The sequence below is a fragment of the Vulpes lagopus genome, chromosome X, assembly GCF_018345385.1.
Source record: "Vulpes lagopus strain Blue_001 chromosome X, ASM1834538v1, whole genome shotgun sequence".
Taxonomy (NCBI): Eukaryota; Metazoa; Chordata; class Mammalia; order Carnivora; family Canidae; genus Vulpes; species Vulpes lagopus.
In genome coordinates this window covers 49895650-50010664 of record NC_054848.1, presented here as the reverse complement: position 1 = coordinate 50010664, position 115015 = coordinate 49895650, and the positions used below count along the sequence as shown (strand labels likewise).

General features: G+C 38.1%; 1 protein-coding gene and 1 pseudogene across 1 annotated transcript; one reads left to right on the top strand and one right to left on the bottom strand.

Moving 5' to 3' along the window:
- Positions 1–3421: 3421 nt before the first annotated feature.
- Positions 3422–80760, bottom strand: ZC3H12B (zinc finger CCCH-type containing 12B). Its single transcript, XM_041741578.1, has 5 exons — positions 80153–80760; positions 23511–23650; positions 6810–7044; positions 6056–6162; positions 3422–4864 (listed from the first exon to the last, which is right to left on the bottom strand). The coding sequence occupies exons 1-5, from the start codon at positions 80758–80760 to the stop codon at positions 3444–3446; spliced, it is 2511 nt and encodes an 836-aa protein (XP_041597512.1). The 3' UTR covers positions 3422–3443.
- LOC121483026 lies at positions 66157–69820 on the top strand (annotated as a pseudogene).
- Positions 80761–115015: the final 34255 nt, after the last annotated feature.

The following is a 115015-nucleotide window of genomic DNA, read 5'->3' as shown; positions in this document are numbered from 1 at the left end:
GTATAAAGAGAATTTATTCTCAAATAGAAAAAAATGGGTTTTCAAAGTGTTCTGTAAACTAGGAAAGAAAGAGAGAATACTTATATTATTACTTAGAAAAAGAAAAGTTTTACAGACCCTTTCCATAAGGCATCTGTCATTCTCCTTTCTATACTTTACACTTTAAAAGATAGTGCAATGGCTATATGCGTCCTTTGAAAAGGCTCTAGTAATTGAATTGACCTTGCCACTCCAGAATCACACTTCTTCAGGTTGAAATAAAAGTAACCACAACAAAATCACAAAAAGAAACAAAAATCACAAAATGTATAAAATCTAAGGTCTGAATAGGCACAGACTTTCTATGAGTTCAGAAATTCAGTGAAAAAATTAAAAGTACAAAGCACCTCTTCCAAAATATACTGGTCCTTGAAAACCACACTAAACACTGCAGTAACCCCTGCTGAGTGCTTGGAGGTAAGTATTCTCAGGAACACAAGCTTAACCCTAAGAAAGAGGCCTGATTTTATTATCAGGAGAACTGAGAAGGTCCCAGTGCTTCTTTCTATTTGTTGTTTTATAATTACAGACAATATGGAAAAGTCAAGAAGTGTACAGATATCAGTATAAAGAAAATGTTTCTCTAATAACCTCACTAAAAAGCATGCTAGATTCATGCATTCATAATTTTAGCTTCTTGCAGATGATTCACTACCACAATTTTGACACAAAATTCCTTTTTGGGGGACATATTAAATGTAATAGGCTAAAGAGAACTTATGCAATATAATCCTTGAAACTGTACACATAATAGCTGTGTGCATAGTAATAAAGAAGCCTTGAAAAAATTGTCTTTGTCTATAAACCACTACTGCCCTTTGTAAATAGCTCCCTCATGACTCCCAGGCTGCTTTTCTGTGACACACAGTGCCACAAACATCATGGTGAAAAGTCAGTACCTAACTTAGTTTATTATGAGTTTTGTACATTTGTTCTTATGCAATCAGGAAAAAAAGATATAATTTGTATCAACAAAAGGTCATTTCTGGTTATTTGAAGCATTGCTTTTAGCCACTTTGGCTTGTACACATTTAATGAGAAGAATGACAATTGGTTTTGGAAAATAAAAAATACATATGCTGCCTTAAAAATATGTCCTGTGTTGGGAGGAGCTTACAGTTTTCCCAAGTATTAAATATGAACATATTTGAGATAAATTGCAGCTTACAAGACAAATCTTGTGCTTCCCTGAAAATTGTGCAGCTAGTAGATACTGTGGTGCCATCGATGATTTTGGTAGGAAGATGAACTAACAAGTACAAAGGCAGTAGAGTCATCTAAGATTGTCAAATACCCTTGATTCAGACATGGGACAGATTCAGAAGGTCCAAGAGGTTGAAAATAAAATTTTTGTATAAGTTGAAAATAAAGTGTATAAAATTTGGGTGAAACTGAATTGCAAGCACTTCAGTGGCAACTGTCACTCTCTATTCTATATGGGACAGAAAGTACTTTTTACATATCAGCATGCTGGGGAATGGAAAGATCAGAAAGTAGATGAATACAAAGCTGTGGTTAACTGAAAATAAATGCTGATTGAGATGCAGTTTTGATCAACTAGGACAGAGATAGAAAGCCAGAAAGCAGCATGCAAGCCACTATGAAACCACCAGAAACAATCCTGACTACAGACTCACATGTGGAGTGTTTCACCATAAGAAACATTTATAGAGAGTGTCACACCTTTTCATGAAGCAACAAAAGACCTAGACCAGGCCTTCTTAACTTTCATGATAAAAAAAATCATAGAAATTAGCAAGTTCCAGCTCAAGAAATAGTGAGCAGGTCATGGTTCAAAATGTTTAATATACAATGGATTAAAAAAGGGGTTTAAAGCTTTAAAAAAAAAAACAACCCAATAATGCCTCTAGAGGAGGCATTTAGCTACAAAGGTTTCCACCCTGAGCAAGATACTAGTTGCACAAATGGTGCCACCCAACCCAAAGTCCTGCTGTCTTTAGTAATGCATTTAAGAATTATCTAAGGGTAAGTGAATCCTGTTTGCTATATTTGAAGTGCATAACTGAGCCAGTTATTAGCAAAGATGTACCATCTCCTTTTGTAAGCTGCCTTTTTCCACTTAGAAAATCCCCTCGTTTTGTTTCCTAAAGAAATTCTGTTCCACCAGTGATCAACCTTATTTCCCAAAGGGTGGACAACAAGAGAAAGTGGATTACATGACTGTGCACTGTCCTCCATTACATTTTATCCTGTGATGTCGAATACTGCATAGGTCAGAAGTCTAAAAAGTATCCATTAGACCCTCCTTGAATGCAGCTTTTGTGTTCATCATTTAATGCTGCACGTTTGGCCATCTCTCCTGGTAAAAAGGAAGTGAAGTCTGGTAGTAACTCCCTTGGTCCTGGTCAAACTTCTGTGCTTTTTTAGCACAAACCTGATATGCTTGGATCTTGAGCTTTTCCATCAGCTCCTCTGAAATAGAAAGCTGAAATCTGATCTTTAATTTGCTAAGGTGAAGAGATATAAAAGCTAAGAACTATCAGTAAATGTTGACCAGTAAAAACTGCAAAGGAAGTAGAGCTAGCTTCTAGCTCTACTAGTAGTCTGCTCTGGTGTCTAAGAAAACAATATTCAAATATTGGCATGTAATTTCACTTTCAAAACTGGTCGTAACTATGAAATGTGACATAAAATCAAATTAGATTCATGATCTATACAACTATAGACTAAGGACTGTGCAGAGATTTTCTTCTCATCATCACTATATAAAAGGTTATATGGAAATACAGAAACATCTTAAACTAAATGCATACAGTTATACATGCAATATAATTTTAACAATAAGTTTGAAATATACCTCTAGAAGCTTTGATGTGACCCTATAGCTTGGTTAGTAAAGATATTGAATGGTCAGATATTCATGCAATAATTTATGCATTTGCTTTTAAATAGCTTTAAATATCCTATTAAAAATCCCCAAAGGTTAATTCAACATATAATTTGCTCCTGATGCTCTTCCTTTTAAAATTAGATATATTATCAATACTTTGTAATATAGAATATGTGATTAAGAAAATGTTGGTAATGGAATCCCTTGGGAGATTCTTGCAGTTAGACCTTCTCCCCCTGAGTTTTGTCCTCCATTGCCTGCATGATGCTGTGCAAAAAAGCATGGGACTTGGAGTCAGAGGACTTGAGTATGAGTCATGATTTGGTCACTTGCTAGCAGTGTGACCTTGGCAAGTAACTTAATCTCAATGAGATTTAGTTTCTTTTTCTAGAAAATAAGACATCAGTAAGATTTATCTTACAAGGTTGTTTTGAGCTTCAAATAACAAACACTGTAACTTGTAAAGCGCAACACAAAATTATTAGTTACTCATCATGGTATTAATGCATTATTAGTATTTATATTTGTATAAAGGATTAACTTCTATGTCATGTCAACGAGCAGACCTAAGCTTAGAAACAATCAAAGCTGCCAGTTGTTGGGCATCTGCTGTGTGGGGATTCTTCTCCATCACTGCAAGAACAATGTTTGAAGGGAAAATATTGCAGAGGTTCTTGTAAGTCTGATACTGGTGCTCTGGGATCATATGCTCCCTGTTATCATTGCACATTCCAACCCAAGGATTTCTCCAAAGCTGTTCCATCTTTTCAGGCACGCTCCGTACCATGACTGGCTCATAGCATGGTTGCATGAGGCTGTTACTCAAGGGATAAGAGTGGTAGCCATAGGAATCGGTTGCACAGGGCAATGGGTCCCAGCTGGCATGTTGCTCCCGGCACAGAGGAGGTCTCCTTTGCCTCATGGGGTTGCTCTCATAGAGGCGGGAGTCAGAAATGCTGTCCATCCGAGTCATTACCAGGGCACGTCCTGGCTGGGGGGTTGCCCCAGGATGGATATTGGGAGGCATAGAGTAGTCTCCAGGACCACTGGAGCATACGCCAGTTGCTGGGTGCTGGGCTTGCAGAACTAAGTGGGGAACTGACTGTTTGTGGGGGACTTGCTTAGAATCCTCTGGGCCATAGTTCTGCACTCGCGTTAAGGCGTCATGGTAACCATGAGGAAAAGGCTGAAGACGGTTCTGAGATGCCGAACGATGCAGCTTCAAACTGCCCTCAGGATGGCTATCACCTACAGCCAAGTACAGGTTGTTGTAAGAGGAATAGTTGTCGTTCCTGGTATGGCTCATACGGTTGTCAGGACAGAGGTTGGGATTCCGGGCATATACTCCTCGGTCTGCTTCAGCCATGTAGTACTCTCGATTATGCATGCTGTTGACGTTCAGTTTGGAGAAGTCACTTAACATTGAATAGTAGCCATGGTCCCCCAAGGACTCAAACTTTGGATATTGGTCAGCATAGCTAATAGAAGTCCCATGGCTATTGGTTACCAGGATTGGGGGATACTGCATGCTAGCCATGTGCTCCAGTGAGGCCTTCTGGTGGGGGAAATGAGAGGATCCTGGCACTGGGCTGCTGGCTGAACGGGTGTTGAGTGCACTCACTGCATGGCTTTTGGGGGGTGGGATTGTGGGGACACTTAGGGCGGTCACAAGTGAGGGGACAGAGCTGGCCTCAGGCTTACGGGCAATCGACAGCCATTCCTCAGGCTCTACAGCCATGGACCGGATGCTGGGATCCGACTGGCGCTTGGGGGTCACACGTTTGACTTCTGAGGTTGTCTCACCTTTGGCACTAGACAGCCCTGTGCCACACTTGGCCGGGGTGCCTTCACTCACGGTTTTCACTGTGGACAGTTTGGCACTGATGCGGAGCTCATCAGCCACGGAACGCTGTGGTTGATTGGCCCGCTCCGGATGGTAGTATTTGCACTTGTGGCCATAGGTGCATTTTTTGCCTGAAAAATAATGCCTTGGGGTAAGACTCTCTCTCATACCAGTGCAAATATGTCAGAAACTGTTGTAACAATCTGGTTACTCAGGTTAGAGTTTTACTGTTTGGGATTAAGGAAGAAAATTAACTGTCCATGAAGATGAGAGGCAGGACAACATCAACGAGGCATCATATGCTGGAAGGGAGAGGGGAGAAGTGGAAAGCTGGAGAGGAAACTTCAGTGTAAAAGCTAAGAACTGAGAGTTGAACAGCCTTCATTTTCCTATAACTCACAATTTTGTCTAGGCATAACCTGCATGCTGAGGTGGTATAGGGTAGCAACAGGCAGCATAGTGCTATGCCAAAAACACATGCTTGGTAGCCAGTCAGACTTGAATTTCAATTCCAGCTATGTTACTTACTAGCCATGTAACTTTGGTAAGTGACTTTACTTTCTGAGCCTCAATTTCTTCTTCCATATAAAAGTCCATAATTATGCCTATATTATACAGACACTGTGTAGATTAAATGAAGATAATGTAGATTAAATGAAAGTACTCTATAATTAAAATAAAAGTTAATTGAGAAAAAGAAAAAAAATCCAAGATGTCCCATAAATATGTGATTATCCAAAAAGAGTGATCATCCAAAGTAGCCTCAGACCAGGCAGCCCATGTTGCACTGTTAGGCTCACAAACTTTGTATCAGAGGGACTTAAGATCATAAAAGCACTCTAGAAAACTATATTTTAAAAAAGCAAATGAAAAATAAGTTTGGAAGCAAACTGGAACATACAGAACTGAAGAAAAGAGTATTATTAGTTGACAGAGAGTGCAATCACCTGCTTAAGAGACATGTCCTTCTTAGGGCCAAATCCAATTTGGCATTACCCTTTCTGCTTCCATAGGCCATGTGGGTTTCTGTACTTCCCTGCCTCCAGTAACACCACTTAAGATGGAGGCAGCTAAAACACATGCATTATTTAAACAAGTAACAACTTATCTTCCCTTCAATTCTAGTTACCTTTTCCTCGTGCAGTTTCTAGGATGATTCTTTAAATGCCTAACCGAAAATACATAAAGACAGAGACATTAAGTCACAGGAAGGGGACAAGTTAGGATTTTCCATTTGAAAAGGAAATCTTTGAGAGGTAAGTATCTATATAGTCCTTATGTTTCCCATAGTATAGAACTCAGTTCCGCACATAGGTACTCACCATAAGGGCACGGTTGCTTCTTGTGCTCCGGAACAACAGGTCTCTTTCTCAAGAAATTTTCAAGATTTGGGCCATGACGTCCTAAAGGATCATCTGGAGGCATAAATCTGAAAGCAAATAGTAAGAGGTAAATGTCTTCCTTTCAACCCCCTTTATGAGTTCAGACTTTCATTGTCACAGCCTTCTAATTGCCCTTTTTGCCTCAAGCTAAGCCAGCAGTTCCTCCCTCCATTCTCATTTGATCACACACACACACACACACACACACACACACACACACAGAGAGATTATTTTTCCAGTGTATGATTCTTCTGTAGACTATATGTTTCAACCATAATGGCATACCTGCTGGTTCCCCAACATGAAACCCACTTTCACATCTTTATACCTTTATTCATGATAGCCCCTTTACCTGTAATGCCCAGTAGTCCCCTTTTTGCTGTCTGTAAACTTCACCTCAAATGTCATCTCCTGTTTGAGGCTTTTTTCCTATCATTTCATGTAGACAAAGAAATTTTAAAAATTCTAACCATACTGCTTATCACAACACATTTTGGTTCTCTTTCTCTCTCTTCACTACCCTTTGAGACTCTTAAGGGTGAGTCCTGTTTCTTATTCAGCATCTTATCCCCATGCCAATCAGCATAATGCACGGTACACAGTAAATGTTTAGTAAATGTTTATTGAAATGAAATAATCTATTCCTAGTTAAACTTGGATTTAGGTTATTCAGAGCCTACTGAAAGCAACGTACTTGTCATTCACAAAGGAATACATCAGCAACCGCTCCTCTATAAACTTCTTCCATTCTGGCTTTTCAACTTGAAGGTCTCGATAGTTATCATTAGATACAATGATGCCATCAGAATCGAAAGCCAATTTGACTATGAACCGGTCATCATAACAGACAACTCTTCTGCCCTGGACCCTTCGGGATGGTGTGAAGACAAGAATCTTTTCTTTCTCCAGTTTACGTAGAATATCTTGATCTGTCAAAATATAGATTATATGCCACAGAGTAGAAACCATCTTTGGAAATTACCAGCATTATCCTCATATTACAAGTACAGATGTTTGTACTAGATGAATATGTTATTTGCCCTTAGAGAGGAAGTGGCCTCTATTCCTGGCTATGGTACCAATTTGGATTGTGACCTTAGACTAGTCACCTTCTCCTTGGGACTTCAGTTTTCCATAAAGTGAAGGAACTGGATTCAATGACATCTAAGTTTCAAAAACTACCATGAAGAGTGAAAAATAACACTGATATCCTAGCATTCTTGATGATTGTTTTGCCCTTTGGAGGAAGGACCATCTTTTGGCTGCTGAAGAAAACAGAGCAGTATGCTGAGGATGTGCCTGCCAGGAGAAAGGTAAGGCATCATTCCGTACATTACATTTTTGCCTTCTGCCTGAAGGAAAGCCACAATTAAGGAGAAATAAAGCTGTAGCATGTTGAGTACTGAACCCCTTTACTTTTGGCCTCTTAACTGCTGAGGAAAGAAAGCATACAGGCTGGACTTGAGCAGGGTCAGAATCTACTCTCAGATGAAGTTGGGACCCTGTTCAGAAGCTGGCAGACAACTCCACAACACAGCTCTGACCACCACTCTGACTTACTTATTTGGCACATCATGCAAACAGCTGATACTCAGAGGACTGGGGTCTATATGTTCTCAAGTGCTATAAAGAGCTAGCTTCATATAGTGTTGTAAGTGAATGTAGTAATCCTACTGACATTAGGGTTGCATCATTGGCCTTAAGCATGTTTGCCTTTGCGGGCCCCCTCTTTAATAAAGAAATATTATTCACAAATACTCATCAAGAAAAGTGCACTCCTTATTCCTCATCACCTATTCACCTATCCACACCACCCAACTTCTCTCTGGTAACCAAGAGTGTGTTCTCTATAGATAAGAGTGTTTTTTGGTTGGTCTATCTCTCAATTTTTTTCATTTGCTGATTTGTTTTGTTTCTTAAATTCCACATAACAGTGAAACCATATGATATTTTTCTTTCTCTGAATGACTTTTATCATTTAGCATTATACTGTCTAGCTCTATTCATGTCATTGCAAATGGCAGATTTCATTTTTTGGTATAAATATATTTTTTAAGTTTTTGTTTTAATTCCAAATCACATACAGTGCCATATTACTTTCAGTTGTACTAGGTTTCACTCTTTCTTATGGCTGAAGAATATTCCATTGTATGTATATACACTACATTTTATTTATCCATTCATCAATCTATGGACACTAGGGCTGCTTCCATATTCTGGAAATGATGCTGCTATAAACACACAGGTGCATGTAACTTTTTGAATTAGTGTTTGCATTTTTTTTTTTGTATTTTGGGGGGATATACCACTGGGGATAGTAGTTCTATTTTTAACTATTTTGAGGAACTTCCATACTGTTTTCCACAGTGGCTACAAAATTTTGCATTCCCACCAACAGTGCAAGGAGTTCTTTTTTCTCTACATCCTTGCCAATACTTGTTTCTTGTGTTTTTTATTTTAGCCATTATGACAGGGGTGAGGTGATATCTCATTGTATTTTTGATTTCTGGTTCCCTGAGGATGAGTGATGTTGAGCATCTTTCATGTGTCTGTTGGCCATCCATATGTCTTCATTGGAGAAATGTCTGTTCATGACTACTGCCCATTTTTTAATGGGATTATTTGTTTTTTGGTATTAATTTGTATAAATCCTTTACATATTTTGGATAATTCCCCTTTACCAGATATATCATCTGCAAATATCTTTACCCATTCCTTAGGGTGCCTTTTAATTTTGTTGATTGTTCCTTCACTGTGCAGAAGTTTTGTATTTTGATGGAGTATCAATAGTTTATTTTTGCTTTTATTTCCCTTGCTTCAGGAAATATATCTAGAAAAATATTTGCTGTGGATGTCAGAGACATTACTGTTTTGTGTCCTCTTCTAGAATTTTTACGATGTCAGGTCTCTCATTTAGGTCTTTAATCCATTTTGAGTTTATTTTGTGTATGGGGTAGGAAAGTGGTCCAGTTTCATTCTTTTGCTTGTTGTTGTCCAGTATGCCCAATACCATTTGTTGAAGAAACTTTTTCCCATTGGATATTCTTTCCAGATTTATTGAAGAGTAACTGACCATATATAATTGTGGGTTTATTTCTGGTTTTCTATTCTGTTCCATTGATCTATGTTTCTATTTTTGTGCCAGTACCATATTGTTTTGTTTACTACAGCTTTCTAACAGAACTTGAAGCTCAGAATTGTGATGCCTTCAGCTTTGCTTTCATTTTTCAAGATTGCTTTGATTTTCAGGGTATTTTGTGTTTCCATACTAATTTTAGGATTGTTTGGTCTGGCTCTGTAAAAAATACTGTTTATATTCTGATAAGGATTGCAATAAATGGTAGATTGCTTTGAGTAGCACAGACTTCTTAAAAATGTTTGTTGTTCCAATCCATGAGCATAGAATATTTTTCCACTTCTTTGTGTCTTCCTCAATTTCTTTCATAAGTGTTTTATAGTTTTCAAAGTATAGCTCTTTTGTCTCTTCAGTTAGGTTTATTTAGGAATAATATATTGGTTATTGTTGGTTTTGGTGCAAGTGTAAATGGGGTTCATTTCTTAATTTCTTTTTCTGCTGCTTCATTATTGGTGTATAAGAATGGTTTTGGTGCAAGTGTAAATGGGGTTCATTTCTTAATTTCTTTTTCTGCTGCTTCATTATTGGTGTATAGGAATGCAACAGATTTCTGTATGCTGATTTTGTATCTTACAACATTACTGAATTCATTTATCAGTTTAGCAGTTTTTTTGGAGGTTTTCAGAATTTCTATATAGAATATCATGTCATATGTAAATAGTGAAAGTTTACTTCTTCCTTACTGATTTGGGTGCCTTCTATTTCTTTTTATTGTCTGATTGTTGTGGCTATGACTTCTGGTTCTATGTTGAATAATAGTGGTGAGAGTGGACATACATGTCTTGTTCCTGACCTTAGGGGGAAAGCTCTCAATTTTTCCCTATTGAGGATCATGTTAGCTGTGGGTTTTTCATATATTGCCTTTATTAATTTGAGATATATTCCCTCTAAACCTATGTTTTTTAGGGTTTTTATAATGAATGGATGTTGTACTTTGTAAAATACTATTTATGCACCTATTTAAATGATCATATGGCTATTTTCCCCCTATTTAAAGTTTTTATTTAAATTCCAATTATGTACAGTGTAATATTATTTTCTAGGGTATGATATATAGTGATTCAATACTTACATACAACATGTGGTGAAGTCACAACAACTGTACTCCTTAATCCCTATCACCTATTTAATCCATTCCCCCCCCCAACTTCCCCTCTGGTAACCATCAGTTTATTCTTTATAGTTAAGAATATATTTCTCGGTTTGCCTCTCCCTCTCTTCTTTTCCCTATGCTCCTTTGTTTTGTTTCTTAAATTCCACATATGAGTGAAATCATATGGTATTTGACTTTCTCTGACTGCTTTATTTTGCTAGCATAATACTCTCCAGCGCCACTCATCATTGGAGGTATATATATATATATATATATATATATATATATATATAATACACTCTAATATATAAATATATATAATATATATTATATATAATATACTTTTATATTATATATATATACCTCCAATGATGAGTTATATATATTTATATATATATATATATTTATATATATATTTATATATATATATATATTTATATATATATTTAAAGATTTTATTTATTCTTGAGAGATAGAGAGAGAGAGAGGCAGAGGGAGGAGCATGCTGAGAGCCTGACATGGGACTCAATCCTGGGACTCCAGGATCAGGCCCTGGGCTGAAGGCAGGTATATATATATCTCACATCTTCTTTATCCATTCATTAGTTGATGGACATTTGGGTTTTTTATAATATGACTATTCTAGGTAATGCAACTATAAACATCAGGCTGCATGTCTCCCCTCAAATTAGTATTTTTGTATTGTTTTGGTAAATACCTAGTAGTACAATTATAGTACAATTGCTGGATCTTAGGTAGTTCAATTTTTATCTTTTATCTTTTTTTCATTTTTTAAAAAGATTTTCTTTGTTTATTTGACAGAAAGAGAGAGAGAACAAGCAGGGGGAGCAGCAGGCAGACAGAAAGAGAAGCAGACTCCCTGACAAGCAGGGCACCCAATGCAGGGCTTGATGCAGAGCTCTATTGTAGGACCCTAGGATCATGACTGAGTGGAAAGCAGATGTCCAACTGAGCCATCAAAGTGTCACAATGTTTCATTCTTAAAAAGGTCACAGAAACTGTAATAAGGTGCAGAAAATAGTTAAATGTTATACAACATATTTGCTATTTCTTTATTATAGTATTAGTATACCTTGGGAAAATATTAAATAAATGAAAAATATGGATCATAAATTGATTGTATTTAATATATGTATATATAAATGTGTATTTACATATATATATATATATATATATATATATATATATACACTTACAAATGAGGAATATCTTGTTAAAATTCACAGTAATGTTATGTAGGGCTAAATAGGATCTGAATAGGTTCTGATCTTGGTATACTAAAAAAGTATGTAAAAGAAGGAATCTTCAAATGAATTTACATTTTTATTTGAGATTAAGCAAGTATATAACTGTGGTATATTTGGCCAATAATCTAAAACTATTTTTCCATTATTGAAACATAGGTAAGATTGGTATCTTCAAATTCTCATTATTTCTCAGAGTAATAGCCATTCATTGTATAAACATAGATCAGTAAAAGAATATTGAAAACTGCCTATTCCAACAAGCATATTTACTTCCACTGTTAATGACTCTTTGGAAGAGTCTTGACTCTACAATGTATGGGATTACATTTCCAGTTACAATTGTGTATAGACATGGTGCATTCCCTTATAAAATGGCTCTCTGATTCAATTGAAGTTCAGGTGCAAAACTGATACTGCAATTGATACTGCAAACTGTCTCTAATAATGCTTATTATTTGATATCCACAGTTTATAGAGTGTGACCAACCTCATGACAAAATGTTCATGTGCTTTATAAATTGGAATAGAAAGTGAGTCCTTACTTAAATAATACCTTGAAATTAAGTAACATCTTCACATTTGTAGAAGTGCTTTCCCATGAGATATTTATATTTTTTACCACCATGAACCCTGAGGTGGATTTTCTTGCATTGTAAGGCACTATTATTGTTGTCCTTATTTTGCATAACAAATGGAGACACAGAAGGATTATAGCTAGATCTGAATCTGAGTCTTCAGTCCATGCTCAATGTGCATTCAACATACTGCAAGATATTTCTCACCACCATACTATGAGACATTATTCAGCATCCTATCACTTTTTGGAATATAAGTACTGGAATAGTAATTCTTTAGAAGCAATTCCACAGTATAATGGGTGGTGACAAAATTACCTCTGCCACTCATCACAAGACCTAATTAGACTCTTATTTTGATGCCATACTTTTTAGTATGCTGCCTTTAGCTGGGCTTCCCCACTCAGCAGTATTGGAAAGCAAATGAAGCACTTTATTTCTTTTCCACACTCTCAGCTAGCGTCCTGAGCTTATAGGACAGTGAAATCCCCAAACCTAGATAAACTGCCAACCAACTATTCATCTGTGACACAGTTTCACTATCTGCCAAATACTATCTGTAATAATACGTCCTTGTTTTGGTATTGTTAAAATAGATGGCATGAGAGATTTATCATAATATAAAGCACGTAGCTAGCTCTCAATCTGTGTCATGATATTATATCATGGTTAAAGTTGGTCCGAGGAGTGGCAACACAATGGAGTGGGAACACTGGGATGAGTACTGCCTTGGTCCCATTAGATACTAACTCTGACTTTCAGTCAGAACCTTTACATACCAGGGACTCAGTTTTCTCATCTGTAAACTGACCAGATTAATTGTTATGGTTTAACACATCCCTTTCAATACTAATATCCTGGATTTATACATAATGAATAACACCATCGGTTTGCCTGAGATAATAGTTCTCAATTTTGTACATTTGAAGAGAAACTTAAGTGGTTTCACTGAAGCCCATGATGGAGCCAAGAACCGGCTTACTTACCCAAGAGAAATGTAGCCTCCTACCTCCTTCCTTATAGTTGTGTCTATCTTTGTTTAAATCTTTCAGTGGTATGGTTCTAGGATTCTTTTATCTTTTTTGAGATAACTTTACACTGTTTGCTGTTTTCTAGTGTGGCTGCACCAGTTTGCATTTCCACTAACGTTGCAGCAGGGCTCCTCTTTCTAAACATCCTTGACAACACGTGTTACTTCTTGTGTTGTTGATTTTAGCCATCTGACAGGTGTGAGGTGGTGTCTCGTAGTTTTGATTTGTATTTCCCTGATGTTGAGTGATCTTGTGCATCTTTTCTTTTTTTAGTTTTTTTATTGGAGTTCAATTTGCCAACATATAGCATAACACCCAGTGCTCATCCTGCCAAGTGCCCCCTCAGTGCCCATCACCCAGTCACCCCAAACCCCGCCCACCTCCCCTTCCACTACCCCTGTTCATTTCCCAGAGGTAGGTGTCTCTCATGTTTTGTCACCCTCACTGATATTTTCACTCATTTTCTCTCCTTTCCTTTTATTCCCTTTCACTAATTTTTATATTCTCCAATTGAATGAGACCATATAATGTTTGTCCTTTTTTGGGCATCTTGTCATGTGTCTGTTGGCCATATGCATGTATTCTTTGGAAAGATGTCTATTCGTGTCTTCTGTCCATTTTTTAATTGTATTGTTTTTTTGTAGTGTTGAGTTTTATAAGTTCTTTACAGATTTTGGATACTAACCCATTATCAAATATGCCATTTGCAAATAACTTCTCCCATTCCTTAGGTTGACATTTAGTTTTGTTGATTGTTCTCTTTGCTGTATAGATGCTTTATATTTTGATGAAGTACCAATAGTTTATTTTTGCTTTTGTTTCCCTTGCCTCATGGGACATATTAAGTAAGAAATTGTTATGGCCAGGATGCCTGGGTGGCCCAGTGGTTGAGCATCTGCCTTTTTGGTTCAGGATCCCGGGAGTCCCGGGATCAAGTCCCACATTGGGCTCCCTGCATGGAGCCTGCTTCTCCCTCTGCCTGTGTGAAGAGAAACTTAAGTGGTTTACTTAGTTGCCTCTCTCTGTGTGTGTCTCTCATGAATAAATAAATAAAATATTTTTAAAAGGAAATTGTTATGGCCAATAGCAAAGAGATTACTGCTTGTGTTCTCCTCTAGGATTTTAATAATTTCCTGCCTCACATTTAGGTCTTTTATCCATTTTGAATTTATTTTTGTGTACAGTGTATAAAAAGTGGTCCAGTTTCATTCGTTTACATGTTAGTATCCAATTTTCTCAACATGATTTGTTGAAGAGACTGCCTTTTTTTCCATTGGATATTCTTCCCTGCTTTGTCAAAGGTTAATTGACCATATGTTTGAGAGTTCCTTTCTGAGTTTTCTATTCTGTTCCATTGATCTATGTGTCTATTTTTGTGCCACCCCATATTGTTTTGATTAGTACTGTTTTGTGATATAACTTGAAGTCTGGAATTGTAATACCTCTAGCTTTGCTTTTCTTTTTCAAGCTTGCTTTGTCTATTTAGGGTCTTTTGTTTTTCCACAAAAATTTTAGAATTGTTTTTCTAGCTCTGTGAAAGATGCTGGTGGTATTTTGATAGGAATTGCATTAAATGTGCTTTGAGTAGTATAAACATTTAAACATCATCTCTTCTTCCAATCCATGAGCATGGAATGTTTTTGCTATTTCTTTTTGTCATGTTTAATTTCTTTCATCAGTGTTTTATAAGTCTCAGAGTATAGATCATTTACCTAGGTATCTTATAGTTTTTGGTGCAATTATAAATGAGATTGGTTCTTTAATTTCTCTTTCCGCTGCTTTATTATTGGTGTATAGAAATTCAACAGATTTCTGAACATTGATTTTGTATCCTGTGACTTTACTATATTTGTTCATCAGTGTTATCAGTCTTTAGGTGGAGTCTTTTGGATTTTCTTTTTATATTTTATTATTATGCTCTAAAATAAATCCTTATGTTTTTTTTAATAATAAATTTATTTTTTTATTGGTGTTCAATTTGCCAACATACAGAATAACACCCAGTGCTCATCCCGTCAAGTGCCCCCCTCAGTACCCGTCACACATTCATCCCCAACCCCCACCCTCCTCCCCTTCCACCACCCCTAGTTCGTTTCCCAGAGTTAGGAGTCTTTATGTTCTGTCTCCCTTTCTGATATTTCCTACCCATTTCTTCTCCCTTCCCTTATATTCCCTTTCACTATTATTTATATTCCCCAAATGAATGAGAACATATAATGTTTGTCCTTCTCCGATTGACTTATTTCACTCAGCATAATACCCTACAGTTCCATCCATGTTGAAGCAAATGGTGGGTATTTGTCATTTCTAATGGCTGAGTAATATTCCATTGTATACATAAACCATATCTTCTTTAGGGTATCATGTCATCTGCAAATAGTGAAAGTTGTACTTCTTCCTTGCCTACTTGGATGCCTTTTATTTCTTGTTGTCTGATAGCTGAAACTAGGACTTCTAGTCCTACGTTAAATAACTGTGGTGAGAGTGGACATCCATTTGTTGTTCCTGACCATCCATCCCAATGAAAGATGTTACTAGCTTTTGGTTTTTCGTAGATGGCCTTTATTATATTGAGGCATGTTCCCTCTAAATTTGATTTGTTGAGGATTGTTATCAAGAATGGATGTTGTACTTTTCAAATGCTTTTTCCACATCTATTGAAATGATCTTATGGTCCTTAACCTTTCTTTTCTTAGTGTGGTATATCATATTGATTTATTTGCAAATATTGAACCACTCTTGCAACCAGGAATAAATCCCACTTGATATTGGTGAATTATTCTTTTAATTTATTGTTGCACTTGGTTTGCTAATATTTTACTGAGAATTTTTCCATCCATGTTCATCAGAAATATTGACTTGTTCTCTTTTTTAGGGGAGTCATTATCTAGTTTTGATATCAGGGTAATGTTGGACTCATAGAATGAGTTTGGAAATTTTCCTTTCACTTCCATTTTTTAGAATAGTTTGAGAAGTATAGGTATTAAATCTTTTTTAAATGTTTGTTAGAATTCACCTGTGAAACCACTTGGCCCTGGACTTTTGTTTATTGGGAGTTTTCTGATTACTGATTCAATTTCTTTGTTGTTTACTGGTCTGTTCAAGTTTTTCATTTCTTCCTGTTTCAGTTTGGGTAGTTCATACATTTGTAGTAATTTGTCCATTTCTTCCAGGTTGTCCAATTTGTTGGCATATATTTTATATATCTCTTATAATTGTTTGCATTTCTGTGGTTTTGGAGGTAATTTCTCTTCTCTTATTTGTGATTTTATTTGTGTCTTTTCTCTTTCCTTTTTGATAATTCAATCTATAAGTTTATCAATTTTATTATTTTTTTCAGTGAATCAGTTCCTGGTTCCATTGATCTAGTCTATTGTTATTTTAAAATGTTTTCTATATAATTTATTTCTGCTCTTTATTATTTTCTACCTTCTGCTGGTTTTAGGTTTCCTTTTTGTTCTTTTTCTAGCTTCTTTTGGTGTAAGTTTAGGTTGTTTATTTGAAAATTTTCTTGCTTCTTGAGGGAGGCCTATTTTGCTATATACTCCACTCTTAGGACAATTTTTGCTGCATCCCAGAGGTTTTGAAATATTGTATTTTAGTTTTCATTTGTTTCCATACATTTTTAATTGCTTGTTTGATTTCCTGGTTGCCTCTTTCATTTTTTAGTTGTTGTTTAACCTCCGTGTATTATGGTCTTTCCAGATTTTCCCTTGTGGTTGATTTCTAGTTTCATAGAACTGTAGTGAGAAAGCGTGCATGGTATGAGTCCAATCTTTTTTAATTTGTTGAGGCCTGTTTTTGACCTAATGTGATCTATTCTATAGAATGTTCCATTAGCACTTGAAAAAAAATGTATAGTGTGCTGTTGTAGGATGGAATGTTCTGAATATATCTGTTAAGGCCATCTGGTCCAGTGTGTCATTCAAAGCCATTGTTTCCTTATTGGTTTTCTGTTTAGCTTATCTGTCCATTGATATAAGTGGAGTATTAAAGTTCCCTACTATTATTGTGCTATTATCAATTAGCTCCTTTTTGTCTGTTATTAATTGACTTATATATTTGTGTACTCCCATGTTGGTGGCATAAATATTTATATTAGTTAGATCTTGTTGGATTGTTCCCTTTATAATTATATTTTGCCCTCTTTATCTCCTTTTATGGTCTTTGTTTTGAATTCTAATGTTTCTGATGTAAATTTTGCTACTCAGGCTTTCTTTGACATCTATTTGGATGGTAAATATTTCTCTACCCCCTTGCTCTTGATATACAGATGTCTTTAGGTCTAAAATGAATCTCATGCAGGCAGCATATATACAAGTCTTTTTTTAATCCATTCTGATATTCTATGCCTTTGGAATGTTTAGTTCATTTACATTCAAAGTAGTTATTAATAGATATGTATTTATTGCCATTTTATTACTTGTCTTGTCATGGTTTTTGGAGATTTTCTCTGATCCTTTCTTGTCTTTGGTCTCTCCTTTGCACTCAAAGACTCTTTTTTAAATATTTCTTGCAGAGCTACTTTAGTGGTTACAAAATCCTTTAGTTTTTGTTTGTCTGGGAAACTCTATCTCTCCTTCTATTCTAAATTATAGCTTTGCTGGATAGAGTCTTCTTGGCTACAGATTTTTCCCATTCAGCATTTTGAATATATCATGCTACTCCCTTCTGGCTTGCCAAGTTTTCTGTTGAGAAATGTGCAACTAGACTTATGAGTCTTACCTTGTAAGTTAAGGAATACTTTTTTCTTACGGTTTTTAATTTTTTTCTTTATCATTATATTTTTCAAATTTAATTACAATATGTCTTCTTGTTGGCCTGCTTTCATTGATTTTGATGGGAGATCATTGTGTCTCCTGGCTCTGGATATCTGTTTCTCTTAACAAATTAAGGAAGTTTCTAGCTATTATTATCTGAAATAAATTTTCTGCCCCCTTTTCTTTCTCCTCTCCTGGAACTCCTATAATATGAATATTACTACATTTGTGGAGCCAGTGAGTTCCCTAAGTAGTAAGTAGTAGTAGACACACTTGTGTTACATAATTCTCTCTCTTTTGTTCAGCTTCATTGTTTTCCATTATTTTGTCTTCTAGGTCACTAATTTGTTCCTCTGCTTATTTCAGCTTGCTGTTCATTGCATCAAGTCTGCTTCCAATCTTATTTATTGCATCTTTCATCTCTGATTAATTCTATTTAACTCTTTTATCTCTATTGTAAGGGTGTCACTAATGTCTTCTATTCTTTTCTCAAACCCAGTAAGAATCCTTATGATTGTTACTTTAAATTCTCCAACAGGCATGTTACTTATATCTCTTTTGCTTAGAATTTTGTCTGTGGCCTTGTCTTGTTCTTTTATTTGGGATAAAGTCCTCCCTCTTGGCTTATTTCTAAGTTTCTACCCTTTTGCTGTTTTTGTAAAGCAAGTTATGTTTCCTGCTTCTGAAAGTAATGGTCTTGTGAAAAAGAGGTCATGTAGTGCCCAAGGCTTGTCACTTCAGGGATTGTCTCTGGTGTGTGCTGCATATGTTCTTCTACTGTGATTTGGCTGCTGTGTCCTTCAGATCAGTCATCTGCAGAGGCTCTTCTTACCACCTCTTGGCAGTGTTTGGTCCATGGACTGAATGTTGTCAGTTTTAGCTTGGTGTGCTCTGGTGTGATTCTGAGGTAAGACCTGACACAAACTCCACTAGAACTGAGGCCCTACAGAACTCTGTGGTTGGGAGACGTGGCATGGGTACAAGTTTGTCCTGGTCTTCTGGGGGCAGGGTCTGCTGTGCTGGGACTGAACTTTGCTTGACTGAAAAGGGAAGTCCCACCAGAGTTCAGGGGATTATATGCAAGTTAGCTATCCAGTGTATATACAAGTTAGCTATCCAGTGTCCATGCTGAGCTGCTTCCTCCAAGTGGTTTGCCTGCTACAGGGCAGGGGAAAGAAATGGTGCCAGCCACTTCCTTTTTTCCTGGAGAGGCATCTATGTAAATGCTGCCTCTCAAGGAAGTGCTCCTAGCATAGCAAATAATCTTCACTCTATGTGCCTCAGGTGTTATTCAGATGGTTGTTTCCATTCTGTCTATCCCCAGGTTATTTGCCTACTTTCTCTCCAGAAGCAGCACTACCTTCCTGGCTCTATCCAAGGTGAGTCTGCTGACCTTTAAATCTCCAGGCTTTAGAGACATGATGTGGGCAGGGGCTTGTACTGGATGTCTGGGGAGGTGCCTGTTGCTCCATTTTTTCTAGGTTGCCCAATTTATTGTCATATATTTTTTCATAATATTCTCTTACATTTGTTTGTATTTCTGTTGGTTGATATTTCTGCTTTTACATTTTTAAATTTTATTTGAGTCATTGCTCTTTGCTTTTTGATCAGTCTGGCTAGAGGTTTATGGATTTTTTAAAAATATTTTATCTATTTATTCATGAGAGACACACACAGAGAGAAGCAGAGACACAGGCAGAGAGAGAAGCAGGCTCCATGCAGGGAGCCCAATGTGGGACTCGATCCCAGGACTCCAGTATCACACCCTGGGTCTGAAGGCAGATGCTCAAATGCTGAGCCACCCAGGCATCCCAAGCCACCCAGGCATCCCTGGATTTTTTTAATCTTTTCAAAAAACCAGCCCCTGGTTTCATTGGTCTCTTCTGTTATTTTTTATTTTTATTTTTATTTTTATTTTTTTAAAGAATAAATTTATTTTTTATCGGTGTTCAATTTGCCAACATACAGAAAAACACCCAGTGCTCATCCCATCAAGTGCCCCCCTCAGTGCCCATCATCCATTCTCCCCCACCCACCGCCCTCCTCCCCTTCCACCACCCCTAGTTCGTTTTCCAGAGTTAGGAGTCTTTATGTTCTGTCTACTGTTATTTTTAGATTCTGTATCATTTATTCGTGCTCTAACCTTTATTATTTTCTTCCTTCTGCTGATTTGAGGTTTTATTTATTGTTCTTTTTTTCTAGCTCCTTTAGGTATTAGGTTAGGTTTTTTTATTTGAGATTTCTCTTGCTTCTTAAGGTAGCCTTGTATTGCTATAAACTTCCCTTTAGAATTGCTTTTGCTTCATCCCACAGGATTTGGACCATTGTATTTTCATTTGCTTCCATGTACTTGCGGACTTTATTTTTTATTTCTTGTTTAACCCATTCATTGTTTAGTAACATGTTATTTAACCTCCTTGTATTTGTGCTCTTTTCAGATTTTATTTTTTTATTTTGGTTGATTTCTGGTTTTGTAGTTTGTGGTGAGAAAAGATGCATGGTATGATTTTGATCTTTTTGAATTGTTGAGACTTGTTATGTGGCCTGATATGTGATTTATTCTAGAAAATGTTCCATGTGCACCTGAAAAGAATGTGTGTTCTGCTGTTTTAGGATGGAATGTTCTAAATATATATGTTAAATCCACCTGGCCCAATGTGTTATCAAATCCATTGCTTCCTAGTTGATTTTCTTATCTGTCCATCTTCCTATTTACATAAGTGGGGTGTTAAAGTCCCCTACTCTTATTGTATTACTGTTGATTAGTTCATGTTTATTATTAATTGCTTTATGTATTTAGTTTCTCCCATGTTGAGTATTTAAATGTTTGCAATTTTTATATCTTCTTGTTTGATTGTCCCCTTTATTATTATATCTTGCTACTTTTGGTCTCATTACTGTCTTTGTTTTAAAATCTATTTTGTCTGATATAAGTATTGCTACTCCAGCTTTTTTTGACATCCATTTACATGATAAACTTTTTTCCATCCCCTTACATTCAATCTTCAGGTGACTTTGGGTCTAAAATGAGTCTCAAGCAGGAAGGATATAGATGGGTCTTTATATATATATATATATATATATATATATATATATATATATATATATATATATACACATTCTGGCATCCTATGTCTTTTAATTGGAATGGTTATTCCATTTACATTCAAAGTAATTATTGATAAATATGTATTTATTGCTGTTTCATTACATGTTTTGTGATTGTTTCTAATGTTTTTCTGTGTTTCTTTCTTCGCTTGTTCTCTTTCCTTGTGTGTTTTATTTAATGATACATTTGGATTTCTTTCTCTTTTTTATTTGCATATCTATTAGGGGTTTTTGACTTGCGGTTACCATTACAATTGTATATAATATCTTCTTTTTTTAAAAAAGATTTAATTTATTTATTCATGAGAGACACAGAGAGAGAGTCAGAGACACAGGCAGAGGGAGAAGCAGGCTCCAAGCAGGGAGCCCGACATGGGACTCTATCCCAATTCTCCAAGATCACGCCCTGTGCTGAAGGCGGTGCTAAACCGCTGAGCCACCCGGGCTGCCCACAATTGTATCTTCTGTATATAGCAGAATTCCTTTTTTTTAATAGCATAATTCCATATTAAGTTGATGGTCATTTAATTTTGAAGCCATTCTTTATTCCTCTCTTCCCAACATGTTAGGTATATGTTGTCATAATTTATTTTGTGAGTTCCTTGACTGATTTTTTTACAGAAATATGTTTTTTTTTACTACTTTTGTGCTTCCTACATTCATATTGTTACTTTTGGTATTTTCTTTGCACTCAGTGTCATTTTCAATATTTCTTGCAAGGCTAGTTTAATGGCCATGAACTCCTTTAGTTTTTATTTGTCTGGGAAGCTATTTCTTCTTCTATTCTGAATGATAGTTTCACAGAATGGACTATTCTTGGCTTAAGATGTTTCCCATTCAGAACTTTGAATATATCATGCCACTTTCTTCTGGCTTGAAAAGTTTCTGTTGAAAAATATACTAATAGCTTTATGAGGTTTCTCTTATATATAACTGTCTCTTTTGTCTTGCTGCTTTAAATTATTTTTTCTTTATCACTGCATTTTTAAATTTAAATTCAATTAACCAACATATAGTATATCATTAGTTTCATATGTACTTTTCAATAATTCATCAGTTGCATATGACACCCAGGGCTCATCACATCAAGTGCCCTCCTTAATGCTCCTCACCAGGTACTTCATTTCTCCATATACCTCCCCTTCAACAACTCTTTGTTTCTCAGGTTAAGTGTCTCTCATGGTTTGTCCTCCTCTCTGATTTTTACCCATTCAGTTTCCCCTCATTCCCTTATGGCCCCTTGTACTATTTCTTATATTCCACATATGAGTGAAACCATATGATAACTGTCTTTCTCTGATTAACTTATTTCACTCAGCATAAAACACTTCAGTTCCATCCACATCGATGTAAATGGTAGGTATTCATCCTTTCTGATGGCTGAGTAATATTCCATTGAATATATATATGAATATATGAATATATATGAATATATATGAAAAGTATATAAAATGAATATATATGAAAGTTAGAAAAGTCAGCTATTATCTCTGCTCCTGAGAGTAGTGGCTTTATATATTTTTTAAAAGATTTTATTTATTTATTTGTGAGAGACACACAGAGAGAGGCAGAGACATAGGTAGAGGTAGAAGCAGGTTCCCTATGGGGACCCCAATGTGGGACTCGATCCCAGGACCCTGTGATGTGAATGATATCTAGTTGCAATCATGGGATAAGGTGAGTTTAGGACCCTCCTACTCTGCCATCTTGCTTGTGCTTCAAATCAAAATATCTTTGTAGGACCTTAAGAGTATCATGGCCCTGAGCCTTGGGCCTGCTATGCCTCATTGATAAGTTGGCTCTGACTGCCATGGAACTTTTCTCTCTATATATTTTGCTCTATAATTTTCAAATCTCATAATCTCTACCAATTCTCTTACAGAATGTAATCAATTTTCTATGATAGTTTCTAAGTCTTTTGGAAAACTCAGCCACACTCATAAACAGATTCATTCCATTTTAGTCCAAAGTCTGTGGTCAAATAGAAAAGCATTCCTTTTTTTTCAACTATATGCTTTATTCCTTGATGAATTAAAGTCTCAATTTATGTGCCATATGCCACAACACAATAATGGTTTTATTTGGATCAGAAAAAATACATTTAAAAATATACTTAATGGGAGCACCTTAGTGCCTAAGTCTGTTAAGTGTCTGCCTTTGGCTCAGGTCATGATCCCAGGGTCCTGATATTGAGCCCTACCTTGGGCTCCTTGCTCAGCAAAGAGCCTGCTTCTCTCTTTCCTTCCCACTTGTGCTATGTCTCTCTCTCAAATAAATAAGTAAATAAATAAATCTTTAAAAATATATTTAATACAAGACATTTTAAGTACACTTAATAAACTTAGAAAATAATTATCTAAGTTGGGACCAATCTCTCCCAGCTCTGCCTCTGGATGAGAAGCAATGTCTTATTTGAAATAGTACCTGTAATTGGTGCATCAGGGCGAGATTGCTCCTTTCTCCAGGCAGGCACAAATACAGTAATATTTTTATGACCTTTGTCTAGGAACCAATCCACAGCAAGTTGTATTCCTCTGCAGGAGAACTCTTCTTTATTCCCATGGCTTTAGGAAGATAGACAATGAAAGGATAAAGTATCAACAATAGGTAGCAGAGAAATACTCCAAACAAGCTTTTTCTTAGAACCAAGACACTAACAATAGACATTTTATTTCTTGATATTGCCAAAAATATGCAATAACAGCAAATCAAGTTATTTTCTATTTAATTGCTATAAATATTGCTATTATTATTACATTTTTCTTCAAGTTCCCAGATAACTCCCAACTTGAGATAACTCTGAGATAACTTCCTACGACTACTTCAATTTTCACTCCTCTCTCTACATTTACTACCGTTTTATTTTAGAATACTCAGATGTACACAACAGATGAGAAAAGAAGAGGTATCTTCAGAGGTTTAGATAGAGTTTATATGGAGGACTAGTTGGAGCTATGTCTTAAGCACATATTTTAAGCTTAAAAAAATGACACTGACAACAAAAAAGAAACACATATAAATGCTGACTAAAAATAGTTATCACATTTAATTACATATAATTTACCAATAAAAATCGCATTCTTGAAAGTTTTAAGATGTGGAAGACGCTCACAATGTAATGTTAAGGAAAAAAAGGATACAGACTATATATAATATAATCCCAATTTTGTAGAAGAAAGTCTATATATTATTTAGAGAAAATACTAGAGAATAGACACATCAAAATATTGATTAAAATGATTATCCCGTGTGAGAGAATTATAAGTAATTTATTTTCCTATTCCAAAATTTCTTCAAACAAGTATTCCTTTTATAATTATAACATGATGTAAAAAGAGAAGACATTTTATCATAATTATGTGTAGACATAAATATTGTAAAAACTTAAAAAGCCAAACAGAAATTTGATTCTAAATTTGAAGAGGGAAAATTAGATGAATTGGGAAAAGATATATTTATTGACATAATCTTAAAAACTCACAGTGTACTAAATTTGTGCCTAGTTTGCCTGTGAAAATCCTGATCTTTGAGCAAGGAGTTGGGTGTTCTAACATAAACATAAACCACATTAAATTATAGTTTTTAAACAGCATACATTAAATGTACCAATTCTAGTACAATAAAGTGGATATTGCCTGTTAAAACTGATCAGAAAAGAAGAAACATTTTGATAGAAAGTTAATTAAGACAATATAATAGGGTCTCTCTCTTTAGATTTCCCACTGGTACTCAACTATAAGAGAAATTAGCTCCAATTATATTGTTCTTTTTGGGTGAATTTATACATAATCTCAAAAGTCCCATTAACACACATACTGCAAGAATTCCCAGTGCCTTAATCACTCTTGAAACACAGTATTAAATGCTTCTTCAACATTTCTAAACACATGATAATCATGTTTAAGTCTCCAGTAAGTGCCAGAAGGCAATTATACTACATTACTAAAAGTCAAAACACGTAAGAAAAAAGAAAAGAAAGATATTTAAATGCCAATACATTCCAAGGTAGCCTTAGAAACAGTTACCACACTGATTGCTTCTAAAAAGATGAATGGGTAAATTAGGCTAGCTTATGGATCTTAAAGGGTTAATATTGGATGAACCTAGCATGAAATATGGGAAAGGAATATGCTCAGATGCTATTTTTCCCACTGCTACAGTGCTGGTAAGTAAGAGAATAACATGAACTCAGGAAAATCATTAGAATTGCCAATAGAGGGGGAATTTGGAGGAAAGGGATGGAATTTCATTTCACATAGCTTGGCAGTGCTATAAAGTGTGTCCTCCCAAACACAGTCTAAAACCATAAATAAATATAGGAGTAATATTTGCTGTTGGATATGCCAACTATATATTTTATGTTGCCAAATTCTTTTTAAAAATATTTTTACTAAATAAGTCAGATAGAGAAAGACAAGTACTACATAATTTTATTTATATGTGGAATCTAAAAAGCAAAACAAATAAATACACAAAGCAAAATAGATCCATAAATACCTTGAACAAACTGGTGGTTGCCAGAGGGTAGAGTGGGCAAAATGAGTGAAGGGAGGTGGGAAGTAAAGTTGGCAGTTATGAAATAAATAAGTCGTGGGGATGAAAGGCATAGCATAGGAAATATAGTCAATGGTATTGTGACAACATTGTACGGGGTCTGATGGTAGCTACATTTGTAATGAGAATAGAGTTGTCCAGTCACTATGCTGTACACCTGAGACTACTCTAACATTGTGTGTCAACAATAACTTAATAAAAATAAAATATTTTTCACTATGAAAAATTATATGGCAACATATTAAACAACCTAGAGGAAATGAGTAAATTCCTAGAAACTGTGTCTGGTCCAAGAAGACAACATAGGAAGACCATGAACTCATCCCCTCCATGGAACATCCAAATCACACCGATTTATAAACAATTCCTCTTGAAGAAGGAGTGAGGGCTGGCTGAACAGCCTCTGCACAACAAAAGATAGAATGGACAAAGAGAAGAAAAAGAGAGATGAAGACATGGTAACAAAGGGAACTCCCACCCTTGACATTGCAAACAGCAGTGAGAAGGGATAGTATTGAGGTAGCAGGAACAGATTCCTCTGTCCTTCGGCACATAAAAAAATCCCTGTGGTTTAAAAAGACAACTATCATATGAAAGATACAGCACTAGAGCTCTGCTAAATGGCAGAGGAACTGTGAGTTCCAGGTCAGAAGAACTAAAGAACAACACCGTTTAGTTCCTTCTCCACCTTAAAAGTGCAAACTGGGGTAGCATCCAGATGCATAGCCTTGGTCTGCAGGACTATACCAGGCCTAGTAGCTGTGGGGCATAGAAAAAAAGATGTAGTTTAAAAGGTCAAAGGAGCTGAGAGAATATTCTCTGAGTCAGAAGGACTGAAGAATGACAGGGTTTTTACCCACCCACCCCCATCTTAAAGAGCAGAAAAGATCAAGGTCTGATTTCTAAGGCTGGATTGCTGCCTCAAGAAAATCTAGTAAGGAACCCTGGGCCCGGACAGGGCAAGATGGTGGAAGAGTAGGAGTCCTCAACACACCTGATCTCACCAACTTACCTAGATAACTTTCAAAACATCCTTAACACATATGAATTCAACCTGAAATTTAAAGAGATAATAGCCAAAATGCTACAGAGAGAAAAGTTTTCACTTCTAGCAAGAATTATTTAGGGTGAAATTTATGTAGACTGTGGTTGATATTTTTGACTCAGTCCACTCATACAGCCACTCTGAACTGAACAAATGACTAGAAGTAAGAATTCACCACACACACACACACACACACACACACACACACACACACACAAGAATCAGAAACAGTACTCTGGAGGCGGGGCAAGATGGTGGAAGATCAGGGTCCCCAAGTCACCTGTCCCCACCAACTTACCTAGTTAACTTTCAAATCACCCTGAAAACCTATGAATTAGGCCTGATATTTAAAGAGAGAACAGCTGGAATGCTACAGTGAGATGACTTTGCGCTTCTATCAAGGTAGGAAGACAGAAAAAAATAAATAAAAAAGCATCCAAGGGGGAGGGGCACCCATGAGGAGCTGTGCTAAGGCCCGGCAGCCAGTGACCCCAGGACACGAAAGCCCAGTCCCAGGGAAGCAGAAATTCTACCAATCATCCCAGTGGGAAAGGTGCTCACAGGGAACACAGGCAGGATCCCAGGAGGGGCAGGGATGCCTTCAGGCTCCCAGGGACACTAACAGAGGAGGTGCGCCCTGGGGGAGAGTGCGCCACACACCGTGGGCCGAGCTCCCTAAAGGGCTGGAGCACCCGCCCAGCATGGCACCGGGAGGAGTTCCAGCAGCGGTTCAGGTGGTGGCTCCACGTGGAGGGGGCTGTGCAGCCCCGGGAGCACGATTCCAGCGGTGCAGGCCCGGGAGCCAAGGGTGCTGGGGGACACAGCCCAAGATCCGGCACTCTCCCCGGGACAGGTGGAGGCTGGGATGACACAGGACAGCAAGGACGCTCCTGCTGCCGGAAGGCCTGGAGCTGTGCAGATTAGCGCCCCCTGCCCCTGGAGCATCCAGGCCCCTGCAGACTGAGAGATGCAGTGGTTACTGCTGGAGCTGATTCCAGAATCGGAGAGCTGGCCTCGACCACTGTTGTTCCTCCTGGTGGCACCTTGTACCTGGGACTGAGCAGGGGCCTCACAGGATAAACAGTTCGCACTGAGCCATGCACCTGGCAAGGGGCTGGGCAGTTCCCCCGAGGTACACACACCTGAAAATCAGCACAGCAGGCCCCTCCCCCAAAAAAACCAGCTGGAAGGACAGGGGAAAAGCAAGTTATTAACCAAACAGCCCTGGAAAGTTCCAGGGGAAGTCGAGAGATTTACAGTATATAGAATCAGAGGACACTCCCCCTTGTTTTTGTTTTCTGTTTGTTCCCCCGCCCCCTTATTTCTCTCTTTTTCTCCTTTTTCCAGTACAACTTGTTTTTGGCCAATCTGCACTGAGCAAAATGACTAGAAGGAAAAACTCATCACAAAAAAAGAATCAGAAACAGACCTCTCTCCCACAGAGTTACAAAATCTGGATTACAATTCAATGTCAGGAAGCCAATTCAGAAGCACAGTTATAAAGCTACTGGTGGCTCTAGAAAAAAAGCATAAAGGAATCAAGAGACTTCATGAATGCAGAATTTAGATCTAATCAGGCAGAAATTAAAAATCAATTAAATTAGATGCAATCCAAACTAGAGGTCCTAACTATGAGGGTTAATGAGGTAGAAGAACAAGTGAGTGACATAGAAGACAAGTTGATGGCAAAGAGGGAAACTGAGGAAAAAAGAGACAGACAATTAAAAGATCATGAGGATAGGTTAAGGGAAATAAATGACAGCCTCAGAAAGAAAAATCTATGTTTAATTGGGGTTCCCAAGGGCACTGAAAGGGACAGAGGTCCAGAATATATATTTGGACAAATCATAGCTGAAAACTTTCCTAATCTGGGAAGGTAAACAGGCAATCAGATCCAGGAGAGAGATTCCTCCCTAAAATCAATAAAAACCACTCAACACCTCGACGTTTAATAGTGAAACTTGCAAATTCCAAAGGTAAAAAGAAGATCCTTAAAGCAGCAAGAGAAAAGAGATCCCTAACCTTTATGCGGGGAAGTATTAGGTTAAGAGCACACCTCTCCAGAGAGAACTGGCAGGCCAGAAAGGGCTGGCAGGATATATTCAGGGTCCTAAATGAGAAGAATATGCAACCAAGAATACTTTATCCAGCAAGGTTCTCATTCAGAATAGGAGAGATAAAGAGCTTCCAAGATAGGCAGGAACTGAAAGAATATGTGACCACCAAACCAGCTCTGCAAGAAATATTAACGGGACACTGTAAAAGAAAGAGTAAGCCCAAGGAAACAATCCACAAAAACAGGGACTGAATAGGAATCATGATGAGACTAAATTCAGATCTTTCAATAGTAACTCTGAATGTGAATGGGCTGAATGGTCCCATCAAGAGACGGAGAGTCTCAGAGTGGATAAAAAGCAAGACCCATCTATTTTCTGTGTACAAGAGACTCCTTTTAGACATAAGGACACCTCCAGCCTGAGAATAAAAGGTTGGAGAACCATTTCCCATTCAAATGGTCCTCAAAAGAAAGCAGGGGTAGCCATCCTCATATCAGATAAATGAGAGTTTATCCCAAATACTGTAGTAAGAGATGAAGAGGGACACTCTATCATACTTAAAGGATCTATCCAACAAAAGGACCTAACAATCATGAATATTTATGCCCCGAATGTGGGAGCTGCCAAGTATATCAATCAATTAATAACCAAAGTTAAGGCATACTTAGATAATAATACATTTATACTTGGTGACTTGAATATAGTGCTTTCTACAATTGACAGATCTTCTAAGCACAACATATCCAAAGAAACAAGAGCTTTAAATGATACACAGGACTGGATGGATTTCACAGATATCCACAGAACTTTACATCCAAATGCAACTGCATACACATTCTTCTCAAGTGCACATGGAACGTTCTCCAGAATAGTCCACATACTGGGTCACAAATCAGGTCGTAACAGATACCAAAATATTGGGATCGTCCCCTGCATATTTTCAGACCGTAATGCTTTGAAACTAGAACTAAATCACAAGAAGAAGTTTGGAAGGATTTTAAACACGTGGAGGTTAAGGACCATCCTGCTAAAAGACGAAAGAGGAAATTAGAAAATAATTTAAAAGATTCATGGAAACTAATGAGAATGAAGATACAATCACTCAAAATCTTTGGGATACAGCAAAAACAGTCCTGAGGGGGAAATACATCGCAATACAAGCATCCAACCAAAAACTGGAAAGAACTCAAATACAGAAGCTAACCATGCACCTAAAGGAGCTGGAGAAAAAACAGCAAATAGATCCTACACCCAGCAGAAGAGAATTAATAAAGATTCAAGCAGAACTCAATGAAATAGAGACCAGAAGAACTGTGGAACAGATCAACAAAACCAGGTGTTGCTTCTTTGAAAGAATTAATAAGATAGATAAACCATTAGCCAGCCTTATTAAAAGGAAGAGAGAAAAGACTCAAATTAATAAAATCATGAGTGAGAAAGGAGAGGTCACCACCAATATGAAGGAAATACAATTTAAAAAATGTATTATGAGGTCCAGTTTCTTTATTTTGCATGTTGGTGTCCAATTTTCCCAACACGATTTGTTGGATACTGTCTTTTTCTCATTGAATATACTTTCCTCCTTTGTCAAAAATTAATTGATCATAAAAGCATGGGTTCACCTTTGAGCTCTCTATTTGTTCCCCTGATCTAGGTGTGTATTTCTGTGTCAGTACCACACTGCTTTGATTATTATAGCTTTGTAGTATATCTTGAAATCTAGGATGCCATATCTCCAGTTTTGTTCTTTTTCAAGATTGTTTTGGCTGTTTGGGGACTTTAGTGGTTCCATACAAATTTTAGGATTATTTTTCTTACTTCTATTTAAAACGTTGTTGGTATTTGTTAAAGAATTTATTTCTTTATTTGAGAGACAGACAGAAAGCATGAGAGAATGAATTCAAGCAGGGGAAGATGGGCAGAGGGAGAGGAAGAAGCAGAATCCCTGCTGAACAGGGAGCCTGACTTGGAGCTTGATCCCAGAACCCTGAGATATAACCTGGGCAAAAGGCAGACACTTAACTGACTGAGTCACCCAGCAACCTCTCTTGTTGGTATTTTGATAGGGATTTCATTGAATCTATGGATTGCTTTGGGTAGTATGGACATTTAATAATAATTCTTCCAATTTGTGAAAAAAACAAACATTATGAGCAGCTATACACCAATAAATTATGCAAGCTCGAAGAAATGGACGCATTTCTAGAAAATCACAAACTACCAAAACTGGAACAGGAAGAAATAGAAAACCTGAACAGACCAATATCCAGGGAGGAAATTGAAGCAGTCATCAAAAACCTCCCAAGACACAAACGTCCAGGGCCAGATGGCTTCCCAGGGGAATTCTATCAGATGTTTAAAGAAGAAGCCATACCTATTCTACTAAAACTGTTCAGAAAGATAGAAAGAGATGGAGTACTTCCAAACTCATTCTATGAGGCCGGCATCACCCTGATTCCAAAACCAGACAAAGACCCCACCAAAAAGGAGAATTACAGACCAATATCCCTGATGAACATGGATGCAAAAATTCTCAACAAGATACTAGCCAATAGGATTCAACAATACATTAAGAAGATTATTCACGATAACCAAGTGGGATTTATCCCCAGGATGCAAGGCTGGATCAACAATCATAAAGCAATCAACGTGATTGATTACATCAGCAAGAGAAAAAACAAGAACCATAGGATCCTCTTAATAGATGCAGAGAAAGCATTTGACAAAATACAGCATCCATTCCTGATCAAAACTCTTCATAGTATAGGGATAGAGGGAACATTCCTCAGCATCTTAAAAGTCATCTACGAAAAGTCCACAGCAAATATCATTCTCAATGGGGAAACACTGGGAGCCTTTCCCCTAAGATCAGGAACAAGACAGGGATGTCCACTCTCACCACTGCTATTCAACACAGTACTAGAAGTCCTAGCTTGAGCAATCAGACAACAAAAAGACATTAAAGGCATTCGAATTGGCAAAGAAGAAGTCAAACTCTCCCTCTTTGTAGATGACATGATACTGTACATAGAAAACCCAAAAGACTCCTCCCCAGTATTGCTAGAACTTATACAGCAATTCGTCAGTGTGGCAGGATACAAAATCAATGCCCAGAAATCAGTGGCATTTCTATCTACTAACAATGAGACTGAAGAAAGAGAACATAAGGAGTCAATCCCATTTACAATTGCATCCAAAAGGATAAGATACCTAGGGAAAAAAACCTCACCAAAGAGGTAAAGGATCTATACCCTAAAAACTAAAGAACACTTCTGAAATTGAGGATGACACAAAGAGATGGAAAATATTCCATGCTCATGAATTGGAAGAATTAATATTGTGAAAATGTCAATGCTACCTAGGGCAATTTACACATTAAATACAATCTCTATTCAAATACCATGGACTTTCTTCAGAGAGTTGGAACAAATTATTTTAAGATTTGTGTGGAATCAGAAAAGATTCTGAATAGCCAGAGGAATATTAAAAAAGAAAAGCATAGCTGGGGGCATCACAACGCCAGATTTCAGGTTGTACTACAAAGCTGTGGTCATCAAGACAGTGTGGTACTGGCACAAAAACAGACACATAGATCAATGGAACAGAATAGAGGACCCAGAAGTGTACCCTCAACTTTATTGTCAACTAATATTTGACAAAGCAGGAAAGACTATCCACTGGAAAAAAGACAGTCTCTTCAATAATGGTGCTGGGATAATTGGACATCTACATGCAGAAGAATGAAAGTAGACCATTCCCTTTCACCATACACAAAGATAAACTCAAAATGGATGAAAGATCTAAATGTGAGACAATATTCCATCAAAATCCTAGAGGAGAACACAGGCAACATCCTTTTTGAACTCAGCCACAGTAACTTCTTGCAAGATACATCCATGAAGGCAAGAGAAACAAAAGCAAAAATGAATTATTGGGACTCCATTAAGATAATAAGCTTTTGCACAGCAAAGAAACAGTCAACAAAACTAAAGACAACTTACAGAATGGGAGAAGATATTTGCAAGTGACCTTCAGATAAAAGGCTAGTATCCAAGGGCTATAAACAACTGATTAAACTCAACAGCGAAGAAACAAACAATCCAATCATGAAATGGGCAAAAGACTGAACAGAAATCTCACAGAGGACGACATAGACATGGCCAACAAGCACATGAGAAAATGCTCTGCATCACTTGCCATCAGGGAAATACAAATCAAAACCACAATGAGATACCACTTCACACCAGTGAGAATGGGGAAAATTAACAAGGTAGGAAACAAAAATGTTGGAGAGGACGTCAAGAAAGGGGAACCCTCTTGCACTGTTGGTGGGAATGTGAACTGGTACAGCCACTCTGGAATATTGTGTGGAGGTTCCTCAAAGAGTGAAAAATAGAACTACCTTATGACCTGGCAATTGCAGTCCTGAGAATTTAACCCAAACATACAGATGAAGTGAAAATCGAGACACCTGTTCCCCAATGTTTATAGCAGCAATGTCCGTAATAGCCAAACTGTGGAAGGAACCTCTGTGTCCATCGAAAGATGAATGGAGAAAGAAGATTTCATATGTATGTATACCTTGGAATATTACTCAGTCATTAGAAAGGCTGAGTACGTTATATATATATATGGAATCCTGGGCTCATAGCCAAAACCACCCCTAGCCTTCCCAGTCAGGTTGCAATGGGAGTAAAGTGCCTTAGAACACTCCAGGCTTACATCGCTTTGGCTTAATGAGGTTGACAGGTTACTCTTGGTACAAAGTGCTCTGGAACCTCCTGAGTGATGTCCATTTCAGATTAAGCCTCCTTGTCACGATGCCCTCTGTGTGGAAAGCCCCAGGAATACCCCAGCCCATACTTGCATTAGTTTCATCCACTCCACCAGGGTACCTGCTTCTCAGAGCACCCTGGAATACTCCTGTCCACATGGCTTTTGATCCAGTTGCCTGGGTAGGGCGCCCACTGCACTAAGCACCTTGGGACACCCCAGCTTACACTCAATTTAGCTTTGCCGGTCCTGCCAGTTCACCTTCAGTGTGGGGAGCCCTAGAACAATCTGATTTGCAATCACTTCAGCTTCAACTGTCCTGCCAGGGCACATTTTGTATGGGACACTCCAGGGACTACAGTGGCCTGAACCCACTTTAGGGTTGGCTGTCCTTCCAGGGTCCCCTCTATATGGAGTACCCAAGGAGCTTCTGGCCTGTACCTTGCCTCAGCTCCAGCCACCCCTTCATCACACCCTCTATGCAGAGGGTTCCAGGACACTCCAGATTTTATCCACTTCAGCTTCAGCTATCCTGCCAATATGCCTTTTGTGCAAAGAGCTCCAGGTCCTCCCAGCTCGCACCTACTTTACTTTCAGCTATCCTGTCAGGACATCCTCTGTGCAGAGAGCTAGCTACTCCACCAGTTCACGCTGTGCTCAGACCACTCTGGGAAACCCCAGCTTGCAATTTAAGCTTCAGCTGTCCTCAAGTTCGCATTCATCACAGAAAGCCCAAGTACCTCCCGACCTACACCTACTTCCATTTTAGCTGTACTGCCTGGGTACTTGCTGCACAGAGAGTCATGGATCCTTCCAGCTCACAACTCAGGTCAGCTCCATGAGCCCCCCAGGATACCATCTATGGGGAGAGCTCTCATTCACACCCCGGTTTACATTTATATTATCCTTAACTGTCCTGCCAGGATGCCCAATGTATGAAGAGCCCAGGGACTTCCCTGATGCACCCACTGCATCCACTTAATCTTTAGCTGTCCATCCAAGGTACCCATAATGTGGAGAGCCCAAGAACGTCCAACCCATACCAGCCACAGCTTCAGATAATCAGCCAAAGACACTAAGCACACATATACTACACAGGAGGCAACCATACACAAGAAGATTCTTTCATGTTCTGCCTAACCCATAAAAACCAACACAGAAAGACAAGCAAAATGGGGGGAAAGATTAATATGCTTCTGAAGAAAAAATAAGATAAAACCTCAGCAAAAGAACTAAATGAAATGGAGATAATCAATATACTTGTTAAGGAATTTAAAGTAATGATTGCAAAGATTCTCCGCAGCCTAGAAAGAAGAGTGGAAGCGCTCAGTGAGACTTTCAATAAAGACATGGAAAATATAAAAAGGAACCAATCAGAGTTGAAGAATACAATGATTAAAATTAAAAAAATAAAACAGAGAAAATCAACAGTAAGTTAGTGGATGCAGAACAAATCAGAGACCTGGAAGATAGGGGAATGGAAAACACCCAAGCTGAACAGTGCTAAGAGGAAAAAAAATCACCAAGAATACTGGATCTAGCAAGGTTATCATTCAGATTCAAGGAGAGATGAAGAATTGCTGGACAAACACAAGTTTATTATCACTAAACCACCCTCACAATAAATATTAAAGGAACTTTTTAAGTGGAAAATAAATGACCATATTTAGACTCAAGAAAATTATGAATACAAAGATGTATATACATAAAGTATATGCATAAAAAATGGAGGAGGGAGTCAAACATAAGAAAAAAAAGTGTGTTTTTTTGGAATGTGGTTGAACTGAAATGACCATCAACTTAATATAGACTACTATATACTTGAGATGTTATATATGAACTTCATGGTAACTACAAATCCAAAACTTATAATAGATACACAAAAAGTAAAGAGAAAGACAGCCAAACATAATACTACAGAAATTTACCACACAAAAAGAGAGTAGGAGAAAAAGAAAGGAACAGCAGAGTGGCTGCACCAGTTCACATTCCCACCAACAGTGCAGGAGGGTTCCCCTTTCTCCACATCCTCTCCAACATTTGTTGTTTCCTGTCTTGTTAATTTCCCCAATTCTCACTGGTGTGAGGTGTGTGGAGGTTCCTCAAAGAGTTAAAAATAGATCTGCCCTACGACCCAGCAATTGCACTGCTGGGGATTTATCCCAAAGATACAGATGCAATGAAACGCCAGGGCACCTGCACCCCGATGTTTATAGTAGCAATGTCTACAATAGCCAAACTGTGGAAGGAGCCTCGGTGTCCATCAAAAGATGAATGGATAAAGAAGATGTGGTATATGTATGCAATGGAATATTACTCAACCATTAAAGACAACAAATACCCACCATTTGCTTCGACATGGATGGAACTGGAGGGGATTATGCTGAGTGAAATAAGTCAATCGGAGAAGGACAAACATTATATGGTCTAATTCATTTGGGGAATATAAAAAACAGTGACAGGGAATAAAGGGGAAAGGAGAAAAAATGAGTGGGAAATATCAGAAAGGGAGACAGAACATGAAAGACTCCTAACTCTGGGAAACGAACTAGGGGTGGTGGAAGGGGAGGTGGGCGGGGGGTGGGGGTGACTGGGTGACGGGCACTGAGGTGGGTAACTTGACAGGATGAGCACTGGTGTTATTCTATATGTTGGCAAATTGAACACCAATAAAAAATAAATTTATATTAAAAAAAACAAAAGGAAAGGAACAGCAAAGAATTACAAAAACAACCAGAAAACAAATAAAATGGCAATAAGTATATACATATCTATGATTATGTTAAATGTAAATAGTATAAATACTCCAATCAAAAGACATAGGCTGGCAAGAGGTATCACCTGCTAGACTCCAGAGACCTGGCCTTTACTGCTCACCTGCTTGTACTTACTAACCTTTGTCTTTCATTTTCCTCTAAGTTCTTCTTTCTGGCTTTTCTCTTGACTCAGGCAAATCAAACCGGAAACCACCCCCCAGGTGATGGCAACAGGCCTCCCATAAGCTCAGACCACCCTTTGAGCTAAACCTGACTCTTTCCTGTGCAGATGGACCATGAGTGACCTCTGGAATGACTTACAATTACCTTCACCTTATTACAATACTAAAATCTCCACCCAAGGAGGAACCTGAGCCTCATTTACATAAAATACAATATGTGTATGTTTTCTTAAGGCACATCCATGCCTCATGCCCATAGCTACATAGGATGACAAGGCTTTCCTATCTAAATATACATGCTAACTCTAAGGACACCTGACTGAGCCAAGTGTTGGACTCTTGATTTCTGCTCAGGTCATGATTTCAGGGTCTTGGTTGTGGAGTCTGCTTAAGATTGTCTCTCTTCCTCTTCCTCTGCCCCCTCCCCACCACTCGTGTGCTCTCTACCTAAATGTGTGTATGTATTTATATATATACAAACATATGCTAACCAGAAATAAAGGAAACTCATTCACTCTCTCTCAGGGAGTCACAGCTTGAAAGGTGTTCCCCATGACCTTATTTGCTTTCTTTGTGGGACAACCCAACCTGGTGCAGTTTCTGACTCATAAAAGAGAAATTTCATGTTGGTTCAGCTACAGAGGGGTAGAGAAGATGAGAGTGGAAGAGGAGGACCCCAGGCTCATCTCATCCTATGAACACAACTAAGTAACTATCAAATCATCCTATGGGGCACCTGGGTGGCTCAGTCATTTAAGCATCTGTCTTCATCTCAGATCATGATTCTATGGTCTTGGGATGGAGCCCAATGTCCTGCTCCTTGTTCAGTGAGGAGTCTACTTTTCCCTCTCCCTTGGCTTCTCCCCTTCTGTTTCCCCCTCACCCTTCTCATGCTCTTTCACTCACTCTCTCAAATAAATAAATAAAATCTGTAAAAAAAAAAAGTCACCCTATATACCCCCAGAAATCAACCTGAACACTGACAGAGCAAACTCTACAACTAAATTCTGAGAAGAGGCCACATTGAAGGTAGGAAGTACATAGAGGGTAAAGTGGAGAAACAGATCATGGGTGCTGCAGAAGGGAGGGAGCAGTCATTGCAGAGAAGGGCAAAAGAGAGTAAAGCACACAGGGAAATACACAAGGAGAAAATTTCCCCAAAGCCATCTGCTGGGAAAACAAGAGGGGCTGATTTTCATGAATTCTTGCAACCAGTGGAACTTAAAACCTGGAGTTTTAAAAGGCCAGTGGGTTTGGCTAGGATAGAGCTCTGAGGGCACTGTGGTGCTCCTAGAAAGAAGACAAGCAAGCAACCCAGGGATAGATAGCATGGAAACAACAATCTGAAGAATGCTTGGGGAACACAGGGAGGAGATTATTTACTCATCTTGGAACACAGTCCCTGAGAGGAAGCAGTCAAGGAGAGGTCTCTTTCAGGAAAAAGGAGTTGGCCAGCACCATTTCCCTCTCCTACCCCTCAGCATAAACACAGAGCCATGTAGGGGAAGCAGCACAGGGCCAACATTGGCTGCCTAACTTTAGACCAAGCCTCACACCCTGTGGTCTGGAGGGACTACTATTCTCAGTCAAAATTCCTTCAGTCTCAGCTTGGCAGGCCCCTCCTTCAGAAGACTAGCACAAACTCCTGCCCACACCACATCTCTAAAGACTGTTTAAAAGGTCAGTAGGATTTGCTAGGAGAGAACCTGGAGGGCACTGCACTCCTCCTGGTGAAAAGACAAACAAAAAACCTGGGTGCAAGTGATCTGAAAAACCTGGGACCAGTAGAGAGATTATTCATTCTTCTCAGAGTGCTTCCTTGAGAGGCAGCGTTCACAGAGATGCCTCTCCACAGACAAAAGAGCTGGCTTGTGCCATTTCTCACATCTCAAACCTCACCATAAATACAGAGCCACCTGTGGGAAACAGTGAAACACCAACACAAACTGCTTAACTTGCTTACTTCAATCAAGTTCCATGCCTTGTGCTCTGGGGAAACTACCCTTCTCAGTCAAGCTTGCCTCAGTCTCAGCACATCAGACCGCTTTCTCAGAAGACCACCAGAAACCCCTGACCACACCATATCTCTTGACTATAGAGTTCTGCAGGGCTTCAGGTCTAGGGAAAGTAGTATCAGTTCTCATTAAACAAGCAGACTAGAACATACCTAGTTAAAACTCACCACTTTCTGGCCAAAGACAAAATACTCACTGCAGGCAAGGAAAGTCTCTGAAGACTACTGGCTTGAGGATAGAACAGCCAAAACACAAGAGCAGAGCAAATGCAGCACACACCAGAGACACTCCCTGAAGTGCCAGGTCCTGGGCACTATATAACCTCTTCTTCATAAAGCCATTACTCTCAGGAGCAGAAAGCATAATTGGTTTTTCTACCATACAGAAGAAGGGAGAGACTTAGACAAAATGCCAAGAGGGAAGAATTCATCCCAAATTAAAAAACAGGATAAGGCCACAACCAGAAATCTAAGTGCAATGGATTATAATAAAAATGGATGATGCCTGATACCACATTAATAAAAGAAAGGATAAGAACCATAATATCATTCAAATAGATACAGAAAAAGCATTTTACAAAATACAACATCCATTCATGATAAAAGTCTTTAACAAAGTAGATTTAGAGGACACATGCTTAAACATAATAAAACCCATCTATAAAAAACCCATAGCTAATATCATCCTTAATGGAAAAAGCCTGTGAGCTATTCCTCTATGGTCAGGAACAAGACAGGGATGTCAACTCTCACCATTGTTATTTAATATATTACTGAAAGTCCGAGCCACAGCAATCAGACAATAAAAAGAAATAAAGACATCCAAATCAGCAAGGAAGAAGTAAAACTTGACTGTTTGCAGATGATGTGATACTCTACATGGAGAACTTGAATCTACCTAAAACTTACTAGAAATGATACACAAATTCGGTAAAGATATATGCACATTTTTTTGTATTTATTTTTTAAAAAAATCAAAATCCTAGAGGAGAACACAGGCAACACCCTTTTTGAACTTGGCCACAGTAACTTCTTGCAAGATACATCCACGAAGGCAAAAGAAACAAAAGCAAAAATGAACTATTGGGACTTCATCAAGATAAGAAGCTTTTGCACAGCAAAGGATACAGTCAACAAAACTAAAAGACAACCTACAGAATGGGAGAAGATATTTGCAAATGACATATCAGATAAGGGCTAGTTTCCAAAATCTATAAAGAACTTATTAAACTCAACACCAAAGAAACAAACAATCCAATCATGAAATGGGCAAAAGACATGAAGAGAAATCTCACAGAGGAAGACATGGACATGGCCAACATGCACATGAGAAAATGCTCTGCATCACTTGCCATCAGGGAAATACAAATCAAAACCACAATGAGATACCACCTCACACCAGTGAGAATGGGGAAAATTAACAAGGCAGGAAACAACAAATGTTGGAGAGGATGCGGAGAAAAGGGAACCCTCTTACACTGTTGGTGGGAATGTGAACTGGTGCAGCCACTCTGGAAAACTGTGTGGAGGTTCCTCAAAGAGTTAAAAATAGACCTGCCCTACGACCCAGCAATTGCACTGTTGGGGATTTACCCCAAAGATTCAGATGCAATGAAACGTCGGGACACCTGCACCCCGATGTTTCTATCAGCAATGGCCACAATAGCCAAAATCTGTTGCATTTCTATACATCAGTAATAAAATAGGAGAAAGAGAAATAAAGAAAACAATGCCATTTTCAATTACACCACCAACAAGAACATACCTAGGAATGAACCTAACCAAAAAGGGGAAAGACCTGTATTCTGAACACTATAGAACATTGATGAAAGTAATTGAATGAAATACAAGGAAATGGAAAGACATCCCATGCTCATCAATCAAAAGAACAAACAATGTTAAAATGTCTATACTACCCAAAGCAATCTACACATTTAATAAAATCTCTATCAAAATACCAACAGCATTTTTCACAGAGCTAGAACAAACATAAAATATGTATGAAACCACAAAAGACCCTGAATAAACAAAGCAAACTTGAAAAAAAAAAATAAAGCAAAGCTGGAGACATCACAATTCCAGATTTCAAGTTGTATTACAAAGCAGTAGTGATCAAAATGGTACTGGTACTGGCACAAAAATTGATACAGATCGATAGAACAGAATAGAAAACCCAGAAAGGAACTCACAAATATATGGTCAATTAATCTTCAACAAAGCAGGAAAGAATATTCAATAGGAAAAAGATAGTCTCTTCAACAAATGGTGTTGGGAATACCAGACATCAAAATGGACAATAATAAAACTGGACACTTTCTTACACCTTCTTAAATTCAAAATGGATGAAATACTTAAATATGAGACCGGAAACCATTAAAAACATACAGAATACAGGCAATAATCTCTTTGACATAGGTCCTAGCAACTTCTTATTAGATATGTCTCCTGAGGCAAGGAAAACACAAGCCAAAATAAACTATTGGGATTGCATCAAAATAAAAGCTTCTGCCTAGCAAAGGAAACAATCAACAAAAGTAAAAGGCAAGCTATGGAAAGGAAGAAGTTATTTGTAACTCACATATCTGATGAAGGGTTAGTATCCAGAATTTATAAAGAACTTATAAAACTCAACTCTCAAAAAAGGATTATCCAAATAAAAATGGGCAGGAGGCATGAAAGGACATTTTTCCAAAGAAGACCTACAGATTGTCACCGGGCACTTGAAAAAATGCTCAACATAATTGATCATCAGGGAAATACAAATAAAAACTACAATGAGATACCACCTCACACTTGTCAGAATGGCTAAAGTTAACAATAGAAGAAAAAACAGGTGTTGGCAATGATGTAAAAAAAGGGAAACTTTCTTGCATTTTTGGTGGGAATGCAAAGTGGTGCAGCCACTCTGGAAAACAGTATGGCATTTCCTCAAAAAGTCAAAAATAGAATTGCCCTACAACACTACTAGATCTTTACCCCAAGAATACAAAAATACTAATTCTTTCTTTTTTAAAGATTTTTATTTATTCATGAAAGCCATACCAGAGGCAGAGACTGAGGCAGAGGGAGAAGCAGGCTCCCCACAGGGAGCCCAATGCAGAATCAGGGATCACGCCCTGAGTCAAAGGCAGACACTCAACTGCTCAACCGCTGAGCCACCCAGGCATCCTGCCACAGCCAGTTCTTGGCAAAGTTCCCTCTTCTATCTATACATTATTTAGGAGGCATCATGACATTATAAATAATATTTTTCTATTAAAATATTTATAAATAATTACTATTTTTCTGAAACTCACTGGCATCTTTGCAGAGAGATATGATGGTAGATCTGGGATGAACTGGCTGAAAAACATGAGAAGATAGAATTTACGCTATATCTGTTTTAAAAAGGAAAGCAACCAGGAGGAATTAGTGGGCCATAATCAAATGAGACTGTATTCTTGTAACCATTAAATAAAATAGCTATGGGTTTGAGGGACAAATTATTAAAAATTTATTAGTTTCAGTTTAGTGACAGGGACTATAAGGGAAAGGAGGGGAATTGAGTGGGAAAAATTAGAGAAGGAGACAAGCCATGAGAGACTCCTAACTCTGGGAAACAAACAAAGGGTTGTGGATGGGGAGGTGAGGGGAGAATGGGGTAACTGGGTGATGGGCAATGAGGAGGGCACTTGATGGGATGAGCACTAGGTGTTATACTATATGTTGGCAAATTGAATTTAAATTTAAAAAATATGTAAAAAATAAATAAATAAAATGAGGTTAAAATATATTCTTTTATACCTTTTCTTTTATTCTTTTAGCTTTTCTCCGAGGAATACGAGAGAATATATATTAAGTGCTTAGTATATTGGAAATCATTACATACATTTGCTATATCTCTATTTTAGCCAGAGATTTTTTCTTTTCTCTTTAAATATTACAAAATTGGTTGTATGTTAATACAGATCTTCTGTACATTCTTTGAGTGTATGACGTGGTATTTGTAAATGTGAGCTAGTGCCTAGGAGTATGTCTACAGATGATACAGAGTTTTAAGTCATAAAGCCAGAGTTGTGTATTTTAAAAAGAAAAAAAGAGGAAGTAGAGTCAAGATGTCAGAAGAGTAGGTGTCCCTGTTTTATCTGGTCCACTTAATTTACCTAGATAACTATCAAATCATCCTGAACACCTATGAATTCAACCTGAGATGTAAGAAAAGAATGGCTGGAACTCTACAAATAAAAAAGTGACCACGTTTTGCAAAGTTGGATTGCAGAGAAGAGAAACGAGAAGGGATATATTAGAAGATAAACAGTGAGGGGAGGGAGTCTGCATAAACCAGCTACCAGAAAGTAATATAGACTGGGAACTCAAAATTGAGATGTTTAGAAATCTGCTCCGTGCGAGACTTCTCTGACTGAAAGGTGCTTAGTGCTCAAGTGGGGGCAGAATCGAGAGTTGGACAGTGGGGTCTCAATATTCCTGGAGGCTCAGAGAGAACAGGGGTGCCTGAGCTGGTAGAATTTCCAAGCATTGGAGTGGGGAATCAGATTTAGATCAGTGAGCTCAGAGGGGGTTCTCAATTCATTTGCCCACGAACTGTAGCCCAATCAGGTGACTGTTCCCTCTGCCAGTCCCTGCAAAGGAATGGAATGCAGCAACACTCCACCTCCCCCCCCCCCCCGGGGAAAGGCGGAGAAGGTGCCCACTCAACTGGGCTACAGCCCTATTAGGGACAGAAATAGGGCAACCCTCTACCTCCTCAGGGAGTTGTAGAGTGGCACACCCACGATTGGGCAAAAGCTCTCCCTGAGTAGGTCCTGCAAATTGCACAAATCAGTGTCCCTCTACCTCCCTCCAGGTAGGACTGGAGTGGGTAGGCACCATAGGTGTCTACAGAGTTTGGCACACACTGAGAACTTTCAGCTACCAGAGTGGAGATTAGGGCATGACCATTTTTATTTTCACCCTCCAAGGAGGCACAGAAAGCCTTAGGGAACAAAAGCCACACACAGCAAATAGCTTACACTAAGTCCAGCCCCCTGGTAAGGGGCGGTTCTACTCCACCCAGGCACAGACAACTGAAAATCAATGCAGCACACCCTCCTCCAGAAGACTAGCTAGAACAGGTGAACAGCAAGTTTACAGACCTAACAGAACTGTAAAACTCCAGTGCTAGGGGAAATAGTATGTAGAACTTGAATTTTTTTTCATGTTTCATTTATCTTTCAGTTTACATTTTCCCATTTTCCCCCCTTTTTCCCCGTTTCAACTAGTTTCTTCTTTTATCAACTTTGTTTTAAGTTTTTCTTTAATTTTCACTTTTTTTTTACAGTCGCATATTATAGATATATTCTTCATTATTTGCTCCCTTTACCTGTATTCAGTTTTATTTTTGTATACATGTCAGTTTTGCTTTCCTTATAATTTTGGAATTTAGCATCATCTAACACACAGACCAAAATACCCTCAGGACCAAGTGGGTCACCCTGTATTATGCACTATGTGAGATTATATTCTCTCTCCCCCTTTTTTATTTGTTTTCTTTTCTTGTTTGTTTTGTTTTACTTAATCTTTTTCTTTTCTGGTTTCTTAACTCCTTGGATTTGTCTAGAGTGTATTCCCCTTGGGTTGTGGTTGATACATTTGATTATGTTCACTCATTCAGCCATTCTTCACTGGACAACATGACTAGAAGGAGGAATTCACACACAAAAAAGAAAGAACCAGAAGTAATACTCTCTGCCTCAGATCTAATGGATATGTATTTAAGTAAACTATCAGAGATGGAATTCAGGATAGCAATTAAAAAGTTACTAGCTGGGCTTGAAAAAAAGAATAACACACTCTAGAAAATCATCTTAGTGCAGAAATGAGATCAGGCTGAAATTAAAAATACTCTAACTGAGATGCAGTCTAAAGTGGATGCTCTAACAGTTAAGGTAAATAATGCAGAAGAGAGCATAAGTGACATAGAAGACAAGTTGATGGAAAGAAAGGAAGCGAGAAAAAAAATAGCAAATGAGCAGAGGTTCCAAGAGATAACTGATGCCATAAAAAAATCCAAATTATTGGAATTCCTGAATGTGCAAAGAGAAACAGAGTGAGAGAGGGCCAGAAAGTATATTTGAGCAAATCATAGCTGAGAACTTCCCTAGTCTAAGGAAGGAAACAGGCATTCATATATAAGAGGTAGAGAGGATCCCTTCCAAAAATCAATAAAAACAGGTAAACACTTGACATATAATAGTAAAGCTTGCAGATTTCAGAGATGAAGAGAAAATCCTGAAAGCATCTTAAGACAAGAGATTCCTTTTTTTAAAGATTTTATTTATTTATTCATGACACACACACACACACACACACACACACACACACACACACAGAAACAGAGGCAGAGACATAGGCAAGGGAGAAGCAGTCTCCATGCAGGAAACCCAATGTGGGACTCAATCCTGGGACTCTGGGATCATGTCCTTAGCCAAAGGCAGATGCTCAACTCCTGAGCCATCCAGACATCCCTTGAGACAAGAGATTCCTAACATACAGAGGGAGGAATATTAGATTGACAGCAGACCTATCCACAGAGAACAGGCATGCCAGAAAGGGTTGGCATGATATATTCATGGTACTAAATGAGAAATCATGTAGCTAAGAATGCTTTATCCAGCAAGGCTGTCACTCAGAATAGAAGGAGAGAAAAAGAGGTTCCAAGACAGACAGAAACTGAAAGACTATGTGACCAGCAAGCCAGCTCTGCAAGGAATATTAAGAGGGATCCTGTAAGCAAAGAGGGAGCCCAAAAGTAATATACACCAGAAAGAAACAGACAATCTGCAGAAACAGTTTCTGTACAGGTAATACAATGGTACTAAATTAATATTTTTCAAAAATTACTCGGAATATGAATGCGCTAAATGCACCAGTAGAAAGACTACGGTACCAAATTGGATGAAAAGCAAAACATATCCATATGCACTTTACCATAGATTCATTTTAGACAAAAAGACACCTTCAGATTAAAAATGAGAAAGTGTAGAACCCTTTACCATGAAAATGGACCTCAGAAAGAAAACTAGGGTAGCAATTCTCATATCAGAAATTTAGATTAGATTTTATCTAACTATTTATTTACCTACTTATTTATTTATGTATTTATTTATTTATTCGTAGAAATTTAGCTTTTATTTTTTATACATATATTTTTTATTGGTGTTCAATTTGCCAACATATAGAATAACACCCAGTACTCATCCCATTAAGTGCCCCCCTCAGTGCCCGTCACACAGTCACCCCCCACCCCCCACCCCCACTTCCCCTTCCACCACCTCTAGTTCGTTTCCCGGAGTTAGAAGTCTCTCATGTTCTGTCTCCCTTTCTGATATTTCCCACTCATTTCTTCTCCTTTCCCCTTTATTCCCTGTCACTGTTTTTTATATTCCCCAAATGAATGAGACCATATAATGTGTGTCCTTCTCTGATTGACTTATTTCACTCAGCATAATACCGTCCAGTTCAATCCATGTCAAAGCAAATGGTGGGTATTTGTCGTTTCTAATGGCTGAGTAATATTCCATTGTACACATAGACCACATCTTCTTTATCCATTCATCTTTCGATGGACACCAAGGCTCCTTCCACAGTTTGGCTATTGTGGACATTGCTGCTAGAAACATCGGGGTGCAGGTGTCCCGGTGTTTCATTGCATCTGTATCTTTGGGGTAAATCCCCAACAGTGCAATTGCAGGGTCATAGGGCAGGTCTCCTTTTAACTCTTTGAGGAACCTCCACACAGTTTTCCAGAGTGGCTGCACCAGTTCACATTCCCACCAACAGTGAAAGAGGCTTCCCTTTTCTCCACATCCTCTCCAACATTTGGTGTTTCCTGCCTTGTTAATTTTCCCCCGTCTCACTGGTGTGAGGTGGTATCTCATTGTGGTTTTGATTTGTATTTCCCTGATGGCAAGTGATGCAGAGCATTTTCTCATGTGCTTGTTGGCCATGTCTATGTCTTCCTCTGTGAAATTTCTGTTCATGTCTTTTGCCCATTTCAGGATTGGATTGTTTCTTTCTTTGCTGTTGAGTTTAACAAGTTCTTTATAGATCTTGGAAACTAGCCCTTTATCTGATACGTCATTTGCAAATATCTTCTCCCATTCTGTAGGTTGTCTTTTCATTTTGTTGAATGTTTCTTTTGCTGTGCAAAGCTTTTTATATTGATGAGGTCCCAATAGTTCATTTTTGCTTTTGTTTCTTGTGCCTTGGTGGATGTATCTTGCAAGAAGTTACTGTGGCTGAATTCAAAAAGGGTGTTGCCTGTGTTCTCCTCTAGGATTTTGATGGAATCTTGTCTCACATTTAGATGTTTCATCCATTTTGAATTTATCTTTGTGTATGGTGCAAGAGAGTGGTCTAGTTTCATTCTTCTGCATATGGATGTCCAATTTGCCCAGGACCATTTATTGAAGAGACTGTCTTTCTTCCAATGGATTGTCTTTGCTCCTTTATCGAAAGTTAGTTGACCATAAAGTTGAGGGTCCACTTCTGGGTTCTCTATTCTGTTCCATTGATCTATGTGTCTGTTTTTGTGCCAGTACCACACTGTCTTGATGACCACAGCTTTGTAGTACAACCTGAAATCTGGCATTGTGATGCCCCCAGATATGGTTTTCTTTTTTAAAATTCCCCTGGCTATTCGGGGTCTTTTCTGATTCACACAAATCTTAAAATAATTTGTTCTAACACTCAGAAGAAAGTCCATGGTATTTTTATAGGGATTGCATTAAACGTGTAAATTGCCCTGGGTAACATTGACATTTTCACAATATTAATTCTGCGAATCCAAGAGCATGGAATATTTTTCCATCTCTTTGTGTCTTCCTCAATTTATTTCAGAAGTGTTCTATACTTTTTAGGGTATAGATCCTTTACCTCTTTGGTTAGGTTTATTCCTAGGAATCTTATGCTTTTGGGTGCAATTGTAAATGGGATTGATTCCTTATTTCTCTTTCTTCAGTCTCATTGTTAGTGGATAGAAATGCCACTGATTTCTGGTCATTGATTTGTATCCTGCCATGCTACCAAATTGCTGTCTGAGTTCACGCAATCTTAGTGGTGGAGGCTTTTGGGTTTTCTATGTAGAGTATCATGTCATCGGCGAAGAAGGAGAGTTTGACTTTGTCTTTGCCAATTTGAACGCCTTTAATGTCTTTTTATTTTCTGATTGCTGAGGCGAGGACTTCCAGTACTATGTTGAATAGCAGTGGTGAGAGTGGACATCCCTGTCTTGTTCCTGATCTTAGGGGAAAGGCTTCCAGTGCTTCCCCACTGAGAATATTTGCTGTGGGCTTTTTGTAGATGGCTTTAAGATGTTGAGGAATGTTCCCTCTCTCCCTACACTCTGAAGAGTTTTGATCAGGAATGGATGCTCTATTTTGTCAAATGCTTTCTCTTCATCTGTTGAGAGGATCATATGGTTCTTGCTTTTTCTCTTTTTGACATGATCTGTCATGTTGATTGTTTTGCCAGTGTTGAACCAACGTTGCATCCCGGGGATAAATCCCACTTGGTCATGGTGAATAATCTTCTGAATGTACTGTTGGATCCTATTGGCTAGTATCTTGTTGAGAATTTTTGCATTGGTGTTCATCTGCGATATTGGTCTATAATTCTCCTTTTTGGTGGGGTCTTTGTCTGTTTTTGGAATTAAGGATGGGGCCTCATAGAACAAGTTTGGAAGTATTCCATCCCTTTCTATCTTTTGAAACACCTTTAGTAGAATAGGTAGTGTTTCTGCTTTAAACATTTGATAGAATTCCCCTGGGAAGTCTATCTGGCCCTGGACTTTTGTGTCTTGGGAGGTTTTGGATGGATGCTTCAATTTCCTCCCTTGTTATTGGCTTGTTCAGGTTTTCTATTTCTTCCCATTCCAGTTTTGGTAGTTTTTGGTTTTCCAGAAATGCGTCCATTTCTTCTAGATTTCCTAATTTATTGGCGTATAGTTGCTCATAATATGTTTTTAAAACCGTTTGTATTTCCTTGATATTGGTTGTGATCTCTCCTTTTTCATTCGTAACTTTATTAATTAAGGTCTTTTCTCTTTTGTTTTTAATAAGGTTGGCTAAGGCTTTACCTATCTTATTAATTATTTCAAGGAACCAACTCCTGGTTTTGTTGATCTGTTCCACAGTTCCTCTGGTCTCTATTTCATTGAGTTCTGCTCGAATCTTTATTAACTCTCTTCTTCTGCTTGACATAGGTTTATTTGATGTTCTTTCTCCAGTTCTTTTAGGTGCAAGGTTAGACGTGTATTTTAATTTTTTTCCAATTTTTTGAAGGAGGCTTGTATTGTGAAGTATTTCCCTCTCAGGACTGCTTTTTCCTTATCCCAAAGTTTGTGAACGGTTGTACCTTAATTCTCATTAGTTTCCATGAATCTTTTTAATTCTTCTCAAATTTCCTGGTGGGCCCTTTCATCTTTTTTGCAGGATGCTCTTTAACCTCCACGTCTTTGAATTTCTTCCAAATTTCTTCTTCTGGTTGAGTTCAAGTTTCAAAGCCTTATGGTCTGAAAATATGCAGGGAACAATCCCAGTCTTTTGGTATCAGTTAAGACCTCATTTGTGGTCCAGTATGTGGTCTACTCTGGAGAAAGTTCCACGTGCACTTCAGAAAAACGTGTATTCATTTGCGTTTGGATGTAAAGTTTGTAAATATCTGTGAAATCCATCTGGTCCAGTGTATAACTTAAAGCTCTTGTTTCTTTGGCGATGTTGTGCTTAGATGATCTGTCATGTGCAGAAATCGCCATGTTGAAGTCTCCCACTATTAGATTATCTAAGTATGTCTTTTCTTTGGTTATTAATTGATTACTTGGCTACTCCCACATTCGGGGCATAAATATTCATGATTGTTAGGTCTCCTTGTTGGGTAGATACTTTAAATAGGATTTAGTGTCCCTCTTCATCTCTTACTACAGTCTTTGGGATAAACTTTAATTTATCTGATATGAGGATTGCTACCACAGCTTTCTTTTGAGGACCATTTGAATGGTAAATGGTTCTCCAACCTTTCATTTTTCAGGCTGGAGGTGTCCTTACGACTAAAATGAGTCTCTTGTAGACAACAAATAGATGGGTCTTGCTTTTTTATCCAGTCTGAGACTCTCCGTCTCTTGATGGGACCATTCAGCCCATTCACATTCAGAGTTACTATTGAAAGATATAAATTTCATGTCATCATAATACCTATTCAGTCTGTTTTTTTTATTGTTATTATTTATTTGGGCTTCTTCTTTCTTTTACAGAATTCCCCTTGCTATTTCTTGCACAGCTGGTTTGGTGCTCACATATTCTTTCAGTTTCTGCTTGTCTTGGAAGCTCTTTATCTCTCCTTCTATTCTGAATGAGAGCCTTGCTGGATAAAGTATTCTTGGCTTCAGGTTCTTCTCATTTAGGGCCCTGAACATATCCTGCCAGCCCTTTCTGGCCTGCCAGGTCTCTGTGGAGAGATCTGCTGTTAATCTAATATTTCTCCTAATATAAATAGGGATCTCTTGTCTCTTGCTGCTTTAAGGATTTTCTCCTTATCTTTGGAATTTGCAAGTTTCACTATTAAATGTCAATATGTTGAACGGTTTTTACTTTTTTAGGGGGAAATCTCTCTATCTTCTGGATCTTAATATCTGTTTCTGTCCCCAAATTAGGGACGTTCTCAGATATCAAAGATGCTTTCTGGTCCTCTGTCCCTATCAGTGCCCTCTGGAATCCCAATTATACATAGATTTTTTCCTTCTGAGGCTGTCATTTATTTCCCTTAACATTTCCTTATGGTCCTTTAATTGTTCTTCTCTTTCTTCCCCACCTTCCTTCCTTGCCATCAACTTGTCTTCTATGTCACTCACTCATTCTTCTACCTCATTAACCCTCATCATTAGGACCTCCAGTTTAGAGTGCATATCATTTAATTGATTTTTAATTTCAGCCTGATTACATCTAAATTCTGCAGTCATGAAGTCTCTTGAATCCTTTATGCTTTTTTCCAGAGTCACCAGTAGCTTTATAATGTGCTTCTGTATTGGCTTTCTGATATCAGATTGTAATCCAAATTCTGTAACTCTGTGGCAGAGAGTACTGTTTCTGATTCTTACTTTCATGGTGAGTTCTTTCTAGTCATTTTGCTCAGTGCTAAAAAGGAGTTGTACTTATTAGAAGTGCAAACTCTTTATAGTGTTCCAGCTGTTCTCTCTTTAAATCTCAGGTCGAATTTGTAGGCTTTTAGGATGGTTTATAAGTTATCTAGGTGAGTTGGTGGGGACAGGTGACTTGGGGACCCTACTCCTCCCCCATCTTGCCCCGACCTCCCCATATTTCTTTTTAAATTAATTTAATTTTAATTCTGGTACAGTTAGCATACACCGTTATATTCTTTCAGCCATACAATATAGTGATTCAACAATTCCATATATCACCCTGTGCTCATCACAATTTGTACACTCCTTAATCCCCATCAGCTATTTCACCCATTCCCCAACCTGCCTCCCCTCCTTTAACCATCAGTTTGTTCTCAATAGTTACCAGTCTTTTTATTGGCTTGTTTGTCCCTCTTTCATTTTTTCCTTTTGCTCATTTGTTTTTGTTTCTTAAATTCTACCTATGTGTGAAATTATATGGTATTTGTCTTTCTCTGACAGACTTATTTAACTTAGCATTATACTCTCTAGTTCTACCTATGTTATTGTATATCACAAGATTTCTTTCTTTCTTATGTATGAATAATATTCATATATATGATATTGAATATATATATCCAATATATATATATATATGATAATGAATATATATTCATTAAATCAGTTGATGGACACCTGAGCTGCTTCCATAATTTGACTATTGTAAATAATGCTGCAATAAACATATGATTGCATGTATCTCTTTGAATTAGTGCTTTTGTAATTTTGAGTAAGTACCCCAGCAGTGCAATTTCTCAATCATCTGGTAGGTCTATTTGGAAATTCTTGGGGAACATCCATACTGTTTTCCTGAGTGGTTGTGCCACTTTGTATTTCCCCAACAGTGCAATAGGATTTCTTTTTCACCACATTATCACCGACAGTGGTTCCTTGTTTTTTTTTTTTTTTTATTTTAGCCATTGTCATGAGTGTGAGGTGACATCTCATATCAGTTTTATTTTGCATTTCCCTAGTGGTGAGCATCTTTTCATATGTCTGTTGGTCAATATTATGTCTTCTTTGGAGAAATGTCTGTTCATATCTCTTGCCCATTTTTATAATTGGAGTATATTTTTTTGGTGTCAAATCGTGTAAGTTTTTTAAGTATTTTGGATACTAATCCTTCATAAGATATGTCATTTGCATACAATCATTTCCTTTTCAATAGGCTGCCTTTTAGATTTTTTATGGTTTTCTTCCCTGTGTAGAAACACTCATTTGATGTAGTCTCAGCAGTTTATTTTTGCTTTCATTTCCCTATGACAGGAGACCTATCTAGTAAAATATTTCTATGGATGATGTCAGAGATCTTAGAACTTGTGTTCTTTTCTAGGATTTTTATGATTGCAGGTCTCATATTTAGTTCTTTCATCCATTTTGAGTTTGTTTTTGTGCATGGTGTAAGAGAGTGGTCATTTCATTCTTTTGCACATGTATGAGCAGTTTTCTCAATACACTTTCTTGAAGAGACTTTTTTCCATAATATATCCTTTCCTAATTTGTCAAAGATTAATTGACCTTATAGTTGTGGGTTTATTTCTGGGTTTTATATTCTGTACTATTGATCTATGTCTATATTTGTGCATATATCATACAAGCTTGGTTATAATACCTTTGTAATATAACTCTAGGTTGGAAATTATGATATCTCCAGCTATGCTCTTTTTCTTCAAGATTGTTTTGTCTATTTGAGGCTTTTTGTACTTCTGTATAAACTGCACAATTTTTCTTGTGGTTCTGTTGATGGGGATTGCATTAGATATGTAGATTTCTGTGGATAGCCTAGACATTTTAATAATTTTGTTCTTCCAATCCAGGAGCATTGAATGTCTTTTTAATTCATGGTTTCATCGTCAATGTCTTTCATTAACATTTCCTAGTTTTCAGAGTATAAGTTTTCACCTCTAGTTAGGTTAATTCCTAGGTATTTATTGTTTCTGATGCTCTTATAAATGGGATTATATTCTTGATTTCTATTTCTTTTTTTTAACTTTTATAATCCCTTTATCTTTTTATAAATGGAGTTCACTTTCCCAACATATAGCATAACACACAGTGCTCATACCATCTAGTACTCCCTCAGTGCCCCTCACCCAGTCACCCCGAACTCCAAACCACCTCCCTTTCCACCACCTCTTGTTAGTTTCCCAGACATAGGAGTCTCTCATGCTCTGTCTCCCTCTATGATATTTCCCACTCATTTTCTCTCCTTTCCCCTTTACTACCTTTCACTATTTTTTATATTCCCCAAATGAATTAGACCATATAATGTTTGTCCTTCTCTGATTGACTTATTTCACTCAGCATAATACCCTCCAGTTCCATCCATGTTGAAGCAAATGGTGGGCATTTGTCATTTCTAATGGCTGAGTAATATTCCATGGTATACATATACAACATCTTCTTTATCCATTCAACTTTCAATGGACACCAAGGCTCCTTAAACAGTTTGGCTACCGTGGACATTGCTATTATAAAAGTTGGGGTGCAAGTGTCCCAGCGTTTCACTGCATCTGTACCATTGGGGTAAATCCCCAGCAGTGCAATTGCTGGGTCTAGAGCAGATCTATTTTTAACTCTGTGAGGAACCTCCACAGTTTTCCAGAGTGGCTGCACCAGTTCAAATTCCCATCAACAGTGCAAGAGGGTTCCCCTTTTTCCACATCCTCTCCAACATTTGTGGTTTCCTGCCTTGTTAATTTTCCCCAATCTCACTGGTGTGAGGTGGTATCTCATTGTGGTTTGATTTGTATTTCCCTGATGGCGAGGGATGAGGAGCTTTTTCTCATGTGCTTGTTGGCCATGTCTATGTCTTCCTCTGTGAGATTTCTCTTCATGTCTTTTGCCCATTTCAGGATTGGATTGTTTGTTTGTTTCCTGCTGAGTTGAATAAGTTCTTTACAGATCGTGGATACTAGCCCTTTATCTGATACGTCATTTGCAAATATCTTCTCCCATTCTGTAGGTTGTCTCTTAGTTTTTTTTGTTGTTGTTGTGCAAAACCTTCTTATCTTGATGAAGATCCCAATAATTCATTTTTGCTTTTGTTTCTCTTGCCTTCATGGATGTATTTTGCAAGAAGTTGCTGTGGCCAAGTTCAAAAAGGGTGTTTCCTGCACTCTCCTCTAGGATTTTGATGGAATCTTGTCTCACATTTAGATCTTTCATCCATTTTGAATTTATCTTTGTGTATGATGTAAGAGAATGGTCCAGTTTCATTCTTCTGCATGTGGATGTCCAATTTTCCCAGCACCATTTATTGAAAATACTGTCTTTTTTCCAGTGGAGAGTCTTTCGTCCTTTGTCGAATATTAGTTGACCATAAAGCGGAGGTTCCACTTCTGGATTCTCTATTCTGTTCCATTGATCTATGTGTCTGTTTTTGTCCCACTACCAACCACACTGTCTCCATGACCACAGCTTTGTAGTACAACCAGAAATCTGGCATTATGATGCCCCCAGCTATGTTTTTCTTTCTTCATATCCCCCTGGCTATTCAGGGTCTTTTCTGATTCCACACAAATCTTAAAATAATTTGTTCCAACTCTCTGAAGAAAGTCCATGGTATTTTGATAGGGATTGCATTAAACGTGTAAATTGCCCTGGGTAACATTGACATTTTCACAATATTAATTCTGCCGATCCATGAGCTGGAGTATTTTTCCATCTCTTTGTGTCTTCCTCTTTCAGAAGGGTTCTATAGGTTTTAGGGTATAGATCCTTTACCTCTTTGGTTAGGTTTATTCCTAGGTATCTTATATTTTTGGTTGCAATTGTAAATGGGATTGACTCATTAATTTCTCTTTCTTCAGTCTCATTGTTAGTGGATAGAAATGCCACTGATTTCTGGGCATTGATTTGTATCCTGCCAGGTGACCAAATTGCTGTCTGAGTTCAAACAATGTGGGGGTGGAGGCTTTTGGGATTTCTACGTAGAGTATCATGTCATCCATGAAGAGGGAGAGTTTGACTGTCTTTGCCATTTTGAATGCCTTTAATGTCTTTTTGTTGCCTGATTGCTGAGGCTAGGACTTCCAGTACTATGTTGAATAGCAGTGGTGAGAGTAGACATCCCTGTCTTGTTCCTGATCTTAGGGGAAAGGCTCCCAGTGCTTCCCCATTGAGAATGATATTTGCTGGGGCTTTTCGTAGATGGCTTTTAAGATGTTGAGGAATGTTCCCTCTCTTCCTACACTCTGAAGAGTTTTGATCAGGAATGGATGCTCTATTTTGTCAAATGCTTTCTCTGCATCTAATGAGAGGATCATATGGTTCTTGGTTTTTCTCTTGCTGATATGATGAATCACATTGATGGTTTAATGAGTTTTGAACCAGCCGTGTGTCCCGGGGATAAATCCTACTTGGTCATGGTGAATAATTTTCTGAATGTACCGTTGGATCCTATTGGCTAATATCTTGTTGAGAATTTTTGCATTGGTGTTCATCTGCGATATTGGTCTATAATTCTCCTTTTTGGTGGGGTCTTTGTCTGTTTTTGGAATTAAGGATGGGGCCTCATAGAACAAGTTTGGAAGTATTCCATCCCTTTCTATCTTTTGAAACACCTTTAGTAGAATAGGTAGTGTTTCTGCTTTAAACATTTGATAGAATTCCCCTGGGAAGTCTATCTGGCCCTGGACTTTTGTGTCTTGGGAGGTTTTGGATGACTGTTTCAATTTCCTCCCTTGTTTTTGGCCTGTTCAGTTTTTCTATTTCTTCCTGTTCCAGTTTTGGTAGTTTGCGGCTTTCCAGGAATGCGTCCATTTCTTCTAGATTGCCAAATTTGTGGCATATAGCTGTTCATAATATGTTTTTAAAATCGTTTGTATTTCCTTGGTGTTGGTAGTGATCTCTCCTTTCTCATTCATGGTTTTATTAATTGGAGTCTTCTCTCTCTTCTTTTTAATAAGGTTGGCTAATGGTTTATCTATCTTATTAATTCTTTCAAGGAACCAACTCGTGGTTCTCTTGATCTGTTCCACAGTTCTTCTGGTCTCGATTTCGTTGAGTTCTGCTCGAATCTTTTTTAACTCTCTTCTTCTGCTGGGTGTAGGATCTATTTGCTGTTTTTTCTCTAGCTCCTTTAGGTGTAAGGTTAGCTCTTGTATTAGAGTTCTTTCCAGTTTTGGATGGATGCTTGTATTGTAATGTATTTCCCCCTCAGGACTGCTTTTGCTGCATCCCAAAGATTTTGAACGGTTGTATCTTCATTCTCATTAGTTTCCATGAATCTTTTAAATTCTTCCTTAATTTCCTGGTGACCCTTTCATCTTTTAGCAGGATGGTCCTTAACCTCCACGTGTTTGAGGTCCTTCCAAACTTCTTGTTGTGATTTGGTTCTAATTTCAAGGCATTATGGTCTGCAAATAGGCAGGGGACGATCCCAATCTTTTGGTATCAGTTCACACCTGATTTGTGACCCAGTATGCGGTCTCTTCTGGAGAACGTTCCATGTGCACTTGAGAAGAATGTGTATTCAGTTGAGTTTGGATGTAAAGTTCTGTAGATATCTGTGAAATCCATCTGGTCCAGTGTATCATTTAAAGCTCTCGTTTCTTTGGATATGTTGTGCTTAGAAGACCTATCGAGTATAGAAAGAGCTAGATTGAAGTCACCAAGTATAAGTGTATTATTATCTAAGTATGCCTTAACTTTGGTTATTAATTGATTGATATATTTGGCAGCTCCCACATTCAGGGAATATATATTGAGGATTTTTAAGTCCTCTTGTTGGATAGATCCTTTAAGTATGATGTAGTGTCGCTCTTCATCTATCACTACAGTCTTCGGGCCAAATTTTAGTTTATCTGATATAAGGATGGCTACCCCTGCTTTATTTTGAGTTTTTTTCGAATGGTAAATGGTTCTCCAACCTTTTATTTTCAGGCTGTAGGTGTCCTTATGTCTAAAATGAGTCTCTTGTAGACAGCAAATAGATGGGTCCTGCTTTTTTATCCAATCTGACACCCTGCGCCTTTTGATGGGGTCATTAAGCCCGTTCAGGTTCAGAGTTACTATTGAGAGATATGAGTTTAGTGTCACCATGATATCTATTCAGTCCTTGTTTTGTGGATTGTTCCACTGGACTTCTTCTTAAAGGGGAATTTTAGGGGTCCCCCTTAAAATTTCTTGCAGAGCTGGTTTGGAGGTCACATATTCTTTCAGTTCCTGCCTGTCTTGGAAGCTCTTTATCTCTCCTTCCATTTTGAATGAGAGCCTTGCTGAATAAAGTATTCTTGGTTGCATGTTTTTCTCATTTTGGACCCTGAATATATCCTGCCAGCCCTTTCTGGCCTGCCAGGTCTCTGTGGAGAAGTCCAATGTTACCCTAATACTCCTCCCCATAAAAGTCAGGGATTTCTTGTCTCTTGCTGCTTTAAGGATCTTCTCTTTATCTTTGTAATTTGCAAGCTGAAGTATTAGATGTCGAGGTGTTGAACGGTTTTTATTGATTTTAGGGGGGATCTCTCTATTTCCTGGATCTGAATGCCTGTTTCCCTTTCCAGATTAGGAACGTTTTCAGCTATGATTTGTTCAAATACATATTCTGGCCCTCTTGCCCTTTCGGCACCCTCAGGAACCCCAATTAAACGTCGGTTTTTCTTCCTCTGGCTGTTGTTTATTTTCCTTAATCTATCTTCATGGTCTTTTTATTGTCTCTTTTTTCCTCAGTTTCCCTCTTTGCCATCAACTTGTCTTCTATGTCACTCACTCGTTCTTCCACCTCTTTAACCCTCGTCGTTAGGACTTCTAGTTTGGATTGCATCTCATTCAATTGACTTCTAATTTCTGCCTGATTAGGTCTAAATTCTGCAGTCATGAAGTCTCTTGAGTCCTTTATGCTTTTTTCTAGAGCCACCAGTAGGTTTATAATAGTGCTTCTGATTTGGCTTTCTGACATTGAAATGTAATCCGGATTTTGTAACTCTGTGGGAGAGAGGACTGTTTCTGATTCTTTCTTTTGAGGTGAGGTTTTCCTTCTAGTCATTTTGCTCAGTGCAGAGTGGCCAAAAGATAGTTGTATTGGGAAAAGCAGAAGAAGAGAGGAGAGAAAGAAGGGAAGAAAAGAGAAAATGAAGAAAGGAAAAAGGAAGAAAAAAAGAGAAGGAAGAGAAAGAAAAAGAAAGAAAGGAAAAAAAGGGTGGGGGAAGGGAACAAATCAAAAAGCAAGCAAGCAAACAAACAAACACAGGGGAGTATCTTCTGTTTCTGTATACTTTAAGTCCCTTGACTTCCCCTGGAACTTGTACGTCTAGTTGGTTTTCCGGGGGAGGGGCCTGTTGTGCTGATTTTCAGGTGTTAGCACTTGGGGGAGCTGCTCTGTTCCCTGCCTGGTGTAGGGCTCAGTGGGGGTTGTTTACCCCGTGAGGCCCCTGGAGGAACAACCACAGTGGGGTGGCCAGCTCTGGCGTCCTGGATTCAGCTCCAGCAATAACTCTGGAGCTCTCAGTCTGCAGAGGCCTGGAGGCTCTGGGGCGGGGCTGCTGATCTGCTCAGCCCGGGGCAGAAGCGTCCTTGCCATCCTGGGCCCTCCCGGCCTCTGCCTGTCCCAAGGGAAGGTCGAATCCTGGGTCTGTCCTGGGCACCCAGTGCTCCCGGGCCTGCGCTGTTGGATTCGTGCTCCGGAAGCGCAGCACCCTCCGCGGAGCTGCCACCCGAGCCCCTCCGAGCTGCCCCTGGGTCAAGCCGTGCACTTGCTGTAGCCCTTCAGGGAGCTCAGTGCACTCTCACTGGGGCGCAGTTCCTCTGTTATTGTCCCAGGTAGCCTGGGGGCATCCCCGCCCTCCTGGGGTCCTGCTCCAAATCCCTGCAAGGCCTTCCCGCCCGGGAAGATTGGTGTAGCTCCTGCTTCTCCAGGAGGGAGCTTTCCTGTCCTGGGGACACTCACCCCGGCCTTTTCCTGGCTCCTCACAGGGCCCCTCTCCCTTGGAGGCCTTTTGTTTCTTTATTTCTTCCCCCCCCCCCTTCGTCTTCCTACCTTGATAGAAGGGCGAACTCTTCTCACTGTAGCATTCCAGCTGTTCTCTCTTTAAATCTCAGGCCGAATTCATAGATTTTCAGGATAGTTTGAAGGTTATCTAGGTAATTTGGTGGGGACAGGTGATTTGGAGACCCTACTCTTCCGCCATCTTGCCCCTCCTCCACCACATCTTCCTTATCCATTCATCTTTCAATGGGCTGTCCAGCATTCTTAACACCATTTGTGGAAGAGACTTTTTTTCCCATTGGATATTCCTTTCTGCTTTGTCAACTATTAGTTGACCATAGAGTTGAGGGTCCATTTCTGGGTTCTCTATTCTGTTTCATTGATGTATGTGTCTATTTTCGTGCCAGTACAATATTGTCTTGACCACTACAACTTTGTAATATAACTTGAAGTCCAGAAATATGGTTTTGTTTTCTTTATCAAGATTTTTTGGCTAATTAGGGTCTTTTGTGGCTCCACACAAATTTTAGGAATGTTTGTTCTACCATTGGGGAAATAATGGTGGTATTTTGATAAGGATCGATTTAAACATGAAGATTACTTTTGGTAGTATAGATATTTTCACAATATGTGTTCTTCCTATCCGTGAGCATGGAATAGTTTTCCATTTATTTGTGTCTTCCTCAATTTCTTTCATAAATGTTCTATAGATTTCAAGATACACATCTTTTAAAGGGTTACTTTTATTCCTTGGTATATTATCATTTTTGGTGCAGTGACATATGGGATCAATTCCTCAATTGCTCCTCTGTTGCTTAGTTGTTAGTGTGTAGACATGCAACGTACTTCTGTGTGTTGATTTTGTATCCTCCACTTTACTGAATTCTTGAATGAGTTCTAGGATTTTTTTTTTGTTTTTGCTGGAAGCTTTTGGGTTTTCTACATGTCATCTGTGAGGAGTGACATTTTTACTTTTTCCTTGCTGATTTGGATGCCTTGTATTTCTTTTCCATTGTCTGATTGCTGAGAATAGGACTTCCGGTATTATATTGAATAACAGTGGTGAGAGCGGACATCACTGTCATATTTATTACCTTAGAGGAAAAAACTCTTTCCCTGTTGAGGTATGATATTACCTGTGGATCACTCATGTGTGAGTTTTATGATGTTGAACTATGTTCCCTATACCCCTACATTGTGGAGGGTTTTTACCATGAAAGGATGCTCTATTTTGTCAGATGCTTTTGCTGCATTTATCGAGAGCATCATATGGTTCTTATCCTTTTTTTTTTTAAATGTGATGCATCATACTATTCACTTATGGATGTTGAACCACCCCTGTAGCCCAGGAATAAAACCTTTTTGGTTGTGGTGAATAATCCTTTGAAGGGACTGTTGGATCTTATTGGCTAGTATCATGGTAAGACATTTTGCATCCATGTTCATCAGGAATATTGGCCTGTAATTCTCCTTTTTGGTGGGGTCATTGTTTGGTTTTGAGATCAAGGTAATGCTGCCTTCATAGAATGAATTTGAAAGTTTTCCTTCCATACTAATTTTTTGGAACAGTTTCAGAAGAGTTGGTATTAATTCTTCCTTAAATATTTGGTAGAATGGAAAGCCATCAGGCCCTGAGAAGCAATCAGACCCAGAAGTTTTGCTTGTTGGGAGATTTTTTATTGCTGCTTTAATTTCCTTGTTGTTGATGGGTCTGTTCAGGTTTTCTACTTCTTTCCATTGGAGTTTTGGCACTTTATATGTTTCTAGGAATGCATCCGTTTCTCCCAGATTGCCTAATTTTTTTGGCCCATAGTTGCTTATACTATATTCTTAAAATTGTTTATATTTCCTTGGTGTTGGTGGTGTAAAGTTCATCTGGTCCAGTGTGTGTCATTCAAAGCCCTCAAAAGGAAATAAAACAATACTCTAGCAAGAAGTGGGCAGAATATATGAATATACATTTCTCCAAAGAAGACAAACAAATGCCCAGCAACACATGAAAAGATGATCAACATCATTTGGGATCAGGGAAATACAATTCAAACCCATGAGGAGTTACCAACTCACACTAGTCAGAATGGCTAAGATCAACACCTCAGGAAACAACAGATGCTGGTGAAGAGAAATGGGACCTTCTGTTGGTGGGAAGGCAGCTGGTGCAGCCATTCTGGAAATAAAAATAATTTTTTTTAAATAAGAAAAGACTGCCTTTTTCCCATTGTATAGTCTCTCCTCATTTTTCATGGACTATATAAGTGTCAGGTTATTTCTGGACTCTCTAGTCTGTTCATGGATCTATGTGTCTCCTTTTGTGCCAATACTGTACTGTTTAGATTACTGCAGCTTTGTAGTTTATCTTCTTTTTAATTTTTTACTTAAATTTAATTTAGTTAACATATAGTGTATTATTAGTTTCAGGGGTAGAATTTAGTCATTTATCAGTAGCATGTAACACCCAGTGTTAATTACATAATGTGCTATCCTTAATTCTCATTATCCTATAATTCCCCAACCCATGTCTCCTCCAGAAACCCTCTGTTTTCTATAGTTAAGAGTCTCTTATGGTTTGCCTGTTTTTACCTTACTTTATTTTTCCTTCCTTTCCCATATGCTCATTTGTTTTCTTTTTTAAATTCCACATGTGAATGAAATCATATATTTGTCTTTCTCTGACTGACTTATTTGACTTAGCATAATATCCTCTAGTTTCATCCATGTTATTGCAAATGGTAAGATTTCACTTTTTGACGACTGAGTAATATTCCATTATATATATATATATATATATATATATATATATATATATATATTCTTTATCCATTCATCTGTTGATGGATATTTGGGCTCTTTCCATAGTTTGGTTATTGTGGACATTTCTGCTATAAACTTTGTGGTGTAGGTACCCTTTTGGATCACTAAGTTTTTATCCTTTGGTTAAATAACTAGTAATTTAATTGCTGGGTCATAGGGTAGCTCTATTTTTAACTTTTTGAGGAAACTCCATACTGTTTTCCAGAGTGGCTGTACCAGTTTGCATTCCCACTAAGAGTGTAGGAGGGTTCCCCTTTCTCTACATCCTTGCCAATATTTGTTTTGCTTGATACTGAATGATGTTGAACATTTGTTCACATGTCTGTTGGCCATTTGTATGTCTTCTTTGGAGAAATGTCTGTTCATGTGTTCTGCCCATTTCTTGACTAGATTATTTGGTTTTTAGGTGTTGAGTTTGGTGAGTTTTTATAGATCTTAGATACTAGCTATTTATCTGGTAAGACAATTTTAAATATTTTCTTCCATTTTTTGAATTGTGTTTTGGTTTTGTCAACTGTTTCATTTTCTTTGCAAATGCTTTTTTTATCATGATGAAGTCCTAATAGTTCATTTTTTATTTTGTTTCCCTTGCCTTTGGATACATGTCTTATAAGAAGTTGCTATGGCTGAGGTCAAAGAGGTTGCTACCTGTATTCTCCTCTAGGATTTCGACGGATTCCTGTCTCACATTTAGGTCTTTTCATCTATTTTGAGTTTATTTTTGTGTATGTTGTAAGAAAGTGGTCTATTTTCATACTTTACATGTGGATGTCCAATTTTCCCAAAGACTTTTGTTGAAGACACTAAGACAGTCTTTTCAATAAATGGTGCTGGGGAAAATGGGGAGATATATGTAAAAGAACTAAATTGAATCAGCTTCTAACACAATGCACAAAAATAAAAGAATGGATTAAAGACCTAAATTTGAAAACTAAAACCAACAAAGCTTAGAAGAGAACACAGGTAATAGTTTCTCTGACATCAGGAGTAGCAATATTTTTCTAGGTGTGTCTCTTCAGGCAAGGGAAATGAAAGCAAAAATAAAGTATTTGGACTATATCAAAATGAAAAGTTTCTGCACATCATGGAAGCCATCAAAAATATGAGAACATGCTGAATGGCTGAAGATATTTATAAATAGGAGAAGTTAAGGTGTTAATATCCAAACTAAATAAAGAACTTATACAGATGGTAGCAAATAAAAATCTGATTTTAAAAAATAAACAAAAGCCATGATGTGGAAGCAACCCAAATGTCCATCAGTATATGGGATAAGGAAGATAGATATAGATAGGTATAGATATAGGTATAGTTAGATAAGGAACATAAATATAGATAGGTATAGATATAGTGGATGAGGAAGATAGATATAGATAGGTATAGATATAGATAGATAATGGATAATATTATGTAGCTATAAAAAAGGATCTGTGGGGATCCCTGGGTGGCGCAGCGGTTTGGCGCCTGCCTTTGGCCCAGGGCGCGATCCTGGAGACCCGGGATCGAATCCCACATCGGGCTCCCGGTGCATGGAGCCTGCTTCTCCCTCTGCCTGTGTCTCTGCCTCTCTCTCTCTCTCTGTGACTATCATAAATAAATAAAGATTAAAAAAAAATAAAAAAAAAAGGATCTGTGACAACATAGATGGACCAAGAGGGTATTAGGGTAACTGAAATAGCTCAAACAGGGAAAGAGAAACACCATGTGATTTCACTCACATGTGGAATCTAAAAACAAATCAAGTGAATAAACAAAGAAAAGAGTCAGACCTATAAATACAGAATACAAGCTATTATTTCTAGATGGGAGAAGGTGTGGTGTTAGGCAACATAGGTGAAGAGGACTAGAAGATATAGGCTCCAGTTTATGGAATGAATAAGTCATGGGAATAAAAGGCACACCATAAGAAACACAGTCCAGAATGTCTGCACCAGTTTATATATTCCCACCAACAGTGCAAGAGAGTTCGCCTTTATCCACATCCTCACCAACACTTGTTTCCTGTGTTATCTCTAGCCATTCTGACAGATGTGAGATCTTATTTTACTTTTGATTTGTATTTCCCTGATGATAAATGATTTTGAGCTTCTTTTCATGTGCTGCTGGACATCTGTATCTCTTTGGAAAAATGTCTATTCATGTATTTAGCCCATTTTTTAATTGGATTATTCTTTTTGGGATGTTGAGTTTTATAAATTCTTTATATATTTTGGATACTAACACTTTATCAAATACGTCATTTGCAAATATCTGCCCATTTCTTAGGTTGCCTTTTAATTTTGTTGATTTTTTTCTCCTTCACTGTGCAGAAGCTTTTTATCTTGATGATGTTTATTTTTTGTATTTATTTCCCTTGCTTCAGGAGACATCTAGAAAGAAGTTACTATGGCTGATGTAAAAGAGGTTACTATCTGTTTTCTCCTCTAGCATTTTTATGATTTCAGGTATCACATTTAGGTCTTTCATCTATTTTGAATTTATATTTGTGTATCGTGTAAAAAAGTGGTCCAGTTTCATTATTTTGCAGGTTGCCATGCAGTTTGCCCAACACCATTTGATCAAGAGACTGTCTTTTCCCACTGGGGATTTTTTTTCTTTTGTCAAAAATTAATTGACCATATAGTTGTGGGTCCTTTCTGGATTTTATATTCTGTTCTATAGATTGATGTGTCTGTTGTTGCACCTGTACCACACTTATTCTATAGCTTATCACTATAGCTTTCCAATCTAATTTGATGTCCAAAATTATGATGTCTCCAGCTTTTCTTTTTCAAGGTTGCTTTGGCTATTTGAAATCTTTTGTGTTTCCATAGAAATTTTAGGATTGTTTGCTCTAGTTTTGTGAAATGTGATACAGGTATTTTGAGAGAGATTGCATTTAAGTGTAGATCGCTTTGTCTGGTATTGACATTTTCATAATATTTGTTTTTCCAAAACATGAGCATGGGATGTCTTTCTATTACTTTGTGCCCTTTTCAATTTCTTTAATCAATGCTTTATAGTTTTCAGAATAAAAGTGTTGAATAAACCAAAGTCATCTTTGGTTTATTCCACCAGAATAAAAACCAAAGTCACCTCTTTGATTAGGTTTGTTCCTAGGTATCTCATGCATTTTGGTGCAATTTTAAGTGTGATTTATTCCTTGAATTCTCTTTCTGGTACTTCATTGCTGGTGCAACAGATTTCTGTATATTGATTTTGTATTCTGTGACTTTACCGAATTCATTTTTCAGTGCTAGCAGTTTTTTGGTGGAATCTTTCAGGTTTTCTAAATAGAGTAGCATGTCACTTGTAAATAGTGAAAGTTTTACTTTTTCCTTGCCAAATTGGATGCCTTTTTATTCTTTTTGTTGCCTGATTGCTGCAGCTAGGTGTTAAACAACAGTAGGGATCCCTGGGTGGCTCAGAAGTTTAGCACCTGCCTTCAGCCCAGGGCGTGGTCCTGGAGTCCCAGGATGGAGTCCCTCATCAAGATCCCTGCATAGAGCCTGCTTCTCCCTCTTCCTGTGTCTCTGTCTCTCTGTCTCTCTGTCTCTCTCTGTCTCTTATGAATGAATAAATAAAATCTTTAAAAAAAAACAGTAGTGTGGGTGCCTGAGTGGCTCAGTTAAGTGTCCAAATCTTGACACTCAGGTCATGATCTGAAGTTTGTGAGATTGAGCCCTGGGTCAGGCTCCGTGCTGTGTGTGGAGCCTGCTTAAGATTTCCTTTCTCCCTCCTCCTCTAACCCTTCTCCCACTCTCAACTCTCTCATATAAATCAATCAATTAGTCCATCAATCTTTTTTTTCTTTTTTTTCAATTTTTTAAAGATTTTTAAAAAATCTTTATTCAAAAAAATAACAGTGGTGAGAGTGGACATCCCTGTCATGTTCCTGATCATAGAGAAAAATCTCTCCATTTTTTTCCCATTCAGGATGACCAGCTACTCTGGAAGACAGTATGGAGGTCCCTTAAAAAGTTAAAAATAGAACTACCCTACAGTCCAACAATTGCACTAGGAGATATTTACTCACAGAATACCAAAATGCTAATTCAAAGGGATACATGCACCCTGATGTTTATAGTATCATTATCTACAATAGCCAAATTGTGGAAACAACCTGTGTGCCCACTGACTCATGAATGGATAAAGATATGGTATATACACACACACATATACAATATTACTCAGCCATAAAAAGGAATGAAATCTTGCCATTTGGAACAATGTGGATGGAGCTAGACAGTGTTATGCTAAGCAAAATATGTCAGAGAAAGACAAATCCCATATTATTTCACTCATATGTGGAACTTAAGAAACAAAGCAAATGAATATGGGGGATAAAGAGAGAGAGACAAACAGACAGACCAACAGAGAGACAGAGAGAGAGAGATGTAATCCAAGAAACATATACTTAACTAAGAGAATAAACTGACATTACCAGAGGGGAGGTGGGTGGGGAATAAATTACATAGATTGGGATTATACAAGGAGTATACTTATAATGAGCACCAGGTGTTGTATGGAAGTGTTAAATAACTACATTTCACACCTGAAACTAATATTACACTGTATAATAACTGGAATTAAAAACAACTTAAAATATTGTCAGTGATATTCTCAATACAGTGTAATACAATGATAACGTATCTGTGGTCAGATAGTAGCTACAGTAGTGGTAAGCATAGCTTAATGTTTAAGGTTGTTGTATTACTATGATGGGTATCTAAAACTAATGTAAAAATAATTCCTAAAAGCATGAAATCTTCCATGACTAAATCAGTAAGAAAGAGAAAATCTGATACCAATTACTAGTAATGAAACTGGATCATTAATCAAAAGCCTCCCAGCAAAGAAAGTCTAGGACCAGATGGCCTCATAGGTGAATTGTACCAAAATTTTAAACAGTTAATACTCATTCTTCTCAAACTATTCCAAAAAATTGAGGAGGAAGGAATGCCTCCAAGCTCAGTCTATGAGTCCAGACCTACCATGGTATGAAAATGAGACAAATTCACTTGAAAAAATTGGAGGTAAATGTCTTTGATGACTGTAGATGCAAAAATATTTAACAAAATTTTTACAAACCAACTCAACAAAACATTACAAAGATCATACATCCTGATTTTCTATGATTTGCTCCACGGATTTGAGGATGGTTCAATATCTGCAAGTCAATCAACTGACACACTGCATTAACAAAGTATAAAAATTATAGGATCATCTCGATAGATGCAGAAAACACATTTGATGAAATTTATCATCCATTTATGATAAAAAAACTCTCAAAAAAGTGGATGTAGAGGAAATGCACCTCAACATAATAAAGACCATATATGAAAAACACAGCTAACATCATGCTCACTGGTGAAAAACTGAGAGGTTTTGTTCTAAGATCAGGAACAAAACAAGGATGTCCACTCTCACCACTTTTACTCAACATAGCTTGGGAGCCGTATATACAGTAATTAGCAAGAAAAAACATAAAAGGCATTTGATTGGTAAGCAAGAAGTAGAACTGTCACTATTTGCAGATGACATGATACTTACTATATGTAGAAAACCCTAAATACTCCACTAAAAAAACAAAAGACTTAACAAAATGAATGCAAAAAAAATTTGCAGGATACAAAATCAATATACAAAATTCTGTTGTGCTCCTATACACTAATAATGAACTACAGAAAGTATGGAAAAAACCTTTATAATTGTATCAAAAAGAATAGGGTGGCTCAGTAGTTTAAGCATCGGCTTTCATCTCAGGTCATGATTCTAGAGCCCTGGGATTGAGCCCCTCATTGGGCTTCCTGCTCAGCAGGAAGTCTGCTTCTCTCTCTGCTCTTCCCTATCCCCATGCTCTCTCTCTCTCTCTCTCTCTCTCTCTCTCTCTCTCTCATATAAGTAAGTAAGTAAATAAATAAATAAATAAATAACATCTTTAAAAAATAACAAAATATGTAGGGATAAACTTAACTGAGATGAAAGGCCTTCACTATGAAAAATGTCAAACATTGACAAAAGAAATTAAAGGTGACATAAATTAACAGAAAGAGTAATGTGTTTATGGATTGAAAAAATGAACATTTTGGGATGCCTGGGTGGCTCAGCAGTTGAGCCCTTGCCTTTGGCACAGGGCGTGATCCTGGGGTCCTGGGATCGAGTCCCACATTGGGCTCCCTGCATACTGCCTGCTTCTCTCTCTGCCTATGTCTCTGCCTCTCTCTTTCTGTGTCTCTCATGAATAAATAAATAAAATCTTTTTAAAAATGAACATTTTTACAATATCCATACTGCCCCAAACAAATTCAATGCAATCCCTAACAAAATACTAACAGTGTTTTTCATGGAACTAGAACAAGTAATTCTCAAATTTGTATGAAAACACAAAGGATCCTGAATAGGTAAAGCAATCTTGAAAAAGAAAAACAATGCTGGAGATATCACAATCCCAGATTTCAAACTATACTACAAAGCAACAGAATCAAATCAAATCAGTATGGTACTGGCACAAAACTAGACACAGATCAATAGAATGTAATAGAATCCCAGAAACAAACCCATGTTGGGGGCGGACTTAAGATGACAGCATACTAGGAGGACCCTAGGATTGCCTTGTCCCTTGAACACAGCTAGATATCTATCAAATCATTCTGAATACCCAAGAAATCAACTTGACAGAGGACTAACAGAACAAACTGTACAACTAGAGGGAGTGAAGAGGTCACACTGAGGAAGGTAGGAAATGCAGAGGCATGGTCTAGAGGAGAAACATCATGGGTGCTTGGGAGGAGAAGGAGCCCTGATCACAGAGAAAAACAAGATAGAGTGGAATGCACAAGGACATGCACAAGGAGAACACTTCCCCAAAACTGTTGGCTGGGAAAATGACAGAGGCTTATTTTTCTAAGTGTTTGTAACCAGCAGAGATCAAGGATTGGAGTTTTAGAAGTCAGGGGACTTGGCCGGAACAGAGACCTAAGGATGCTGACCTACTCCACCCTCAGCATAAACCAATTTCAGTAAACAACACAGCACTAACAGTGGCTGCCTAACTTGGTTACACCAAGTCCTGCCCCCCTGCACTCTGCTGGTACTGCTTTTCTCAGGCAAATGTGCCTAAGTACCAGCACAATGGGTCCCTTCCCCAGAAACCTCTGCATACACCACATCTACTGACTACAGAGACTGGCAAAGTTTCAGTTCTAGTGGAAGTGGCATTAGGTCTCATTTAGCAATCAGACCAGAGTACAACTAGTTAAAACTCACTACTTTGTAGCTAAGGTACAAACACTGCCCACTGCAGGCAAAGAAAGCCTCTACAGACTGCTGACCTGATGAATAAAGCGGCCAAAACACAGCAGCAGGGTGGATGCAGCACACACCAGAGACATTATCTGAAGCACCAGGCCCTGGAAACTATATAACCTCTTCTTCATAAATTCATTACTCTCAGGAGCAGAAAAAAAAAATAACAGGCAATTCTAACACAGAGAAGACAGAGACCTAGACATAATGCAGAAATAGTGGAGGAATTCACACCAAAAGAAAAAACAAGAAAAGGTCACAGCCAGAGATCTAATTGAAACAAATAAGTATTTTTTTTAATAAACAGATAAGTAATATACTTGATGCAGAATTTAAAGCAACAGTCATAAGGATAGTAACCAGGCTAGAGAAAAGCATGGAAAACATCAGAGAGACACTTACTGCAGAGATAGAAGAGCTAAAAAACAGACAGAAATGAAAAATGCAATATCTGATATTTGAGACTGGATGTAATGATCACAAGGAGGGAAGAAACAGAGGAATGAGTTAGTGATATACAAGATAAAGTTATGAAAAATAATGAAGCTGAAAAAATAGAGAAAAAAGAATGACAGAACACAGCTGCGAGAGTACAAGGTGGTAGGGCGCCGTCTGCCCACCCCTAAATGTCGCACTCTGCCCCTGTATCAGATGCGAATCTTTGCACCTAATCATGTTGTCGCCAAGTCCCGCTTCTGGTACTTTGTGTCTCAACTGAAGAAGATGAAGAAGTCTTCTGGAGAAATTGTCTACTGTGGACAGCTGTTCGAGAAATCTCCCTTGCGGGTGAAGAACTTCGGCATCTGGCTGCGCTGATTCACACAGTGGCACCCACAACATGTACCAGGAATACCGGGATCTGACCACCGCAGGTGCTGTCACCCAGTGCTACCAAGACATGGGTGCCCGACACCGTGCCCGGGCCCACTCTATCCAGATCATGAAGGTGGAGGAGATTGCAGCCAGCAAGTGCCGCTGGCCAGTGGTCAAGCAGTTCCACGACTCCGAGATCAAGTTCCCACTGCCCCATCGGGTCTTGCGTCGTCAGCACAAGCCACGCTTCACCACCAAGAGGCCCAACACCTTCTTTTAATGCAGAGCCTGCCGGTGCCCAAGTCTGCTCAAATAAACTCCTTGGGTAAAACAAAGAAACAAAAAAAAGTCCAGCTGCTTCGAGAATCAGATGAGCATCCCAATGTGATTTGTTACTTCTGCAGAGAGAGGGACCGGCAGTTCCAGTACATTGCCATCGAGCTGTGTGCAGCCACCCTGCAGGAGTACGTGGAACAGATGTTTGTTTTTTTTTTTAGACTTGATCTATTCTGCAGTGAATTTTATTGAATTCATAGGGCACATTCCTTCATGAAAAAACAAAACAAAACCCTTAAAGTCATACAGGCATGCTTTGTGAGACAAACCAGTGAGATGAAGCCTGCTCAGACCAGACAGGAACAGTTTACACCACAGCTCACATGAGGGTGTTTTTATTCAATACAAACAAACAGCAACAATGTTAAAAGGATGAGACCATAAATTCATTGAAACTTTCTGGGAGTCCTGGCTAGGCTGACCAACCTATCACTCTTTTCTTACCAGCCAGGTAAACAAGAACTCATCTGCTAATGCCAAAAATTGTAAAGCTCTTAATCCAGTTAGAAATGACTACAACTGAGGATCTTTAGCTAGCTGCTTCCCCAATTCAGAGTTGCCTAGCAGGTTAATTTCAACATATCAAAAGTATCATGTGGCCTGCTGCACCAAGAACAGCTTTAATGTGTTCTGTCCTCAGGCTGCTGGACCTCCCGACTGGTTGTGTCCTTCTGTGCACCTTGGTCCTGAGCATTCTGAGACTTGGTCAGCTGAGGATAAAAGGGACCTACCAGCCAGCTGAGAGGTGTGTTGTTAACAAGATAATCCATCACATCATCTAAAGACTCCTTCATTTTCTGCAGCTGCCCCTTGCGGGACTTAGGGAACTCAGTGACTCCATCAAATATAATAACATTCATACTATAGGAGTCCCAGAAGAATAAGAGAGAGAAAAGAGGGCAGAAGGTTTATTTGAGGAAATAATACCTGAAAAGTTCCCTAATCTTGGGAGGAAATAGACATCCAAATCCAGAAGGCACAGAGAACTCCCATCAAAATCAACAAAAGCAGGCCAATGCCAATACATATTGTAATTTAATTTGCAAAATAGATTTATAAAGAAAAAATCCTAAAAGCAGAAAGACAAAATAAATCCCTAACTTACAGGAAAAAAACCATAATACTAGCTACAGATCTCTCCACAGAAACTTTGCAAGCCAGAAGTGAGTAGCATTAATATTCAATATGCTGAATGGGAAAAATCTGCAGCCAAGAATATTCTGTCCAGCAAAGCAAGTCCTGCATCAGGTTCCCAGTGGGGACCCTGCTTCTCCCTCTGCCTATGTTTCTGCCTCTCTCTGGGTCTCTTATGAATGGATGGATGAATGAATGAATGAATTGTTTCCCAGACAAATAAAAACAAAAGGAGTTTGTGACCATTAAAACAACCCTGCAAGAAATATTAAAAGCGACTCTGTGTGTGCAAAGGAAAGACCAAAAGTGTCAAAGACTAGAAAGGAACAGAGAAAAATTCTAGAAACAATGACTAAATAAGAAAGAAAATGTCACTAAATACATATCTATCAATAATTATTCTGAATGTAAAAAAAAAAAACACACTTCAGTCAAAAGACATAGGGTGTAAGAGTGGATAAAAAAACAAGACCCATCTATAAGCTACCTACATAAGATTCATTTTAGACCCAAAGACACTTGCAAATTGAAAGTGAGGGCTGGAAGAATATTTATCATGCAAGTTGATGACAAAAGAAAGAAAAATAGCCATATCTATATCAAACACACTTGACTCTAAACCAAAGAATGTAATAAAAGATGAAGGGCACTATATAAACAGTAAAAGGGACTATCCAACAAGAAGATCTAAAAATTGTAAATATTTATGCCCCCAACCTGGGAGCACCCAAATATATGAAACAATTAATGACAAACATACAGGAACTCATTAAGAATAATACAGTAATAATAGGGGACTTTTAACACTCCACTGACATCAAAGGATAGGTCATTTAAGCAGAAAATCAACTAGGAAAAAAATGGCTTTGAATAACACAGTAGACCAAATGGACTTAACAGGTATACTCAGAACATTTCATCATAATGTAGCAGAATACATATTCTTTTCAAATGCACACAGAACATTCTCCAGAATAGGTCACATACTGGGTCACAAATCAGACCTCAGCAAGAACAAAAAGATTAGATTCATACCATGGATATTTTCTGACCACAATGCTATGAAACTTAGTTAACTTAACCACAAGAAAAAAATCTGGAAGGATCACAAATACATGCAGGTTAAAGAACACTAAAGAATGAATGAGTCAATCAGGAAGTGAAAGAAGAAAAAAAATACATGCACACAAATTAAAATTAAAACACAGTTGTCCAAAACCTTTGGGATGCAGCAAAAGTAGTCATAAGAGGAGATTCTACTCATCCTCTAGGATATGGTGGGGAGAGGAAGGGGGGGCACACTTGATGGCCAGCTTGGTGGTGGCAGAGCCAGCAAGATTCCTGACAGCCAGCTTAGAAAATCTCAGCCTACATTACAAGTGTTTGCATAAGTAACACAAGGAAAAGCAATGGCAGGAGAAGTTAAGATGGCAGAGGAGTAGGTGGCCCCCAAACTTGCATTGTCCCTCAAATACAGCTAGATAACTATCAAATCATTCTGAATACCCAAGAAATCAATCTGAGGACCAAGAGAACAAGACTACAAGTCTACGAGTAGAAAAGCAACCACCTTCTGGAAGGTAAGAGGTATAGAGAGTTGATTTGAGGGAGATAATAACTACAGATGCTGTGGAGGGGAGGGAGTCCTGCTTATAGAGACTACTACAAGGTATTATAAGCAGTGGAACACAAAATTGGGTTTTAGAAGTCCACTATTGCCAGGGTCGTGCCTGGCCTAAAGGTGCTCCACTGGGTAAGGAGAGTGGAGACTCAGGAACCAACAGCATGGTATGAGTACCCTCTGTGTAGCAAGAAGAACTGGTGTTATCGATAATGCTTCACTGTTCCCAGCCACAGGAGCAGGGATGCCCCCTGAGGGCAGTGAGCCTGGGGGGCCAGATTTTTGGCTTCACTTTACAATAAACCAATGCCCAATGATGCATCCACTTTCCTGGGGTGGATTGGCAAATGGCAAAAGCACAGCAAGGCCCTCTCCCAGAGGATCACTGGGGGTCTGCACCATAAGAGTCCCTAAAATTTGGAGTTTTGAAACCCAGCAATGTGCTTAAGATAAAACACAGCACAGTGCTGCTTGGAAGGTGGATGGTTTGGACAAAGACAAGGGAAAGGCAGGGATATGATGGAAGCCAGGAACACAAGAGGGGAGAGTGGGGGACATAAACTCCAAGTTCCAGGAGGAGTGAATGTGGGGTTAGGCCATCCATAAGCAAGGACAGACCTCAGTGAGGTAAATAGCACCATCACGTGGAAAACGGAGCTGCTTACATCAAGCTTCACAAGCCCACATCCAGTAGGTGCATCTTCAATGGAGAAAGGAGGTCTGAGAATCTGAGAAGCTTACACCAAGCTTCACAAGCCTACATCCAGTAGGTGCATCTTCAATGGAGAAAGGAGGTCTGAGAATCAGTGTAATGGGTCCCCACACCAGAAGACAAGTACAAACCGCTCACCGGCATGAATTCTACTGATCATAGAGCAAACCTTCAGTTCTAAGGGAAATAGCTCCCTTTTCTATTTTTATTTTGTTTAATTTTTAATTTTGTAATTCTTTTTTCTTTTAAAATTATATATATTTATACATTTTTAAATAGATTTTTTATTTTTAGATCTAGTTTCTTGTAACATGCAGACCAAAACACACCTAGGATATAGCTTTTTTTAATAGTCTAGGAAAAAACAACAGAGGAATTCACCCCAAAAGAACAGAAATTGGAAGTAATAGTCAAGGATTTCATAAATACAATCATAATTATGACATCTAAACTGGGCACTTAAAAAATTATAAAGATATTTACTGGGACTGAAAAAAAGCATAGAAAAATCCCTTACTGCAGATATAAAAGAGCTAAAATCTACTCGGACTGAAATTTAAAATGCTATAAACAAGTTGCAACCCAAAATGGATGACATGGCAAGGAGGGATGGATGAAACAGAGGAATGAATCAGTGATAAAAAAGATAAAATTATGGGAAATAATTAAGCTGAAAAGAAGAGGGAAACAAACATAATGGATCATAAGTTAGAATTAGGGAACTCAGTAACTTCATATCATAGGATCCCTGAAGTTGAAGAGAGAGAAAAGGGGGCAGAAGGTTTATCTGAGCAAATTATAGTTAAAAATGTCCATAATCCGGGGAAGAACAGAGACATCTAAATCCAAGAAGCACAGAGAATCCCCACTAAATTAAATCTGGCTAGTGCCAAGGCATATCAGAGTCAAATTCACAAAATACACAGATGAGGATAGACTCCTGAAAGCAGCAAAGGTAAAAAAAAAAAAAGTCCCTAAATTATAAGGGAAGACAGATCATGTTGGCATCAGATCTATCCACAGAAACTTAGCAGGCCAGAAGAGAGTGACAGGATATATTCAACATTCTGAATGGGAAAAATGTGTAGCCAAGAATATTGTATCCAGCAAGTCTTTCATTCAGAATAGAAGGAGAGGTAAAAAGTTTCCCAGACAAAACAAACAAACAAACAAACAAAAAAAACCTAAAGGAGTTCATGACGAGTAAACCTACCTGCAAGAAATATTAAGGGGGACTCTTTAGGGAATAAAAGACCAAAAGCAACAAAGACTAGAAAGGAATAGAGACAATCTACAGAAATGCCAACTTTACAGGTAACACAATGGCACTAAATTTGTATCTTTCAATAATCACTCTGAATGTTAATGGACTAAATGTTCCACACAAAAGACATAGGTTAGCAGAATGGATTAAAAAATTGGATCCATCTATATGCTGCCTAAAAGAGACTCATTTTAGACCTAAAGACACTTGCAGATTGAAAGTAAGGGAATGGAGATCTATCTATCATGCTAATGGATGTCAAAGGAAAACTGAAATAGCCATATTTATCTCAGACAAACTAGATTTTAAAACAGAGTGGAACAAGAGATGAGGAAGGTCATTATATCATAATTAAGGGGTCTATCCATCAGGAAGATCTAACAGTTGTAAATATTTATGCCCCCAACTTGGGAATACCCAAATATATAAATCAATTAATAACAAACATAAAGAAACTCTGATAATAATACAATAATAGTAGAGCATTTAACATTCCACTTACATCAATAGACAGATCATTTAAACAGAAAATCAACAAGGAAATAATGACTTTGAATGACACACTAGACCAGATGGACTTAACAGATATATTCAGAGCATTTCATCCTAAAGCAGCAGAATATACATTGTTTTTGAGTGTACATAGGACATTCTACAGAGAATATCACATACTGGGTCATAAACCAGCTCTCAACAAGTACAAAATGATTAAGAGCATACAATGCATATTTTCAGACCACTCCTGTGAAACTTGAAGTCAACCACAAGAAAATATTTAGAAAGAACACAGATACATGGAGAGTAAAGAACATCCTACTAAAAAATTAATGGGTTTACCAAGAAATTAAAAAAGAAATTATAAACTATATGGATGTTCCAAAATTTTTGGGATACAACAAAGACTGTCATAAGAGGGAAGTATATAGCAACACCAGCCTATCTCATGAACCAAGAAAAGTCTCAAACACACAATATAGATCCAATAGGATCCAACAGTGCATTAAAAAGATTATTCACCATGACCAAGTGTGATTTATCCCCAGATGCAAGGCTGGTTCAACACTTGTAAAGCAATCAACATGATAGATCATATCAACAAGAGAAAAAACAAGAGCCATATGATTCTCTCAATAGATGCAGAGAAAGCTTTTGACAAAATACAGCATCCATTCCTGATCAAAACTCTTCAGAGTGTAGGGATAGAGGGAACATTCCTCAGCATCTTAAAAGCCATCTACGAAAATGAGAATGTAATGTATGGCATAAGGAATATAATATTATATATATAATAGTCAATCATATTTTAATGACTCTGTAGGATGACAGATGGTAGGTAGGCTTATTGTGGTGACCATTTTGTTGTGTATATAAGTAACACATCACTACGTTGTACATATGAAACTAATACAATATAGTATGTCAATTATTATTCAATGAAATGTCTAATTATTATAAGAGATTACTCTTATACTTATTATATAAGAGATTACTCTTATTATACTTATATTATTATACTTATACTTATTATATAAGAGATTACTCTTATATTTATAATGTACAATGTGGAAAATACATAAAATATAAAGAAAAATCCTTGCAGGATATGTTTTACTACCTCTCAGAGACAAACATTGTTAATATTTTGATACATCTTTTTTTAAAATATTTTATTTATTTATTCATGAGAGACACAGAGAGAGAGAGAGGCATTGACATAGGCAGAGGGAGAAGCAGGCTCCATGCAGGGAGCCTGATGTAGGACTCAATCCCGGGACTCCAGGATCATGCCCTGGGCCGAAGGTAGGTGCTAAACCCTGTGCCGCCCAGGGATCCCATATTTTGATACATCTTTATTCTGATATACATTTTTATCATACTGAGAATTATCATGTTAAAAAATGTAAAATGCCTATAGCATTCCATTGAAAATATATTAAAATAATGCCACTAGTGCATTCCATGAATTGTACCAAATGCCTAATAGAAATCAGAATTCAGTTTTGACATTTATGAAGGTAGTAAATGGTAAATGTCTGTTCAGGTCTTTTGCCCACTTTTAATCAAATTATTTATTTTTCTTGGCATTGAATTCTATGATGTTTTTTTTGAAAAAAATTATGAAGTCCTATATAAGGGCCCAGTATTAAAAGTTAAATGGGACTCATCAGTAACTAATCTAGTCAGAAAAGGAAAGAGATACTAACAAGGACACAGCTGGAAATTTTAGAAAATCATGTGGCCCACTATGCACTACTTTAATATGCCCCTAAAAATAAGGTTTAGTCCTGCTTTTATTTTGCTTCATTTAAATTGGGTGAGCAATCTTTAATTTTGCAAAGCAACTCCTACAGGAGAACAAAAGTCCATCTTCCTATCAGTATGACAGTTTGCTACTGGCATAGACTAGATATGTTGAAACCAATTACCTTGGTAATTAATCTCTTCAGTATTCCTTACAAAGCAAAGGAATCATACTACAGTATCTTTTATAACCAGCAATCCTCGAACAGAAGTCCAAAGACAAGGAAGGTCTTATATTACCATGAAGTCAAAGTCCTCAAACAAGTCCTGGGTTCTTATCATCCTTACATTTGAAACAAAACAAAACAAAACAAAACAAAACAAAACAAAACAAAACAAAACAAAAACACTTAAAGAAGTATAGGCCTTGGGAAATTGGGCCAATATAAGGTGTTTTGGATGGTTTAGTTTGGCAGATCCCATAACACTTACCCTCAGAAATTACTCTAGTTTTTGCCTATTAGGAGAAGAGCAGAGTTACCATTGGCCCTTTGAACATAGAGATCACCTTCTGCTTTTCACTGGGCCACTGCCTCATTCTGATTACTTTATTATTGTGCACAAATCATTTAAATTTCTTGTTGCTCTGATTCTAGTTTTCCTAAGTGAAACAGGGGAGATGTCTAACCTTTTTCACCCACCTTGTGACTATGCAGCCATGATTTAAAAGTTTGGAAAAGGAAATCTGTAAATGTATTCTCTGCTACCAGGAAGAATGCTAAATATTCTTTTAAGATTGAATTTATTTATTTGAGAGATAGAGCGAGTGAGAGCATTAGAGCTGGGGGAAGGGCAGAAGGACAAGCTGACTCCCCACTGAGAGGGGAACCCAAGGTGGGACTCAATCCCAGGACCCTGAGATCAAAACCTGAGCCAAAGTCAGACACTGACTGAACCACCCAGGCGTTCCTCAAATATCCTTAATAATAGTCACAGACTATTGCATTATATTGTCAAAGATTCATTGGAGTCAGATTCAGATTTTAATACAAGAATTGTCATTTACCTTGGGCAGTTATTCAACCTCTCTGAGCCTAATTATTCCCTTTTTGTAAGGTTTTTAGTGAGGATTAAATCAGGCATACAAAAGTGCCTGACACTTGTGATGAGCAGTGGGTATTATAGGTAAATGATGAATCACTAAATTCTATACCCGAAACACTGTATGTTAATTAACTGGAATTTAAATAAAAACTTGAAAAAAGAAAAAACATAACAGATATTTATAAATGTTAGTTTCATTTAATTCACTTGAAACCAAAAGACTTAAATTCAAGTTCCCACTTTGCTATTTTACTATACTATATCAAATGACCTCAAGAAAATCATTGAACCTTGATGAACTCTAGTTTTCTTAACTGTAAAATATTGTTGCTGTGAGGATTAAATAACTATATACTAAAGTGTACCTCCAGATAGCCTGCTAAGCAACTCCTGCATAGAGTAATAGTATTCATAAGACTTGTGCTATCCCTACTTCCTCTGTAGGAGCATCCAATAGTGTACTATGTGCTGTGAGGAAAACAAGGGAGGCATAAAATAAGACGCTTGCTTTCAAGGACAATGGGATAATCAAATGAAAAACTTGTTAGTCTAAGGCTTCTTACTTATGTTCTGATTGTGTACAGTCTTATATTCCAACGAGTTCATCAAGCAATGATAGACTCAGTAGGAAACAGATTCCTGATCATTGGGAATTTAAAAAAAAAGATTTATTTCTTTATTTGAGAGAGAGAGAGAGTGGGGGAGGGGCATAAGGGTAGAGAATCTCAACTGACTCCTCACCTGATGTGGGGCTTGATCTCACGACCCTGAGATCATGACCTGAGCCAAAACTAAGAGTCAGATGCTTAACCCTGAGATCATGACCTGAGTCAAAACTAAGAGTCAGATGCTTAACCGACTGAGCCACCCAGAAGCCCCAAACATTGGGAATTTTTTTTAACATTGGGAATTTTAAGCAAAGCTGGATGACAACTCATCTTATAAACAGAAGGAGGTTTTTATTTTGATTAAGTCACTATAGTTTATTTTTGCTTTTGAAAAAAAAAGAAAAAAAGAAATGGAAGTGGGATTCCTGAAGATCTCTGACATGAAATAAAAAACTATATGAAAAAATATGAAATAAAGTATGAAGGCACTCTTGGTTATGTATTACTTTATTATTGCTGCTATAGAAAAATCACCATATATTTAGTATCTTAAAATAATCTTATTTTTAGTTTTTTAGTTTAGGAGGTCAGAGTTCTAAAATCAATTTTCTCCCAAGGCTGTGTTGCTTCTGTAGGCTTCAAGAAAGAATCTGTTTCCTTGCCATTTTCAGTTTCTGGAGGTTGCCCACATTCCTTGGTTCATGGCTTCTTTCTTATATCATCTGACCTCTTGTTTCAGTCATCACATCTACTACTCATTCTTATCCTGCTGCCTCCTTTTCTCTTATAAGGGCCTTGTGTGATTACAGTGAGTCCACCTTGATAAACCAGGATAATATCACCTATCTTAAATCCTTAACTATCAAACCAGCAGAGTCACTTTTATCATTTAAGATATATTCACAGATTCCAGGGATTAGAATGTGGACATCTTTCAGGGGCTATTGTTCAACCTACCATAGGCACTGTAGCTAAGAGATAATCAATGGGATTTAAAAAGTCATGATGGTATTTATGGAGGCAGTACATCCTACAGGTATGAAGATAAGGAGGCAGTCACTCCTATGTTGGGAAATGACATAAGCACAAGAAGTGGGGGTAGAAACCAGCATAATTTATATGAGGCTATTAAAAAGACTGATGCAAATGCAGTAGGTGTGAAAAATACAACCTACTGGGAGGAGAGAAAGGTTAGATCACAAAGCCAGGCAAAAGAATCCAAATTTGGTAGAATGGCAATTGAGAGTTACCACAAGCTCCCAAGTGAGCCCTCACATGATGTTACAAAAGCAGGATTCACAGGATGATTGGTCCAGGCAAGCAAATGTGGGAAGAGGAACCCCATGAAGAACAAAGATTGAATTATTGTGTCTACTGAAGCATCACTGATGTCTAAGCTGATTTTTAGAGTACCTGAAAATAAATTGCCAACAATTTCAAGGGAGAGAGAAAGGGCCAAGGCAGGATCATTTTAGTCTCTCTCCACCTACTAGAGCACAAGCCACAGACAACAAACAAGGGCCTCTCAAAGCACTTTGCGAAGGAAGATGATTTCTATGAGTTTAAGGAAGTTTATTTTTTTCTTTTTTAAAAGAGCAAAAATATACCACACTTACCTCATTGCCACATTACTTCCATCTATGACAACCGGTCTCAAATTTTCACTGTTGTCTATTTCATCTTCAAGAGACAGTTCAGGGCTTGCAATCTCTCTGGAGCTGGGACCCCGAGGTACTAACAGACTCAAGCTGACCTGCCCTTCTGAGTCACCTTTGTTCCCAAGTCTGACAAGCTCTGCCAACACATCATTAATAAGTGATTCTGGGCCCAGCTTGTTCAATACTGATTGAATCTGTGCCTCTGCATAGCCTAGCTTTAGAGCAAACTCCATCTTGGCTTGATATTCCTTTTCCAAGTCAAGCTTCCCATCTTGTAGAATGCTGCTCTGGGAGAAGCTTGGATGATCTAAGCAGGGTGATCTATAGAGCTGACGGTGTGGCTTAGAGGGAATCTCCTTTTTTTTCAACTGAGCATCTCCAGGTTGGTAGCAATTATCATTGTTGCTGCTCTTAAGGCTCATCTGTTCAGGGTCACTTTCAGAGTTCATCCACTCTTCAGAATCAGCATTGCTCTGCTCCATGCTGTCCTGTTTAGACTGTTGTTTCTCTTCCTTGGAGGCACTCTTCTCCATTTTTGGCGTCTCCACTGCAGCTGCGGCCGTCATCCTGTTCAGTGGGCAGTCTGAGGTGTAATTCACTCTTTCTTTTTAGCCTGCGTGGTATCCACATACGGTTACATTCCTTTGTGGTAAAATGTGGTGGTAGTGATGGTGCAAGAGTTTGCCTGTTTGATTTGGTATGTTCAGATGTTACCAGTACCTACAAATAAACAAATACACCACAATCATTTTTAGTAAAATTCTGGAAAAGCATTTCAGAATGCAAAGGTTTCTTTGTAAGAAACTACAGACTGTATGACATTTTATTTTTGTGCTTCAAATGATTGGACTCATCTTCCAATAAAAAAAAGAGAGACCCCAGTTCTTTAATAATTTTAGGCATAAAAATTTCAATTGTGGCAATAATGCTGTTATTCTCCTTCTTTTCACAGAATAAATCACACTATGTTTAACTGCCAATCATAACTTTGAGAAAAACAAAAAAAATGGCATCTCAATGAGAGGAAAGAATATATATAACTTTGAAAGGACTCTCTTTTATCCTTTCTGCTGGGTAAATGTTCCCAAATCTCACACCAGATCCTTCTTGCTAAAGCTGAGTTCCACTCCTGAAGAGCACAACATCTCCAGCACTACTCAATGCAAAATATCAGGGACTCTATCTACAAGGCAAATTAGAAAACCATAAAATTGCTGTAAAATAATTGAAGAAGGTATAAGGTGACAAGTAGATGTGCTCCAGAATTTTTAAAAAAGGGTCTATGTACACTTATGAATTGTATATGCAGCCTCTTTTATTTATTGCAATTGCATTTATTGTATCGTAAAGAGGAGAAAGTTAAGTCAACTTGCACAATAAACCAAAACATTTTTAAAATAATGTTAATTACAATAGAGAATCATGGACAATTTTATTTTTGAACTCCTCCTCTCATCTACCACATCGGTTCCCACAGGTTTCAGTTCTAACTTGGCTAAAGTGTTTTTTTCTTAGCCTGAGCCTTGGTTTCCTGATATACAAAAAGAAAATATTAATATTTACCTCACAGGACAAGGATTATGTAAGATGAATAAGGAAAGTGCTTTAAAAAGTGAACAGAACATATGGTAAGTTCTCAATATATGTAAAGGGCACAACAGATACCATCAAAGGACTGTTGATTTTTAAAGAAGTCTGACAGTGAGGCAAAGTCTGTAGACCTGTGATCACTGACAAACTTTTCAGACAGCAGCAGTGTTCACTAATCTAAAACCAGATTATGTAACCAATGTATTGGGGTTTTCCAGTTACCCTTTAGTAGTATTTATACAAACAAGAAGAGAGTCCACTAATAGCTCTATCTAAAAATAATATGGTTAACTGCATGTGTACATTAGGAATATCACATTTGGAAACATTATATGAACACATAATTGATATCTCAGAACTGATATTTAGGTAGAGTATGACTTCCATAATGATTATGCTACCACTTGTGACTTCAAAAATTTTCCCTTAATGAAATGTGCAGACATCAATTTCACTTTCACTTCTGTATAATCTCTTATTTGAATTTTGAAGTCTATTTCTTTTATAAGTTCCACATTTACTATCTGACTTACATTTTATTCTCTTCAAAATAATTTCTAGTGCACATAGGACATTGAGATTTTCCCCTTGCATTTATTTGAAGCTCAAGGGTCACTTAAAAAGAGCTGTTTATAAGACTAACTGTGTATTTTCTTGGCAAATGAGAGGTACCTGCAGATTCCTAGTTAATGGATAATAGAATACTTTTCTCTATTCTCTTATATTTTGCTGTGTCCAAATTAGCATTGATGTGAGCACCTTTACCATGTTCATGTATAAAATACATTACATGATACATACAGTACATGTTTATATATAATAGTAAATTTAAGGTCAGGAAAAATCCCACGACATAGGAAATCCTTATTGTAATACCTAGTTTTTATTATGAAAGTTTCCTACTCAATAATCTAAAGCAGAAGAGAAATAAATGACTTAGCAAACATAAACTTGGATTTACTTTTCAAAGATTTAAGAAGATTTTAAGAAAAATGTTTGAAGTCTGTCCTAAAACCTGCGTATGTGTGTAGGTGTCATGTGTTTTTTGTGTTTCTTTGTTAAACAATAGAAGCTTCTTGAGGCAAAGAGGGAAGGAATGTTTTTCATTGGAAAGAATAGTCACTGAGTGCCAGACACTGAAATAAGCCCTGGGTCTAGAAAGAGAAACCAGGATTGATCCTGTCTTCAAAGAACTTGCAAACTAATTGGCTCTAGAAAATGCTAAAACAATTCTGTAGAGGGTGGTCATTTATTATTTTCTGAGCTGGGACACTTTTGAGAATAAGAATATTATTAATAATTATCTCAGATCATTAGGCATAAATTAGATATGTCCCAGGCAAACCTGGATGTTTGGTTGTCCTTCAAGTTACTTGAAAATTTCCATTCATATACAAAAGAGGGAATGTTAAATTCTGTCAGTAGAGTGAGAGACACAGGTAGTGGTTAGAGAGATTAGGAAAGAATTCAAGAAGAATATAATATTTGGGGTAATTTTCTGACTAATAAATTAATAAAATTTACTTAGTTCTGACTATGTGCCAGGAAAAACTTTAGGAGCTGGGGATATAAAAACAGACATGGATCCTGATCTCAATGTTCTTATAGTGGTGATGGCAGGGAATGGAGACAGATAATAAAAAAATTACATAATTTATAATTACAAACTGTAACAAGTGATTAAATATTAAAAAACTGTAAGCAGGTATCAATTGAACCTTAAAAGAAAGAGTAACAATTTGCTGAGCAGGGAAGAGTTTTCTAAATTATAAATATATGATTATATGACCCTGTGCCTTAGTCAACACCTCATGCTTAATATTACTGGTAAGAAGTGACAAATGAAAGTATTGAGGATGGAAAAAGGAAAATAGTTACTTTTGCCCAAAAAGGAAGATAAAGGAGAAAAGTTTCAAAGATGGTGTTCTATGGACAGGGATGTCCACTCTCACTGAAAGTCTTAGCCTGAGCAGTCAGACAACAAAAAGAAAAAAAAAGTCATCCAAATTGGCAAGAAAGAAGTCAAACTGTCACTATTTGCAGATGACATGATCCTCTATGTAGAAAACCTGAAAAAAATCTACCAAAAAATTGTTAGAACTAATGCAAATTCAGCAAAGTCACAGGACATAAAATCAACATACAGAAATCTGTTGTGTTTCTATACACCAATAATAAAGCAGCAGAAAAAGAAATCAGGGAATTGATCCCATTTACAACTGTACCAAAAACCATAAGATGCCTAGGAATCAGAGGCAAGAGATCTGTACTCTATAAAATAAGTTGAATAGGATACAAAGAAATGGAAAACCATTCCATACTCATGGACTGGAAGAACAAACATTGCTGAAATATCTATACTACCCAAAGCAATTTACACATTTAATCCAAGCCCTTTCAAAGTTCCACCATCATTTTTCACAGAGCTAGAACAAATAATTCCAGACTTCAAGCTATATTATAAAGCTTTAGTCATCAATACAGCATGATACTGGCACAAAAACAGATACATAGATCAATGGAAAAGAATAAAAAGCTCAAAAATGGACCCACAATTATATGGTCAATTAATCATCAACAAAGCAGGAAAAAATACCCAAAGGAAAAAGATGGTCTCTTCAATAAATGTTGTTGGGAAACTGGACAGCAACACATAGAAGAATGAACCTGGACCACTTTCTTACATCATACAGAAAAATAAATTCAAAGTGGTTGAAAGATCTAAATGTGAGACTTGAAACCATAAAAATCCTAGAGGAGAACACAGGCAAAAATCAACCTCTTTGACCTCAGCCATAGCAACTTCTTTTTTTTTTTTGCCATAGCAACTTCTTACTAGACACACCACCAAAGGCAAGGAAACAAAAGCAAAAAATTAACTATTGGGACCTCATCAAGATAAAAAGCACAATGAAGAAGACAATCAAAAAAAGTAAAAGATAGCCTATAGAATGGGGAAGATATTTGAAAATTACATATCTAATAAAGGGCTAGTATCTAGAATCTATAAAAATTTATCAAACTTAACACCCCAAAACAAAATAATCCAGTTAAGAAATGGGCAGAAGACAAGAATAGACACTTTTCGGGATCCCTGGGTGGCGCAGCGGTTTGGCGCCTGCCTTTGGCCCAGGGCGCGATCCTGGAGACCCGGGATCGAATCCCACGTCGGGCTCCCGGTGCATGGAGCCTGCTTCTCCCTCTGCCTGTGTCTCTGGCTCTGTCTCTCCTTCTCTCTCTCAAGAATAAATAAATAAAATCTTTAAAAAAAAAAAAAAAGAATAGACACTTTTCCACAGAAGACATACAAATGGTCAGCAGACATATGAAAAAATGCTCAATATCACTCATAATCCGGGAAATACAAATCAAAACTACAATGAGATACCACCTCACACCTGTAAGAATGGCTAAAATTAACAACACAAGAAACAAAAAATATTGGTGAAGATGAGGAGAAAGGAGAACCCTCTTGCACTCTTCTTGGGAATGCAACTGGTGCAGCCACTCTGGAAAACAGTACTGAGGTTCCCCAAACAGATAAAAATAAAACTACCCTATGTCCTAGAAGTTGTACTACTATGTATTTCGACAAAAGAAACAAAAATGCAGATTCAAAAGCATACATGCACCACAATGTTTGTAGCAGCATTATCAACAAAAGCCAAACTATGGAGAGAGCCCAAATGTCTATTGACTGATGAATGGATCAAGAAGATTTGGTATATATACACAAAAGGAATATTATTCAGCCATCAAAAAGAATGATACCTTGTCATTTGCAATGACCTGGGTGGTGATAGAGTGTATTATGCTAAGCAAAATAAGTCAGTCAGAGAAAGACAAATACTATAGGACTTCACTCATATATGGAATTTAAGATATAAAACAGATGAACACATGGGAGGGGGGAAAGAGAGATGGAAACATATCATAAGAGACTCTTAAAGATAAGGAAAAAACTGAGACTTGATGGTGGGAGATAGGTGGGGGGTGGGCTAGATAGGTGATGTATATTAAAGAGAGCATTTGTTTTGATGAACACAGGTTGTTGCATGTAAGTGATGAATCACTGAATTCTACTCCAGAAGCCAATAATGCACTGTATGTTAACTGCCTAAAATTTAAATTTAAAAAAAGGGGAATTAGAATTCACATTAGGTAAAGGATTGCCAAAAAACAATTCCTTGCTCCCAAACCTGAAACGAACAAATGTTATTCTTCTGTAAGTTGAGAAAATTGGGAAGTGAATTTTGTGAACCATCATCTGAATTTTTTTTTTGTAAATGTGGAAAGTGGAAAATTTTCCCAGAGAATTATCCAAAGGGTGGATACAGAGGTCCCCATTTAACAAGATGAAGGAGAGGGATGAGAGAGAAGAAAACACTGAGAGTAGTGCTCACCAGAAGCAACAATCAGTTCATAGAGAAAAATTTTTGTCCAACTAACCATGCATTGGTCCCCCTTTATACATAGCAGTTATGTTACAAGATTCCCAATAGATGCCTGAAACCATGGGTAGTGCCAAAACCTACACATACACTTTGTTTTTTCCTTTATATACATTCCTATGATAAAGTTTAATTTGTAAAATAGGTAAAGTAAGAGATTGACAACAGTAACTAATAATAAAATGGAACAATTTATAACAAAAATTTATAACAAAATAAATAAATAATAAATAAAAACCTAAAAAGCAGACCAACATTTGCAGGCAAAAACTGCTGACATTAACCTCAATGAATTACTACCAAGAAAGTAAAGTCTTCCCTTCTCATTCAGTCTGCTCGTTATACTTTCTTCATTCACTTCCTCTTTCTCACCTTTGTATTATTAAATACAGTTCACTTGTATTGCACTTAAAGCACTTTTTCAAGATAAATCTTTAGGTTCTACTACAAACTCCACTTCATCTTTTCCAAAATCTGCCAAACCAACACCATGTTTGAAGACAGAAACATCTGCCCATATCTACTGAGCCAAAACCACTGGAAATGTTTTAAAAAGCTCAAAACCCATGTAGGACAGAGCTGCCCAGAAGTAGCCAAGTCAAGAAGAAAATATTAAATTCTCAATGATCTACATGTGGCTGAGCCACCTTATTATTTGTGAAGGTGTTAAATCTCAATCTGTGTCCTGGGAGATGTGTTATGAGAGAGATACAGGGACACCTAGTTAGACAACTACCCTTCCCTTTCCCTTCTAGCATTTTTTTTTCATAATAGAGATTCTCAAAGAAAATACACATATCAAAAGTTAACTACTATGTATGATTTTTGTTGGGGCCTAGAAAAATGAGAAAGAACATATTTCACTGACCATAAGAATACCAAGTTGTTTTCTTGGATTCTACACTTAGAACTGTACAATTGTTTTTAGAATTAGCTTTAAAGAGAACAGATCCAAATATATACTGTATAAAGCCATCACATTTTACTTTAAGAATGGAAAATAGGGGATCCCTGGGTGGCTCAGTGGTTTAATGCCTGCCTTCGGCCCAGGGCATGATCCTGGAGTCCCAGGATCGAGTCCCACATCGGGCTCCTTCCATGGAACCTGCTTCTCCCTCTACCTGTGTCTCTGCCTCTCTCTCTGTCTCTGGGTCTTTCATGAATAAATAAATAAAAATCTTTTAAAAAATTAAAAGTGGAAAATAAGGGTTGCCTGAGTGCTCAGTTGTTTAAGCATCTGACTCCATTTGAGCTCAGACCATAATCTCAGGGTCATAAGAAGAGCCCTCTGTGGGGCTCCATATTCAGTGAGATTCTGCTGGAGATTCTTTCCTTCTCCCTCTACCCAACCTCCTGCTCATGTTCTTTCTCTCTCTAAAATAATTAAGTAAATTAATTAATAAATAAACAAAATATTTTAAAAAGTAGAAAATAATAGGTATGAAACTTTAGTAATAATAATAAAATATAATTACTTACATTTACGTTGTCCAGTAAAGTTGCCTAAGTGCTTTCACATACATGCTTTAAATCAACTGGATGCTTTAAATCAACTGGGGCACATGGTTACCTACATAACCCAGATTTGAATTGTTATGACTTATATATCTCACTTTTCAATTCCCTATGTCAAGTACATCAGCTAAAGAAGTCACAGAAATCCCAGGGAGAAACATAAGATGTGAGCTCTTTCAATGATTAGGAAGGAAAATGGTTAGGAATTTTTACTGATTCTCAAAATGAAAAAGATTCACCTGAAAGAAATCTGAGGAAATTAAAAATCCAAATCTTCCCATTTTCATTTATATTAAATTAATTACAGACAGAAATTATATCAAAAAAGAGATAAAGACTTGCTTTCCTGCTTCTTCAACCTCCAATTACACTCACTTGTTCATGTCCTCTTGAATGGTTTACACGTTGTAATACTTAGCAAAGAAATAAGAAAAAGGAGTAGCATATTTTCTGTGGTTTGTAAAAATGGGATTTTCCTCAAGCAATAAGAACATGCTTGTCAGCCTGTCCTCCAAAATAAAATTCCTAAAGCAATGCAATTCTTAAATGCATTCCCAAAATGATGCATGTCACAGCAAAAATGTTCATGACCAGAGGTAAGTACAACTGAGCTATTCAAAATTTTGGATTTCATTTCAAAGCTATGCATTATTAAGCAGACTCAAGTCTTGTCCCTTGCTCCCACATCAAATGTTGAAGTTTTAGACAAAATGTTTATAGGAAAGTAACAATCTGTTGACTTTTATTATCCATTTATCCTTTAGGATTTCAAACATAATAGACACATAATTTTATTTCAAGACCCATTATTCTTAGGTTTTGAACTGGGGTTCATTTTCCTGCTACCTTTTACCACTACTCACTTCATCAGGAAAGATTAACACAGCACATGTAAAACATCCTGCTCTACATACAGTCCATTTTCCAGATGAACTAAAAGTAGTGGCAAATGTAACCATAATTTATACTGGATTTAATCTTCTATTTAATAAAAAACACTTCTAAAGTTCAGTCTCCTAGAAGGACAAAGAAATTGTGGGTTACGTACTTACTATTTTTTTCTTTCTGTAAGAGGGTCTAAAGAAAGATCAGTTGAAATTCATATGGGGAAACTGCCTTGTACATTACTGGAAAAAGTCTCTGTAAGAGTAACTGTGCAGTAACTGTGTGTTCTCTGGCCACTAGTGATAGCTGGGGAGCTGTTATAAAAGTAGTTTCTCCAGAAACTATGGCCACTTCCATGACTCATTGGTGAAGCTTCTTATCTGTTTCTTTTGCTCTCTTCTCCCATTTCCCCCCACCCTTTCCTTCCTCTCCCTTCTCTCCTTTTCTCTCTGCCCCACGTGCTCCACCTCCAGAGTCTCTTCATCATTAGCTATGAGGAAATGTGGCGGTGTTATCCTACTTACAGTAAATCGAAAACATAGTTCCCATCATAACTTTAATAGCAATAAACATAACTTGAGCATCTCATTAAGTTAATAATACTGAGTTTGATCATTCGTCATTCTCTCCAATTCAATTGCTTTGAAAAATGAGCAGTAAAGAATGTATCTTATTTCCTTTCCTCCTACTCAATCATTAGACTAAAATTAGAAAGGAATCAATAATCAGGACAATTCCAAGGGGTAGCTGCAGAACTGAAGCCATGATATCAACTTAAGACTCATTAGTTCCAAATATTTTCAAGAGATAATTCAAAATGCTTTGGGAAGAAGATTGGAGTGGGAGAAAAAGAGAGAGTGGAATGGTCTTTGAGGAGATTAGATTCTCCTGTCTTAGTTCTTCTTATTTCAACTAACACACTATTTGCTTTTACTTCCTTCTTCAGGAAGTTATGTATTTCTTTTCTACAATTGCTCTGTTCCAGCTCAGTAGCAGCTATACTTCTGTGACCAGTAAACTTCATAAGAAATAGCTTTTAAATATTAAAATATTTCAGAGGCTTTCAGCATAAGAAATGGTTAATATGCAATATATGTTGTATTAAATAATATTTCAATCATGTTATGTCATAGGCACTCTTCTGGCTGTTCCAGGAACCCAGGGCACTGGTGAGCTTTCAAGGTACCAAGCCACAAAAGATTAAATATAGTAAGAAGCCTTTTGCATTTGAAATTAGAGTTGGAAGATCTGGGTACAAATTTTCCTTCTGTCACTTGCTAGAACTATGCAATATTTAAAAAATTTTTAATTCCAGTTAGTTAACATACAGTGTTATATTAGTTTCAGATGTACAATACAATGACTCAACACTTCCATACCTGTGCTCATCACAAGAAGTGTACTCTTTAATCCTCATCATCTATTTAACATATACCTCCACATAACTCCCCTCTGGTGACCATCAGTTTGTTCTCCATAATTTAAAGTCTATTTTTTTTGTTTCTCTCTCCTCCTGCTCCTCCTCCTCCTGCTCCTCCTCCTCCTCTTTGTTTTGTTTCTTAAGTTGCATGCATGAGTGAAATCACATGATATTTGTCTTTCTCTGACTGACTTATTTCATGTAGCATAATATTCCCTAGATTCATCAATGTCATTGGAAATGGCAAGATTGGGGAGGGGGCAAGAAGGCGAATGAGAAGGGATCCCAAATCACCTGTCCCCACCAACTTGCCTAGATAACTTTCTTTTTTTTAAGATTTATTTATTTATTCATGATAGAGAGAGGCAGAGACACAAGCAAAGGGAGAAGCAGGCTCCATGCAGAGAGCCCAATGCAGGACCCAATCCCAGGTCTCCAGGGTCAAAGGCAGCTCCAAACCGCAGGGTCACCGGGGCGGCCCTATTTGGGTTTTTTAAGATTTTTATTTACTTACTTTTTTAATAAATTAATTTTTATTGGTGTTCAAATAACCAACATACAGAGTAACACGCAGTGCTCATCCCGTCAAGTGTCCCCCTAAGTGCCCGTCACCCATTCACCCCCCCGCCCAACCTCCTCCCCTTCCACCACCCCTAGTTCATTTCCCAGACTTAGGAGTCTTTATGTTCTGTCTCCAGTCCTGATATTTCCCACACATTATTTCTCCCTTCCCTTATATTCCCTTTCACTATTGTTTAAATTCCCCAAATGAATGAGAACATACACTGTTTGTCCTTCTCCAATTGACTTACTTCACTCAGCATAATACCCTCCAGTTCCATCCACGTTGAAGCAAATGGTGGGTATTTGTCGTTTCTAATGGCTGAGTAATATTCCATTGTATACATAAACCACATCCCTGTTATCCATTCATCTTTCAATGGACACCGAGGCTCTTTTCACAGTTTGGCTATTCTGGACATTGCTGCTAGAAACATTGGGGTGCAGGTGTCCTGGCATTTCATTGCATCTGAATCTTTGGGGTAAATCCCCAACAGTGCAATTGCTGGGTCGTAGGGCAGGTCTATTTTTAACTCTGAGGAACCTCCACACAGTTTTCCAGAGTGGCTGCACCAGTTCACATTCCCACCAACAGTGTAAGAGGGTTCCCTTTTCTCCACATCCTCTCCAACATTTGTTGTTTCCTGCCTTATTAATTTTCCCCATTCTCACTGGTGTGAGGTGGTATCTCATTGTGGTTTTGATTTTTACTTCCCTGATGGCAAGTGATGCAGAGCATTTTCTCATGTGCATGTTGGCCATGTCCATGTCTTCCTCTGTGAGATTTCTCTTCATGTCTTTTGCCCTTTTCATGATTGGATTGTTTGTTTCTTTGGTGTTGAGTTTAATAAGTTCTTTATAGATCTTGGAAACTAGCCCTTTATCTGAAATGTCATTTGCAAATATCTTCTCCCATTCTGTAGGTTGTCTTTTAGTTTTGTTGACTGTATCGTTTGCTGTGCAAAAGCTTCTTATCTTGATGAAGTCCCAATAGTTCATTTTTGCTTTTGTTTCTTTTGCCTTTGTGGATGTATCTTGCAAGAAGTTACTGTGGCCAAATTCAAAAAGGGTGTTGCCTGTGTTCTTCTCTAGCATTTTGATGGACTCTTGTCTCACGTTTGGATCTCTCATCCAATTTGAGTTTATCTTTGTGTATGGTGAAAGAGAGTGTTCTAGTTTCATTCTACTGTATGTGGATGTCCAATTTTCCCAGCACCATTTATTGAAGAGACTTTCTTCCAGTGGATAGTGTTTCCTCCTTTATCGAATATTAGTTGACCATAAAGTTCAGGGTCCACTTCTGGGTTCTCTATTCTGTTCCATTGATCTATGTGTCTGTTTTTGTGCCAGTACCACACTGTCTTGATGACCACAGCTTTGTAGTACAACCTGCAATCTGGCATTGTTATGCCCCCAGATATGGTTTTCTTTTTTAAAATTCCCCTGGCTATTCGGGGTCTTTTCTGATTCCACACAAATCTTAAAATAATTTGTTCTAACTCTCTGAAGAAAGTACATGGTATTTTGGATTGCATTAAACGTGTAAATTGCCCTGGGAAACATTGACATTTTCACAATATTAATTCTGCCAATCCATGAGCATGGAATATTTTTCCATCTCTTTGTGTCTTCCTCAGTTTCTTTCAGAAGTGTCCTGTAGTTTTTAGGGTATAGATCCTTTACCTTTTTGGTTAGGTTTATTCATAGGTATATTATGTTTTTGGGTGCAATTGTAAATGGTATTGACTCCTTAATTTCTCTTTCTTCAGTCTCATTGTTAGTGTATAGAAAGGCCATTGATTTCTGGGCACTGATTTTGTATCCTGCCACGCTACCAAATTGCTGTATGAGTTCTAGCAATCTTGGGGTGGGGGCTTTTGGGTTTTCTATGTAGAGTATCATGGCATCGGTGAAGAGGGAGGGTTTGACTTCTTCTTTGCCAATTTGAATGCCTTTAATGTCTTTTTGTTGTCTGATTGCTGAGGCTAGGACTTCCAATAATATGTTGAATAGCAGTGGTGAGAGTGGACATCCCTGTAGTGTTCCTGATCTTAAAGGAAAGGCTCCCAGTGCTTCCCCATTGAGAATGATATTTGCTGTGGGCTTTTCATAGATGGCTTTTAATATGTCGAGGAAAGTTCCCTCTTTCCTGAAGCCTCCAGAGCCTTCAACACTCTGAAGGGTTTTGATCAGGAATGGATGCTCTATTTTGTCAAATGCTTTCTCTGCATCTAATGAGAGGATCATATGGTTCTTGGTTTTTCTCTTGCTGATATGATGAATCACATTGATTGTTTTATGAGTGTTGAACCAGCCTTGTGTCCCGGGGATAAATCCTACTTGGTCATGATGAATAATTTTCTTAATGTATTGTTGGATCCTATTGGTTAGTATCTTGTTGAGAATTTTTGCATCCATGTTCATCAGGGATATTGGTCTTTAATTCTCCTTTTTGGTGGGGTCTTTGTCTGGTTTTGCAATTAAGGTGATGCTGGACTCAGAACGAATTTGGAAGTACTCCATCTCTTTCTATCTATCCAAACAGCTTTAGTAGAATAGGTATGATTTCTTCTTTAACCTTTGATAGAATTCCCCTGGGAAGCCATCTGGCCCTGGACTCTTGTGTCTTGGGAGGTTTTTGAGGACTGCTTCAATTTCCTCCCTGCTTATTGGCCTGTTCAGGTTTTCTATTTCTTCCTGCTCCAGTTTTGGTAGTTTGTGGCTTTCCAGGAATGCGTCCACTTCTTCTAGATTGCCTAATTTATTGGCATAGAGCTGTTCATAATATGTTTTTAAAACAATGTATTTCCTTGCTGTTGGTAGTGATCTCTCCTTTCTCATTCATGATTTTATTAATTTGAGTCTTCTCTCTCTTCTTTTTAATAAGGTTGGCTTATGGTTTATGTATCTTATTAATTCTTTCAAGGAACCAACTCCTGTTTCTGTTGATCTGTTCCACAGTTCTTTTGGTTTCGATTTCATTGAGTTCTGCTCGAATTTTAATTAACTCTCTTATTCTGCTGGGCGTGAGGTCCATTTGCTGTTTTTTCTCTAGCTCCTTTAGGTGTAAGGTTAGCTCTTGTATTTGAGTTCTTTCCAGTTTTTGAATGGATGCTTGTATTGCAATGTATTTCCCCCTCAGGACTGCTTTTTCTGCATCCCAAAGATTTTGAACGGTTGTATCTTCATTCTCATTAGTTTCCATGAATCTTTTTAATTCTTCCTTAATTTCCTGGTTGACCCTTTTGTCTTTTAGCAGGATGGTCCTTAACCACTACGTGATTGAGGTCCTTCCAAACTTCTTGTTGTGATTTAGTTCAAATTTCAAGGCATGATGGTCTGAGAATATGCAGGGGACTATCCTGATCTTTTGGTATCAGTTAAGACCCGATTTGTGATGCAGTATGTGGTCTATGCTGGAGAAAGTTCCATGTGCACTTGAGAAGAATGTGTATTCAGCTGAGTTTTGATGTAAAGTTCTGTAGATATCTGTGAAATCCATCTGGTCCAGTGTATCATTTATAGCTCTCATTTCTTTGGAGATGTTGTGCTTAGAAGACCTATCTAGTGTAGAAAGAGCTAGATTGAAGTCACCAAGTATAAGTGTATTATTATCTAAGTATGTCTTCACTTTGGTTATTAATTGATTGATATATATGACAGCTCCTACATTCAGGGCACATATATTGAGGATTGTTAAGTCCTCTTGTTGGATAGACCCTTTTAGTATGATATAGTGTCCGTCTTCATCTCTCACTACAGTCTTCGGAGTAAAGTTTAGTTTATCTGATATAAGGATGGCTACCCCTGCTTTATTTTGCGGAACATTTGAATGGTAAATGGTTCTCCAACCTTTTATTTTCAGGCTGTAGGTGTCCTTCTGTCTAAAATGAGTCTTTTGTAGACAACAAATAGATGGGTCCTGCTTTTTTATCCAGTCTGAAACCCTGCGCCTTTTGATGGGGTCATTAAGCCCGTTCACGTTCAGAGTTACTATTGACAGATATGAGTTTAGTGTCATCATCATATCTATTCAGTCCTTGTTTTTGTGGATTGTTCCACTGAACTTCTTCTTAAAGGGGAATTTTAAGCGTCCCCCTTAAAATTTCTTGCAGAGCTGGTTTGGAGGTCACATATTCTTTCAGTTCCTGCCTGTCTTGGAAGCTCTTTATCTCTCCTTCCATTTTGAATGAGAGCCTTGCTGGATAAAGTAGTCTTGGTTGCATGTTCTTCTCATTTAGGACTCTGAATATATCCTGCCAACCCTTTCTGGCCTGCCAGGTCTCTGTGGAGAGGTCTGCTGTTACCCTAATACTTCTCCCCATAAAAGTCAGGGACTTTTTGTCTCTTGCAGCTTTAAGGATCTTCTCTTTATCTTTGGAGTTTGCAAGCGATGAGGTGTTGAATGGTTTTTATTGATTTTGTGGGGGGGATCTCTCTATTTCCTGGATCTGAATGCCTGTTTCCCTTCCCAGATTAGGAAAGTTCTCAGCTAGGATTTGTTCAAATACATATTCTGGCCCTCTGTCCCTTTCGGCACACTCGGGAACCCTGATTAAACGTAGGGTTTTCTTCCTCAGGCTGTCGTTTATTTCCCTTAATCTATCTTCATGGTCTTTTAATTGTTTGTGTCTTTTTTCCTCAGTTTCCGTCTTTTCCATCAACTTGTCTTCTATGTCACTCACTCATTCTTCCACCTCGTTAAGCCTCGTCATTAGGACTTCTAGCTTGGATTGCATCTCATTTAATTGATTATTAATTTCTGCCTGATTGGATCTTAATTCTGCAGTCATGAAGTCTCTTGAGTCCTTTATGCTTTTTTCTAGAGCCACCAGTATCTGTATAATAGTGCTTCTGAATTGGCTTTTTGACATTGAATTGTAATCCAGATTTTGTAACTCTGTGGGAGAGAGAACTGTTTCTGATTCTTTCTTTTGAGGTGATGTTTTCCTTCTAGTCATTTTTCTTTGTGAAGAGTGGCCAAAAACTCGTTGTATTGGGAAAAGGAGAAAAAGAGAGAGAGAGAAGGAAAGAAAAGAGAAAAAAAAGAGAAAGAAGAAAAAAAAGGAAAAAAGAGAAGAAAAAGAGAAATAAAAAGAAAGAAAGGTGAAAAAAATTGGGGTGGGGGAAGCAATGAGAAATCAAAAAGAAAGAAAAAAAAACAAAAAAAAAACACAATAAAACGAAAACCACGGGGGAGTATCTTCTGATTCTGTATACTTTAAGTCCCTTGACTTCCCCTGGAACTGGTCTGTCTAGCTGGTCCTCTGGGGGAGGAGCCTGTTGTGCTGATTTTTAGGTGTTAGCACTTGGGGGAGCTGCTCTGCCCCCTGCCTGTTGCAGGGCTCAGTGGGGGTTGCTTACCCCATGAGGCCCCAGGAGGAACAGCCACAATGGCTACAGCAGTTCTGGAAACCTGGATTCAGCCCCCGCAGTAACTCCGGGGCTCTCCATCTGCAGGGCCTGGAGGCTCCCGGGCAGAGCCGCTGATCTGCTCCGCTCGGGGGCAGGAGCGTCCTTGCTGTCCTGGGCCCTCCCGGTCTCTGCGTGTCCCAGGGGAGGCCGGATCCTGGGCTGAGTCCCGGCACCCTGTGCTCTGGGGCCTGCGCTGTTGGATTTGGCTCCCGGCCGTGCAGCCCCCTCTACGGAGCCACCGCCCGAGCCCCTCCGAGCTGCTCATGGAGCCGCGCAGCCCCCTCTGCGGAGCCACCGCCCGAGCCCCTCTGATCTGCTCCCAGAGCCGCGCAGCCCCCTCCGCGCGGAGCTTCTTCCTCTGCCCGAGCCGCTGCCGAGCTGCTCCGGAGCTGCTCAGCCCCCTCCACGGAGCCGCTGCCCAAGCCCCTCCGAGCTGCTCCGGGGTCAATGTGTGCGTGCTGCAGCCCTGAGGGAGCTCGTCACACTTCCTGGGCGCGCTGCAGGTGTCTGTTAGTGTCCCAGGGAGCCCGAGGGCATCCCCACCCTCCTGGGTCCTGCTCTAACTCCCTGCGGGCGCCTTTCCGCTGGGGAAGGTTGGTGCAGCTCCTGCTTCTCCGGTACGGGGCTCTCCTGTCCTGGGGACACTAGCCCTGGCCTTAGCCTGGCTCCTCGCTGGGGCCCCTCCTCCTTGGAGGCCTTTTGTTTCTTTATTTCGGTTTCCCCGTCTTCCTACCTTGATAGAAGCGTGAACTCTTCTCACTGTAGCATTCCAGCTGTTCTCTCTTTAAATCTCAGGCCGAATTCGTAGATTTTCAGGATGATTTGAAGGTTATCTAGGTAATTTGTTGGGGACAGGTGATTTGGAAACCGTACTCTTCCGCCTTCTTGCCCCTCCTCCCTAGATAACTTTCAAATCATCCTGAAAACCTACAAATTTGGTCTGAGATTTAAAGAGAGAACAGGGCAGCCCAGGTGGCTCAGCAGTTTGGTGCCGCCTTTCAGCCCAGAACCTGATCCTGGAGACCCTGGATCGAGGCCCATGTCGGACTCCCTGCATGGAGCCTGCTTCTCCTTCTGCCTGGGTCTCTGCTTCTCTGTGTGTGTGTGTCTCTAATGAATAAATAAATAAAATTAAAAAAAAATAAGAGAACAGCTGGAATGCTACAGTGAGAAGAGTGCCTGCTTCTATCAAGGTAGGAAGATGGAAAAAAAAATAAAAAAATAAAAGCATCGAAAAGGGAGGGGCCCCACGAGGAGCCGGGCTAAGGCCACTGGCGAGTGCCCCCAGGACAGGAAAGACCCGTCAGGAAAGCAGGAGCTTCACCAATCTTCCTGGACAGAAAGGCGCTTGCAGGGAGTTGGAACAGGATCCCAGGAGGAGCAGGGATGGCCTCAGGCTCCCAGGGGCACTAATAGAGGAAGTGTGCCCAGGGGGAGGGAGCGCCACACACCACCGCTGAGCTCCTTAAAGGGCTACAGCACATGCCCCAGGAGCAGCTCCAAGGCGGCTCGGGTGGCGGCTCGGCGGGGAGGGGGCTGCGCACCGGGGAGCGCGATTCCAGTGGCACAGTCCCTGAGACCAGGGTGCTGGAGGACACAGGACAGCAAGGATGCTCCTGCCACTGAGCGGCCTGAGCTGTGCAGATCGGCGGCCCCTGCCCCAAGAGCACCCAGGCCCCTGCGGACTGGGAGCTGTGGTAGTTACTGTGGGACTCCAGGACTGGAGAGCTGTCTGCCACCACTGTTGTTCCTCCTGGGGCCTCACTGGATAAACAACTCCCACTGAGCCCTGCACCAGGCAGAGGGCTGAACAGCTCTCCCAGGTGCACACACCTGAGAATCAGCACAGCAGGCCCCTCCCCCAAAAGACCAGCTAGAAGGACAGGGGAAAACAAAGTTATTGACCAAGCAGCACTGGAAACTTCCAGGGGAAATCGAGGGACTTACAGTATATAGAATCAGAGGATACTCCCCCTCCTTTTTTTCTGTTTGCTTCCACCCCTCTTTTTCTTCATTTTTTTCTTTTCTTTTTTCTCTTCTCTCTTTTCCCCTATTTCCAGTACAACTTGTTTTTGGCATTCTGCACTGAGCAAAATGACTAGAAAGAAAAACTCACCTCAAAGGAAAGAAGCAGAAACAGTCCTCTCTCCCACAGAGTTACAGAATTTGTATTACAATTCAATCTTAGAAAGCCATTTCAGAAGCACAATCATAAAGCTACTGGTGGTTCTAGAGAAAAGATTAAGGATTCAAGATACTTCATGACTGCAGAATTTAGATCTAATCAGGTCGAAATTAAAAATCAATTAAATGAGATGCAATCCAAACTAGAGGTCCTAACGATGAGGGTTAACAAGGTAGAAGAACGAGTGAGTGACATAGAAGACAAGTTGATGGCAAGGGGAGAAACTGAGGAAAAACGAGAAAAACAATTAAAAGATCATGAGTATAGATTAAGGGAATTAATGACGGCCTCGGAAGGAGAAATCTACGTTTAATTGGGGTTCCTGAGGGTGCCGAAAGGGACAGAGGTCCAGAATATGTACCTGAACAAATCATAGCTGAGAACTTTCCAAACTTGGGAAGGGAAACAGGCATTCAGACCCAAGAGATAGAGATATTCCCCCCTAAAATAAAAAAAAAAACCGCTCAACACCTCGACATTTAATAGTGAAACTTGCAAATTCCAAAGATAAGGAGAAGATCCTTAAAGCAGCAAGAGACAAAAAATCTCTAACTTTTATGGGGAGATATATTAGATTAACAGCAGACCTCTCCACAGAGACCTGGCAGGCCAGAAAGGGCTGGCAGGATATATTCAGGGTCCTAAATGAGAAGAACCTGCAGCCAAGAATACTTTACCCAGCAAGGCTCTCATTCAGAAAAGGAGAGATAAAGAGCTTCCAAGATAGGCAGAAACTGAAAGAATGTGTGACCACCAAGCCAGCTCTGCAAGAAATGCTAAGAGGGATTCTGTAATAGAAAGAGGAAGTCCAATGGAACAATCCACAAAAACAGGGACTGAATAGATATCATGATGACACTAAATTCATATCTTTCAATAGTAACTCTGAACGTGAATGGGCTTAATGATCCCATCAAAAGGCGCAGGGTTTCAGACTGGATAAAAAAGCAAGACCCATCTATTTGCTGACTACAAGAGACTCATTTTAGACATAAGGACACCTCCAGCCTAAAAAAAAAGGTTGGAGGACAATTTACCATTCAAATGGTCCTCAAAAGAAAGCAGGGGTAGCCATCCTTATATCACAGAGGAAGACATAGACGTGGCCAACAAGGACGTGAGAAAATGCTCCGCAGCACTTGCCATCAGGGAAATACAAGTCAAAACCACAAAGAGCTACCACCTCACACCAGTGAGAATGGGGAAAATTAACAAGATAGGAAACACCAAATGTTGGAGAGGCTGTGGAGAAAGGGGACCGTCTTGCACTGTTGGTGGGAATGTGAACTGATCCAGCCACTCTGGAAAACTGTGTGAAGGTTCCTCAAAGAGTTAAAAATAGATCTGCTCTACGACCCAGCAATTGCACTGCTGGGCTTTTACCCCAAAGGTACAGATGCAGTGAAACGGCGGGACACCTGTACCCTGATGTTTATAGCAGCAATGTCAACAATAGCCAAACTGTGGAAAGAGCCTCGGTTTCCATAGAAAGATAAATGGATAAAGAAGGTGTGGTTTATGTATACAATGGAATATTACTCAGCCATTAGAAACGACAAATACCCACCATTTGCTTTGACGTGGATGGAACTGGAGGGGATTATGCTGAGTGAAATAAGTCAGTTGGAGAAGGACAATCATTATATGGTCTCATTCATTTGGGGCATTGGAGAAGGACAATCATTATATGGTCTCATTCATTTGGGGAATATAAATAATAGTGAAAGGGAAAAGAGGGGAAGGGAGAAAAAATGAGTGCGAAATATCAGAAAGGGAGACAGAACATGGAAGACTCCTAACTCTGGGAAACGAACTAGGGGTGGTGGAAGGGGAGGAGGGCGGGGGGTGGGGGTGATTGTGTGGCGGGCACTGAGGGGGGCACTTGACGGGATGAGCACTGGGTGTTATTCTGTATGTTGGCATTGAGCACCAATGAAAAATAAATTTATTATTAAAAAAAGAACCATATGATCCTCTCAGTAGATGCAGGAAAGCATACAGCATCCATTCCTGATCAAAACTCTTCAGAGTGTAGAGAGAGAGGGAACATTCCTCAACATCTCAAAAGCCATCTACGAAAAGCCCACAGCAAATATCATTCTCAATGGGGAAACACTGGGAGCCTTTCCCTTAAGATCAGGAACACTACAGGGATGTCCATTCTCACCACTGCTATTCAACATACTACTGGAAGTCCTAGACTCAGCAATCAGCCAACAAAAAGAAATAAAAGGCATTCAAATTGGCAAAGACAAAGTCAAACTCTCCCTCTTCGCAGATGATATGATACTGTACATAGAAAACCCAAAAGACTCTACCCCAAGATTGCTAGAATTCAGACAGCAATTCGCCAGTGTGTCAGGATAGAAAATCAATGCCCAGAAATCAGTGGCATTTCTATACACTAACAATGAGACTGAAGAAAGAGAACTTAAGGAGTCAATCCCATTTACAATTGCACCCAAAAGCATAAGATACCTAGGAATAAACCTAACCAAAGAAGTAAAGGATCTATACCCTAAAAAGTACAAAACACTTCTGAAATAAAGTGAGGAAGACACAAAGAGATGGAAAAATATTCCATGCTCATGCATTGGAAGAATTAATATTGTGAAAATGTCAAATTTACCCAGGGCAATTTACACACTTAATGCAATCCCTATCAAAATACCACGGAATTTCTTCAGAGAGTTGGAACAAATTATTTTAAGATTTTTGTGGAATTAGAAAAGACCCCGAATAGCCAGGGGAATATTGAAAAAGAAAACCATAGCTGGGGATATCACAATGCCAGATTTCAAGTTGTATTACAAAGCTGTGATCATCAAGGCAGTGTGATACTGCCACAAAAAAGAGACACATAGATCAATGGAACAGAATAGAGATCCCAGAAATGGGCCCTCATCTCTATGGTCAACTAACTTTCAATAAAGGAGGAAAGACTATCCACTGGCAAAGGGACAGTCTCTTCAATAAATTGTGCTGGGAAAATTAGACAGCCACGTGCAGAAAAATGAAAGTAGACCCTTCTCTTACACCATACACAAAGATAAACTCAAAATGGATGAAATATCTAAATGTGAGACAAGAATCCATCAAAATCCTAGAGGAGAACACAGGCAACACCCTTTTTGACCTTGGCCATAGCAACTTCTTGCAAGATACATCTATGAAGGCAAAGGAAACAAAGCAAAGATGAACTGTTGGGATTTAATATCAAATGCTTCTGCACAGCAAAGAAACAGTCAACAAAACTAAAAGACAACGTACAGAATGGGAGAAGATATTTACAAATGACCTATCAGAGAAAGGGCTAGTTTCCAAGATCTATAAAGAACTTATTAAACTCAACAGCAAAGAAACAACAATCATGAAATGGGCAAAAGACATGAACAGAAATCTCACAGAGGAAGACATAGACTTGGCCAACAAGCACATGAGAAAATGCTCTGCATTGCTTGACATCAGGGAAATACAAATCAAAACCACAATTAGATACCACCTGACACCAGTGAGAATGGGGAAAATTAACAAGACAGGAAAGAGCAATTTTGGATAGGATGTGGAGAAAGGGAAACCCTTTTGCACTGTTTGTGGGAATGCACACTGGTACAGCCACTCTGGAAAACTGTGTGGAAGTTCCTCAAAGAGTTAAAAATAGATATACCCTATTGCCTAGAAATTGCAGTACTGGGTATTTACCCCAAAAATATGAATGTAGTGAAATGTCAGGACATCTGCACTCCAATGTTTATAGCAGCAGTGTCCATAGTAGCCAAATGTGGACAGGGCCTCGATGTCCTTTGACAGATGAATGGATAAAGAAGATATGGTATATATATATATATATATATATATATATATATATATATATATACACAATAGAATATTACTCATTCATTAGAAATGATGAATACACACCATTTGCTTCAACGTGGATGGAACTGGAGGGTATTATGCTGAGTAAGGTATATCAATTGGAGAAAGACAATCATCATATGGTTTCACTCATGTGGGGAATATAAGAAATGAAAGGGATTATAAGGGAGAGGAGGGAAAAATGGGTGGGAAAAATTACAGAGAGTGACAAACCATGAGAGACTCCTAACTGTGGGAAACGAACAAATGGTAGTTGAAGGGGAGGCGGGCAGGGGGATGGGGTGACTGGGTGACGGGCACTGAGGGGGGCACTTGATGGTATGAGCACAGGATGTTATATTATATGTTGGCAAATCAAACTTCAATTAAAAAAATAAAAGATAAATAAATTTTAGGATTGTTCTAGTTTTGTGATAAATGTTAATATTTTGATAGAGAATGCATTAGAAGTGTGGATTGCTTTGTGTAGTATAGACATTTTACCAATATTTGTTTTTTCAATACATGAGAATGGAATGTCTTTCCATTTCTTTGTATCCTGTTCAATTTCTTTCATCAGTGTTTTATAGTTTTCAGAATACAGTTCTTTCACCTCCTGGTTAGGTTTATTACTAAGTATCTTACTATTTTTGTGCAATTGTAAATGAGATTGTTTTCTTAATTTCTCTTTCTGCTGCTGCGTTTTTGATGTAGAGAAGTGCAACAACAACAAAAAAGAAATGCAACAGATTTCTGTATGTTGATCTTCTGTCTTGCATCTTTACCAAAATGATCAGTTCTACCAGGTTTTGATGGAGTCTTTCAGGTTTTCTATATATACTATCATATCATGTGCAAATAGTGAAAGTTTTACTTCTTCCTTTCCAATTTGGATGAATTTTGTTTCTTTCTGTTGTCTGATTTTTGTAGCTAGGACTTCCAGTACTATGTTGAATATAAGCTGTGAGAGTGGATATCATTGTCTTCTTCCTGACCTTAGGGGGAAATCTCTCATCAGATGATGTTCCCTGTTGTTTTTTCATTATTATTATTATTATTATTATTATTATTATTATTATTATTATTATTTTGAGACATATTTCCTCTAACCTCCTTTGTTGAGAGTTTTTATCATGAATGGATGTTGTACTTGTCAAATGCTTTTTTGTGTGTCTATTGAAATAGTCATGTGGTTCTTATCCTCTCTCTTATTGAGGTTATGTGTCACATTGCTTGATATGTGAATATTGAATAATGCTTGTAACCCAGGAATAAATTTCACTTTATTGTGGTGAATTATTATTTAAATGTATTGTTGGCTTCAGTTTGCTAGTGTTTTGTTGAGAATTGCCTCTATGTTCATTGCCTCTATAATGGTGTGTAGTTCTATTTTTTAGTAGTATCTTTATCTGGTTTTGGTATTAGGATAATGATGGCCTCATAGGATGAATTTGGAAGTTTTAATTCCTTTTCTATTTTTGGAATAGTTTGAAAAGAATTGGTAATAAGTCTTTAAATGTTTGGAAGAATTTGCCTGTAAAGCCATCTGGTCCTGAACTTTTGTTTGCTGGGAGTTTTGTGATTACTGATTCAATTTCTTTGCTGGTTACCAGTCTGTTCAAGTTTTCTATTTTTTTCCTGTTTCAGTATTGGTAGTTTATATGTTTCTAGGAATTTATCCATTTCTTCCAATTTGTTCAACTTTTGCCATATAGTTTTTCATAATCTTATAGTCATTTGTATTTCTGTGGTGTTGGTTGTTATTTCTCATCTCTCATTTGTGATTTTATTTATTTGATATTTATTTATTTGATATTTCATTTATTTGATATTATTGATTTTATTTAATTTTATTTATTTATTTATTTATTTATTTATTTATTTATTTATTTATTTTTTCTTCATGGGTCTGAGTAGAGGTTTATCCAATTTATTGATTTTTTTCAAAGAAACCAGTTCCTCATTTCATTGATCTGTTTTATTGTTTCCTCAGTTTTTATATAATTTATTTCTGCTCTAATATTTATTTACTTCCTCCTTCTGACTTTACGCTTCCTTTGTTGTTCTTTTTCTAGTTCCTTTAGGTGTAAGGTTAAATTGATATTTTTCTTGTGTCTTGAGGTAAGCACATATTCTATGGACTTCCCTCTTAGAACAGTTTTGCTGCATCCAACCAGTATTAGAATGTTGTGTTTTCGTTTTCATTTGCTTCCATATTCCTTTTCTTTTTTTATCCTATCTTATTTTATTTTATTTTCGATTTTTTTATAAATTTATTTTTTATTGGTGTTCAATTTGCCAACATATAGAATAACACCCAGTGCTCATCCCATCATGTGCCCCCCTCAGTGCCCATCACCCAATCACCCCCCCCGCCCCCCCCCCGGCCTACCTCCCCTTCCACCACCCCTAGTTCCTTTCCCAGAGTTAGGAGTCTCTCATGTTCTGTCTCCCTTTCTGATATTTCCCACTCATTTTTCTCCTTTCCCCTTTATTGCCTTTCACTATATTTTATATTCCCCAAATGAATTAGACCATATAATGTTTGTCCTTCTCCGATTGACTTACTTCACTCAGCATAATACCCTCCAGTTCCATCCACGTTGAAGCAAATGGTGGGTATTTGTCATTTCTAATGGCTGAGTAATATTCCATTGTATACATAGACCACATCTTCTTTATCCATTCATCTTTCAATGGACACGGAGGCTCCTTCCACAGTTTGGCTATTGTGGACATTGCTGCTATAAACATCAGGGTGTAGGTGTCCCGGCGTTTCATTACATCTGTATCTTGGGGGTATTTAGATTACAGTTAGTCAACATACCGTGTAATATTAGTATCAGGTGATTCAATGCTTTTGTACAACACCTGGTGTTCATCACAAGTTCACTTCTTAATACCCATCACCTATTTAACACATTTCTTCACATACTTCCCCTCTGGTAACCATCAGTTTGTTCTCTATAGTTAGCAGTCTGTTTCTGGGTTTGTTTCTATCTTTCTCCCCACTATGGATGTTTTGTTTCTTAAATTCCATATATGAGTGAAATCATATGGCATTTGTCTTATTTTAACTGATTTATTTTGTTTAGCATAATACTCTAGTTCCATCCATTTTATTGCAAATATTTCATTCTTTTTATAGCTGAGTAATATTCTATCATACATATATATATGCATATATATGTTAATCTCATATATATATATATAAGATTTCATATGTATATGAAATCTTTCCATTTGCAATAACGTGGATGGAACTGGAGTATTATGCTAAGCAATATATATATATATATATATATATATATATATATATATATATAAATCTCACATATACCACATCTTTATTCATTATTAGTTGTTGGTCATTTGGGCTCTTTCCATAACTTGGCTGTTGTAGGTAATACTGCTATAATCATCAGGATGCATGTATCCCTTTGAATTAGTATATTTTGTATTCTTTGGGTAAATACCTATTGGTACAATTGCTGGATCATAGGGTAGTTATATTTTTAACTTTCTTTCAAATTTTTTATTTAAATTCAATTTAATTAATGTATACTCTATTATTAGTTTCAGAGGTAGAATTTAGTGATTCGTCAGTTGCATATAACACCCAGTGGTCATTACATAAAGTACTGTCCTTAATACCCATCACCCAATTATCTCTCCCCCCACTTCCCCTCCAGCAATCCTCAGTTTGTTTCCTAGAGTTCAGCATCTCATGGTTTACATCTCTATATATTTTCATTTTATTTTATTTTATTTTTCTTTCCCTTCCCCATACTCATCTGTTTTGTTTTTTTAAGTTTCTCATATGAGTTAAATCATGTGCTTTTTTCTCTGACTTATTTTGCTTAGCACAATACCCACTAGTTCCAACCACATCATTGCAAATGGCAAAATTTCATTCCTTTTGATGGCTGAGTAATATTCCATTATGGCTATTGTAGACATTGCTGCTATAAATATTAGAGCACAGGTACACCTTCAAATCATTATGTTTGTGTCATTTGGATAAATACCTAGTAGTGTAATTGCTGGGTTGTGGGGTAGTTCTATTTTTAACTTTTTGAGGAATCTATATACTCTTTTCCAGAGTGGTTGCACCAGTTTTAATTTCCACAAACAGTGTAAGAGGTGTTCTTTACATTCTTGATTACACCTGTTCTTTCTTGTGTTGTTGACTTTAGCCATTCTGATAGATGTGAAGTGATATCTCATTGTGGCTTTAATTTCATTTCCCTGATGATGAGTGAAGCTGAGCATCTTTTCATGTGTCTTTTGGTCTGTGTGATTTTTTACTTCTTCTTTTAATTCCTACTTGACCCATTCATTATTTAGTAGCATGTTACTTAGTAGCATGTATATGTGCTCTTTTCAGATTTTTTCTTGTGGTTGATTTCTAGTTTTATAGCATTGTGATCAGAAAACATGCATGGTATTACTAATATCTTTTTGAATTTTTTGAGTTTTGTTTTGTGGGCTACTATGTGACCTATTCTGGAGAATGTTCTGTGTGTACATGAAAAGAATGTGTATTCTTCTGTTTTAGGATGGAATGTTCTGAATATATCTGTCAAATCCATCTACCAATTTGTCTTTCAAAGCCATTGTTTTCCTGTTGATTTTCTGTTTGTGTGATCTGTCCATTGATATGTGTGGTGTTAAATTCCCCTATTATTATATTATTATCAACTAGTTTCTTTATGTATGTTATTAACTCTTTTATGTATTTGAGTGTTCCTATGTTAACTGCATAAATATTTACATTGTTATATTTTGTTGGATTGCCCACTTTTTTATCATATAGTGTCCTTCTTTGTAGCTCGTTGTACTCTTTATCTTAAAATCTGTTTTGATTTATATAAGTATTGCTACTATGGCTTTCTTTTAACACCCATTAGCATGATAGATGTCTCTCCATCTCATCCTCAATATGCAGGTGCTTTTAGGTCTGAAATGAATCTCCTTTAGGTAGCATATAGATGGGTCTTGTGTTTTTGTTGTTGTTGCTGTTATCTATTCTGTCACCCTATATCTTTTGAATGGAGCATTTAGTCTATTTACTTACTTATTTATTTATTTATTTATTTATTTATGAGAGAGAGAGAGAGAGAGAGAGAGAGAGAGAGAGGTGGAGACACAGGCAGAGGGAGAAACAGGCTCCATGCACGGAGTCTGACATGGGACTCTATCCTGGGACTCCAGGATCATGCCCTGGGCTGAAGGCAGACGCTTTAACTGCTGAGCCACCCAAGGATCCCTATTATATTTACATTTAAAGTAAGTATTGATAGATGCAAATTTATTGCCATTTTGCTATTTGTTTTGTGTTTGTTTCTAAAGATTTTCTCTGATGCTTTCTTGTCTTTCTTGTTTTGTCAATTTTCTTTAGTGATATAGTTGAATTATTTCTCCTTATTCTTTACATGTTTATTAGTGGTTTTTGATATATTGTTACCATTAGGTTTGTATATAACATCTATAACATCTTCTGCATATAGGCATCTATATTGGTCGTTTAAGCTTGAATCCATTCTTTACTCCTCATGTTTAAGTATATGTTATGTTTTATATCTTCTTATTTTGTGAGTTCCTTGACTGATTTCTTTTTTTTAATTTTTTAAATTTATTTATGATAGTCATACAGAGAGAGAGAGAGAGAGAGGCAGAGACACAGGCAGAGGGAGAAGCAGGCTCCATGCACCGAGAACCCAACGTGAGATTCGATACCGGGTCTCCAGGATCGCGCCCTGGGCCAAAGGCAGGCACCAAACCGCTGCGCCACCCAGGGATCCCCCTTGACTGATTTCTTACAGGAATATTTACTTTTACTGCTTTTGTTTTTCCTACATTTATCTGTCATTTTGGTGGCTCATTTCTACTCAAATAATCCCCTTTAATATTTCTTGCAGGGCTGTTTTAGTGGTCATGTACACCATAGTTTTTCTTTGTTTCGAACCTCTTTCTCCTTCTATTCAAATGATTGCCTTGCTGGATAGAATGTTTCTGGCTGTAGATTTTTCCCATTCAGCATTTTGAATGTATCCTGCCACTCTCTTCTGGCTTTGCTAAATTTCTGTTGAAAAATCTCCTGCTTGCCTATGACTTTTTCCTTGTAATTTACTGACTTCATTTGCCTTGCTACTTTTAGGATTCTTTATCATTATATTTTGCAAATTCAGTTATAATATGTCTTGTATGTGTCTGCTTTCATTGATTTTGCAGGGATATCTCTGTGCATCCTGGATCTAGATATGTATTTCCTTCCCCAGATTAAGGAAGTTTTCGGCTATTATTTCTTCAAATGAATTTTCTTCTCTCCTTTCTCTCTCTTCTTTCTTTGGGATGCCTATAGTACAAATGTTATTAATTTGATGGAGTCACTGAGTTCCCTACGTCTTCTTATTTTGTGTATTTCTTTTGTTTGATTTGATTAGTTTCCATTATTTTGTCTTGGTCACTAATTCAATCATCTGCTTCTTCCATCCTGCTATTCTTTCCATCAAGCCTGTTTCTCATTTTGTTTATTGAGTCCTTTATCTCTGCTATCTTATTTCTTATCTCTATGTTAAGTGTCTCACTTATGTTTTCCAATCTTTTCTCAAGTCCACTGAGTATCTTTATGTTCATTGTTTTAAATTTTCTATCAAGCATGTTATCTATATCTGTTTCACTTAGATCTCTGGCTGTGGCTTTGTCCTGCTCTTTCATTTGGGATAAGTTTCTGTCTCCTCATTTTGTCTGTCTCCCTGTATCTGTTTCTCTGTGTTAAGCAATTTGAAAAATTAGAGAGGGAAATAAACTATGAGAGATTCCTAACTCTGGGAAAGAAACAAAGGGTTGAGGAAGGGGAGGTGGGTGAGGGGATGAGGTAACTGGGTGACAGGCACTGAGGAGGGCATTCGATTGGATGAGCAATGGGTATTATACTATATGTTGGAAAATTGAATTTAAATTTTTTAAATGTAAAAATAAATAAATAAATGATAAAAAGTAAAATAAAAAAAGAAATTCAGTTAGGTATTCTATTCTTGAAAGTAGTGCCTTTATGAAGAGGAGATCCTGGAGTGCCCTGCAGTGCAGCGTCCCTAATTACCAGAACTTGGCACTTAAGGAGAGTATCCTGTGTGTGTTGTGCATGCCCTGTTGTGTCTGAGTCAGTTTTCCTTTCTGTGAAGTTGCCTGCATTGACTGTCTTTTTTTGTGAATTGTGCTTACTTTCTGTGTTATTAGTGGGAACCAGGCAGGCCAGTTTTGAGAGGGCATGTCTACTGGGGAACTCGAGAGCAGGTCAGCTGTGTTGGCAAAATTTTCATTGGGACACTAGTCCTCTGCTGGATTCCCTGAAGCACTCCAGCAGGTGGGGACTGCATGCCGGGATTGTCTGGGGTGTGAGGTTGAGTGCAGCATGTGATAATTGCTAGGCACATCTGGGCACAGTGTGTGATGATGGCTGCCGCCATGTGGCTGGGCATAGCATGGTAACTTGGTATGGGGTACTTCAGTACATGTGCACTCAGCATCCGGACATAGAGCATGTTGACACTTGTGGTCCAGCTGTCTGGGTGTGGCATATGACAGTGGCTGGGGATACAGAGCTGGGTGCTTCACTGCAGCTTGGAAAGGTGTGTGGTGGCAACTCTGCAACCGGTGGTTAGGCAGGATGCACACACAGCTTTAAAAATTTTTGCCCTGAGACCTGGGTAGAGGCTACAGGTGTCTGTGCAGTCCTGCCTCCTGCAGGTGGCTCTGTGCTTATGCTATGGGGCAGGGGAGGAAGATGATGCCTGCCAGCTCCCTCTTTTTAAAGAAGTTCCCCAACATGCTCCAAAATCAGTATGAACAGATTTGGCTCCCATTTGTGCAACACCCCCCCAAAAGTGTTGGATAAGCTCCAGTTTTTATGTTGCCTCTCTGTGTAGGCTCCTATCTCTTTAAGGGTGGTGACCCAGCTATCACTAACCCTCCAGGGTCACTCAATGCTGAGTCAGCTCCAAGTCCTATTGGTTATACAGACTATTGGAATTCTGCCCCTCAAAGCCAAGTTATGGGGGTTAGCCTTACCTGTGAGAAATCCCTGGTACAAGGGCCCAGTTTCTCTGCCATCACACATGCACCTCCCTCCCTCTTGTAGGCAGCCTTCCTCTGCCTTCCTGGCCTTCCTAACCTTTGAGATACAGGTTCTCTATATTTAGTTGTGGAGTTTGTTCTGTCAGTCTTCAGATCACACTCTAGTTTATTTACTTCGATGGATGATATCTTGTAAACATGGGATGAGGTGAGTAGGTCCTCCTACTCTGCCATCTTCCTGAGTTCATCTCTGAATTCCTATGTGACTTTATGCAGTCATTTCACCCACGAGTATTTCTAACCTAGAAAATTGGAACAATCTTGTCTGGTGAGAGGAATCGTACGAAAATAAAACAAGAAAATGGATATTGAAAGTATGTTACCAATGTATAATTGTATAAATGTAAAATATTGTTACTTATGGGTATAGCACATAGAGATATTAATCACTTAATGATAAGCACCAATAACTAGTAGAATGAGAGTCAAGACACATAGGGGCTAGTCTCAACTCTACTACAAATAGCTGTGATCTTGGGCAAATTATATTACATCTCTGAGCCAGTTTCCTCACCTGTAAAATGAGAAATAGGATGATACTTATTTCATAGGATTTTGTGACGATTAAATGCAAAACACATGTGAAAGCTGTTTATAAACTGTAAAGTTCCATACCAGTCATCAATCTAACCTATTTTCTTACACCCAGACTTGGTAGGTTGCTTCACTATCAATTATACTGTTGAAACATAATGTCAAAGTAGTATTTCTCTTGGGTTTACATTCCTATCTTATCCAGACACTGCCACTGGAAGGATAAAAAGCTCCTTTTTCATATTATAAAATCACTGTACCAATTTGGATCTTTGAAGTCAGGAAATTATCATTTTTTACTCTTTCTTTGCATGCTATTACTCTATTTGCTGAGGGTTCTAAGACAAATATTACATGGTCCCAGTCTGTAAGGTGCTCACATTCTAGTAGATGAGACAAGCCTGTAAATAAATGTTTACAGAGTATACTCTCATAAAGTTGTTTATAAATGCTAAGGGAATACCAAGGAGAGAATAAGTAGTTCTACTATCTGAGGCAAGGAAAGTAAAATTTGAGTTTGCACTGAAGGTTCATCAGGGTAAAGGTAAGGAAATTATGGAAGACATGCTGGGTAAATGGAATAGCATATGAAAGGACATAGAGGTATAATAGACCATTCAGAGGTCAAGACTAGTGTGTAATAATGCTTTTCATATTCAAGATTCTCTTCCTTCTATCTCTCCAATTTCTCTTTCCCCCTCATTTGTTACAAATCTGTCTCTAAACTGTGAGCTCCACAAAAGGTAAGAGCCATTCACATTTATTGTTTGTATCTCTGCTTCTCCAACCCAAACACTTTGCATATTACTATATATATATATATATATATATATATATATATATATATTTGATTTTCAATAAATATTTTATTTAAATTCTTTGTTTTTCTACTATTGTTGCCTTTGACATATTCATAGATGCCCCGGCAGTCAAGTTCAGCTTATGAAAGTTATAAAAAATGTTTGACTTCATATCAATATCATAATAAATATGCCCTATCTTTTGCCTAAATGATGGCGACTTGGGTTATTTTTTGTAAGTCACTTACTATCTAGGGGAAATTTCCTTTAAAAATCTATCTATAATTGACTTTGTAGTTCAGTCAACATTAGTACTGTTTGGAAAGCACTATTTTTACACAGTAGAGGTTAAAAATAATGAAAACAATGTATGGTAAAAACTCTACAAATGTCCAAAAGTTCATGTAATTACCTTCATGACATTCAATCTTTTGATAGTTACATAAATTTAAACTTTAGTTATGGATGATGTCAATGATAATGGTAGAGAAAGGTCTTCCAAATTCTGCTTCGATAAAAGCAAAAGAACTCACAAAAATGACTAGATCAACTTTTCCAGAATTCTGAAATTTAACAAAAGATGTGTGATATTCCAAGGAATGTTTATTCTAAAGCAAAAACAAAACAAGAAACAACAAATAACTCGCTGGACCTTGGTAATAAGAGAAAATGTGGCATTTTATTTTTTTACTTTTATTTATTTTATTTTTATTTTTTTAAATGTGGCATTTCAATTTGCCCTATTCCCAACCCTTCCCTATATTCATGGTGGCCTTGACAAGCCAACAGCTTCATAACCACAGTAGTCATGGGAACCATCAATCAATCTGGAAGCAAAGAGAGGGATCAGAATGAGTTTATCGCTCCTCCAAAGTCCCATCCCCATAGATTTATCATCTGATTTTTCTGGCAGCTTCTCAGAAAATGTGATTCACAGGGCTTGTCTTTATTTGACCTGGCTTAAAACTTGGGGAAGGTGAACAGATTGTTTCCCCCAGAGATGTTTACTGAAAACAGCTAAAGGCGATTGTTTTTTATTTATTTATTATATTTATTTTTTTATTTTTATTTTTATAAATTTATTTTTTATTGGTGTTCAATTTGCCAACATATAGAAAACACCCAGTGCTCATCCTGTCAAGTGCCCATCTCAGTGTACATCACAGCTGCTTTAGGTCATAATGACAGAGAAAACAAAAAGCTGATCAAAAAAACTTAGAAAAGCTGGGAACTAGATGTCCATTGGAGACATTGAAAAGTTCTACATATATCTGAGGATCTAGAAGGATATGTGCATTTGCAGGCCTATGCATGTGCTCAGGAAATACCTCCAAAAGGCCCTAATCTTTTATTTTTGGCTGAAGTTAAGGCTTTGTGCAGCAAGAAGTAAAACCTGAGTGTTGGAAGTGTATCCTGACATGCACACAAAATCTCTTGGCAAAGGGAGAGGAATTTATTGGTTCAAGGCATTTAGAAGATCATTGTGGAACCATTAAGTGAAAACAAAGCTAACCCAAGCAGAGACCTCAGTGGTAACATACAACATAGAATACAAACTTTACAGAATTATTCCAGAAGTCACTAAATAACAATTACAACAAACCCTGGGGAAATAAAGGAATCTGATTTTCAGAGTTGCTACATTATATTATTTAAAATGTTCAGTTTTCAACAGAAAAAAATATGAGACATAATTTCTGAAACGACCCTGTAACTGTGTTCTAGCCCCTCCCAGCAACAGTCTGAGCAGTTGTCTCAGGAACCTATGAAAAGACACCATTTGTGCCTACAAAGATTTTGAAATGACCCTAAAATCTGGCTGCAGCCACTTCCAGCTGCAGTCTGGGGGCAGTCTTGCTGACCAATGGACCTGTGGGAGATATGCCTGTTTGCACCCCTAGCAGATCCTGAAACAGCTTGTAACTTGGCTCCAGCTCCTCCCAGCTATAGTCAAAAGGCCCTCTGGCTTGCCAGGGTTTTGCTGGGAGATACACCCATTGGTGCCCCTGGCGGCAGGCCACCCAACTTTGGTCTGATAGCAGATGCTGAAAACAACCTTATGACTCAGCTCTAGCCCTTCCCAACCGTAGTCTTTGAATAGCCCAGGGAACCACTGAAAGGCATACCTGTTGGTACCCATGGAGGCAGGCCAAAAAACTCAGTCTAACAGCAGCTCTTGAAACAACCCTATGATTATGATCCATCCCCTTCCAGCTGCAGTCCATGAGGAGTCCTGCCTTCTCAGTTATACACCAGAAGACACACCTCTACATTCCCCCAGAGGGAAGCTCAGGGACTATATTCCAATTGCAGATTCTGAAAAAGCCCTGTGATTTGGATCCAGCCCCTACCAATAGCAGTCTGGGAGCACTCCTGTCCATCCAGGAAAATGATGGGAGATACATTTGTCTGTTCCTGAGGTCAAGTCTATAGACCTTAGTCCTGTCTGTGGATATAGGAGTAGTCCTGGGACTCAATTCCAGGCCCTATCAGCCACAGTCCTGTGGATGCCTGCCTAGAAATCCACCCAGTGACCTGGCAGGAATTCTGTTAGGGATTTGATCTGGCAAGAGACAAACATATCCATGCACCTCGTAACAAGCCTGCTACCTGTGGTTCAAACTATGGATCTTAAAGTTGATCTGTGGACCAAACTATAGATCTTAAAGTTGACCTTTGTCCAGGGTCAATCTTACTGAACAGGATCCTGGAGGTCATCCGAACCCACTCAAGGTCAAGACAGGCTCTGTGCCCAGCTGAGCCTCTAGTAACAGGCCCACTACCTGGGGACCCCACTGCAGATGCAGCAATAGCCACATGACTCAACTTCAATCCAGCCTGATTGCAATTATGGAGGTAATTCCATCAATCCAGAAAAACAACTAGTCTAAAGACCAGAAGAAGTTTGCTTCTCCAAATGTACACACAAATGCAAGTCTACATGGATCATGAAGAGTCAGGCGAATATGACATCACTAAAGGGAAAAAAACTCCAGTAATTGATCCAAAATAAATGGAATTTTTGAATTGCCTAACAAAGGAATCAAAATAATCATCTTAAAGAAACTCATTGAAATGCCATACAACACAGACAACTAAATGAAATGAGGAAACAATGCATGAATAAAAAGGAGCTTAATAAAGAAGTATAAATTATAACAAAGAACTAAACAGAAATCTTGGAGCTGAAGAATACAATAATAGAACTGAAAATTTTAATAGAAAGCTTAAATTACAGACTCAGTCATACAGAAGAATCCAAAAACTTAACGATAGGTCATTTGAGATTATCCAGTTAGAGGGAAAAAAAATGAAGAAAGCCTACATGAATCATGGGATAACCTCAAACGAATTCACATTCAAGTCATAGGAATCTCAGGAGAAGGAAGGAAGGAGCAAAAATATTATTTAAAGAATACATTAAAAAGAATCTAAATCTTGAGAGGGATATGGACATTCAGGTATATG

What these genes read in the sequence shown, in the direction of transcription:
- ZC3H12B (XM_041741578.1), bottom strand. Translation starts at nt 80,760, where the DNA reads ATGACGGCCGCAGCTGCAGTGGAGACGCCAAAAATGGAGAAGAGTGCC. An exon ending in CCCTGATGCACCAATTACAG is followed by an intron (nt 7,045 to 23,510) that starts GTACTATTTCAA and finishes ATATTTTGACAG; the next exon opens with ATCAAGATATTCTACGTAAA. An exon ending in GAAGCAACCGTGCCCTTATG is followed by an intron (nt 4,865 to 6,055) that starts GTGAGTACCTAT and finishes ATTATTTTTCAG; the next exon opens with GCAAAAAATGCACCTATGGC.